A 144,179-nucleotide genomic window follows, 5' to 3' on the forward strand; every position below is an offset into this window, starting at 1 on the left:
TGTTATGCGTAAAAGACCCGCCCGTCCAGCGGCTTGCGGCGCGGGGAGACCGCGGGCACAGCCTGAGGAGGGGAGAGCAGATGGAGTGTGGAAAAACGATATACATGCTCTGGATGCTGCCGCCGCCACCCCTCCCCCCAGCAACCTGCGCGGAAGCGAAGTTGTCCAGGCTTGTTGGGGCAAACTTCTTAACACGAACGCTGGTGTGGCACGTGAACCATGGTTACCACTCTATGCTGCGAGCAGATGGCACGCCAGTTAGCTGTGGAAACTCGACTGCCAGCAGAACCAGCTGTTTTTTCTTTGCAAGTCCAGAAAAGTTTATTGGTGGTGTTACCTTTTCAGATCATCGCCAATAATTAGCCTTATTAAATAACTCTCTGCAGTATGGACTAGCATTCTGGGAAAGTCGAGAAAATTTCCTCAACATTGCTGATTTGTATGAAATGTTTCACTTCCCTCAACCTTAGTTTCTTACTTAAAATAGGAATGTTGATAGAGACAGCCGTTTGTGTGTGTGTGTGTGTGTGTGTGTGTGTTTTAATAGACATTAAGAACAGCTTTAAATTTACAGAAAAATTGAGACGATAGCACAGGGAGTTCCCGCATATCTGGCACCCAGTTTCACCTATTCATGAACATCTTTACTGTGTAGTGCGTTTGTTAAATGAACCGATATTGCTATATTATTCTTAACGAAAGTCATTATTCAGATTTCCGTAATTTTTATCCAATGTCCTTTTTTCTGTTCCAGGATACAGCATTACATTTAGTCTTCATGTCTCCATAGGCTCCTCTTGGCTGTGACAATTTCTCATACTTTCCTCATTTTTGATGACCTCGACAATGTTGAGGAGTACTGACTGGTAAGTTCTTTTGTAGGATGTTCCACTATTGGAATTTGCCAGCCTTCTTTAAAGCATGTCTGCAGACATTTCCCTACAAACTGTATCCTTTCTAGCAAGGATATCATTCTCCTTATTATCCTTTCTGTACCAAGTGCTTCACTTTCCACCCCTCACCTCCCGAATTTATATATTAAACATATAAACGTACTTAAACAAACTTTCTGCACAATTCAGAATGCTCAGTCAAGTGCTTCACTTTGTACTCTATTTAGGTTGCTGATAAATACAGCCTAAAAATCACTGCTAGATCATACATTAAAAAGCCCCCCCAAAAAAGCATGGGAAATATTAAACTTAAAGAAAAATAACAATAGTTATAAAAATTTGACACTTTTATAATAGAAATGATATTTTAAGCTGAAATCTGTCTTGTAAGTAGAAGCATAAGGAGACAACTATAAAGAATAAAATTGCAATTTATTAAATTTTGCACTTGTGTAGAAGCAGAAAATTAGATGAAGATTTTTTTTTCCCAACTGTATTGATTTCCTGTGGCTATTGTAACTAATTACCACAGACTGGTTGGTAAGCCAGAAATTTATTCTCTCACAATTCTGGAGGCCAGAAGTCTGAAATCAAGATGTTGGCAGGGCCACACTCCCTCTGGTGCGCTGGAAGAGAATCTTTTCCTCGTCTCCTCCAGCTTCTGGTGGCTGTAAGCAGTCCTGACGAATGTATGGCTGTCTCACTCAGATCTCTGCCTTGGTGGTCACATTGCCTCCTCTTGGTGGGTCTTAAATCTCTCCTCTGTGCCACTTGAAAGGATACCTGTCATTGGATCTAGGTCCCATCTATACAACCTAGAATGATCTCATCTCAAGAGCCTTAATTACGTCTGTAAAGACCTTTCCAAATAAGGTAACATTCACCAGTTCCAGGGATTAGGACATGGATGTGCCTTTTTTGGGGACCCCCATTCAGCCTTCTAGATCACCATTTCAATGATTAAAGTCCATTCATTTCTCTAATATTTCAAAATAATATTGGTTGTTTCTTTGAAGTTAGGCAGTTTTATGTTACAGACCTTTTCCTAGCATTTTCAGAGTATTTTTTCCATCTATTTCAATTAAAATGTAGCCTCTATCTATTCAAAACACGAAAAACAATATGGAGCCTCAAACACTTGTAATTTCATTGATTGCTTAAAGCAAGAGTGATCTTAGATTTGGAGGAAAACTGGAAAATGTGGGCTTCCCTGGTGGCGCAGTGGTTGAGAGTCCGCCTGTCGATGCAGGGGACACGGGTTCGTGCCCCGGTCCGGGGGGAGCCCACATGCCGCGGAGCGGCTGGGCCCGTGAGCCATGGCCGCTGAGCCTGCGCGTCCGGAGCCTGTGCTCCGCAACGGGAGAGGCCACAGCAGTGACAGGCCCGCGTACCGCAAAAAAAACAAAACCAAACAAACACTAGAAAATGCATGTTTGTTGGGCAAATTCAGAGACAGTACTCCATTTATATTGTACCACTTATTTATACTGATGTTTTCAAGTCCCAGAATTTGTAAATAATCTGTCAGTTTCTCAGTTGAAGCTGATGGTGGCTGGGAGCTCAGGTCAGACATCGAGAAAATGTGCCTTCTTCACGCGACTTGATTTTCCTCACAGCGTGGTGATTCAAGTTGGTTGGACATACATGGTGTCTCAGGGCTCCAAAAAGAGTCTCCTAGCCCACAAAGTGGAAATTTTACTTTGCGCACTTTTGTGATGTAACCTCAGAACTAAGATAGCATCAATTCTGCTGTACTTTTTAAAACGAAGCAGTCAAAGATCCATTCATATTTAAGAGGTGAGGACATATACCCTACTTCTCAATGGGAGAAGTGACAAAGAATTTGGGGCCATATTTTAAAATTGCCACACCACGTTTCATGCTGTTTGAAGTATTTTACAGTTCTACCTCGATAATCTTTGCCTGAAAGATCATTGACTTTGGAACAGTATAATATTACCTACGTGGCCACAGTCCCCAGGGTTCTGTATTGTGCTAAGCCCGTGGTTCTCAATCCTGTCCGTGCTTTAAAATCACCTGGAGAGACTTTTTTAAAATTTCTATGCCTGAACTGCACACTCAGAGATTTCTAACGGAGTCGATCTGGAATTGGACTTGGGTATTAAGTTTTTTTCAATTCCTAGTGTCTTGTTCCTTTGCACATGCTAATTGTATGGTTATGCATCGACTCCTTTGGATGCCTCTGACTCAGTGGTTTCAGAAATGGATCCTCAGGTCCCATCAGTGAGGACAGGAAGAGTTGGGCAGGTGTATTGCTCTCTGGAATAGGTGCAGAGGTTTCAAAGGGCTGGATCTTCCTGGTTTATGGCCATGTCATCACTGGTTTTCGGAAGGAGATGAGGTTGTAAATGAGAAATCTGATGGGCAGGTGGAGGTTAACAGAAGAATGAATAGCAAGGGCTGTGATCAGAATATACACAGATGATGACTGACATTCCTCTGTATACAAGACGTACTGCATGCCTTCTCAAACTTGGACATAGTCTTTTGCCCTTTTGGGGTTCTGAATCTCAAGATTTATCACACTTTACAGAAAGAATAAATGTAGTGAAATATGATCCATGTCATTTAGCCTGAGTTGTCCAGTTAATGTATCAGCTTCCTCTGATATTTTCCTTTCTTTCTACACTGCAAGCACAGTCATCTTGGTGTAACATCTGTTCGCAAGAATTCAGTCACAGAAGGGAATTAGAAACTGATTTTTCACCACATGGATAACAGAAGGACCTTGACTTCACATCCTGGCAGTTCTGAGGTCTCTGACTGGATCGGTTTAACGGTTCTTCTTAAACTGAGGGCTGCCATTTAAAATGGCCTTTGTCTTCAGCTATTCCTGGGTCTGAGAATGTGATATATTTGCTTCTCTAACTGCTTGCAGGTTCAGAGAAGGCAGAAAATTTATTCTTGGCTGACTGTAAGCAATGTCAGAAGGAGAATGAGTTCATGATTGGTTCCTCCTCATGGCTTTAGCAACAATTAAAAAAAAAAGATATTAATACCAAAGGGCAGTTATGGCTCCCATCTCAAATGACATCCAGATGTCCAGCTGTTCAAAGAGAGCTGCTTAAGCTGTGGTTACGTGTCCCATAGGGAACAGAGGGAATTCATTCTTTATCTTTACAGACTCCTTGTCATCCTGGGCACTATTGAGCAAGGTCAGTTTCCTTAATGATTGTGTGATTTGCGTCCTCACTTAATGAAAAGATAGCATATTTTGTGTGCATGTTTGCATATGTGTACTTATGTGTGCATGTTATAGGCAAGGATGCAGGGAGTGGGTTGTGCTGTAACATTTCAGACCACAGCAGATAGGATGGATTTTGAGCTGGGTTAGGTGTTTCCGGGAATAATGTGATAACGGAGAGTGTATAGTGGGACACCGCTTTACGTGATGCTACATTTATGCTGCAGGTTTGGGCGTGGTTGTTTGGAGAGACCACAATGTTTGGAGGGTAAAAATGGAGATTGACCGCTGCCCTGGAACCGAGATTCTGGCTAAAATGGGGGACAGGCATCCCGTTAATCTCCAGAGCCTTATCTAGAAGGGAAGGAATTCACTTTGAGTAGTGGAGAGACATAGGTTCTAGATCAAGCTTGGCCGTGGAACAAAAGGTATTGCCTACCTAGGCCTCAGTTTTTTTCTTTAAACTGGTTTGTGTGATTTGGAGGACCTTTGAAGAACCTTCCATTTCTGTCATTCTAAGTGTTTATTGGACACTTAGGATATCCTCTTAAAACTGCTGCTGGCGTCTAATCACATAGTGTGGATGTGTAAGATGTTTGCTGAAGTCACTTTTTTATTTCCATATTTGGTGAAACTGGACACATCTCTACTAATCATATTACATTATGTACATACGTACATTAATAATGAGAATGTTAAAAAACATCAGGCCGAAGACTGACATTTATCATCTCTATTTTTCTAAGGTTAGAATTAAATGGCTGCAGGTAACTTTTTATACCTTCCTAATAGCATTATTTTAATAGCATTTTTTCATTATAATGCTTTGTAGGACCAAATGAAAATGTTTTCATTGTGAAGTGGAAAGAAGAGTCTGGGGTTAGGGGCTCAGGGACTGGAAACTTAACTTTAAATACTTCAAATATTATCTTTTCCTAACCTAGAGCCATCTCATCGTATGCAGGGGCCTTCAGCCTTGGAAAAACTGGACAAGTAGAGTATTGAGCCCAAATGGAGATACATTAGCCCACAACTTCACTAAACAGTTGGGGGAAGTGTTGATATACAAAGGTTAAGGTATTGTCTCCAAGAAGTCCCTCTTAAAATGCAAACTGTTCCTGGAAAGAGTAATCACTTAACCAACATCATCCATGTAGCATGTTAAGACATTTATCCTCAGACCACACCTGGGGGTAAAAATTGGGTTAACCTTAAAGTACAAAACATTGTTTCTCTGTAATACCTCCTATAAAACACTGGACCTTCTAGCCTTGTTCAGAGACTCACTCCTGCCTCTCCCGTGAATTCTGGGTGCCCCCAGTCACACATACTCTGAAACAAGTCCCTTCAACCTCCCTGATACCCAAGGCCTCCACTGCAATATGTTGGTTTCTTTCTACCCCTACTGGGGATGCATGACATCAGATATCTCCATGTAGCCTGGCTACTCCTGCTGATGAAGCTGTTGTCACTCCGAAAGTCAGGGATGTCCTGTGATGCCACTGTGTCCTCTGTCAAGGGCGCCAGCTGCTGCTGCTGCCGCCATCAAGTGAAGCCAGATCTGGATCTTCACTGGTGCTGCTGCCGGAGAGTATGGGAGATGGCCTTGACCCCCATCTGCACCCTCCTCTCAGCCCCCAGCAAAGTCTTATCAGGTCAGTTCCTTTCTATGCTGAAATAGGCAGTCAGAGAACAATCCCTCTTGGTGGTTGTTTTTCACTTATTATCCTTATTCCTAAGCATTCAGGCTGTGGACCACATCTGGGTAGTAGGCACTGTGTTATACTCATAATTCCTCCCCCCCGCCATGGTTGAGACATTGTAATTGGACCAAATTTTGGTCTCTTTGGTTGAATTATTTCCCCAAATGCTCCTCTCTCCTCCTCTAGTTGCAAACTAAGAGGGCCAATTCTTGGATGTGTATTAATGTCCTCATTATACTTAGATAAGTTTATCAATGTGTCTGTAGACAATAGGACCTACAAGGAGAGAGAGCTCAGGGCAGGCATAGTTGAGTGGGGCAGATGGAAGTGGAATCAGGTAAGATTGGGGGCAGGAGGAAAGCTTGAATGGAGGTGACTATGTTCCTAGTGGGGTAGGACGAGAAAGAATCTCCTGAGAAAAGGAGAAAGATTCAGAAAGGAGTGTGAGAAAATGGAGGCTTGCTTGACCAACTTAATGGAATTGTTTGGGATTCTTGGATTATTATTCTTGTCAGAGATTTAAGATATGAATAAAATCTGCAGTGGATAAAATCTCTAGATACAGCATGCCTGTCCAATAAACTGCCATGTCCATGTTGGTACAACAGAGACTTTTGTTCTTATAGTTGGCTGCACTTATAAAGAATGATACCATCTAGCATGGGGACCTGTAAGCCCTTGCAAATTAGGACATAGTCTTTTGGTCTACATTTTAATGATGCCATAATTACTTTAATTAAGTTCTCTTTCTCTCCTCTCCACATGTTGTCTGTTATAAAAGCCCCATCAAAAGTGATTGTGTTTTGTGCAAAGGAGTGCCGAAACATTCTTTTGTTTAATGTTATTTTTTAAAGTTGTAAGTCCTTATTTGTAAGACAGCATAGTTTCCTTTATTTTGTCTTATGCTTTATGTAGTTTAAGTAAAGTGAGAATATTTTTTTTTAAGTTTTTTTGGTTTTGTTTTTGGTTTTTTACTTTTGATGTGGACCATTTTTAAAGTCTTTATTGAATTTGTTACAATACTGCTTCTGTTTTATGTTTTGGTTTTTTGGCCCCAAGGCATGTGGGATCTTAGCTTCCTGACCAGGGATGGAACCCACACCCCAGGCGTTGGAAGGTGAAGTCTTAACCACTGGACTGCCAGTGAAGTCCCGAGAATATTTTCTTATTCCTTATGTGTTTTGCTTTTTGCAAATAATGTCCAATATTTTGTTGCATTTATTTCTCCCCTCTTAGGCCTTACACCTCTTTAGTAAACTGGTCTAATATCCTTTGTGAGTGCGTATGTGTCTAATTCCTCTTTGTTTCAGTTTTCAACATGCTTTTAGCTGATGATGTTAAATTCTGCCTATCCTTTTGACTCAAGAAAGACTTCTTCCTGTTTCCAGCACCCAGTTTACTGGATTTCTTATTGTTTAATTATGTTCCCATGTGGCCACTTTTATTATTTTCTTAAGCTTGCTGAAATTTACTCTGGAATTGGTTTTTCCATTTTACTGATTTCTTGTCTCATGATTAAATATTTTATTGATGTTTGCAATTACAGTGACATGATGCTAGAGTATCCTCAGGGTACTTTGTGTTTGCTCTTTTCCTAAACCTTTTGTAATCTTGTGATTTTTAAAAAACAATTACAGATTTCAAGAAGTTTCCACCTTAGTCAGTGTCAGCTTAAACCAGGCAAAGTTGCTAGTTGGAGAACAATACAGTTATGTAAATGGATTCCATGTTTTTTCAGTGACTCTTCTAAACTAGTTAAAAATTACAAACTCAGCTGAGGCATAACTGAGAACATATTATAAAGAGAGGAAAGCAGACAGTATTGCCAGAGAGGAATACCACATGTTGTAACAATAGGACTAAAATTTTAAAAGGAAAAGCAAGAGATGGATTAAAATTTGTACAATAGAAAGAAATTAATTTTGCTCTCACCATTATCTAATAATTCTCTTGTTAAATATGCAATTAGAAGTAAGAGAGGTTAACCCTCCATGCAGTCTGTGAGTCAAGCTTCACTGACTTTCATGGCTATAAAACTGACATCTTGATCGTTTTCTTATTTAAAGTGGTAGCCTGCCATTTTTGTTTGTTTTAGAACAATCCCAGTTGACTGTTTGAAAGAATCCAAAGCAATCTTGTCTCTCAGGCTAATGGCAGTTTCATGGTTAATATTAATGACAGCACTGAGGATGAATATATTTTAATAGTATTAAATCTCAATGAAAAGTTGTTATGGGCTGGGTAGCTCAGAAAGCATTCATAAGACCTTCAGTTAGTTTTGTTTACTTTTTACACATCAATTATTTATTTATTTATTTAAGATGTTGGGGGTAGGAGTTTAGTAATTTATTTATTTATTTTTGCTGAGTTGGGTCTTCTTTTCTGTGCAAGGGCTTTCTCTAATTGTGGCAAGCGGGGGCCACTCTTCATCACGTTGCACTGGCCTCTTACTATCGCGTCCTCTCTTGTTGCGGAGCACAGGCTCCAGACGCGCAGGCTCGGTAGTTGTGGCTCACGGGCCTAGTTGCTCTGCGGCATGTGGGATCTTCCCAGACCAGGGCTCGAACCCATGTCCCCTACATTAGCAGGCAGATTCTCAACCACTGCGCCACCAGGGAAGCCCAATTATTTATTTTTTAATAAATTTATTTTTTTATTTTATTTATTTTTGGCTGCGTTGGGTCTTTGTTGCTGTGCACGGGCTTTCTCTAGTTGTGGCGAGCGGGGGCTACTCTTTGTTGCGGTGCGCGGGCTTCTCATTGTGGTGGCTTCTATTGTTGCAGAGCATGAGCTCTAGGCACGCGGGCTTCAGTAGTTGTAGCTCGCAGGCTCAATAGTTGTGGCACGCAGGCTCTAGAGCACAGGCTCAGTAGTTGTGGCTCATGGGCTTAGTGGCTCTGTGGCATGTGGGATCTTCCTGGACCAGGGCTCGAACCCGTGTCCCCTGCATTGGCAGGCGGATTCTTAACCACTGAGCCATCAGGGAAGTTCCTACACATCAATTATTTATACCTGTAATGAAACAATAATGCTGTTATGCATTGGCAGAGCCCTTTTCACTATTGAGGACACCAAGTACTTTATGAGCTGCTGGGAGCCAATTTCTGCTCTTGATGCATATATAGTTGCATCAGAAGCATAGATAGCATTTATGCCTGAATTTCCGACAAGAAGCCTTTGGCACTACCTTAAAGACATACCCAGAATCCAAACACAGCTCCCTGCCTCCACCATCACCCCCTGATTCCAAGCCACCTTCACCTCCTCCTTGGATTGTTTTAACAGATCTCTCTATTTGTTGTCCCTCTGTAATTTATCCCTAAGCACCAGCTACAGTGGTCCAAATGAAAAGGTCGTGTCCTCATTCTCCAAACACTTCAATGGCTCCCCAACTAATTCAAAGTAAAAGCCAAAGTCCTTACAATGGCCAGCAAGGTCTTAAGGATTTGACCTCTTTTTACACCTCTGATCTTATCGTCTTCAGCTTTTCCCCTTGCTTGCTTGGCTTTGGCCACACTCTGCTCCTTGCTGATCCCTGGGCACACTTACTCTGTTGCCTGAGGGCTGTGTATTGACTGTTCCCTCTGCCTGGAATGCGCTTTGTCCAGAGAGCTGCTTACCTCTCTCCTTCACTTCTTTCAGGAGCATTAATTCAGGTGCTGTTCGCTTCTGTAGCAAAGAAACCTTAAATTTACAGTGCGTTTAACAAAGCAGAAGTGTACCTCTCACTCCTATAACAGCTGATAATGGTGTACCTGGATAGCGGGTGGCTTTCCTGTAAGTGGCAACTCTTTGGCAACCCAGGCTCCTTCTCTTTGTGACTCTGCAGTCTCTTTGGCCAGGCCCCCGGGGCCTCTGTTTCTTGTTAGTGGAAGGGAAATCAGACAGTGGACATGGCATACGTCACTTGTACTCACATCCTCTTGAGAGAACAACTAGTCACAGGGCCACGCTGGATTCAAGGGGGAGCTGTGATCGTAGTCACTGGCTCTGTAGCATGTCCTAGCAAAACTTTAACACTATGAACAGGGAGTAAAGACTCCTGGGGCAGCTAGTCATTTCTGTCACAGACTGCCTCCTGGCCACCCAATATCTATGTGACCTCCTCCCTAAAGGAAACAACCCAAAGTACCACCCAGGTGCCTCATCCATGACAAAGTCCAGGCACTCTGGGTAATGTGTTCCTTTGGTCCAGAGACCTATGAATTCAAAAACGAAGTGCGGGCTTCCCTGGTGGTGCAGTGGTTGAGAGTCCGCCTGCTGATGCAGGGGACGCGGGTTCATGCCCCGGTCTGGGTAGATCCCACGTGCCGCAGAGCAGCTGGGCCCGTGAGCCATGGCCACTGAGCCTGCGCGTCTGGAGCCTGTGCTCTGCAAAGGGAGAGGCCACAACAGTGAGAGGCCCGCGTATTGGGGAAAAAAAAAAAAATATGGACGAGGAACAGGATAACCACAACAGAAACTTGTGTTTGTGAAAGGGCAGACTGGGAGATCCTTGGCGGTAACTGGTCCATAACAATGAGGAATCCGACTGGGCAGGTGCTGTGAAGGCTCCCTGCCCGGGACGTGGTGCAGATTCTTCCTTAGACCATGCTCCTGCTCAGTGGGTGGAACTTGCTTGTTCACTCTTCTCTGTGGTCCTTGATTCTGGCCTCTGGGATGTTCTTCTTGTCCATTATCCTTTCTGCTGATACCTAAGATGAGCATTAAGGAATATGACCTCCTTGGAGCTCGCACCATTTTTACAGCCTGCTTCCTGCTGGTAGATATTGAGGTCCTTGGGAGGATGTTTTACAGTCACAGGCTTTGTAAGGCCCAGACCACTATTCTTCAGAAACATTATTCCCTTGATTTCTAGTTAGTTCCATGTGCAGTAATCATATCCCAAGTTCTTTCCTAGAAGTGATTCTTACACCTGCTCTCTTTCTTTCCTTTCTTGCCCCTATACTTCCCTTAATTTAATGGGGCTTACTGGAGGCCCCTTGAAGCAATAGGCTTGATGAGAAGAGAATAAGTTCCCATGATCTGTGTTTCAGCTTTGCACACCTCTGCTTAACGAAAGCAACTTAATGGGTGCTTCTGATCAAAACACTTCAGGTCTTATCTCCTACTGCTTGGTGTCTAGAAGCAGTCAACTTTCTAAGCCTGCAAGGCCTCAAACCCACCTTAATTCCTAGATTTTCTTTATTCTGTTCCATTTCTGTTTGCAAGCTAGCCAGTTCTTTCCTGAGCACATTTCTTTCTTGAACTCTTTGTTCAGTGCAGAGAGGAGCATTCAGCATCTTTTTTGGACAGAATTTTGCCCCCTCAAATTCATATGTTGAAGCCCTAACCTTCAATGTGACTGTTTTTGGAGATAGGGCCTTTACGGAGGTAATTAAGGTTAAACAATGTAATAATGGTGGGACGCTAATCCAATAGGACTGGTGTCCTTATAAGAAGAGGAAGAGACACCAGGAGTACATATGCACAGAAAAAAGGCCATATGAAGACACAGCAAGAAGGCAGCCATCTGAAAGCCCAGGAGAGAGGGCTAACCAGAAACCAACCCTGCTGGCACCTTGATCTTGGACTTCCAGCCTCCAAACTGTGAGAAAATAAACTTCTGCTGTGTATTTGCTGTATGTGTATTTTATTATGGCAGCCCTAGTAGACTAATACAGCGTCTTTTGGCATTCTGGATCTTTCAAACGACTTATTCTAATGCTACAGGATCACTAGGTACTTGTTTTGTCTTACAAGTGTGCCCACGTAATAGTTTAACATTACATGGGTCTCTGATTTCCAACTTCTAATGTCTATTTTGTGCCATCTCCTACCTGATTGCCAAGTCAATGCTCTATATTTTAGTTTTTTGGGTTTTTTTTAAGACACCACTTCAAGGAATCAGTTTCTGTAACAAATGGACCTCAAAACTTTGGAAGATTAACATAAAAGAAGTTTATTTTTCTCTCATATAACACTAAAAATTATTATATCCTGTTGGTGGGTGGTTGTCTTCCACATGGAGATTCAGGGACCCACCTCCCTTCATCTTGGCTCCAGCATATTCTAAACCTGCAGTGTCCAATGTGGTACCACCTGTGGCTACTGAGTACTTGAAAAGTGGCCATCAGTACTGGAAATATGCTGTAAGTGCAAAACACATAACTAGATTTTGAAAAAAAGAATATAAAGTGTTCATGAATATTTTATATTGAATGTATACTGGAATATATTTTGGAGATATTGGGCTCAAAAATGCATTATTAAAATGAATTTAACCCATTTCTGCTAGCAATAATCACATCTTGGATGAACTCCCTTGGCTACAGTACTGCCAGTACACAAAGCTATAATATATATATATATATATATATATATTTTACACAAAGTAACAATACATATATTAGTGTGGCTACTAGAAAACTTAAAATTACGTATATGGCTCACATTGTATTTCTCTCGGACAGCCCTGTTCTAAAGCCTCAGAGTCTTCTGCTTCAGTTGGCAGAAAGGGAAAGAGACAGTGGAGGAGCCACTTCAGATTCATAAAAACCCCAGCTTAGAGGTAAGAGAAAGCTCATCTGCTCAAATTCCATTGTGAAAATTAGTTACATGGCTATGTCCAGATGTGAGAGGGCTTGGGAAATGTCATCCTGGCTCAGAGGCCACCTCGTAGCGACAGTTCTAATCTAAGAAGGGGAGTGCAAATGTTTGTGGACGGCTAGCCCTCTCCAACACAAGGTCTGTGCTCAAGCATCATCTCCTTGAAGTCTTCCCTGACTACTGCAGCCACCTGCAGGCCACTCCTAGCATTCCCTGTCTTCCTTCCTTGTTTTATTTTTCTTTAGAACATTCCACGATTTGACACATCACATGTTTTGTGTATTTGTTCATTTTCTTTCTTTCTCACTATATGTAAACTCCTTGAAATAATTTTTTAAAAATTTCTTTATTGTGGTAAAATATACACAACATGAAATTTACTATCTTAACCATTTTTATGTATGACATTCAGTGGTATTAAAAACCTTCATAGTTTTATGCAGCCATCAGCACCATCCATATCCAGAACTCTTTTCATCTTGCAAAACTGAAACTCTGTACCATTAGACAATAGCTTCCCATTTCCCTCTTCCTTCATCTCCTAGCAACCACCATTCTACTTTCTGTCCCTGTGATTTTGACTACTGTAAGTATCTCGTATAACTAGAATGAAACAGTATTTTTCTTTTTGTGACTGGCATATTTCACTTAGCATAATGTCCTCAAGATTAATCCATGTTGTGGCCTATGTCAAAATTTCCTTCTTTTTTAAGGCTGAATAATATTCCATTATATGTATATATCACCTTTTGCTTATTCAGTCATCTGTCTATGGACACGTGGATGACGTCTGCATTTTAGCTATTGTGAATAATGCTTCTATGAATATGGGTATACATATATCCCTGATATCCCAAATATCCCACAGAGACCCTGATTTCAATTCAATTGAATATGTACCCAAAATTGGAATTGCTGGATCACATGGTAGTTCTATTTTGAACTTTTTGGGAAATGTCCATACTGTTTTTCACAGTGACTACAGCATTTTACATTCCAAACAATGCACGAGATTCCAATTTCCCAACATCCTTGCCAACATTTGTTATCTTCTGTTTTTTTGTTTTGTTTTGCTTTATAGTAGCCATCTTAATGGGTGTGAGGAAGTATCTCATTGTGGTTTTGATTTGCATTTGCCTCATGATTAGTGATATCGAGCATTTTTTCATGTGCTTATTGGCTATTTGTATGTCTTTGGAGGAATGTTTAATAATATCTGAAGGCATTGATTTTCATCTGTGGATTCAGTGCTGTGTTACTCATGCCTGGAACTGTGCTGCCATGTACCAGACACTCAAGGATTATATGCTGACCAGATAAACAATTGAACCTTACTGGCCTGCTAAGGCACAAATAAAGCATTGAGGAAGGAAATTAGGTACTTAGTTCAGAACTCATTAGTACAGTCAAGATAAATGATATGTTCTGTCAGTTTGTAAATATGAGCAAACCAGAGTTAGACATAGTGGCGATGTCAGCTTAACATCACAGATTTTTAAACTTGAGCAGAAATTTGCTACCCTGATGTTTTGTTTGCTCTGCACAGTATTGATTTTTTTTTGAGAATTTTAATTTTTTAATTTATTTTTTTATTAGTGACTAAAAATATCTGGATACTTTTACAGTTTTTTTTAAATCGAGATTTTATTTTTTCTTCTCCTGTTTATTTTTTAAGTCTTACTCTACTTATACTCTTTCAGTGGTATTATTTAACTTGTATCATATCAGCATACCAGTAATAATAATTATAAGGATGATAATAAATAATTTATGAGGTTAAAAAGAAGACAAACCTAATTCTAGACAACAAATATATGTAGGCCAAGAGGGGGGATATCAGAGTTAAGTTTCTAAACTCCTTGTATTGTATGGAGGGGGTTAAAATATTAACTATAGACTGTTAGTTATTATGAATGCAAGATATTGGGTCGGCCAAAAAGATCGTTCGGGTTTTTCCGTAATGTCTTACGGAAAAACCCGAACGAACTTTTTGGCCGACCCAATATTATTTAAAAGATAATCAGTAAAGAGTAGACACAGAGTCTGTAATCTTCAGCCAGTAGAAGGAAAAAATCAAACAAGAAAGCAAACCACAATTCCACTCCTAGGTATATACCCAAAATAGTTGAAAGCAGGGACTTGAGCAGATATTTGCATACCCATTTTTACCTCACAGTTATTCAGAATATAGAAAAGATGGAAACAAGTCAAATGTTCATCAGCAGGTGAATGGATAAGCAAATTATGGTATGTACATACAATAGAATATTATTCAGACATAAAAAGGAATGAAGTTACAATACATGCTACAACATGGATGAATTTTGACAATTTTATGCTACGTGAAATAAGCCAGACATAAAAGGACAAAGACTGCATGAGTGTACTTATGTGAAATATCAAGAATAGGCAAATTGGGGCTTCCCTGGTGGCGCAGTGGTTGAGAGTCCGCCTGCCGATGCAGGGGACACGGGTTCGTGCCCCAGTCTGGGAAGATCCCACATGCCGCGGAGCGACTAGGCCCGTGAGCCATGGCCGCTGAGCCTGCGCGTCCGGAGCCTGTGCTCTGCAACGGGAGAGGCCACAACAGTGAGAGGCCTGCGTACCACACACAAAAAAAAAAAAATAGGTAAATTCATAGAGACAGCAGTAGATTAAAGTTACCAGGGGCTGCGGGATGGGAAGAATAAGGGAATTATTGTTTAATTGTTACAGAGTTTGTTTGGGGTGATGAAAAAGTTTTGGAAATAGTGGTGATGGTTGCACAACATTGTGAATGTAACTAATGCCACTAAATTGTACACTTAAAAATGATTAAAATGGCAAATTTATGTTATTTGTATTTCACCATAAAAATTATTTTTTAAATGAGAGCAAACCAACAATTTGCTCAAAGAAAGAATAAAAAAAATTAAAAAGTACAGTAAAGAGAAAGAGCAAGATGATAGGAACAAGTCCAGCTAACAGTATCTGTAAATCATCTGAACTTATCAGCTAAAAGACAGAGGTTGTTAGATATAAAAATGCAAAATCCATTTGCATGTTTATAAGAAACACACCTGAAACATAGGGACTAAGAAAGGTTGAAAGTGAAGGAAAAGTAAAAGAATTTTAAAAAGACATACCAGGAAAATACTAACCAAAAGAAAGTTCAAGTTTCTGTAGTTATATTAAAGTAGACTTTAAGACAAAACATATTGTTATGGATAAGAGAGTCATAAAAATGATAAAAGGTTTATTTCAACAGGAAGTTCTAGTAATTCTAAATTTACAGAGCTCAATAAAATATCTAAAATACAATGTAAAATTTATAAACCCTCAAAATATATAGAACAAAACTGATAAAACTATATGAGAAGTGGACAAATGAAATACTTGAATGGAATATTTCAACACATGACTGTCAATTATTGATGGTCATGTAGACCAAATATATAATGAATATATGGAAGATGAATCACACATTTAACAGCTGTGAGTTAATAGATATGTATAGAACCATGTTTCTAGGACCACTGATTAAAGAATGCATATTATACTGGAGAATATGAGGAACATTAAAACAAACAAGCAAACAAACGAACAAACAAACCTGACCATGTGCTAGGCCATAAAACAAGCCTTAACCGATTTCAAAGATTAGGTATTGTGTAATTCATATTTTCTGTCAGTAATGCAATCTGGTATACAATCAAAATAACAAAGATATTAAAAAATGCAAAACCCCACACTTTTGAACATTTAAAAATGTATTTTTAAATAACTCTAAGTCAAAAAGGAATAATATTGAAGATTAAAATATACTTAGAGCTCAATGATAATGAAAGTACTAAGGATAAAACTTGAGGGATGGGCAACAGAGGTATTTAGAGGGAAATTTATAGTAATAAATGCTTTTTAAAGAAAAAGAGTGTAGGTTGAAAATCAAGGAGGAAGACATACAGTTAGAAAAAAATGGAATAAAGAAAAAGAAAGTCAAAGAAAACAAATTATAAAAATAAAAGCAGAGATTAATGTAAACGAAAATAAAGATACAATGGAGAGGATAAACAAAGCACTAAATTTCGCATCTAAGTATGTATCCTACAGAAATTCTTACACGTTTGTATCAGACAAAAAAGATATAAAGGACAGAAATACATTACTAAAATTGAGATAAATGAAAATGGACATAAGTGAAAGTCACAAATAATCAAAATGGATACAAAAAGAAACAAAATCTGAATAGCATTATATCTTTTGAATAATTTGAATTTATAATTAAAAGCCTTCCCACAAGGAAAACTCTAGTCTCAGATGGACTTACTAGTGAATTCTACCAAAAATTTAAGAAAGAATAATATCAGTCATACATAAAAGCTTGAAGAAATAAAAGAGAAAGGAACCCTTCCCAAGTCATTTTATGAGACCAGAAATTCTCTGATAACAAAGATATTAAAAGATAAGACCATTATTCCTTAGGAACACAGAAAAGTTCTTAACAAGATATTAGCAAATCAAATTCATCATCTATAAATAGGATAACACACATGACCAAATTAGATTTATCCCAGATATGCAAGATTGGTTTAGTATTCAACAATCAATTAATGTAATTCAAATGTAATTAAAGAATAATAAAAGGGAAAAAACATTAGTATCTTCATAGGTACAGTAAAAGTACTTTTAAAAATTCAACACTAATTAATGATTTAAAAGATCCTTGGGAGACTAGATATAGGATGCTTCTTCAACCTGATAAAGGGAATTTGAAGACCCTGCAACTAATACCATATTTAATAGTGAAATACTGGATACTTTTCCTGTAAGATTGGGAACATGCAAGAGTATGTACTTTCACTACTTTTATTCAAGATTTTTCCTGGAGATTATAGCTGTTGCAACAGGCAAGAAACCAAATAATAGGTGCATAGATTGGAAAGAAAGAAGTAAAACTTTCTATTTGTAGAAGATGATAGTATATGTAAAAAACCCCAATGAAGCTGCAAAAAAACTACTAGAATTAGTAGTGAATTTAGCCAGATGACGTAAGTTCGATATACAAAATTTTATTGAATTTTTTTAATACTAGCAACAAATAATTGGGAAATCAAATTAAAAGAAACACGTACTATTTTATAGCATAAAAATAAAATACCTAAAAATAAATTTAACAAAATATATTGAATATGTGCATATAGAACATTATCATACATTGCTGAGGAAAATTAAAGATCTAAACAAATGGGGATACACATAATTAGATTCATGGATTGGAGGAATCAATGCTATTAAAATTTCAAAATTCCCCCAGTTGTTTTATTGATTCAACGTAGTCCTAGTCAAAATTCCTGTAGCCTTTCTTTTATAGATATTGGCAAATTTATATGGAAATACAGAAGATCTAGACTAGCCAATGTAATTTGAAAAATAAGAATCAAGTTAGAAGTTATGCTATCTAATTTCAAGATGTCATAAAGTTATAGAACTTAAGATAATGAATTTTAGCCTAAGAGTAGACATACAGATGAATGGAATAGAATAGTGAGTCCAGAAAAAAAAATATATACACACATTAATTGATTTTTGATAGGATTTCAGGGTCATTCAGTGGATTAAATGGTAATGTTTTCAACAAAGGATGTTGAGGTAATTGGATATCCACATGGAATAAAATGACTCTCAGCACATACTTCACACTTTACACAAAGACTATCTTGAAATGGATCATAGACCTAAATGTAAAAGCCAAAACTATAAAACTTAAGAGGAAAGTATGAGACAATCTCTGTGACTTTGGAGTAGGCAATAGTTTTTGAGATAGTACAAACTGTAAAATCTTTAAAAAGGATAAATTAGATTTCATTGAAATTAAAACCTTTTATTCTTGGAATAAGGAAGTGAAAGCATGACATAGACTGGGAGAAATTATTCTCAATACATATATACGAAAAAGGTACTTTTATCCTTGTTCTGGATTTTTTTTGGCATCCAGAATGCATAAAGCTCTGCGACAACTCAAAAATAGGAAGACAAACAACCCAATAATAAATGAGCAAAAGATTTGAACAGATACATGGCAAAAAAGATATATAAATGGTCAATAAACACATAAAAAGATGCTCAGCATTATTATTTATCAGAATAATGCAAACAAAAACTATAGTGATATACCGTTACTGACCCCATAACATGCTTAAAAAATGAAAAAGGTTAACAATATCAAGTGTTGGCAAAGATGTGGAGCATCTGTAACTTATACATTGCTGGAAGGAGTATAAAATGGTATACACACTTTGGAAGACAGTTATATAGTTTAAGTTAAACATGCAGTTATATTATCTAGCAATTCTATGTGTGGGTATTTACCTAAGATAAGTGAAATTCTGTGTCAGCACAAAGCCTTAATCATGAACTCATAGCAACTTTATTCATAATAGCACCAAACTGGAAACAACTCACAGGTCCATCAAGAAGTGAGTGAATAAACGAACTGTAGTATAGCCATATGAAAGAATATTGCTCCGTGATAAATAGAAAGGAACACAACAACATGGAAGAATCTCAAACATATTATTATGCAGCAAAGAAGCCAAAGAATAGTACATTTTGTGTGATTCTGTTTACTTGATATTCTAGAAAATGCAAAATGTAACCTACTGGGACAGAAAGCACGTAAGTGGTTCCCTAGGGCTGGGAGTGAGATGGGGTTGACCACAAAGAGCCACAGTAACATTTTTGGGTGAGGAAATGTTCTGTATCTGGATTATGGTGGTAGTTACACATTGTGGTAGTTATAAATTGTCAAAATTCTTCTAACGGCATACTTAAATAAATGTAGTTTATCATATGTAAATTATACTTCAATAAAGCTGATTGAACAGATGGATGGCAAAGAAATCAATGTCTGATCACCTCAGCTTAGTTTAACCTGGCTGTTCTTCATGGCCAGTGGAGTGGGAACATGGCATCTAATTTGGGTGCTACAGTCAGGAAGGCTTTGAAATTACTGGTGGAGCTACTCCATTCCAGAAATTCCTCTGATTTCTTTGATTGCTCTTTTTGTTGACATCTGTTCTTTTTTTTAACGTCTTTATTGGAGTATAATTGCTTTACAATGGTGTGTTAATTTCTGCTTTATAACAAAGTGAATCAGTTATACATATACATGTATCCCCATATCTCTTCCCTCTTGTGTCTCCCTCCCTCCCAACAGCCATCCCACCCCTCTAAGTGATCACAAAGCACCAAGCTGATCTCCCTGTGCTATGCGGCTGCTTCCCACTAGCTATTTATTTTACATTTGGTAGTGTATATATGTCCATGCCACTCTCTCACTTTGTCCCACCTTACCCTTCCCCCTCCCCATATCCTCAAGTCCATTCTCTAGTAGGTCTGCATCTTTATTCCCGTCTTGCCCCCAGGTTTTTTATGACCATCTTTTTTTTAGATTCCATATATATGTGTTAGCATATGGTATTTGTTTTTCTCTTTCTGACTTAACTTCACTCTATATGACAGACTCTAAGTCCATCCACCTCACTACGAATAACTCAATTTCGTTTCTTGTTATGGCTGAGTATTCCATTGTATATATGTGCCACATCTTCTTTATCCATTCATCTGTCGATGGACACCTAGGTTGCTTCCATGTCCTGGCTATTTTAAATAGAGCTGCAATGAACATTATGGAACATGACTCTTTTTGAATTATGGTTTTCTCAGGGTATACACCCAGTAGTGGGATTGCTGGGTCGTATGGTAGTTCTACTTTTAGTTTTTCGAGAAACCTCCATACTGTTCTCCATAGTGGCTGTATCAGATTACATTCTCACCAACAGGGCAAGAGGGTTCCCTTTTCTCCACACCCTCTCCAGCGTTTATTGTTTGTATATTTTTTGATGATGGCCATTCTGACTGGTGTGAGATGATATCTCATTGTAGTTTTGATTTGCATTTCTCTAATGATTAATGATTTTGAGCATTCTTTCATGTGTTTGTTGGCACTCTGTATATCTTCTTTGAAGAAATGTCTATTTAGGTCTTCTGCCCATCTTTCGATTAGGTTGTTTGTTTTTCTGATATTGAGCTGCATGAGCTGCTTGTAAATTTTGGAGATTAATCCTTTGTCAATTCCTTCATTTGCAAATATTTTCTCCCATTCTGAGGGTTGTCTTTTGGTCTTGTTTATGGTTTCCTTTGCTGTTCAAAAGTTTTTAAGTTTCATTAGGTCCCATTTGTTTATTTTTATTTCCATTTCTCTAGGAGGTGGATCAAAAAGGATCTTGCTGTGATTTATGTCATAGAGTGTTCTGCCTATGTTTTCCTCTAACAGTTTGATAGTGTCTGGCGTTACATCTAAGGTCTTTAATCATTTTGAGTTTATTTTTGTGTATGGTGTTAGGGAGTATTCTAATTTCATTCTTTTACATGTAGCTGTCCAGTTTTCCCAGCAACACTTATTGAAGAGGCTGTCCTTTCTCCACTGTATATTCTTTCCTCTTTTATCAAAGATAAGGTGACCATATGTGCGTGGGTTTATCTCTGGGCTTTCTATCCTATTCCACTGATCTATATTTCTGTTTTTGTGCCAGTACCATACTGTCTTGATTACTATAGCTTTGTAGTAGAGTCTGAAGTCAGGGAGCCTGATTCCTCCAGCCCCGTTTTTCTTTCTCAAGATTGCTTTGGCTATTCGGGGTCTTTTGTGTTTCCATACAAATTGTGAAATTTTTTGTTCTAGTTCTGTGAAAAATGCCAGTGGTAGTTTGATAGGGATTGCATTGAATCTGTAGATTGCTTTGGGTAGTAGAGTCATTTTCACAATGTTGATTCTTCCAGTCCAAGAACATGGTATATCTTTCCATCTGTTTGTATCATCTTTAATTTCTTTCATCAGTGTTTTATAATTTTCTGCATACAGGTCTTTTGTCTCCTTAGGTAGGTTTATTCCTAGATATTTTATTCTTTTTATTGCAGTGGTAAGTGGGAGTGTTTTCTTAATTTCACTTTCAGATTTTTCATCATTAGTGTATAGGAATGCAGGAAATTTCTGTGCATTAATTTTGTATCCTGCTACTTTACCAAATTCATTGATTAGCTCTAGTAGTTTTCTGGTAGCATCTTTAGGATTCTCTATGTGTAGTATCGTGTCGTCTGCAAACAGTGACAGCTTTACTTCTTCTTTTCCAATTTGGATTCCTTTTGTTTCTTTTTCTTCTGTGATTGCTGTGGCTAAAACTTCCAAAACTATGTTGAATAATAGTGGTGAGACTGGGCAACCTTGTCTTGTTCCTGATCTTAGTGGAAATGGTTTCAGTTTTTCACCATTGAGGACGATGTTGGCTGTGGGTTTGCCATATATGGCCTTTATTATGTTGAGGTAGCTTCCCGCTATGCCTACTTTCTGGAGGGCTTTTATCATAAATGGGTGTCAAATTTTGTCGAAAGCTTTTTCTGCATCTACTGAGATGATCGTATAATTTTTCTCCTTCAATTTGTTAATATGGTGTATCACATTGATTGATTTACGTATATTGAAGAATCCTTGCATCCCTGGGATAAACCCCACTTGATCATGGTGTATGATCCTTTTAATGTGCTGTTGGATTCTGTTTGCTAGTATTTTGTTGAGGATTTTTGCATCTATGTTCATCAGTGATATTGGCCTGTAGTTTTCTTTCTTTGTGACAGCCTTGTCTGGTTTTGGTATCAGGGTGATGGTGGCCTCGTAGAATGAGTTTGGGAGTGTTCCTCCCTCTGCTATATTTTGGAAGAGTTTGAGAAGGATAGGTGTTAGCTGTTCTCTAAATGTTTGATAGAATTCGCCTGTGAAGCCATCTGGTCCTGGGCTTTTGTTTGTTGGAAGATTTTTTTTTTTTTTTTTTTTTGCGGTACGCGGGCCTCTCACCTTTGTGGCCTCTCCTGTTGTGGAGCACAGGCTCTGGACGCACAGGCTCAGTGGCCATGGCTCATGGGCCCAGCCACTGCACGGCATGTGGCATCCTCCCGGACCGGGGCACAAACCCGTGTCCCTTGCATTGTCAGGCGGACTCTCAACCACTGCGCCACCAGGGAAGTCTGTTGGAAGATTTTTAATCACAGTTTCAATATCAATGCTTGTGATTGGTCTGTTCATATTTTCTGTTTCTTCCTGGTTCAGTCTCGGAAGGTTGTGCATTTCTAATAGTTTGTGTTGACATCTGTTCTTATTTCAGTGAATGTAGTAGCTCCCAAATTATCTGATGATATTATTTGGAATGTTATAATAGTTCTCTCCAGCCTCTGATTTACCTCTATTTCCTCTGTGGCCATAAACATAAGTAAAAATTAAAGTCCTAAATGTCAGCATTTTTGTTTCCCCTTTTCTCCATTCTCCTGCTATTTCAGCGCATGCCTTGAGATTAATGATGAAGGATCTCCATATCGTCTTAGATAATATACTGACTTGGAATATAGTAATTGTTTCTAGGGTCAAATTATAAGCCAGATATAAAGTTCTAGAAGGAATAGAGGATACTAGAAAGCTAAAAAAGCAATTGTGCTATCACTGCATTATTATTTTTTAGCATTAATCACAATTTTTACATGTTTATTTGAGGTGTTCTGGTTCTGATTTTTTCTTTTATTCTCCATCATTTCACAAATTATTTCTTTCTAAAAAGGTCCTGCCGAAATTAATCGAGACTATTTTCTTGCATTTAAGTTTATTTACATTCTGTTAAACAGTTAACATTTTTAGTTTTCACATTTCATTTTAATTCTGCCGAGAATTACTAAGTGCCTGCTATTTGCTGTGCACTGATCCTGGAACTGGAAAAGTAAAAGTGATAACTGGACCTGTCCTCACAGTGCGAGACACATACAGAAGTAGTTTAATAACACGCAGGTCCCTGTCATAGCAGTACATTTAAAAGGCTGGGAGAAGCAGTTGAAAGAACAATTGATTTCTGCTTTTTGAGAGAGTATTAGAGACAGCAAGTGGCTATCAAAGGTTGAGTTATCTAGGGGTGAAAGAGAAGGAAGGGCCGCCTTGACAGAGGGGAATGGTGTAAGCAAAGAATCAGGGTGTTTTTTCCTCCCATTGTCGAGGAAAGTTGAATCAAGGAACAAGTTATTCCGACAGACTTTCCATGATTTTTTCAAATTGCTTTCTAAATTTTCCCAAATATTTCATAAATATTTCACAAAATTAACCCCTCCAAACTGGCTGCACTACAGAACGAAGGCAAGAGGATTATATAGTCAGTGGGGTGGGCTTTCAGAGCCCCTGCAGTAAACCCACGTGAATGTGTCACTCGTGTCAGTGTCAGTCATCATGTACATCTTCATGGGAAAAAGATAGAACCTTGGATTTTGAACATCTAGACAGTAATCCAAAGCATTGTTGAAATCGTAATAAAAGGAAACATTTTATCATGTGGGGAAAAGGAAAGTGCACACAAGGTGAATGTTAATAGTCACAGTATAAGTAACAAACCTGGTGTTGAATTTACTTTTTTTCTTCAGTATCCATGGACCTCTGTAATCCTCCTTCTCATAGAAGAAATTCAGGATCCTTTGTGAAGGAGGGTTTAGATTCAGAATGCAAATATATATTACTATAAGGGTAGTATACTATACTACTTAGTATAAGGGTAGCACAAGACTGGGCAGGCAGTTCCAGACCTGACCGTATACCTAATAGGGCAAGCCACATCCTCATGTAGTGGCTTAGAACCACGACAGTTTATTATTTCTCAGCGTTGGTTTGAATTCAGGCCGGGCTCAGCTGCACTTTTCCTCTGCTTTTTGTGATCATCTTTAGCGTCATTCATGTGGCCGCTTTCCACATCATTCGGCCTGGACCTCCTTACCTCACAGTGGCTGGATAATAGTTTGGTTTATCTTTTCATCCGACCTTTGTTTTATCCCTTCAGGCATTCCCTAAACTGTAAAGGCATGTATTTCACAAGACATGCTCATTCATTAAGTTCTCTCTTGCCCCTCTGCTTCCCTTCTGCCCTTTGAAGTCCCTCCCATCCTATAATGCCCATCTCTACTACCCCTTTTGTGATGAAACCTGTATGTCATTTTTCTTTTCCACCTGCTTTATCCATACCCTCTGATGGCAGTGCACTGGCTCTTTCTGAGCTCTCACAGAATGCTGTCTGTCGTTCTGTCTCGTGTTTCGTTCAGCTGTGTAGTTGATCCGAGAAGAGATTGGCCCTGTCCATGAGAACTTATTCCGTGGACCTACCTTTGTAAGGTATTGAGGACTCTTCTCTTCAGACATGTGTCCTATTTTAGATGTCTCAGCTTTCATAAGAGAATGTCAACTCTCTCCATTTTGACTGACCTATGAAACATGAAATTGAGGCTCTGTAAAATAATTTGTACTCCAGGTCCTTGACAGAGGTTATAACCTAGAAATCTCGGCTGCCCAGTACCTATCAAAAGCTCAGTTGTGAAAAGTAATATATATGGAGAACTGCCTGAAGGATATGCAGTCCATCTGTTCTTCAGACACACTCAATTTTGTTCCTGGATTAACCAAACCAAGAGAGAGCTGCAGCCTGAAATACTTTTGGTTTAGTTCCCCAGAGAATTGCTTGCATGGAATTGCCCATGGCATTATGCCATTGGCTTTCATTTTGATGGACATTATGAGGAAAAGCCTGTTCAATTTTTGCCAATACATTGGAAAATCTGGATGAAATAAGTGATTTTCTAATAAAAATATAAATTACCAAAATTGACTCAAGTGGAGTTAGGAAAACCCAAATAGACCAATGACCACGGAGGGAGTTGAAAAAGGTTGCCAAAGATTTATTCCCCTCCAGAGCTGAGCCCAGTTTTTTGTGGGGGCGGTGTATATCTACTGTGTTTATTTGCCTAAGTATTATGTTTCTCCTTACATTTATATCTCTCTTCTTTTTCTTTTATCAGTCAATACCACTTCTTCCTTTGGGGGGTGGCTCCTCCCCCACCTCAGTTATATGATATTATGATAGTGGGATATTGCACTGATTCCTGGCCACAGAAGTAAACCAATCATGCTGAACCATATTAGTATATATCCTTGTATATAAGGATCCAAGGTGGGCACGTGACCCCAGTAGAGTTAATCGAAGTCTTTTCTGGGAATATTGTGTTCACATCCGTGGGAAAAGTTCTCCTCGTCTTGGTTGCTAAATGGGAATGATGTAAGCCTATAACTACATGTGGTCGCAACAACTCCCTCCCATATAAATTAAGCCCATCTGCAATGGAAGACAAGAAAGAGAGGGAGAGAAAGGGATCGGGAGCAGGGGCGTGGTGACACAGGACAGACAGACACACAATAAGAAACTCTTTGACTGAGAGATGGAGCCTGAGAGAGACAGGCACACATGCAGACATAGAACTCAGACATGGAAATAAAGTAAAAGACAAAGATTCCAGCATTGTTTGAGTCCTTGGTGCTACTCCTGTCCTTCCTATGTGTGAAACAATACATCTTCCTTCTTCCCTTCCTTCCTTTCTCCTTCCCTCCCTCCCTCCCTCCCTCCCTTCCTTCCTCCCTCCCTCCCTCCCTTCCTTCCTTCCTTCCTTCCCTCCCTCCTTCCCTCCTCCCTCCCTCCCTTCCTTCCTTCCTTCCCTCCCTCCTTCCATTCCTTCCTTCTTTCCTCCTTCCTCCCTCCCTTCCTTCCTTCCTTCCATCCTTCCCTCCCTCCTTCCCTCCTCCCTCCCTCCTTCCCTTCCTTCCTTCTTTCCTCCTTCCTCCCTCCCTCCCTCCCTTCCTTCCTTCTTTCCTCCTCCCTCCCTCCCTCCCTCCTTCCCTCCTCCCTCCCTCCCTCCCTCCCTCCCTCCCATCCTTCTTTCCCCCTCCCTCCCTCCCTCCCTCCCTTCCTCCCTCCCTTCCTTCCTTCCTTCCTTCCTTCCTTTCTTTCTTTCTTTTGCTAAAGCTAGTTTAATTTAGGAGTCTTTCACTTGCGAGTGAAATAATTCTGATCAAAATGGTTTTATAGGTGAACTTAAAAAATGAATTAAGGCACAGATCATTCCTTTGTTCCTTTTACTCTTCCAAAGCATATGAAAAGAGAACCCATAACATTTGTCTACCCATTTTTTAAGGCTAGCATAACTGATATAAAAACTGAAATATTATAGCACAAAAAGAAAACAATGAATATAGATGCATATATCCTAAATGTGTCCCAGAAAACATCTATGTACAAGTTCTCACAAGACGACTCTGTTTGGCCCATTCAGTGCAGAACTCACCCTTTTCCTAGGGTTTCTCAAATCACATTATATCTGCCAGGATACTCAATGTCTTGCTAGGGTAACAAAAAACCCCAAATCCTTAGTGGTTTAAAACAATCAAAGCTTATTTCTTGCTTATTCAACTGAGGGTCAGCTGGGGATTTCCTCACATAGGGATACAGGCTTTCAGAATATCAACCATTTGGAAAATTATTTAATGACTGCTATCATTAAATTGCAGTCATTATGATTACCCAAGGAAATATGGGGAATCGTATTCTGGCCTCTTAATGTATTGTTACAGAGATGATATATATAATTTCTACTTAGATATCATTGGCAAAGGCAAGTCACATGTCTGCATCTAACTTTTAAAGGTTAAGAAGAATCCTACCTTCATGGAAGTAGAAAGGTCTGGAATATTTGCAAACAGTCCTAATAATTACCAGAGAATTCCTTCCTGGTCACCAATTACTGGCTTCACTCTCCTTTCCACATTCAAAATACAATTGTCCCTTCTCCAAAGGACACTACCCAAAATTTCTATAGTCTAACAAAACCAGACTTAAAGTCCAGGATCTCTGGGTGATGTGTGATGGGCTGTTCATGAACAAGGAGGTGATGCCTAATAAAGAGTCTCTATCAAGATCTGGAGACTTGTGAACTAAAATGTTATCTGCCCCTCACTCAATATACACACGGGTTGGGTAACGTGAAAAGAGCCCCTTTTCTGGAAGTGGGGATTATCCTTTGGTTGAGTCCTGTCTTGGCTCCTTGAACATCTGTTATTATTCATTGCACCAAGATTCTACCTCTAAGAGATTCTTCCTTCGCCACTATTCTCTTTGGTCATATCTGAAGTGGGAATCAGGGAACTATATCCTATACTGGGGCAGGCAGCATTACTGGCCCACTTCCTGTTCAATAGAAGATTGGGACCTATGGTTGTCGTAAGTCTAGAATCATTTTTTGTCCAGGTTGGTGGAATTTTGCAGTACAAATCACTCAAAAACATTCATGACTACTTTCCTATTTGATTTCAGTCAGCTCCACGTACCAGTAGGTGTAACCATAATTCTTTGCTGGACGTATTTCCCATTTTGCTGTATGTCTTTGTTTTCTCTACCTTGTTCCAAATGATTTCTCACTGTATAAAATAGATTTTCATCTTTTCGTGCTCAATGTTTTCTTCACCATCTACCTCCCATTCCTAAATCTAGTGCCAAATATTTTAATGTTTTTTTAAAATGCAGCAACACTCCACTATAAGCTATCAATTTCCTTATTAGTTAGAACAGACTGGATTATGTTGCAGTAACGATCTAAAAATTTTAGTGGCCCAAGACAGCAAAGACTTATTTCCCACTCACACTGTGTCTGTCACAGGTTGACTGTGGGTTCTGTTGTATATAGTTCTCATTCAGAGACACAGGCTGTCAGAGATTCCACTATCTGGGTCATGGCCATGAGAGGGAAAAAGGAATATGGAAAACCACACATGGGCACCAAAAACTTCTTTCTGGAAATGACCCATGTTACTTCCACTCACATTTGTTGGTCGGTGCAAGCCGCAACTAATTTTAAGAGGTTAAGAAAACGAAACCCTACTACATGTCTGGAAGGACAAAGAAATAGAATATCTGTGAACCTGTCCAATAAGTAACACACACACACACACACACACACTCTGCAACATTAATGATCTTTGTGGACTTTACTGAAAATTTGTGGGGACTAGAGGAAGAACTATATCACGTGATATTTACAATCTTTCAGAAAACTATCTGAAATCTCTCTTCTTTCTCGTTCTCTTTCTATGGAGTCACTAATGTCTTATTTGTCTCTCCTTCATTCCTCATGCCGTACTCAGCCTCGCAGGCTCTACTCTGTCCCTGTTATTTTTTCTGTTTAGGACATAAAATTCCATACTCCTTTATCATGGAGGGCAAGTTCCATTATCCTTGTTATTTGCACATTCCCTCAAGATCTTATATACTACCCCAAGAGACTTATGAAGCATTTCTTCTGAACAAATATAGTGCTTTCTCTAAGAATCCTGGTGAATGCAATTTCCTCCATCTTACTACATTAATAATATATTAGCAAGTCAAATCTAGCATTACCAAGTAGATCTTGTTCCAGAAATGAAAGCTGGTTTAATATCACTATATCTATTATTTCAGTATCTTATATTAATAGATTAAAAGAGAATATCTATACAATTATCTGGATCTGCTCTGTCCAACATGGTAGACACTAGCCACACATAGCTATTCCAGTAGAAATTTGAATAAATAAAGTTAAATTATTTTTAAAAATTTGGTTCCTTATTCCCACTAGCCATATTTCAAGTACTCAATAGCCACATATGCCTCGTGGCTATGGAGTTAACACAGATATGAACATTTCCATCGTTGTGGAAAGTTCTGTTGGACAGTGCTGATCTAAATAGAGTCATTTGATAAAAGTAAGAATTTGAAAAATAATAGATACACGTAAGCGTATAACTGAATCACTTTGCTGTACACCTGAAACTAACACAACATTGTTAATCGACTATGCTCCAATATAAAATAAAAATTAAAAAAAATTTTTGTAAATCAGTTTGAAGGAAATTTTATTAGGTTGAGAAGCAGTATATATAAGAAGCCAATGGCAAATATTATACTAAGTAGTATTTCTATTACGTTCAGGTAAAAGGGTGATCATCACTATTACAATTGTATCTGTTAGGATTAGGTTTGGTTTTATTTCCCTCTCTTCTTCTTTTCAAGAAAACTGGAGAAAGATAGTTAAGGGTGGTAGAGTAGGCCTACTTCATGGCCTCTTCAGGTACCCAGATTCATTCTATCACTCCTGGGGTATGGTCTTCATTCTCATATTTTAAGATGATAACCCAAGTTCCAGATCTCATATCTGTACTTAAGGCAGAAGGTTGGAGGAAAAGACAATGGGTAAAGAAGAAGGGAGACCACTGTGGTGTCTGCTGTGGCTTATGGAAGTTGCCACATAATACTTCTGCTGACATTGGTCAGTCATTGGTCACATGGCTTCACTTTGTTGTAAGGGATGCTGGAAACTGTAGCCTTTATTCTGAGTAGCCTTTTGCTCATCTGAAAACTAGGGTTTCCTATGGATGAAGAAGAGAATAGATGCTGGGGAAAACTAATACTTTCTGCCTTAACACCTTATTTAATATTCTAGAAGTTTTTTTTAAATAAATTTATTTATTTTTGGCTGTGTTGGGTCTTTGTTGTTGCACACAGGCTTTCTCTAGTTGTGGCAAGCGGGGGCTGCTCTTTGTTGCAGTGCGTGGACTTATTGCGGTGGTTCCTCTTGTTGCGGAACATGGGCTTCAGTAGTTGTGGCACGTGGGCTCAGTAGTTGTGGCTCACGGGCTCAAGAGCACAGGCTCAGTAGTTGTGACGCACGGGCTTAGTTGCTCCACGGCATGTGGGATCTTTCTGGACCAGGGCTCAAACACGTGTCCCCTGCATTGGCAGGTGGATTCTTAACCACTGCACCACCAGGGAAGTCCCCTGTTCTAGAAGTTCTAATCAAAGCAATAACATGGGAAAACAGATAAGTGCAAATATTGCAAAGAAATGGACACAATTATTTTTATCTTTAGAAGCTATAGTTAAATGCCTCAAAATTCTGTTGAATCAACTGAAAATCTGTTAGAAGTGAACATGAAAATTCAGTACGATGTGGGAAATATACAAAAAATCAAGAGCTTTCTGATTGATCTTTTAACCTGTAAGAGATGGGAAATATAATGGGAAAAATGTGGAAAAATATAATGCCTATGGATAAATTTAGCAAGAAATATGTGAAACTTATATGAAGAAAACCACAACATTGTATTGAAGAGCACAAAAAGAAGATCCAGGTCGATGAAGAATCTCGGCATGTTCCTGGATGAGATGACTCAGTGTTATAAAGACATCAGTTCTCCCCAAATTTTTATTTATTTATTTTTGCTGTGTTGGGTCTTCGTTTCTATGCAAGGGCTTTCTCTAGTTGCAGTGAGTGGGGGCCACTCTTCATCGCGGTGCGCGGGCCTCTCGTTGCAGAGCACAAGCTCCAGACGCACAGACTCAGTAGTGTGTCTCACGGGCCTAGTTGCTCCGCGGCATGTGGGACCTTCCCAGGCCAGGGCTCGAACCCTTGTCCCCTGCATTGGCAGGCAGATTCTCAACCACTGCGCCACCAGGGAAGCGCTCCCCAAATTTTTAAATTTCATACAGTTCTATTGAAAAAATATTTTTAAACTAACTTGTCATTAGTTAGTTAGAATGATGAAATTTACATTAAAGATTGACTGAGAATAGCAAGAAAACAGAAAAAGAACAATGAGGGGGCTGGTTCACTAAGAGATGCCAAGATGTACTGTAAAGCTGCAATAATTAAAAGTATGATACCAGCTGAGGGATTGATAATGGGCCAGAGTAGAGTTCAGGATGAGGTACATGTAGCAGATGAGAGAGTGTAGTGTGTGAACTTGGGCAAATTCTTAAACTCTCTGTATTTCAAATTTCTCATCTATAAAAGGGAATAAAATGGTTCATACTGCATAGAGTTGCTGTAAGGGTATTATATGTAAAGTATTTAAAACACTGCTTGGCCTGTTGTGTGCACTGTGAAAGTATAAACTACTGTTAATGCCAGAATTTTATATATGACAAAGGTGCCATTAACATCCACGGGGAAAGAATGTATTATTTAATGCATGGTGTTGGAGTAATTGGCTTACATTTGGAAAGAAAGAAAGAAGAAAGGAAGGAAGAAGGAAAGATAATTAGAACTCTAGCTCACATTCATTTTAATTTAAATAGTATAGATTAAATATTTAATTTTAAAAATCCCCATAAGTGTATTAGAAAAAATGAGGAAGAATTTCAAAAGTATTCTTGGAGTATGGACCGTCTTTTTTCTTATTTTTAGTGTGATACCAATGCAGTAAGCCATACAAGAAAACGCTTGGATTTTACTGCCAATCTGTTAATAAAAGTAATTGAGGTAAAGTGGTGGGTGGGTGGTGGTAGTGTGAGAGACGGTAGTTGGGCAGGCGAGAGATGGTGGATCAGAAAAAGTTTATTTAAATACGATTAAAACTTTTATGTCTCATTCCTTTTGTAAACTGTGCTACATATATGGTTCAGATTTCCATTTTGAAGTGCTGCCCTTTGGTAGCAGAAAATGTCAATGAGCTTTTACTTTTTAATTTCAGGAATATTTTAAAGCAAGTCTTTTAAATTATTGCTTTTACTCTGAACCATGTATTCAATGGATTCTTATAGTTTTAAAAATTAGATGATAATGACGGGGAAAACATAATGATTGCAAATCAGATGTATAAAATAGCAATATTAGAGCAGTTTGGCTGTTCCAGATTCTAAATTGGAAGTGGGTTGTTTTGGTGAAAGGAAGAAAGCAAAAATTTTTAATATCTTAATTGTTTTTTATAATGTACATTTAATCTGATGGAAATAACCATTGCAACAGTCCTTTTTTAAGCTTTATAAAAAATTATTTAGAAAGTTACATAAATGTAAAAAATTAAAGCAAAAAGGGCAGAGCTCGATGTTGCATTGAGTATACACTGTTATGAGGAAGAGAGCTGTAAAAATGTAGAATTCTAGAGGGTATAGTTTTTATGCAAAAATTGATGTAGCAGATTGAAAATTTAGTTGGCAAATAGCTACTGACTTTTTAATTTAGAGACATTAAGATTTATTGAGCCAATCTGGCTGCTACCCAGACTGTGCAACATTCAAAGCTCTGAGTTAAAACTCTTTAAGATATAAGTGTGATAACATACAATACACAATGATCTTTACAGAAAAATCTGATTACTTGGATTCCCCTACCTCCTGCCCAAATGCTCAAGAGTTTGAATCCCATGTGGACCATTAATGGACTTCTATATTTCCTTAAAAATGCTCTCTGAGAATTATTAGAACATCAAAGTGACTGTAGCTACTAATAGGTATTTTCTTTAACTCCACAACATGAAAGAAACTTTTTTTTTTTAATAAAAGTTACGAGCCAGACAGTCATGTATATTTGATGTCCTTCAATTTGTGAAAGGACACAAACAAGCCCAGGTTTTCTTCCCCCAGGATGATAGTAGAGCTCTTCACCCAGTTGGGTGCCCCGTGTGTCTAATTAGAGCTGTTAATTTATTAATGCCTTAAAAGCATTGTTTCCCCCACCCCACCCTGACAAATAGACACTCACTGGCGATGCAGTCATCTTACTCATCCCTCTGTCTCATTCCTCTTCCAAATAAAGAGAAGTTTCCTAGCATGGGTCATATCATGGTAAACGCTGTGGCTGCTGCTACTTTATGTGTTGGGAGAAGTTTCCATTTCTTCAACATTTCAGATCTGGTTTCCAGGCTTGACATCCCTAAACTGGCATGTAGGTGTTTATCTGGAGGTTTGTGTGTTTTGTGGTCATCGCTACTTTTTCAAGGAAATGGGAGATGGATGGGTATGAACTTTTCTCCTCTAACCCCCATCTCTAACCTTTCTCCAAATGCACATCATAGTGGCAGTTAACCTCTCACCTTCTTGCCCTAACTGAAGTTCAGCTTTCTTCCAGCTGGGTCCCCTCTTCATGCCTCCCTACAGAAGTCTCACGCAGAGATTGCATAAAATGTTCCCTCTTATTGGAGGCATATCCCATAGGCTCCGAGGCAGCACTGGACTGTCCTCCAGATTGCCACTGCTTCTGGCAAACCATCTCTCTTCTACCTTTAATCAAAACCTCCTTCCATTTTGGACTCTGCCTACTGACCATACCACCATCTAACCTTGTTCTGGCTGTCATCCAGTTGAGGTCCCTCCTCTTCATTTGGGGAGGGTTTTGACATCTGGATCACGGTCATCCAAGGATCCTGCCATGATCCTGGGTGACTTTACCATCTACATGGATGGTAAATTCAATACTTTAGTCTCAAAGCTTCTTGACCTTCCTGTATTCCAACTACCCACATGGCTACATGCTGGACCCAATCAGCACCACCTTTGAAATCTTTAACTCAGTTTTTACCCCTAACCTTCAGTCACACAAAACCCGACCCACTGCTTCTTATTGCTCTTTCCTGTGCTTTTATTCTGCTCTTTCAATTAGTTCTTCCCTGCAGTTTTAACATGCCCAAATCTCTTCAGTATGAAACAGAACTTCATCCCTAATCACAAATCAGCCTCTGGGGGGGGAAAAAAAATCAACCTCTGTCTGTTAATATCTCCTCTTCCCTTCTGAGTCAAATGCCTCACAAGAATTATCTTTATTTTTTGCCTTGATGCTCTCTTTGGAAACCAGGCAGCAGACTCCACCAGGTCAGTGAAGTTTCTGCTTCTGGTCATCAATGCCTAATTATCCAATCCAATGGGCCGTTTGCAGACTTTAGTTTAATCTCTCTGTAGCATTTGACCCACAGTCCACTTTTCTTCCTTGGCTTCTATGGCACGGTTCTCTCAGGGTCATCTCATGAGTTCTTTCCAGTCTCCTCTACCAGTTCCTCCTATTGTTTCCACCCTAAAATGTGAATGATCCATTTTCCTCTTCTTTTTGCATGTGCTCAACTGAACATCTCATCCTCTTCTGTGGCTTTCATCTATAGGTTGAGGTTTCATGAACTCTAAAGGAACGTGAGTGAATGAATAATTACTTTCTAAACAATACATCTTGTCTCAGGAATGATTTAAAACTGCGAATAAGGATACAAAAAAATCCAGTTGAGTAACACAAACTAAGTATGAGGCAAAAAGAACGAAGAAAAGTGAGGGAGAAAACATAATATCACCCAGGAGGGGTGAGGCTAAGTACGCTCTAAGTCTCAAATTTTGTTCAAAGCTTTTGAGAAACCAATGAGATAAGGGTAAAATCTCATCATGGTTACACAATCCAGAACTGCCTGTAAGATACACAAACCGATTGTTTAGAAATACAACCATTGCTGCTACTGAAAGGAGCAAGAATTTCAGAGTGGGGCGAGGAAGCCTCCAAAGGATAAGCGTCAAATCCTCCAAGTCATTAGAGAAGATGCATTCATGAGTTCCCAGAGTCTGTATCTTATAAACACCTTCCATTTAGACAGTGGCATCGGAACAAGATTCAATTTAGTTAAAGCAGTTCTGTGACAGTATGAAGCCAATACAATATGGTTCTTGTCCCTAAAGAAATGTTTTAGAGTATCTTGAAGTGAAGATTATTTTGTTCTTTCAAGCAGTTCTCCCTAAATATATTTTTAAAAGAGCATTTGAGTCCTGTTGAGGACATTGAGCATGAGATTCTATTTTGAGGCAAGTATTCAATCTCACAGACTTAAATTTCCAGCTTTAGTCTAAATACTTAGTAGTTGTCTGTACCTTGAGATCCCACAGGTATCTCAGTTTCCAAAACTGGACTCATTATTTCCCTCCAAACCTATTTGTCCTGTCCCTCTGACAGGGAGTGATAACATCATTAATTCTGTCTCATCAAGAAGTCTTGGAGTCATCCTAGGCTTTCGTCTCTTTTCCCCTTGTTCCTCACATACGATAAATACCCTTCTGACATACCCTCCTTGTATCTCATGTTTCTGACTCTGCTTCCTAGCTCCACTGCCAATGTTTGGGTTAATTCAGGACCTTATCATTTCTGACCTGAACTACTGCCATGTCGTCTTAACTGGCTTCCTTGGTCCTAGTCTGGCCCTTCCTCCTCTGATCCAGTTTCCATCTGAGCTACCTTTGTATCTCTGGCATTTACCAAAGTGATTAACACATGGCAAGCAAGTAAGGTAGTTTTATTGGATGGATTCCTATATGGATGAATGAGTGTGCACACACGTGGGTCTTATGAGGGGCACTGTTGTCAACGCTGCATTGTCATAGCAGAAGAATTACATCTGTACTCATTCATGTGCTGTCAGGAGTAAGGCAGATAGTTGTGCTGAGAGGTAAGTAACAAAATGTTTCCCAGATTTTGAGCCTTCTTTTCATCTTTCCGGTGGGCGAACACTTGAGAAGGAGACCAAAGAGCTCCCTTCTCGCATTATTGTTGGAAGAAACTCTGAGAGGGGCCTGCAGAGGAGAGGAGGTGAGCGGCCTTCCAGCAGCTGTGTATCCGCCAGCAGCCCGGAGACGGGAGATAAGAATTGACTCAGAAAAGCAGTTGAGATTTAACGAAAGACCCAGGCATGTGAGGAGAAAAAGGGAGGAAAACTCACCTGTAACTGGGTGGTATTTGTTGGGAGAGGATGAAGGGAAGGAACTTATATGAAGGTTTAGAATATGTGGGAATGTGTGAGGGAGCCCATAGGGAAAATTGTAAGATAAGTGCACGAAACAGTGATTGGTTGAGGATGTAAAGCAACATTATGAGAGGCTCTTGACGGGAGTAATTGTATTCAGGCAGTTAGCTGTAGACGATCATGTGCTCGAAGTAGGACGCCGGCTGTGCTCACATCCATGTAAAACAGTGCTGTGACTTGCTAATCAAAGAGTGTTAGAAATCCATGCAAACTCCATTTTGGGCTCATTTCTCCTCAGTCTGTGTGTGAGAGAAGGGAATGAGCAAGAGTAAATCATCTCAGTCAGCATCACTTTATTTATGATGCTGGTCCTGGAACTCACAGGAAGCAGTACGTGTCCTTCAGTCCTGTTCTGACGGAAGGACAACGGTAGACTGGAAAGTGGGTTTCAGACTGGATGCCAGCTCTTGTTAAATAGCCAGGTTGTGACAGGCTCTGTCTTATGGGAGCTGTGCCCTGATCAGCATAGAATATCTGGAGGAGGAAGCGCATCTACTTAAATCTCTTAAGTCATGGAGCCACCCCTTTCTACTTACAGGCATATTGTATCTCTTACTTCCTTTAGGCTAAGGAAGAAGAGAAAATAAAAAGAAGAGGAAGGTAAGGTTACTAGCTTTTAAAATATATAATGGCAGTTAGAATCACATTAAGAGCTGATATGTATAAAGTACTCACTATGTTTAGGGCACTGGTCTAAGTGCTTTAGTTGTATTATTTTATTTATTTAATCCTTGCAGCAACTTTGGGGTAGGTATAATTTTATGGTACCAGGACACACCTCCTTACAAGGCACTGGTAGATCATAATTATGGGAAGATGGGATTCCAGCTGGTCACGCTGCTTCTGTAGCTCCTCAGGTGATATAGGAAAGACTAGTTGCTTAAAGCCCTGGTGTGCTCACCTGTAAATTGCAGATATAATAGGTATCTTGAAGAGGTATAATGAGGACTAGAGATAATATTATATAAAGGGTCTAACATGGTGGCTAGCACAGGGAGTGCACAATAAAAGGGGATTAATGTCAGGTCTTCTCTGATTCAATCCTTTTCTGACCTCATATTTTATAGTAAAAGTCAGAATAAAATTAATTATCCCTATATCCTCCTCCAAGCCCTGGTTTTGTTTGTTTGTTTGAAGTCTCAGAAAAGGGAGTCCTGAAGTAGGAGATGAACAGACCAGCTTATAATGAGAATGAGATGTTCTTGGCTCTGGTTAATAATTTTTGGCCAGTTCTGATCAGTAGTAGACAAATTTTGAGCCCAAAGAGTTAATGAGGTATTCCTAACTTTTTGCAAGTCTGTGCCTGAATGTCTGTTAGTAGAGGCCAAATCAGAAAGAAAAGTTCCACGTATCCAGGATTGAGCCAGGCCAGATTAAGTAATTATTTGGCCTTCCAAAGGGCAGTGCAAAGCACAAATAAAAGAGAGATCAAGCCACAGTTAGCCCTGATTACATAGTTCCCCAAAGTAGACTCAGGTAATCTTAATATTTAACATGAAGTGGTATAGATTGGTTTTTGATAACTTCAGATGGTCAAAGCGTATGTAAGTGTTTTCAGGAAGACAAAAGGCAGAAGTGATAAGTAGCGCCATATTGTGGGAATGGTTCATGAAAAAACTAATAGCACTACTGATTTCTATCACTAGCATTCTGGGGAGGCTGCAGAATTATTCAGGGGCTTTGTCTTAATTGTCTTCTGATGAAGATTTGATTTCATTTGCTCTTTATAATCTCTCAATTTTATTTTTCTCTCTGTATACTTCCTTTGATTTTAATTTTATGGTATTAAAATGTTCCATGCTTAAGATTCTCAGTGAAGCAGCTGAGCTCTTCAGAGGAAAGACTATGTCAATCTCATAAGTAATATAACTAGTTATGAGGGGACTTGGCTTTACTGCTGCTGGTCTACTTAATGAAAGGAGTGATGGAGGGGTTCAGAGAAGCAATGTGATATCCACTCCTATAAATCTGTTCAACTACTGCTCTCCCAATCTGTTTTAGCTTTGTTAACAAATATCTTTTAGGCTTTTTCATATTTTTTAAAATAAGTCTTCCTTGTGTCAAAGCACTACATTCACATTGTTTACAGAGTTCTATAAGGCTTGTTGTAAAAAATATGAGTCCCTCCAATTCCACTCCCCCACCTTTCACATTTCCCATTACCAAGAGGCAAACACTTTCATCTATTTTTGGATATTTTGTGGTTGTTGTACATTTGGACACCTTGTCCACCCTAATCACACACACACTTCCCACCCACTATCCCATCCTCTCAGTAAAGTTTTATAGTATTTAAAAATTTCATTGGCTCCATATGCAGCATTTAAATAACCATAACTATACAAATGCTGGTTATACTTGAGTAATGTAGTATACTATAATTATTTTTCTTTGTTTGCACATTTTATTTTTCCTGGAATTAACAAGTATCTTTTTTTTGGATGAAAATTCTTTTTTAAATAATTAATTAATTGATTGATTTTTGGCTGCATCAGGTGTTAGTTGCGGCACACAGGATCTTTTGTTGTTGCGTGTGGGCTCAGTAGTTGCGGCGTGGGCTTAGCTGCCCTGCGGCATGTGGGATCTTAGTTCCCCGACCAGGGATCGAACCCGCGTCCCCTGCATTGGAAGACGATTCTTAACCACTGGACTACCAGGGAAGTCCTGATGATAATTCTTTTTATGTATTTATCACAAATTCTCATCCAGTTGTCTAAATCTCTTATTAACACATTAGATATTCTATCAACTTCACCTTTTGGAGATAACTTTCCTTCCCAGGGACTTCTTTTTTTTTTTTTTTTCCTCTGTGAAATATATTAAAACTTTGCTGATGACAGTTGGAAATCAAAACATTAAAACTTTTAACATAATAAAATAGCTGTGTTTGTGAAGATTTTTTAAAAGTTTCCTAAACCAATAAGAGAAAAATTAAAAAGTAGTGAATATAATACAAATTAAACATCAATTGAAAATAGGAGTCAGTGTGTTAAAAAAAAATTAAGAGATTGGTCAGGTATAAAGGAGGTCATCTTAAATTTCTAATACTGCTACAGTATGCACAGCACACCCAGAGACTTCTAACTCACTAAAATTTAGACAGTGGCTTTCAAGACCTGCTGTCCTTCTAGGATCTCATCTTGGGATTTCCTTCATCTCTCTCTTTCTTATGTTGAAGACTCTGTTCCTTCAGTTATGGGTCTTTCTCTTCATTTCCTCCCCTATATTAGTGGATCACATCCTTCAGTAGCTTCCTGAGAAAGAAAGGATGGGTGGTAAACTTTTTGAGATTTGCATATTCTAAAATGTATTTATTCCACCTTCACATTTAAGTGATAGTTTGGATTGATAGTTTGCTGGATACAAAATTCTAGGTGGCAAATCACTTTCCCTTACAATTTTAAAGACGTTGCTCTGTCGTTCCGCAGCTCCTACTGTTGTTAATGAGAAGCCAAAATGTCATCATTGTTTTTGATGGTTTGTGTGTAAAACTTGTTCTCTTGGGATGATTATTTTATATCTGCTCTTCTTTCTAGTGTCCTGTTACTTTTCGAGAATGCACCATTAATGTTGGTCTGTTTTCATCTGTTGTTAGGCATTCACTCTGGAAACTCATGTTTTTCAGCTCTGCTAACACTTTCTGAAGTTGATTTTGATTTTCACTTTGTACATTCTCGTATGGAACACACCTGTTATAATGCAATTGGATCTCATATTAATGCTCTCATTTTCCTATCATTCTTCTACTATAGAAAACTAATGCACTAATGTTATTTTTCTATTTTCTGAGGGATAACTAATATTTATTTCAGGGTTTCTATTGTGTTTTGAATTTCAACAATCATCTTTTAAATTTTTAAACATCAACTTTACAACCATATAATTTATGTATGACAAAAGACACTCACTAAATGTACAGTTTGATAAATTTTGACAGTGTATATTCAATTAATATATGAACCATTTCAATTATACCAAAACATTCTCTTTTGCTCCTTTGCAGGGTTTCATGGTACATCTTTTCACCCTTTTACTTTCAACTATTTTTACATTTAAAGTGGCTTCATGTATATTATCATATAGTTGTGTCTTTTTCTTCCCCCATACAAATTGATAATCTCTGCCTTTTAATTGGAGTGTTTAGACCATTTTCATTTAATGTAATTATCTATCTGGTTGAATTTGAGTTGACCATTATGCTGTTGGTTTCCTTTTTGTCCCATTTAATCATTGTTCATTTTTCATATTTTTCTGCCTTTTTTTGGAATCAGTGAATATTTTTTAGTGTTCCATTTTATTTTCACTGTTGGCTTATTCACTATAATTCTACTACCATCTTTAATTTTTTTCAAGAACTCTTTTCTTGACTTCTAAATATCCTTTTTAAATACCATCCTATTTTTTCATGGATATGTATTTTTTCTTTTTACCTCTGTGAATGTGTTAATATATTTTTGAGGTTTTCCTCATCCTGCATAGTCTCTCCAGTTTGCTTTCTTCCATCTGTTTATTGTGTCCCTGTCTTTCATGTCAGAGGCTTTCCTCAAATGTTTTGTAACATACCGTAGGGGGATTCCATTTTGGATAGTGACCTACCAACCAAATTGGATCCGCTCTTTTTATTTTTAAGGTGATACACAGCAAAAGTAGTAGTAGAGGGAGAACAGAATTGAACATGTGCTGAGATGGGAAGCCAAGTCACAAGAATGAGTCAACAGCTGATGAATGCATTTCAGGGGATGACAGGGAGGGATACTACTGGGTCTCTGGAGGTGTCGCTGTCTGTTGTTTTCTGAACGGGGATGAATGACTTACCAGGCTTATGAGGTCAAACTGAGCGGCTACTGAAAGAGTTTTCTGGGTCTTCCATTTCCTTGTGCATCCTTACAACCAACTCCCAGCACCAGGTTAAACCAAGAGTGCTTGTATCTTACAACCTAACAGACCTTAGCATATACACATAATAGGAGGCTTAATTAGCAGAAACAATTAGCATAAAGTGTAAAATCTGCAGGTTATACACGTTAGGCTAAAGGTGTCACAGAATCCCCATTCTATATGTCAGTAAGGCATGTAGACACTAGGAGCGTATGCTCTGTGGCCAGAGCTCCTGGATTTAAATCCTGGCTGTGTGACCTTGGGTATAGCACTGAACTTCTCAGCCTTATTTCCTCGTCTGTGGGGATAATAATCAGAGACAGTGCCAAAATTTCTATTTAGAAGTGGCTTGTGCTGGCAATATGATTGGAAGGGGAGTTTACACTGAGTTTGCATAATGCTTTTCAAAAACTCAATTGCCTGTATCAAAGAATGGGGAGTGGCTGATTGCAGGTGTGTGTGTGTGTGTGTGTGTGTGTGTGTGTGTGTGTAAGATAACATTGGCATCCTCATTCCTAATAACAATGTTGGTTTATTCTGAGGGTTAAGTGAAATGATATATTTTTAAAATTCAACATAATGCCTAGTAATAAATATTCTATACATTATTAATGAGACTATTAACATAATATTTTATTATCAGACATATGAATGAAAGCAATATGACAGAGAAGAACAAAGGTTTCTTGAGATGACAGGCAGGTCCTGATGTTTCTACATTGGTTCTTAACAATGGGCTTAATAAACCTCTACTGCAGCCCTGGAATTGAATGAGTGTTGGTCTGTTTGCTATATCAAATCCTCTCTTTAGCACTCTAGAGATCTCCTTTCCTACGGCAAAACTGTCTGCTTGCTCAGTCTTTGCTTTATTACTGTGTCTTGGCTTCTAGAACTGCATTTCCAGAAGATTCTCTGTTTATCGTATGCAGTGACTTACTCCCCAAAGATGCCGCTTCTGATTTTAAATTTGTGTCCCACCAACAAAGTTCAGTTTCAACTCCTGGTGGACAAGCATCCTTTTTTTTTTTTTTTTCCTAGACTGTTCCCTGCATGAAGTCTTTATTTGCTTTGTAAATCTCATCATGCCTGTATGATTGGGCTGAGACAATGTCCGTGGAAGCACAATCTTGAATGTAGAAACAGTATTAGCTAACTCTGTGGTTTTCATAGAAGGTTGTACCTGAGGGTACAGTAAAATCATACTGTTGATCAGGTCTTATAAAATGTATTTTTCTCTTCTTCACTCTCATTTAAAACTTCCCATGAATTCTTACAAAAGTTGAGATATAGTTTTAAAAAGCCATTGTTGCTAAGGCTTAAAGAATTAAATGCTCTTTGGGATAGAATTAGAGCATCCGTTGCCTGCTCCAGCTGTTGAAGATAGCTCACTGTTCCTGTGGTTTACACAGCTGAAGGCCTGAATTTACTTTGACTCAATCTCCTTCCTCAGCACCCTCATGCTCACTTTTTTCTGATTAGGCTTTAGCCTGGTGTGTCCCTTTTTCTCTCTGAAACCCTTAAAAGGAACTCCTTTGTGTAAGGGTGTCCACAGCTCTGACTTGTGGCCCTTAGGAAGGCCCTCACTCTCTGACCCTTTAGTGAACCATCTGTTCTTCCCTGGTTCTGGATGGGAAGTGGGGGGATTGGACATTCTACAAGCATTAAGGACTTTGGATATCATTGAGATCACTAGTTCTCAACCTTTATTTCTATCAACAGTTATCAAGGATAACTTTCACGCAAACAACACGCTCCTGTGAACGTAGCTGAATTTTGTGAAATTCATGCCGTATTAGTTATATCTTTATTCTTTTCTCTCTCACTCAAGAATGCAACTGGAAATGTTAGTGTGAGTGACATTATTAATGGGATATCTTTAAATCTGTAATTTATGGAAAATTTATAAACTGCGTTGTTACGAGACATAACAATTTACTTAAGTTTCACTTCATAATTGATCAAAACACTTCAGTGAATTTTAAAGCTATTTTTTCTTTTAAAAAAAATTCTTAACAGTGGAATTCTTTTTTTTTTTAACATCTTTATTGGGGTATAATTGCTTTACAATGGTGTGTTAGTTTCTGCTTTATAACAAAGTGAATCAGTTATACATATACATATGTTCCCTTACCTCTTCCCTCTTGTGTCTCCCTCCCTCCCACCCTCCCTATCCCACCCCTCCAGGCAGTCACAAAGCACCGTTAGCAGTGGAATTCTTTTTAACGGGAGCTGTATCTGAGAAGCCCATCATATAAAACAAATTTAGACGGAATTTCACTGTTAGGTTAGGGGCCCAGAACTCTATCCCTTCAGTGGTCTTTGAATCCTAAGCCCCTCCATAAAATCCTTAGGGCTTTGCACAGCACAGTTTGAAAACCCAGTGCCCTTGATTACATTTGAAGCTACAAACAATGATTCCATAAAGTTGAACCACAATGAGAATTCATCCAGTATGAAGCATCTAGGAAGGTATTTTAGAAGGACACGGTTGAACTGTGGCAGCAAAGTACTATTTGGCATGTTGGAGCTCAGCTCTTAATGTGTCATTCCCCCCCATCGTTCCCATGTCCCTCCAGGCAGTTTGGTAATTTTCTGACTCTTCTTTTTGTGGCTCCTGATCATCACCCAGAAAGCAAGGATGCCTGGCCTGCTGTCCTCTCCCAAACTGTCATTGCCATCTCATTGCTGTCCGTCTCAACCTCACCCCACCTGTCTCTCGTCCTACTGACTGCTCATCTGCCCACTTTGCTGTGCCCTCTGGAACCCTCTTTTACTATCAGTGCGTCCACACCAAGCTTTGCTCCTTCTCCTCTGTGCCTTCATCTTGGTTTACGGCTCCACTAGCCTCTTCTTGCTTTCTGAGGCATCATCTCTGATTACTCCCTCTCCCATACCCTCCAGTTCATGTTAGTCACCAATTCCTATTAATTCTAATTTTAAAATCTCTCTCAAATCTGAAGTCATCCTAGCCTCAGGTTCTTAAAATAACTTCTTGCACAGAGCTTTGAATGTAGTCTATACTCAAAAACATTTGCAGAGTGCAGCACGTTAGTTTTAATCTTTTCCAAATGTCTGTGCCATTTTTCTTGCCTTCCCCCTGTTCGTTTATATTCTTCCTGGCTTCAATCTCATATTTGGATGAAGATATTTAAGATTTTTTTTTCTATTCAGTATTTATGGTGGGCTGTCTTTTGAAAAACTAGTATTTGTAATGTTAAGGTAGGATTTTCATAGGGTATGTAGCAAACTTCAGCAATTTCAGAATATAGAGAAGCAATTTCCAACCTTGACTTTGTTTTGATCAGGTATTTCAGAGGTCAGTGGGAGAGGGAGAACTGAAATAACAGCATGCTTGCAACTGCACATGACTCACAGCCATTTTTTTTTTTTTTTTTTTTTTTTTTTGCGGTACGCGGGCCTCTCACTGTTGTGGCCTCTTCCGTTGCGGAGCACAGGCTCCGGATGCGCAGGCTCAGCGGCCATGGCTCACGGGCCCAGGCGCTGCGCGGCATGTGGGATCTTCCCGGACCGGGGCACGAACCCGTGTCCCCTGCATCGGCCGGCGTACTCTCAACCACTGCGCCACCAGGGAAGCCCTCACAGCCATTTTTACGTTGCAGCTGGACAAAAATCTGTGTGTGCCCGTGGGAGTGTGACATGTTTGATGTTGTCACCTGATGTGTGTAACTTAAACTCCCAGTGTCTCAGTTTCTTCATCTGAGAAGTAGGTGTCTTAATGTTACCCAGATCAGCGGTACTCAGACCATAGGAATGCACATTTACTCATATAATTAATGCAAAATTCTTAGCGCAGGGTTTGCTCAAAGTAAGCCCTCGACAACTAGGAAGTATTATCATCAATACAGAAGAGAGGATAAAAAAACACAGTCTGTAGGCCTCATTTGACCCACAAATGTATTTAGTTTGGCTTGCACAGTGTTTTCGATTCTTTTTAAATGAGTTGGTTTCCAGCATTTAAAATTTGGGGAGATATTATATAAAATACATGTCTGGCACTTCTTTTGAAAAATTGGAAGATTTGGCAACAATGTTTGACAGTGGTCAAACACTCTTATCAGGTTTGTCCTCGTCTCTATTACTCCCTATTATTTTACACCAAAGTGTATCATTCTCTCAGTACCAGCCAGTTTCTAACTCCTGGACTAGAGAGTTTTGGTGGACCTGTCTTATTTTAGGGATTTAAAAATTAGATTTAGGGACTTCCCTGGTTGCACAGTGGTTAAGAATCCACCTGCCAATGCAGAGGACATGGGTTCGATCCCTGGTCCGGGAAGATTCCCACATGCCGCGGAGCAGCTAAGCCCATGCGCCACAACTACCGAGCCTGCGCTCTAGAGCCCGCGAGCCACAACTACTGAGCCCACGTGTCATAACTACTGAAGCCCGCGTGCCTAGAGCCCGTGCTCCGCAACAAGAGAAGCCACTGCAATGAGAAGTCCGCACACCGCAACGAAGACCCAACACAGCCAAAAATAAATAAATAAATTTATATTTAAAAAAATTAGATTTAGGTGGTGCTAACTTCTGTGAATGGTAGTGTTTCCTCTTCAGGGTGTGATCATGAGCCCCACTTCTGGGGGCCTGTCTCACATAGTTTAAAAAGTCACAAAACTGCTCATACGCACTAAACACTACTGTATGAGAAACAGTGGTAGGCACAAGCCCCTCTTTGGAAAAACCCCGTTCTTGCCTTCAAGGAACTCACTGTCTTGTAGGGAGGAAAAGACAAGTACACAACCACACACCAAGCAGTAATGTGGTTGGGTTAGTCCAATCAGAGAGGTACAGAGTGCTGTGGAGCTACAGGAAATTAAAAAAAAAAAGATTTATTGAATAGGATCTGGGGGAGAATAGTGCAGGTCTCATGGAGGGGTTTATTCATTCAGCAAATACATTTACGGACACTAAGTGGAAGAATTGGTGGCGTGTGCTGGGCATGCAGTGCCTTCTCTTCAGAGACCTGGATTTTGATGGGGGCGGTGTGAATAAGTGAGACCAGCAAAGTGTGATAGAGACAGACTATGAGGGGAAGATATGGCAGATAATTTGGTGCAGTGATCAGTTCTACCTGAGGTTAGGGAGGTAGGGATTCAGCCTTAGGGGGCTTCAAGGAGGAAATAGCATTTAGAATTCAAGTGGTGAGTAGGTGCTTAGGTAATAAAGATGAGGTAAGAGGGAGTTTCAGGTAGGTTAAGCCAGAGAAAGTAAGAAATGTTATTTGCATTTTACAGAAAGGATAAGTTTAATAGTTATAAATGGCAAGTGGGCATATCAGGTGGAAAGAACGATAATAATTAAGGCATGTAGTTTAGGGCGTGTTCAACACTGATCAATAACTCTCTTTGACCTCATGACAAGATATATTGAGAGAAAAGAGTAGAGGGCAGAGGGTGTCAGACTGGAAGCCCATGACAGCCAAGGTAAGGATATTAACGTTAGGGAATGGGGAGTGCCAGAACGTCCTCTAGCAAGGAAAGACACCACCAAAGCTAACTGTAAGATAAGACTTCTGGTGACATGTTTGAGGTCTAGGCTGCAGCAGGGAGAGAGAGAATGCTGGGGGGCACTTGATCAGACTTGAGACTGATGAGTCTCTTAATGATTATTGAAGATTCTGGTGGGCAGCCCCCAGATGTTGCCGTAACCTTATCTTCTATTTTAGAATGAAAGTATTATGAGAAAAGAGAGGAAAACTATGCAAATAAATGTTGTGCATGGCACACTACAGTTGATTTTTTTAAGAGACGGCTGTTGCTGATGAATCTTGCTTGTAGTGAGGAGATGGAATAGGGGCAGGGGAGAAATTGGTGTGGGGAATATTGCTACCTGTTACAGCAATTATCTGATTACTGAAAAGATTACATAATTTCTTCCCCTCACCAGCTCTCCTTCTGGCAACCGGTATCTGTAACAAAAGGGAAGCTATTGTGGAAGAAAATGTAATAAAAATATTAGCTAGGCATTGGCTCACACTGGGAGTGATTGACATTTTACAGGTTCTGACTCGTTTAATCCTCCTAACAACACTATGTGGTAGATTTTTTAATTTTTTTTTTTTTTTTACAGTTGAATTAACCAAGACTCTGATAGGATAAGTGACCCATGCAAGGTCACATAATGAGTAAGTGGAATAACCAAGATCTAAACCCAGGAAAGCCAGATTCAAAGCCCACTCTCCCAACAACAAATGCAACATACTGTTTTGCATTTTTGTAGTATCTTAGGGAATGTTTTTCTTTTCTTAGGGAAGTATGATTGTTAATATGGCTCCCAAGTTGATATCATATATTACAAATCTTGGCACTAAGAAAAGGAGCACATTAAAGAACTCCACACCAACAAATACATTCTTTTATGCAAGTTTAACTTTTACACACTGAAAAGCTTGCTATCACAAAATTAGCCAGCACTGAATGTATCAATAAGTGACACTTTATTCCTTTTCTTGTCTGGTTGCCAGAGTCGATCTCAGCTAAGATTAGAAAATATTTTGGTACATCACCTCTCATAGGAACATAAAAAATTAAATTGATAAATTTATGCACCACTGTGAATTCTTTATGACTGGATTGTCAATTGCTTCCTTCAGGCAATGAGCCAATGTTTATTAAGTAGCTACAACGGGCAGAGTGTTTTTGCAAGGCTGGGTGGAAAGTTTCAAAGAAAATAAGTGTAGACGTGATTTCCATCCCAAGAAGGTTATGATCTAAAGAGGAGGACGGACAAAATATATAAGAATAGAGGAGAATGAGAGGTCATGTATAATAAGAGATCACGTATGCATCACTGTAAAACAACGATTATAACAGGGATAGATACACATCTGGAGATTATAAGAATAGTCAAAATTAAGTGGGAATGTTCCTTATAGACTGAATATGGTAAAGTAATCAATTCTGAGAAGAGTTTCAAAGAAATTCTATAAAATTAGAAATCAAAGAACTCTGTTGAATTCAAATGCTTATTAGACATTTTTATGACTTCTTGCAAGCATTATGACTTTTAGTTCTTCCAAGTTGTACAGTCTGTGATTAATAAGTGATATAAAATAGAAAAACTTCGATTCAAACCAATTTAGCATGCAATCTTTGACATTTCTGGTATAACTTATAAAACTCATTTTTTCAGAATTTCTCAAATTTAAACACAGAGAACAAGAAGGCTAGTACGGACAAATGAACCACAATACACAGAGTCATCAGAACAAATGTTTATGATATTATGATGAAAGTTGCTCATATTAACTCCTCATTAGAATGTTCATTATTTTGAATTTAACAGTAAAATAAGGCATCATATTGATGTTATGCATCAGTGAAACATACATTGAAGTGGCAACTATTCTCTAGACAGTTTACAGTTTGAAAATAGCTGTGATTAATTATTGATTAAGAATTAATAGTCACATTGTAAAGCAATTATACCCCAATAAAGATGTTAAAAAATAAAAGAATAGTCACATTCAAAATAGTTGAATCTATAGTAATGATGGTATATGTTTCTCATTAGTCATGGAATGCAGCAGCTTTGGAATTAGGGTTTTGGATTCTGAAAGTCTTTAGTTTTTACAGTTACACTCCATGTATTACGTGAAAAGCAATACTTTATACTCCTTTAGGAAAAGTATGGTACAATGGCTCCAGTGCTATATGAAAACAGAGGGAATTATGGTTCTATTTCTGGCTTAGAAAATTATTTAACTTTTACCTTGAACAAATAGCATATATTTTCCAGCCTCAATTTTTTCATTTGTCCTTTCATTCTTTCACCAATTTTTTAATGAGGGCCTACAGTGTGATAGGCATGGTTATAAAGTGATGAAATCAGAAACAGTCTTTGCCTTATTAGAAATTATATAACGGGAGAAGTAAACAAAAATACAATATCAGATTGTGAAAGATTTTGGAGGAAAAGAACAGGATGCTATGAGGGAGAACCAGGGGGCTGATGGCAAACCAATCTTAGGTTTGCTGGTTAGAAAAGTCTCTCTGGGGAAGTAACATTTGAGCAGAGACTTGAAGGCTGAATAGGAGATGGCAAGTTTCAAGAGAAGAAAGGAGGAAGGCTGTGCCAGGACAAGGACCCAACACCTACAGAGGCCCTGGTGAGAAAGGATGTGGCATGTTTGAGGGAATCTAGAGGAAGCTGATGTGGTTGTAGCTTAAGAAACAGGGGAGTGGTCATAGGCTGGGCCAAGGTTTGAGAGGCTTAGATCAGTCCAGGGCCTCTCAAACCTCAGTCATGTTCAGGGGATTGGGTTTTATTGTCAGTGATATGGGAAGCCATTGAGTTTTAGATGAGGAGGGACACGAGCCTTCAGGCTGCTGTGTGGAGAATGGATTGAAGGGAGACCAATTAAGACACTAAATACATTGTCCAATTGACAACAATGGTGGTGGACTTTCCTTTAAGGTTCACAGTGTAAATGAAGAGAAGGGGAAGGATCCAGGATGTATTATAAAGGCAGAATGGACAAAACTCATTAATAAATTGAATGTGGGGATGAAGGCAAAAGAGTTGTCAAGGATGATTCCCAGGTTTCTGGTTTAAGTAACTGGTGGACTGAAGTGTGCCATTATTGAGATGGAGAAGGCTGGGAGTGATGATAATACCTGTTCCCCTCTGTTGCTTTGAGACTGCATCTGGAAAGGTCTGGATATTTCCTGGGGTTGGTTAGTATATAAACAAGAACTAGTTATGGAGATTATATTTTGGTTTAGCATGATATATATCAATGGCATTGCTGCTAATGCTTATAAAGGTAATGGCAAACTTCTTTAAAAATTCAAATAATGGATTTTTTTTCACTAGGAAGTCATATCTTGGAAAATTTTGAATATTAAATAATACATGCTCCTGGATTGTGAGGGAAACAGTGGATTTAAAGAAAAACCTTTAATTGGTATGTAGCAGACATTGAAAGAATTTGATACATAAATTGCAATTTTGTACAAACAAATTCCTTTGGAGATAGGGCATCAGTGTGAGTTATTAGAATTTGGGAAAAAGTAAAGAGCCGATTATTCTGAGTCAGCAAGGACTTGGTCATACGTTGAGTTCTAAGAACATCATTTTATCTTAAAATTCATATGGAGTCTCAAAGGACCCCAAATAGCCAAAACAATCTTGAAGAAGAACAAAGTTGGAGGTCTCACACTTCCTGGTCTCAAAACTGACTACATAGCTAAGGTAAAAATAGCGTGGTACTAGCATAGAGTGGACATGTAAACCAGTGGAATAGAATAGAGAGCCAGAAATAAGCTCCTGCTTAAATGGTCACATGATTTTTGACAAGGGTGCCAAGACCATTCAATGGAGAAAGGACCGTCTTTTCAACAAATATGCTGGGAAACGTGGATATCTATATGCAAAAGAATGAAGTTGGACCTTATACCATAAACATTAACACAAAATGGGTCAAAGACCCATAAGACCCAAAACTTTAAAATGCTTTGAAGAAGGCATAGAAGAAAAGCTTCATGACATTGGATTTGGCAATAATTTCTGAAATATGACACCAAAAAGCACAGGCAACAAAAGAGAAAATAGATAAATTGGACTTCATCAAAATTAAAGACTTTTGCACATCAAAGGACTGTATCAACAGAGTGAAAATGCAACCCACAGAATATTTGCAAATCATATATCTGATAAAGCATTGATATTCAGAATATATGAAACATTATTACAACTCAACAACAAAAAGCAAACAGCCCAATTAAGAAATAGACAAATGACTTGAGTAGGCATTTCTCCAAGTAAGATATAGATAACCTATACACATATGGAAGATGCTCAACATCATGAATAATTATAGAAATGCAAAGCAAAATCACAGTAAGGTTCCACTTCACACCCATTAGGATGGTCATTATAAAAAATCCAGAAAATAACAAGCGTCGGTGGGGCTGTGACGAAATTGGAACCCTTGTGTATTGCTGTTGGGAAGGTAAAATGTTGCAGCCACCGTGGCAGTTTCTCAAAAAAATTAAAAATAGAATTACCATATGATCCAGAAATTTCACTTCTTGGTATTTACCCCAAAGAATTGCAGCAGGGACGTGAGCAGATATTTGTACACCCTTGTTCATAGCAGCAGTATTCACAATAGCCAAAAAGGTGGAAGCAATCCAAGTGTCCATTGACCGATGAATAGATTTTTTAAAATGTGGCATATATATACAGAGGAATGTTGTTATCCTTACCAAGGGAGCAAATTCTGACATATGCTATAGCATGAATGAACCTTTAGGACATCATGGTAAGTGAGATAAGACAGTCACAAAAGGGCAAATATTGTATGATTCCACTGATATGAAATACCTCAAGTAGTCAGATTCATGGGGACAGAAAATAAAATGGTGGTTACCAGGGAGAGGGAGGATAGGAGAATGGGGAGTTATTGTTTAACAGGTATGCAGTTTCCGTTGGGAAGATGAAACAATTCTGGAGACGGATAATGTGATGGTGACACAACAATGTGAATGTACTTAATGCCACTGAACTACACACTTAAAAATGGTTAAAATGGGGCTTCCCTGGTGGCGCAGTGGTTGAGAGTCCGCCTGCCGATGCAGGGGACGCGGGTTCATGCCCCGGTCCGGGAAGATCCCACGTGCCGCGGAGCGGCTGGGCCCGTGAGCCATGGCCGCTGAGCCTGCGTGTCCGGAGCCTGTGCTCCGCAACGGGAGAGGCCACAGCAGTGAGAGCCCCACTTACCGCAAAAAAAAAAAAAAAAAAGTTAAAATGATAAATTTTATGTTATATATGTTTTACTACAATAAACAAAGAAAAATAGGCAGTGAGCAGGAATTGGTCCACAAGCCATAGTTTGTGGACCCCTCATCTATGTGAACTCTTGATTTCACCAGCAGTCCGTGTGTGTTAACCTAATTGTGGTTTTCCTTTAGGGATAGTACCAGCCTTATAGAATTACGGTAAGCTTAAATAAGATAATGTAGTATTTACCAAATTCCCTGATGACAGGAATCCCAAGGAGTGCTTGTTTCCAGCTTCAGCCCAGACCCAGTGAAGCAATCTCCAAGGGTAGGAGTCTAGAAGCTAAACAAACACTAGGAAAGTTTGGGAAGTATTGAAAACAATGCACGTTAAAATACTTAGCAAGCCCCCTTGCCATAGGAAATGGTCAGTAAAGAAATGTAGTTTGTTTTTTACCTTAAATCCTTAACTCCTTTGACCCTGTTTCCATAGTAGAGCCTTTTGCTATTGTACTACTTTTTTTTTTTTTTTGTATTCCTAATGTCCAAGGTTCACTTTGAATTTTCACAAAGGGTAAGAAAGTGCATTCTGCAAACTGTTGGACAGCGAGCCTGTTGCCCCAGGAAAGATTCTCTAAGACACATTATTGAAGGTGTCATTTAAAAGAATAAGAAAACTTGCCTCTCTGAGTCAAAGGTTGCAGACTGGAATGCCCACTGGGGCCAGGCAGCAACTCCCATGGATGAGGCAGACCCTGCTGGAATTGTGGAGCACTATAGAGTGCCTGGCTTTTTGGAAGGGAGCCCTGTATGTCCATTGTATTACACTGTTTGAATACATACAGTGTATCCCACTCAGCATCTGCCCTTTATTGCTGTATACAGCTTTCCAAGAGAAGACAGAAATCTCAACTTTTAAAATGTTACTAGCACATTTTTTTTACTAGCACATTTTGATTGTTTTTCTTAGCCTATTGGCCTCAAGGTTCCTACCGTGGACCAATTCATTCGATGATGGTTAAGTTCCCATTTCTCTGTCTGAGTCTTACGGGTAAATGACCAGTAAAAGAGAAGTCCTTGCTTCCAGGAACCCGAAGGAGGAGGGACTGGTGACGACCAGGCCCACCTCTGATGGACAGGAATTCGAGCTGGGGTGGTGATGGTGGTGGGTGAGGACAGTGGCAACACTATGGAAAGACCCTTCCTCAGTTAGAAGGTGAGGCTCCTCTGTCTGGCACAGTCTTCTTGGTTGAGAGATGCCCTAATACCTACCCAGCCCCATTTGGTTTCCCTGGACAGGGCCCTTGACAGGAATCCAGTACAAGCACATCCTAGTCTGGGGGGCTCACTAACATTTCACCCCCTGGGTGGGGCAAATCCCTCAATTGTGAGGCCACCTGGGAGCCAGCTGGAGGCGAGGGTCTGGAATAAGGAAGTGGGTAGTTAGGGTAACTTTCTTCATTATTCACAATACTAAAAATTAGGATTCCTAAACATCTTTAGTTCCCAGCATTGGTTGGTCAATTCACCCATACCTGTGGCTGAGTTAAAGACTTTTAAATAGCTTGTGTTTAATTCTTCTGGCCAGTTTAGAAGGCATTTTGCAACAACTGGAAGTCAGCATATTTCACAAATCAATTCTCCCTCCCTCCCTCCCTCCCTCCCTCCCTCCCTTCCTTCCTTCCTTTTTTGACAGTTATTGGTCTGACTGATCAAGATAACTCAGTGGTTACAGAGTGTCTGACTTTTAGGCAGACATTTGGGAAGGTCCCTCACAATACCCTTTTGGAGAAGAGTAGAAATACAAGTTGTGTAATAGGACAAGAAGCCTTTTTATCAGAGACTTGGATGGAAAAAAAAAAGACATGCTTATCAAATTTGTGGATAAAGCTTGACAAGATAACTAACATATTAGGCAATGGAATTGAGACACAAGATTTCTATGGAATGAGTCCTGAGCCTAACAGAACAGACTCTGTCAGGGTTTACTCCAGTCACAGTGAGAACATGCGGATTCCTGACGGGCTGTGCTACCTGCTGTATTGGAAATACCCTTGATCACTTCCCCTCTGCGGTTTCCTTGGCTACCTTCTTCTTGCTTTTTGAGACCCAGCTTGAGCGTTGCTGTCTGTTGTAAACCACTTCTCAAGCTCTCCCCTATGTGGGTTGACTGAGGATGATTTGCTGAACTCTTAGCACTCTTGTGCTTACTTTTTTTTTTTTAACATCTTTATTAGTTTTTTTAAGGAACCTCCATACTGTTCTCCATAGTGGCTGTATCAATTTACATTCCCACCAACAGTGCAAGAGGGTTCCCTTTTCTCCACACCCTCTCCAGTATTTATTGTTTATAGATTTTTTGATGATGGCCATTCTGACTGGTGTGAGATGATACCTCATTGTAGTTTTGATTTGCATTTCTCTAATGATTAATGATGTTGAGCATCCTTTCATGTGTTTGTTGGCAATCTGTATATCTCCTTTGGAGAAATGTCTGTTTAGGTCTTCTGCCCATTTTTGGATTGGGTTGTTTGTTTTTTTGATATTGAGCTGCATGAGCTGCTTGTAAATTTTGGAGATTAATCCTTTGTCAGTTGCTTCATTTGCAAATATTTTCTCCCATTCTGAGAGTTATCTTTTGGTCTTGTTTATGTTTTCCTTTGCTATGCAAAAGCTTTTAAGTTTCATTAGGTCCCATTTGTTTATTTTTGTTTTTATTTCCATTTCTCTAGGAGATGGGTCAAAAAGGATCTTGCTGTGATTTATGTCATAGAGTGTTCTGCCTATGTTTTCCTCTAAGAGTTTGATAGTGTCTGGCCTTACATTTAGTTCTTTAATCCATTTTGAGTTTATTTTTGTGTATGGTGTTAGGGAGTGTTCTAATCTCATTCTTTTACATGTAGCTGTCCAGTTTTCCCAGCACCACTTATTGAAGGGGCTGTCTTTTCTCCATTGCATATTCTTGCCTCCTTTATCAAAGATAAGGTGACCATATGTGTGTGGGTTTATCTCTGGGCTTTCTATCCTCTTCCATTGATCTATATTTCTGTTTTTGTGCCAGTACCATACTGTCTTGATTACTGTAGCTTTGTAGTATAGTCTGAAATCCAGGAGCCTGATTCCTCCACCTCCGTTTTTCTTTCTCAAGATTGCTTTGGGTTTTCGGGGTCGTTTGTGTTTCCATACAAATTGTGAAATTTTTTGTTCTAGGTCTGTGCTTACTTTTTTAACTCTCATCACACTGTAAGAAAATCAGGTTGTTTTGCTTGTCCTCCTTCCCCATCCCCCACAGCTCTGAGCTTTTTGAAGTCAGAGACTGTTTATTTATCTAACTTTAGCACTAATAAAAATGCTAGACAAAATAGGTATTTAAGGTATTTAATGTGTTTGTTGAATGTATTTTTGACCTACACCTTGGTAAAAAAATAAAGTAAAACAAAGGAACAAAACCCAATTGCACAGTTATAGGAAAAGGGAAATACGGCTTAGAAGTGGCATGTAAAATTTCATTTTATGAGTAGTGACTGGATGTCAAGGAGATTCATGTAAACTTCTCTGCATTAGTAAGAAGCACTGTGTTTAGAATGAGGCGGAGAATAAGCTTGCTCTGTTCTCAGCAGACCCCACCTACAGTCACTTTATAGTCCATCTCTGGTCACCATGCCTTAAAAGAGACATGGACCAATTGGAGTGTGTTCAGCAGCTTGCAGAAAAAGATGACTTGGGCAATTTGATAACTTATTTCAAATATTTGAGTACTATTGTGAGAAAAGGGAATAGACTTGCACTTTGCAGATCAAGGGAAAGGCTGGGACCAGCTGGTACCTTTTGCAGGGAAGTGGACTGTGGCTCCGAGGTTGGAGGTCGTGGCTTCACTATGGTACCACTCCCCACAGTCGTCCAGTGTGCAGCAGCTCAGCCACTCAGGGGCTGGTTGGGGCGAACAAAGAGGATTTAAAGATTGAATCAGGATTGATAAGTTCTATTGTAAATCTATGGGTAATGAAATCATACTACTTTTAGATTTTACATTTTTAGGTTGATATTTTATATGACATTTATGAAAGTGGGAAAGAACTGGGATGGTTTTTAAAGATGTTGCTGGGAGAGTTTTTCTTGTGGTCATGGGGCAAAAGAATAGTAGAACAAAACATGGGGGTGGTAGCAACATGAAATTAGTTACCCCCCCCTTGTTGTGATAGAAAATTAAACACAAAGTCCAGTTTTTAAGTTCCTAAATTCATTCTAAATAGCTGCTGTTTTGTACTATGAAGTACCTTTCTCTACGACAGAGGCTGCTCTGATTTAGTGCTGGAAAAAGCATTGCCTGGAGGCAAATGCCAGGCCTGCTGCATATTGATAGTGGGGCTTTGGGCAGGTTCCTTGACGTCACTGGATCTATGTCGTCATTTGTAAAGTAGCGACTGTATACCTACCACAAGAGTATCCTTAAAGATCATATAATATTTTCTTTGCTCAAAGGCCTACTATTAGGCCTAGAACTCAGTAAACATTTACTGAAACAGAATCATGGGATTGCTGCTTTAAAAATAGCAGACATTGTAAGTCTGTGGGTAATGAAATCATACTACTTTTAGATTTAGATTTTGCATTTTTGACATTTTATACAAGACCTTATGAAAGTTCTTAGGTGCACTTTCTTTCCTTTTTGTAAATTTTTTATTCTGAAATAATTATTGATCCACATATATTTGTAAGAAATAATACAGAGACATCTCACATACCTTTGACCCAGTTTCTCCTAATGGTTATTATTTGCATAACTATAGTGCAGTATGAAAACTGGGAGATTGCCATTGATAAAATGAATCAATCTTATTTATATTTTGCTTCCAGTTTTACATGCACTCATTTGTATGTGTGTATACTATTTTGCTCTATGTAATTTTTGTCATATGTGTAGATTCATGTGAAAATACCAGAGTGTTCCATCGCAAGGATTCCGTGGGCTACCTGTTTATAGCTACATGCACTTACTTCTTCCTTCAACCTCTGGTTACCACTCATTCGTCCTCCCTCTCTATAATTTTGTCATTTCAAGAATGTTATATATATAAATGGAATCATATACTATGTAATCTTTTGAGATTGACTGTTTTTCACTCAGCACAGTTCCCTTGAGACTCATCCAAGTTGTTGCATGTATCAATAATTCATTCCTTTTTGAACCATCCTACACTGTTGGTGGGAATGTAAATTGGTGCAGCCACTATGGAGGACAGTATGGAGGTTCCTTGAAAAACTAAAAATAGAGCTACCATATGATCCAGCAATCCCATTCCTAGGCATATATCTGGAGAAAACCATTATCTGAAAAGATACATGTGCCGCAATGTTCATTGCAGCACTATTTACAATAGCCAAGACATGGAAGCAACCTAAATGTCCATCTACAGATGAATAGATAAAGAAGATGTGGGGTGTGTGTTTGTGTGTGTGTATGTGTATATGTATATATAGTGGAATATTACTCAGCCATAAAAAAGAACGAAATAGTGCCATTTGCAGCAACAGGGATGGACCTAGAGAGTATCATACTAAGTGAAGTAAGTCAGACAGAGGAAGACAAATATCATGTTATATCACTTATATGTGGAATCTAAAAAAAAGATACAAATGAACTTATTTCCAAAACAGAAATAGACTCACAGACATAGGAAACAAACTTATGGTTACCAAAGGGGAAAGGGGAGGGGAGGGATGGATGAGGAATTTGGGATTAATAGATACACACTACTATATTTAAAATAAACAACAAGGACCAATTGTATAGCACAGAGAACTATATTCAATATTGCTACTATATATAAAATAGATAACAAGGACCAACTGTATAGCACAGGGAACTATACTCAATATTTTTTAATAATCTATAATGGAGGGGCTTCCCTGGTGGTGCAGTGGTCGAGAATCTGCCTGCCAATGCAGGGGACATGGGTTCGAGCCTCGGTCCGGGAAGATCCCACATGCCACGGAGCAACTAAGCCCGTGTGCCACAACTACTTAGCCTGTGCTCTAGAGGCCGCGTGCCACAACTACTGAAGCCTGTGCACCTAGAGCCCATGCTCCACCACAAGAGAAGCCACCGCAATGAAGAGTAACCCCCACTCACTGCAACTAGAGAAAGCCCATGTGCAGCAGCGAAGCCCCAACGCAGCCAAAAATAAAATAAATAAATTTTAAAAAAGATAATAATCTATAATGGAAAAGAATCTGAAAAAGAATACTTTGTACAGAGTATTCTTTGTCTACCTGTATTTTGCTGTACACCTGAAACATTGTACATCAACTATAGTTAATTAAAATTTAAAAATTCCCTGCTTTTTATTGCTGAGTAGTATTTAATGATTTGGATGTACCATAGTTTGTTTACCTTTTCACTCATTGAAGGACATTTTGGTTGTTTCCAGTTTTTGGCTATTGAGAACAATACAGCTTCTATGAATATTCGTGTACACATTTGTGTGTGTGTGTGTGTGTGAATGAATCTATGTTTTTATTTGCACTTTATTTTTTATTTTGTTAATTAATTAGTTTGAGGTACTTAATATTTTTGGCTAATGAATAAGGAAAATATACAAGTTAGCGGTGACTAGAGATTCTGTCTTTGTTGGAGGTATTCCTCTTGGTCAAAATAGGAGTATTTTTGACATTTATGTCAGTGGAATAATTAAATAATATAACCTGACACACAGGAGCTTGTATATTGGCTACATGTACATCTAATGTATTAACATCATGTAACTATGCCAGCTGCTGGTTGGAGTGCACGACTGTATTTACACAGGAAAGATGTCTATATGCCAATGAAACACATTTGCTTATAGACTATCTCCCAAGAAACACCCTCTTCCCATTGCAACATGTGCTAGAATTTAATGTCTTATTACAAGTAAGTACAAACATTTGCACAATTTCCTCTTTGTACCCCCCTTCTCCAATTCAGAATGCACAGAAGTGTTAACTAAACTCTTTGTCATATGTCCAGACCACATTGGTTCTTACTCATCCAGTATCACTAAATGAGAAAGTCTTTGCATGAGTGATCATTGGTAAAGTTACAGCAGCTAAACAATTGTTAAATACCATTAGCAAATCATAGATAGTGCTTACTGTATAGCTTACTATATACCAGTCACTGTTCTATGCCACTGCTGCTTATTCATGTGAACTGATCTCCACTAAAACCTGGTGTGTACACTATCAGTACTCTCATCTTATAGCTGGGAACACTGAGGCACAGGCGGTGATTACGTAACTTTTCCAAGGTCTCACAGCTGGTAATTGGCAAACCTGAGATGAATTCAATCTGGTTCCAGAGTCCATCTCTTAACTACTATACTCTTTGTTAGACTAGAATCAGTAAATCCAAATAAACCAACACGCCAAAATAAGATGTTTTTATTAAAATCGGAGTTCTGGATTCTTCACTTGTCAGAATGGAATAAGAACTTACAGCTTTCCTTGAACTAAACTAAATTTTTTGCAGAACTGTAGTGTGGTAGGCATGCCCAGCTAAAGCCTAAGTGTTGATCACCGTAGAATTAGCCTCATCAGGGCAGGTTCACTCAGGGTCTGTTTGGAAGAAGGGCTGCAAAACTCTTGAGAGTGAGCTTATTCCAAGCCAAGAGAATTAACAGCATGCTTGGTAGTTAGAAGTGAGGACCAGTTTTGAGTACAACATACTGTTTGCTACTGAGATTTGCTTTTCAGCATGATGCTCATGAATTAATCTCTAGGAGACTGAGGGCTGAAGATGAAAACAGAAAAATTCATTTTCACTAAAAATTTAGTAGTACATTAAGAGCATAAGCGCCATTGCATTGGTGTCCATTAAAAAAGATCATGGTTCAAGAAATGGAAAGATGAATAAGGTGGGTACAGGGAATATGGAACTTTGGTACATTTAGGGCACTGACATATTAATAACACTTGTGGCTTTAGCCAAACACTGCCCCTTGCACCATGGGAACACTCAAGACCTTTCACAGCAGTACCTGGCAAAATCCAATGTCTGGGTCTCTGGCTGTAATGCCTGGGGTCAATGGATTCAATAGTAACTTGAGGCAGTGCTTTGCATCCTTAGGGTACAGTGTCCTTGGCACAAAAATTAGCACCACGGACAGCAGATGCTGGCAGTGTGCTAGGGCACCATCCTCACAGGGCTTTACTAAGTGGGAGGTTCAGCACTAGATACTCCAAACGGTGCTGAAGAAGTGTGCAGAAAAAATGGTGGGTACCAGGTGGAAGCAGACAGAATGAGTTTATTCTCAGAAAAGTTTGGGAATGGGGAAGGGGAACTTTTAGAGAACGGAGGCTCTCTTCAAGAAGGTAGGGCTACAGCTAGAGAGATACTGTTCATTACTATTAATGTAATAATAATATTGATAATAAAAATATTATTTTTTCTTTTTTTCCAGTTTTATTGCAATATAAATGACAAAACATAATACAAATTTAAGATGTACATAATAATGATTTGATATATGTATATATTACAAAATGATTACCACAATAAGCTTAGTTAGCATCCATCACCTCATGTAGTTACATTTTTTTTTTCTTGCGATGAGAAATTTTAGCACCTACTCTCTTAACAACCTTTGAATATACAGTATGGTATTGCTAACCATATTATGTTGTACATTACATCTTCGGAACTTAATTATCTCATAAATGAAAGTTTGTCCTTTTTGACCACTTTCACCCAAATGATAGTTTCTAAATAACTTTTCCAATAAAAAAATGTTTAAGACCAATTAAAGCATTTGTCCATCTCAGAATTACTGGCCAATGCTGTATCTTATTTTTTTAACATCTTTATTGGAGTATAATTGCTTTACAATGGTGTGTTAGTTTCTGCTGTATAAGAAAGTGAATCAGCTGTACATATACATATAATCCCATATACCCTCCCTCTTGCATCTCCCTCCCAGCCTCCCTATCCCACCCCTCTAGGTGGTCACAAAGCACTGAACTGATCTCCCTGTGCAATGCAGCTGCTTCCCACTAACTAGCTATTTTACATTTGGTAGTGTATATATGTCAATGCTACTCTCTCACTTCGTCCCAGCTTACCCTTCCCCCTCCCCGTATCCATAGGTCCATTCTCTACATCTGTGTCTTTATTCCTGTTCTGCCCCTAAGGTCTTAAAAACCTTTTTTTTTTTTTCTCTCTCTTTCTGACTTACTTCACTCTGTATGACAGACTCTATCTAGGTCCATCCATCTCACTACAAATAACTCAATTTCGTTTCTTTCTATGGCTGAGTAATATTGCATCGTATATATGTGCCACATCTTCTTTATCCATTCATCTTGATGGACACTTAGGTTGCTTCCATATCCTGGCTATTGTAAATAGTGCTGCAATGAACATTGTGGTTACATGACTTTCTGAATTATAGTTTTCTCAGGGTATATGCCCAGTGGTGGGATTACTGGGTCATATGGTAGTTCTATTTTTAGTTTTTTAAGGAACCTCCATACTGTTCTCCATAGTGGCTGTATCAATTTACATTCCCACCAACAGTGCAAGAGGGTTCCCTTTTCTCCACACCCTCTCCAGCATTTATTGTTTTTGATGATGGCCATTCTGACTGGCATGAGATGATACCTCATTGTAGTTTTGATTTGCGTTTCTCTAATGATTAGTGATGTTGAGCATCCTTTCATGTGTTTGTTGGCAATCTGCACATCTTCTTTGGAGAAATGTCTATTTAGATCTTCTACACATTTTTGGATTGGGTTGTTTGTTTTTTTTTAATATTGAGCTGCATGAGCTGCCTGTATATTTTGGAGATTAATCCTTTGTCAGTTGATTCATTTGAAAATGTTTTCGCTCATTCTAAGGGTTGTTTTTTCATCTTGTATATGGTTTCCTTTGCTGTGCAAAAGGTTTTAAGTGTTATTAGGTCCCATTTCTTTATTTTATTTTTATTTCCATTTCTCTAGGAGGTGGGTCAATAAGGATCTTGCTGTGATTTATGTCATAGAGTGTTCTGCCTATGTTTTCCCCTAAGGTTTTATAATCTCTAGCTTACATTTAGGTCTTTAACCCATTTTGAGTTTATTTTTGTGTATGGTGTTAGGAAGTGTTCCAATTTCATTCTTTTACATGTAGCTGTCCAGTTTTCCCAGCACTATTTAATGGAGAGGCTGTCTTTTCTCCATTGTATATTCTTGTCTCCTTTATCAAAGATAAGGTAACCATATCTACATGGGTTTATCTCTGGGCTTTCTATCCTGTTCCATTGATCTATATTTCTGTACCATACTGTCTTGATTACTGTAGCTTTGTAGTATAGTCAGAAGTTGGGGAGCCTGATCCTCCATCTCTGTTTTTCTTTCTTAAGATTGCTTTGGCTTTTCGGGTCTTTTTTATTTCCATACAAATTGTGAAATTTTTTGTTCTAGTTCTGTGAAAAATGCCATTGGTTGTTTGATAGGGATTGTACTGAATCTGTAGATTGCTTTGGATAGTATAGTCATTTTCACAACGTTGATGCTTCCAGTCTAAGAACATGGTATATGTCTCCATGTGTTTGTAGCGTCTTTAATTTCTTTCATCAGTGTCTTATAGTTTTCTGCATACAGGTCTTTTGTCTCTTTAGGTAGGTTTATTCCTAGGTATTTTATTCTTTTTTTACAATGGTAAATGAGAGTATTTCCTTAATTCCTCCTTCAGTTTTTTCATTGTTAGTGTATAGGAATGCAAGAGATTTCTGTGCATTACTTTTGTATCCTGCTACTTTACCAAATTCATTGATTAGCTCTAGTAGTTTTCTGATAGCATCTTTAGGATTCTCTATGTACAATGTCATGTCATCTGCAAACAGTGAGAGGTTTACCTCTTCCTTTCCAGTTTGGATTCCTTTTGTTTCTTTTTCTTCTCTGATTGCTGTGGCTACAACTTCCAAAAGTGTGTTGAATAAGAATGGTGAGAGTGGGCAACCTTGTCTTGTTCCCAATCTTAGAGGAAATGGTTTCAGTTTTTCACCTTTGAGAATGATGTTGGCTGTGGGTTTGTCATATATGACCTTTATTATGTTGAGGTAGGTTCCCTCTATGCCTACTTTCTGGAGGGTTTTAATCATAAATGGGTGTTGAATTTTGTCGAAAGCTTTTTCTGCATTTACTGAGATGATCATATGGGTTTTACCCTTCAGTCTGTTAATGTGGTGTATCACATTGGTTGATTTGAATATATTGAAGAATCCTTGCATTTCTGGGATAAACCCCACTTGATCGTGGTGTATGATCCTTTTAATGTGCTGTTGGATCCTGTCTGCTAATATTTTGTTCAGGATTTTTGCATCTATGTTCATCAGTGACACTGGGCTGTAGTTTTCTTTCTTTGTGACATCTTTCTCTGTGATCTTTTGGTATCAGGGTGATGGTGACCTCATAGAATGAGTTTGGGAGTATTCCTCCCTCTGCTATATTTTGGAAGAGTTTGAGAAGGATAAGTGTTAGCTCTTCTTTAAATGTTTGATAGAATTCGCCTGTGAAGCCATCTGGTCCCAGGCTTTTGTTTGTTGGAAGATTTTTAATCACAGTTTCAATTTCAATGCTTGTGATTGGTCTGTTTATATTCTCTATTTCTTCCTGGTTCAGTCTCATAAGGTTGTGCTTTTCTAAGAATTTGTTGATTTCTTCCAGGTTGTCCATTTTATTGGCATAGAGTTGCTTGTAGTAATCTCTCATGATCCTTTGTATTTCTGCAGTGTCAGTTGTTACTTCTCCTTTTTCATTTCTAATTCTATTGATTTGAGTCTTCTCCCTTTTTTTCTTGATGAGTCTGGCTAGTAGTTTATAAATTTTGTTTATCTTCTCAAAGAAGAAGCTTTTAGTTTTATTGATCTTGGCTATCATTTCCTTCATTTCTTTTTCATTTATTTCTGATCTGGTCTTTATGATTTCATTCCTTCTGCTAACTTTGGGGTTTTCTTGTTCTTCTTTTTCTAATTGCTTTAGGTGTTAAGTTAGGTTGTTTATTTGAGATTTTTGTTGTTTCTTGAGGTAGGATTGTATTACTATAAACTTCCCTCTTAGAACTGCTTTTGCTGCTTCCCATAGGTTTTGGTTTGTCGTGTTTTCATTGTCATTTGTTTCTAGATTTTTTTTTTGATTTCCTCTTTGATTTCTTTGGTGATCTCTCGGTTATTTAGTATTGTATGGTTTAGCCTCCAAGTGTTTGTATTTTTTACAGAGTTTTCCTGTAATTGATATCTAGTCTCATAGCGTTGTGGTTGGAAAAGAGACTTGATATGATTTCAGTTTTCTTAAATTTACCAAGGCTTGATTTGTAACCCAAGATATGATCTATTCTGGATCTATTCTAAACGTGTCCTGCCACTCTCTACTGGCTTGCAGAGTTTTTGCTGAAAGATCAGCTGTTAACCTTATGGTTATTCCCTTGTATTATTTTTGTTGCTTTTCCCTTGCTGCTTTTAATATTTTTTCTTTGTATTTAGTTTTAGATAGTTTGATTAATCTGTGTCTTGGCGTGTCTCTCCTTGGATTTATTTTGTATGGGACTGTCTACGCTTCCTGTACTTGACTATTTCTTTTCCCATGTTAGGGAAGTTTTCAACTATAATCTCTTCAAATATTTTCTCAGACCCTTTCTTTTTTTCTTCTTCTTCTGGGACCCCTATAATTCAAATATTGGTGCATTTAATGTTGTCCCAGAGGTCTCTGAGACTGTCCTCAATTCTTTTCTTTCTTTGTTCTTTATTCTGCTCTGCAGTAGTTATTTCCACTATTTTGTCTTCCAGGTCACTTATCTGTTGTTCTGCCTCAGTTATTCTGCTATTGATTCCTTCTAGAGATTTTAAAATTTCATTCATTTATTGTGTTTTTTATCATTGTTTGTTTGCACTTTAGTTCTTCTAGGTCCTTGTTAAATGTTTCTTGTATTTTCTCCGTTCTATTTCCAAGATTTGGATCATCTTTACTATCATTACTCTGGATTCTTTTTCAGGTAGACTGCCTATTTCCTCTTCATTTATTTGGTCAGGTGGGTTTTTACCTTGCTCCTTCATCTGCTGCATATTTCTCTGTGTTCTCATTTTGTTTAACTTACTGTGCTTGGGCTCTCCTTTTCGCAGGCTGCAGGTTCGTAGCTCCCGTTGTTTTTGGTGTCTGCCCCCAGTGGGTGAGGTTGGTTCAATGGCTTGTGTAAGATTCCTGGTGGAAGGGATTGGTGCTTGTGTTCTGGTGGGTGGGGCTGGATCTTGTCTTTCTGGTGGGCAGGGCTGTGTCCAGTGGTGTGTTTTGGGGTGTCTGTGAACTTAGTATGATTTTAGACAGCCTTTCTGCTAATGGGTGGGGTTGTGTTCCTGTCTTACTAGTTGTTTGGCATGGGGCATCCAGCACTGGAGCTTGCTGGCCATTGGGTGGAGCTGGGTCTTAGCCTTGATTCAGAGATCTCTGGGAGAGCTCTCACTAATTGATGTTACGTGGGGCCGGGAGGTCTCTGGTGGTCCAATGTCCTGAACTCGGCTCTCCCCTATCAGAGGCTCAGGCCTGACACCCAGCTGTGGCACCTGTCAGCCACACGGCTCAGAAGAAAAAGGAAAAAAGGAAAGAAAAATAAAAATAGAAATAAAAAAATAAAAAATATATTAACATAAAAAATAATAATTAAAAAAAAAGAAGCAACCAAACCAATAAACAAATCCACCCATGATAACAAGCCCTAAAAACTAAACTAAGATAAACATAGAAATCAGAAACAAATCAGTTGCAGACAGCAAACCCCAAGTCTACAGTTGCTCCCAAAGTCCACCGCCTCAATTTTGGGATGATTTGTTGTCTATTCAGGTATTCCACAGATGCAGGGTACATCAAGTTGACTGTGGAGATTTAATCCCCTGCTCCTGAGGCTGCACGGAGTAGTTTCTCTTTCTCTTCTTTGTTCGCACAGCTCCCAGGGTTCATCTTTGGATTTGGACCCGCCTCTGCGTGTAGGTCGCCCTCCGGCATCTGTTACCTGCCCAGGCAAGAGGGGGTTAAAGCAGTGACTGATTAGGGGGCTCTGGCTCACTCAGGCCAGGGGGAAGTGGGTCTATGGTAGTCATAATTGGAATGTGGGGTGAGCCTGCTGCGGCAGAGGCCAGGGTGACCGTGCAACAGCCTGTGGCGCGCCATGTGTTCTCCTGGGGATACTGTCCCTGGATCATGGGATGCTGGCAGTGGTGGGCTGCACAGGCTCCCAGGTTGGGTGGGGAGGTGAGAGGCGTGTGGCTAGTGACCTGTGCTTGCACATGGGATTCTTGGTGGTTGCAGCAGCAGCATTAGCGTTTCATACCAGTCTCTAGTGTCTGAGCCGATAGCCGCGGCTCACACCCATCTCTGGAGCTCATTTAGGCGGTGCTCTGAATCCCCTCTCCTTGTGCACCCCAAAACAATGCCTCTTAGGCAGCTCCAGACTTTTTCCTGGATTCCCTCCTGGCTAGCTGTGGTGCACTATCCCCCTTCAGGCTGTGTTTACATAGCCAACCCCAGTCCTCTCCCTGGGAGCCAGCTGAAGCCTGAGCCTCAGCTCCCAGCCCCCACCCGCCCCAGCGGGTGAGCAGACAAGCCTCTTGGGCTGGTGAGTGCTGATCGGCACCGATCCTCTGTGCGGGAATCTCTCCCCTTTGCCCTCTGCACCCCTGTGGCTGCGCTGTCCTCCGTGGCTCCAAGCTTCCCCCTTGCCCACCCCCCGTCTCCACTGGTGAAGGGGCTTCTTAGTGTGTGGAAACCTTTCCTCCTTCACAGCTCCCTCCCAGATGTGTAAGTCCTGTCCCTATTCTTTTGTCTCTGTTTTTTTTTTTCTTTTACCCTACCTGGGTACGTGGGGAGTTTCTTGCCTTTTGGGAAGTCTGAGGTCCTCTGCCAGCATTCAGTAGGTGTTCTGTAGGAGTTGTTGCACATGTAGATGTATTTTTGATGTATTTGTGGGGAGGAACGTGATCTCCATGTCCTACTCCTCTGCCATCTTGAAGGTCCCCCCTATTATTATTATTTATGTGACTCTGACACATTGATATTATCAAGGGAAAATCCAGGTTACAAATGTAGTTGTCTTCCTTAACAATAGGTTAGGAAACTTTTTGTCTTGTTTATTTTTTTTTAAATTTTTTTTTGTTGTTTATTTTTAATATAGTCTTGACTAAAGATAAAGAAAGGTGTCTTAGATTTTGAGCTCAATGTTATGAATGAAAATGTGTTTGGCTTCAGGAACAGTATTCTACTTTTCCTTTAATTTTGCTTGAAGTATGAGAGGGATGCAAAGTACATACTCACAGTTAGTGTTTTCCCCTGATTTAGAGAATTCTTTAGAAGGTGGCTAAGTAACAGGATATGTTCTGTTTACCTATTTCTGCGTAACAAAAAATTCAATCTGAGTAGTATAAAAAAAGCAACCATTTTATTATGCTATGGATTCGATGGGTAAGGAATTCAGACAGGGCATGGCCAGATGGCTTCTGTAATAGTTAGGGTTCCACCAGAGAAAGGGAACCTTCAGAATAGATGTATATTAAGAAGCTTATTTTTAAATTTTTATTCGGGTATAGTTGATTTACAGGGTTGTGTTAGGTTCAGGTGTACAGCAAAGCGGATCTGCTATACATAAACATTTATCCACTCTTTTTTAGCTTCTTTTCCCATATAGGTCATTACAGAGTATTGAGTAGTGTTCCCTGTGCTATACAGTAGGTCATTATTAGTTATCTGTTTTGTATATAGTAGTGTGTATACGTCAATCCCAATGTTCCAATTTATCCCTCCCCTTCCCCTTACCCCCCACCCAGTAACCGTAAGTTTATTTTCTACATCTGTAACTCTATTTCTGTTTCGTAGACGAGTTCATTTGTAGCCTTTTTAGATTCCCCATATAAGTGATACCATATGATATTTGTCTTTCTCTGTCTGACTTACTTCACTCAGTATGACAATATCCAGGACATGGAAGCAACTTAAAGGTCCATCAACAGAGTAATGGATAAAGAAGATGTGATACATATATAGTACAACAGAATATTACTCAGCCATAAAAAAGAACAAAATAATGCCATTTGAAGCAACATGGACGGACCTAGAGATTGTCATATTAAGAAACTTATTGCAAGAAATTGGCTTACACGATTGTGGGGTCTGGCTAAACTAGCTGAAATCTGAAGGGCAGGTGGTCAGGAAGGGCAGGCTGGAAACTCTTGGGCAGGAGCTGAGGCTGCAGTCCACAGGTGGAATTTCTTCTTCCTCAGGGCAACTTCAATTTTTTAGGCCATTTAACTCACTGGATTCTGCTAACCCAGATTATCCAGGATAATCTTTTTGTACGTAAAGTCACCTGGAGATGTTAATCATATCTTACCTTCATAGCAGTACCTATATTGGTGGTTAACTGAATAACTGGGCACTGTAGCCTAGCCAAGTTTGGCATGTAAAACTGACCATCACTGTTTGTCTCTGCTCCACAAGGTCTGGGAATTTAGCCAGGGAATCTCAAATGGTTGGGGTGATCCAAACTACCAGGAACCATTAGAAGACTTCTTCACTCATGGTTCTGGTACCTGACTTAAAGGCTGGGCTCAGCTGAACCAGTCATCTGGAGCCCCTACACATGGCCTCTTCATCTGGCTTTGGCTTCTCACAGTGTGGTAGCAGAGTTCTGAGATAAAGCAACTTGAAAGGAAGTGCCCTGAGAGGCAGAGGGTCAAGAGAACCAGGCAGCAGCGACATGGCCTTTTCTGATCTAGCCCTAAAAATCAGGCAGTGTCACTTCTGCACATTTTATTTATTATTATTATTTTTTGGAAGAGTAAATTAGTTTTATTGACCAATGAAAAACTAAAGTGACAAACAGTATGGAGAATAAACAATAAACATTGAGTTCTGCTGGAATTCTATTTTTCTTCCTTTCACTTTAAGCTGAAAGGACGTAAAATTCTAGACTGTTTTTGAGCTAATCATTTTAAATTTCCTCAACAAAAACTGCATAGTTTAGCAGTTGCCCAGCATTAAATATATACATTTTTGCAAAACCCTGAAAGTTTTCATTTTTGTGTTGACCTCAAAGGCTAATGGAATTGCCTGTACCAGTTGGATTCAGAGTTTCTCTTCCTTTTTCTGCCACCCTGATATTTGGCTAATTCTGCATATTATATTCTCAATTCAGATTTTTCTTTTTCTGATGCAGCGTGAAGTGAAGTTAGCTCATTCTTGATACTTGTGATTCATCAACTTGCAGAAGCATTTCTACTTTATCTTTCATTTCACCTTCCTGAAGCATTTTCAATAACTGCATTTCTTGTCTTTATTTCTTTATACTTTGCCTCCCCTTGAGTGATCACATTTTTCAGCTTCTGGATTTCAGCCTCTTTCCTTTCAAGTCCCAACTCTAGTCGTTCAATTCTTCCATCTTTTAGAACTACTTCCTGGTTGTGTTTATGATTATAAACATGTCACAAACCCAGACCCAGACCCAAGGGGAGGGGGAGCTAGACTCTACCTTTGATGTAGGAGTGGTAAAGTCACATTGCATGAGAGCAAGTAGGATGGAAGATACTGTTACAGGCATCTTTGAGAAGCACAATCTGCTACAGGATATAAAAATGAACGTCTGTGTCAGTTTGAACAAAAGAAATATTTAGAAGTTTACTAACTATTTACCAACTCACCTCAGACACTCAAAAATGGCACAATTTAATAGCATTAGATTTATCTCTGTAAATATATTGTTCTTTCCTCACATTCAAAAGCCTATCAAGTTAGAGGCTTATTATTAAAAATGTGACAACTTAGGACTGGTCTGGACTAACCCACTTAACTTCAGTGATCTTTGGGTGTTGGGTAGTTATTGGAAACTATATTAATGATCTATTGTTGTGTAACAAATTCCCACAAACTTAGTGACTTAACACAACACACATTTATTATCTCATAGTTTCTGTGACTCAGGAATCTAGGCATGGCTTAGCTGGGTCTTCTGTTTCAGGGTCTCTCATAAGGCTGCAGTCAAGGTTGTTGGACAGGGATGCGGTCTCATCTGAGGCTTGACTGAGGAGCCTCTCCCGAGTTCATATGATTGATGCCAGGAACTGAAACAAAGGCATGGAAACCAGGTGGTGGGGATAATTTGGGACCATCTTAGTGTCTGTCCATTACAGGAACATTAGACACAATTGCTGGAGCTTGGGAGGTGTCCTTTCTTCCTGATCACAGTCTCTGAGTCAGAAAGCATTTGATATAGAGGTGGGAGTGAGAATCCAATGCAAGATTATAAACAATTCCCAACTGGTAGGTAAAACACAACGGTGGGAAGTGAACAACTCATCTGGAATTCTAGGCGGTCAGGCAGATAGGTAGGCATAAAGTCAGACTAATAGGAAAGCAATCAACTTCAGAGAAACGTTTCAGTAACACCTAATGGTGGGTAAGGGGCAGATTCTGGTTCCCAGAAGGACACTAACAAGAGTAAGCGAGAGAAACCACATATTTTTAGGAGTTGTTGATCTGAGTAGTTTACTGAAGTAGAAACTTGTATCTAGGGGAACAAAGCAAAGGCCCATTTATCAGAATTGCAGAGAAAGGGACTTTTAAATATCTGAGTTTCCACGTAGGCTTAGAATTCTGTGAGGCCAGGGAGAATGTGACTTGGGCTATGTCAATGAATATTAACTCTAGGAGATGACAGGGTGGGGAGCTTACTTCTCTCTAGGAGGGAAAGCACATGTGGGCTCTCTGCTTATTGCCATTCGTTAAGGCCATCCTACTATGTCTGCCCAAGGAACCGGTACTGTGCCTGTGTGTGGGGAAGCATGGTGGTCAGATGTGGGAATGACTGGCTGCTGAGCTCTGTAACCCCAGGTGGAAGCAACGGGTAACCAGAAGGTGGATGCCTAACCCTGCATCTTCCTGCATGTCCCTTCCTCTATCCCTGTTGGACCACAAGCTGAAGATGCTCATTTGGACACCATTTTTACTATCTAGATGCACTGATCTAATGTTAATAGTTAATCTGGTCCCTATTTGAAAGATAAAGATCTTTCAATATAAAAAAGATCCCCCCGCCCAAGACTAGAAAAACACCTGGAAGCTGTCGAAATAATTTCTGGCACTTTGATAGGCACAGGACTGTCTGTGCAGGCCCACTCTGCATCAGAACACAAAGACAAAAAACCTGGAAGGTCTTCTAGGTACCCATATACAGTGAAAAACAGTCCCCTGTTGCAAAGTCTGGGAAAAGCCTTGCAGCAGCCTCAATCCAAAGCATTCACCAGACTCTAAGACCAGGGATTGAACACGTGTCCCCCGCATTGGCAGGTGGATTCTTAACCACTGCACCACCAGGGAAGTCCACACCACCAGGGAAGTCCCTTATGTACTCTTTTGTATCTGTCATTTTTCATACTAAGTTTGTTTAGAAAATTCATCCATGTTGCTATGTATAGCAGTAGTTGGTTCGGTTTTTTTTGCTGTATAGTATTCCATTGTATAAATATAATACAGATTATTCATTCATTCTGTTATTTGATGGAAATAGTTTGGGGCTATTATAAATAATGCTGCTATGTAAATTCTTCTACGTGGCTTCTGATATACATTTCTGTGGAGTATAAACCTAAGAGTAGAATTGCTTGTTATAGGGTATGAGTAGTTCAGCTTTAGTAGATACTCGCAAACAGTTTTCCAAAGGGGTTGTACTAACGTATACTCCCACCAGAAAATGCTTTGAGGGGAAAATTGGGCTTACCTCTCCATAATTTCCTTCTCTCTTAGGTATTTGTTACCTAAATCCTCACTGCTTTGGAACCTCTCATATATCTTCAATCATATCTTAAAAAAAATTTTTGTCTAGCTTTTTTTGTTTCTCCCCTGCCCCAGCAGGAGGTGGTTCTGCAGCAGTCTGACCTACTATTACTGAAAAAAGAAGTGCATTATGGATGTCCTTTGAACCTCAGAAACTGTAAAAGCTAACCATTATTTTATTATTCTTAAAGAAGAAATAATGAGAAAAATTAGACAAGTAAATGAGTATAAACAGGGAAAGTTAAGAGGGAATAGCATACATAAAGAAAAGAGCATGATGTGTGCAAGAAACCATGAGTAATTTAGCGTTGTTGGATCATAAATTGTGAGATGGTAGTAGAAAAATTATAGAAGCCGTGTTATAAAAGACGTTAATGCCAAACTAAAGAGCTTGGATTTTTATCTGAAAGCTTTGGGGAATCATTGATCATCTTAGTACAGGAAATAATGGGATCAGATTTTAACTTTCCAAAATTTATGTTGAAAGCAGTAGGTATATGTATATGTGTGTGTATATATATATATATATATGTATATGTATATGAGGGGCTGGGACTGGACTCTAGAAAATTAGTCTCATAAGAAGGTACAAAGGAAAGGTTAGGGTCTAAATTAGAAAAAAAGGAACACATTCAAGATATGTTTGGATGGTTAGGTCTGTATGAAGAATGAGGAAAAGGAACAAGTAAAAAATGACTGCCCAGTTTCTTGCTTGGGTGATGAGGTGTGTGATGGTGTCAATATCTGACACATGGAATACAGCAGAAGGAGTTCTCTGGGCTTGGAAAAGGGGGAGGCAATGAAGAATTCACTCTGTACAGGGTCGATTTTAAGGTGCCTTTGGGAAATACAGGTACATGCGTGAGTATGGAGCCTGAAGATATTAAAGGCTGGAGATGAATAAGATTTGGGAGTTATCAGTCTGCAGTAGGTGGCTGTAAAAACCTTGAGATCAATTAGACAACTCAGATGAGATAACTCACATAGAGTGAGAAGGAAGATGGACCAAAGACAAAAGAGCAACATAAGAAGGACAAGCAGAGGCGGAGGGGATCATAAAGGAGATCAAGAAAGCATTACCAGAGAAGTAGGAAGAGAACCAGGGCAGAGAAATGTAATCAAACCAATGGGATATGTATTTTAAAGAGGGAGGAATCAGCAGGATTGAAGTTGGAGAGATGATTTCTGAGATAACACATATGTTTGCTATATTTGGACATCAGAACCTCATGGCTTCAGCTGAAGAGAAGGGAGAGAAACGAAATCACAGTGATATGAGAAACGAATGTAGCTTAGTCTTGAGATGTTTAGATGAGCATGAAAAGAGATATAAAGTGTAGGACTAAGAGACTGAAGGGTCAAAGGACATATTTTAAATTATGGGGGATGTTTAACAGCACGTGGACTGGAAAGGTAGAGCTGTAGTGTGAAAGAAGCAACTGGACTGATCTTGAGAGGTCAGAAGAGGGTTCATGGATTGAGAAAATCTGAAGCTGTAGTTACAGATTTTTGGAAGAGTAGCAATTCTGAGTAATTGTAGGATTCTTGGCTTTCTATTTAATGCTTTTCTGAAATATATGAATTTTATGGTAGCATGCATTATTCTCATAATCAGAAAAAGCAGTCAAGATTCAGATAAAGATGTGATGAAGCATTGGACTTTTCTGTAAAGATTTAAGAAAATCAAACTGATAAAGGTCCTCAAAATGTGAAATTAGATCATTGAATATTATTCTCCCTGTACATTTGTTATTTAAATGAAAACACTCTTTGAAAACCAAGAATTTGTACTATTTGTGTGGGACTCCATTCTGATTTTTTCTGAGTCAGTAAGGGAGCATTCTTCTGAAGGGAAAATAGTTTGCTAAATATCTACATCATATAATTCATTAGAAAACACTGTCCTGGGAAGACTGCACTGAGATATTTAATCGTCTATTATTTTCTTTCTCTGCATAGCATTTGTGATATTATTTGTGGCATAATTTGCTTGATTCAGTACTATATTTAATAATTCCAAAAATAACCAATTGATTCTGGCAAAAATTTGACAAGGAAAAGCATTTGGCAAAGGACTTCATGAATTAGGTCCTTGTACCAATCAATCATTTTTCCCCCTTAGATTGTCCCTTTTGGTCTAACTCAGAAGCTACAAAATTAAAATGACAAACTATCCATTATAACTGAGTGACAGAAAAAGCAAGATGCTTAAATAAAGTCACAGAATATTATAAATTCATGCAAAACTCTGAGGACTCCTTCACTTTCCTCTTTCTTCTTTCCTCCTTCCTGCGCTGGGTGGAATCTGGGCAGAATATCTGATGTCTTGCTGAGCATCTGTGCTAAGAAAACCGTACGAAGCCAGTGGTAGTCAGGTATGATGTAATCTGATCCAGTCTTTGCTTTTCTGAGATGGATAGTGTGATTCCTCCATGTTTCCTTATCCAGGGAGGCAAATAGTCTTCATTTTGACTGCAGCTCTGGTCAGTTGGTCCTGGCTGCTTGGGGCGTTACAACAAACAGCTGGACGCAGAAAGAGTGTTGCGACGGTGGTAATGTCTGCCACGGGCAGATGGCCTGGAAACTGAAAAGTGAAAATGACAGAGCCTCTGCCCTTGGGGACGGCACACAGTGGAGATCCTGCTCGTTGGACTGGTGCAAGCACATCATGGGCACTGCCCGAGAGGTTTGGGGGTCAGCAGTTCAGGTAGGGAGGATGACAGGACCTTAGTGGGTGGGAGAGCATGTGGTGGGAAATTCCTTGGATCTGGGTTCAAGCCCTGGCGCTGCTGCTTTCCAGCTGTGTGATTTGGGTAATTCATTTATTCTTTCATCAGCAGTAAGGAATGAGAGTAATAATAAGTTTCCTATCTTTTGTATGAACAAGTGGTTAAAAGGATTAAGTTATCCTACACGGAAATGAGACATGGCTTTGTCAACTCTCAAGCACTATTCCAATTTTAAAAATTGATTAGTAATGGCAGGGTTATGAGATGTTCACAAACAGCATTTATTGCTATTAAATTATAGCAATTATTAATGAAATTATAGCAACTTATTTGCATTAAATTATAGCATTGTGAGGATAATATATCAAGTGCTTGGAAAGTATAGATAAGAGAGAGATCAGGGCTTCCCTGGTGGCGCAGTGGTTGAGAGTCCGCCTGCCGATGCAGGTGATACGGGTTCGTGCCCTGGTCCGGGAAGACCCTGCATGCCGCGGAGCGGCTGGGCCCGTGAGCCATGGCCGCTGAGCCTGCGTGTCCGGAGCCTGTCCTCCGCAACGGGAGAGGCCCCAGCAGTGAGAGGCCCGCGTACCGAAAAAAAAAAAAAAAAAGAGAGAGTGAGATCATTTTCTTTTCGTTTTTTTAAAAAAGTAAATTAATTTATTTTTGGCTACATTGGGTCTTCGTTGCTGTGCGCGGGCTTCTCCCTAGTTGCATCGAGCAGGGGCTACTCTTCGTTGCGGTGCGGGGGCTTCCCATTGTGGTGGCTTCTCTTGTTGCAGAGCATGGGCTCCAGGCGTGCGAGCTTCAGCAGTTGCGGCACGCGGGCTCAGTAGTTGTGGTGCACGGGCTTAGGTGCTCCGCGGCATGTGGGATCTTCCCGGACCAGGGCTCGGAACCCGTGTCCCCTGCATTGGCAGGCGGATTCTTAACCACTGCGCCACCAGGGAAGCCCAAGAGAGAGATCATTTTCTGCTGGAGAGCCTGGGGAGGGCTTCATGTGAAAGCAGAGTTTCAGCTGGGCCTCAAAGGGTGCATAGGACTTTGGTCATTGTAAATGAAAAGACTCTTCCAGAGGGAGAAAACTGGGTGAGCCAAGGCCCAACATGAAGAAAAAAAAATAAAAGAATAAATAAAACTTCGGGTTTTCACGGTGCTTTATGATATACAGTGTGTTCACTGGTCAGGAATAACAATGCAATTTGACTGTGGCACGGGGTGTATTGTTGGGGTAGGAGAGAGGGAAGGTTGGAGACCGAGGTTAAGGTAGTATTTTGGTGGAATTTGAATTCTTTCTTATGGAATTTTCATAGAACTGAACAATCCAGGTAGATAAAAATGTAGTGAATAGGGATTCCAATTCTCTCTTGTCACAGTAGAACAGGCATTATGTATTTTGTATGTTACGCTCTTTTCAAGGGCACTTTCTTACAACTCAGGGCTCTGCAAGGCTTTAGTGATGCCTTTTGTGCCTCTTTTTCCCTGATTCTTAATACCTTACCTGGACAGTTTTACTACTTACCCGGGCATGTTGCTTCCAATCTCTTCACTCCACAGTCCATGAAGTAAAGGGCTGCCAGATTCATCTTCCTGCTCTGACCAGACCGCCCCCCTGTTCAGAAGCCCGTGATGATTCTCCATTGCTTTCTGAGGCGGACCCCTTAGCCTGGCATTCAGCTTAGCTGGCTGCAAATCACCTTTCCAGCCCTGTCTCCTGTTATTCTCTGGCATATGCCCTGTATTTATATCTATGCCTCTAAACACAGTTTGAGCGTTCGTGTCACTTTGACCTGACATCACACTCCTATCCCATACATTCAAGTTGTCCCTGTCATTCAAAAGCAAACTCAAATGCCAGTTCTCGTACAAAGTTCTCCCTGGCCCCTCACAGCTAGAAGTGATCCCTCCTGCTTTTAAAGCACGACAGCTAACACTGACACGCATCTTATTCTGTGTTAGGCACTCTCCTCGAGCTTTTACATATATTAACTAATTTCACCCTTATGTCTCCTATAAGGGAGGCATAGTTATTGTCCCTGTTTTATAGTTAAGAAAACAGAGGCATATCCTTATCTTGCCCAAGGTTACACAGCAAATAACTGGCATAGTTGTGATTTGAACCAAGGTATTCTGACATCAGTATCTGTGCTGTTACCTGCTCTGTTATGTTGCCTCTTGTGCAGTTTCATATTATTTTGCTCCTTCCTAATGGGACTTAGTACTTTTTTTTTTTACATTTTTATTAGAATATGATTGCTTTACAATGGTGTGTTAGTTTCTGCTTTATAACAAAGTGAATCAGTTATACATGTACATATGTTCCCATATCTCTTCCCTCTTGGGTCTCCCTCCCTCCCACCCTCCCTGTCCCCTCCAGGCGGTCACAAAGCACCGAGCTGATCTCCCTGTGCCGTGCAGCTGCTTCCCACTAGCTATCTACCTTACGTTTGGTAGTATACATATGTCCATGCAACTCTCTCGCTTTGTCACAGTTTACCCTTCCCCCTCCCCATATCCTCAAGTCCATTCTCTAGTAGTTCTGTGTCTTTATTCCTGTCTTACCCCTAGGTTCTTCATGACATTTTATTTCCTTAAATTCCATATATATGTGTTAGCATACGGTATTTGTCTTTTTCTTTCTGAATTACTTCACTCTGTATGACAGACTCTAGGTCCATCCACCTCATTACAAATAGCGCAATTTCGTCTCTTATTGTGGCTGAGTAATATTCCACTGTATATATGGGCCGCATGTTCTTTATCCATTCATCCGACGATGGGCACTTAGGGTGCTTCCTTCTCCGGACTTCGTACTTTTAATTTGATTGCTTGTAGATTTATCCTACTTGCCTGCTCTGCTTTTACCCCTGGTGAATCCACCTATTGTCACTGGAAATGAACCCATTAAGGGAGAATTCAGGGTATCCTGTTTCTGACAATGGCCAACATCCTTTGAAATTTTGTCCTAGTCTAGTCTTGGTTCTTACTTCTTGCTCCATTACTGCATTTACCTTACCTTTGTCTGCATTCCATATATTGGCCTTTGTGCTTGCTTCTTGTACCCCATGACAATTTAACTTCTCATATTGTTTCTTTATTTCTTTTCCTTGCACATATTTTAGCACGTGTTTCTGTCCTCCTTGAGTTGCTACTGTTCCTGACGTTCAGCCCTCAGAACCTAGGCTGACATGGGCCAACCTGGCTGGCCCTCTTCCCCCAGCTTCTTTTGGGAGAAAGAATCAGAAACTGCTAGATTATAAATTCTTAAAGGTAGATATTGTGTCAGACGTGTACCCCACAGAATAAGTATGGTGTCTTAGACGTAGGAGCTCAATAATATTTTACTGAATAAAAGGATGAGCAAATGAAAGGGGCCAACATCAGCTTAGTTCTCCTTGACTGCCCATTGTGCCTTTTCTGATGACTTTTACTTTTAATCTATTTCTCACACTAGCCTTTATGCTGAATTCAGATTCAGCCTCAGCTCTCCAAATCTGGTGGCTCCTGCCGTGACACAGCTGAGTTAAAACAGCAGGTGCTTATTGAATGCCATTATAGGCAGGGCACCAACGGAACATGATGTAAAATGCAGCTACTGATTTTAAAATAATTTCATTATCATTGTCTAATTAAAACTCAAATAGATAAAAAGTTGTTATGTTAGAATTCTAAGTTAAAAGTTTCAAACAAAGGTAGTTGTTCCAAGAACGCACATGACTAAGCAACAAGTAAAAGAACAGACAGTAATTTGGGGGAAGAGGGCAGGGTTACTTCAGGCAAGGAAGGCTGATTTCAGAAGAATGTAGAACTTTACAATTTTTATTTAATTATTTATTTGTTTAAATTTTATTGGAGTATAGTTGATTTACAATGCTGTGTTAATTTATTTTTTAATTGTGGAGGAAAAAAGCATAAAATTTACCATTTTAACTATTTTTAAGTGTACAGTCAGTAGCATTAAGCATATTCACATTATTGTGCAACAGCTCTCTAGGACTGTTTTGCCTTGCCAAACAGAAACTCTGTACCTACTAAAGGACAGCTCCCCCTTTTCCCCTCCTCCAGGCCTCTGGTAACCACCATTCTACTTTCTGTTTCTGTGAATCTGACTATTTTAGATCACTCAGACAAGTGGGGTCATACAGTATTTACCTTTTAAAGAAGAATGTTGATTTTGAGCTATGTATTTAAAGATGGGAGGACTAAATAGGCAGAGATAAAAGTGGCTACATAAAGTACATGGGTTAGTATCATGTGAAAGCATGTGTTTTCTTTTCCTTACATCTTTATTGCACTATAGTTACTTTCCAATGGTGTGTTAGTTTCTGCTTTATAACAAACTGATTCAGTTATACATATACGTATGTCCCCATATCTCTTCCCTTGTGTGTCCCCCTCCCTCCCACCCTCCCTATCCCACCCCCTAGGTGGTCACAAAGCACCAAGCTGACCTTCCTGTGCTACACAGCTACTTCCCACTAGCTATCTAATTTACATTTGGTAGTGTATATATGTCCATGACACTCTTTCACTTTGTCTCAGCTTACCTTTCCCCCACCCCGTGTCCTCAAGTCCATTCTCTAGTAGGTCTGCGTCTTTATTCCCATCTTGCCCCTAGGTTCTTCATGACCATTTTCATTTTTATTTTTTTAATTCCATATTTATGTGTTAGCATATGGTATTTGTTTTTCTCTTTCCGACTTACTTCACTCTGTGTGACAGACTCAAGGTCCATCCACCTCACTACAAATAACTCAATTTCGTTCCTTTTCATGGCTGAGTAATATTCCATTGTATATATGTGCCACCTCTTCTTTATCCATTCATCTGTTGATGGACACTTAGGTTGCTTCCATGTCCTGGCTGTTGTAAATAGAGCTGCACTGAACATTGTGGTACATGACTCTTTTTGAATTATGGTTTTCTCAGGGTATATGCCCAGTAGTGGGATTGCTGGGTCGTATGGTAGTTCTATTTTTAGTTTTTTAAGGAACCTCCATACTGTTCTCCATAGTGGCTGTATCAATTTACATTCCCACCAACAGTGCAAGAGGGTTCCCTTTTCTCCACACCCTCTCCAGCATTTATTGTTTGTAGATTTTTTGATGATGGCCATTCTGACTGGTGTGAGATGATATCTCATTGTAGTTTTGATTTGCATTTCTCTAATGATTAATGATGTTGAGCATTCTTCCATGTGTTTGTTGGCACTCTATATATCTTCTTTGGAGAAATGTCTATTTAGATCTTCTGCCCATTTTTGGATTGAGTTGTTTGGTTTTTTGTTATTAAGCTGCATGAGCTGCTTGTAAATTTTGGAGATTAATTCTTTGTCAGTTGCTTCATTTGCAAATATTTTCTCCCATTCTGAGGGTTGTCTTTTCGTCTTGTTTATGGTCTCCTTTGCTGTGCAAAAGCTTTGAAGTTTCATTAGGTCCCATTTGTTTATTTTTGTTCTTACTTCCATTTCTTTCTGTGATTTATGTCATAGAGTGTTCTGCCTATGTTTTCCTCTAACAGTTTGATAGTGTCTGGCCTTACATTTAGGTCTTTAATCCATTTTGAGTTTATTTTTGTTTATGGTGTTAGGGAGTGTTCTATTTCATTCTTTTACATGTAGCTGTTCAGTTTTCCCAGCAACACTTACTGAAGAGGCTATCTTTTCTCCACGGTATATTCTTGCCTCCTTTATCAAAGATAAGGCGACCATATATGTGTGGGTTTATCTCTGGGCTTTGTATCCTGATCTATTGATCTATGTTTCTGTTTTTGTGCCAGTACCATACTGTCTTGATTACTGTAGTTTTGTAGTAGAGTCTGAAGTCAGGGAGCCTGATTCCTCTAGCTCTGTTTTTCTTTCTCAAGATTGCTTTGGCTATTCGGGGTCGTTTGTGTTTCCATACAAATTGTGAAATTTTTTGTTCTAGTTCTGTGAAAAATGCCATTGGTAGTTTGATAGGGATTGCATTGAATCTGTAGATTGCTTTGGGTAGTATAGTCATTTTCACAATGTTGATTCTTCCAGTCCAAGAACATGGTATATCTCTCCATCTGTTTGTGTCATCTTTAATTTCCTTCATGAGTGTCATAGTGTTCCGCATACAGGTCTTTTGTCTCCTTAGGTCAGTTTATTCCTAGATATTTTCTTCTTTTTGTTGCAATGGTTAATGGGAGTGTTTTCTTAATTTCACTTACAGATTTTTCACCATTAGTGTATAGGAATGCAAGAGATTTCTGTGCATTAATTTTGTATCCTGCAACTTTACCAAATTCATTGATTAGCTCTAGTAGATTTCTGGTAGCATATTTAGGATTCTCTATGTATAGTATCATGTCATCTGCAAACAGTGACAGCTTTACTTCCTCTTTTCAAATTTGGATTCCTTTTATTTCTCTTTCTTCTCTGATTGCTGTGGCTATAACTTCTAAAACTATTTTGAATAATAGTGGTGAGAGTGGGTAACCTTGTGTTGATCCTGATCTTAGTGGAAATGATTTCAGTTTTTCACCATTGGGGGTGATGTTGGCTCTGGGTTTGTCATATATGGCCTTTATTATGTTGAGGAAGATTCCCTCTATGCCTACTTTCTGGAGGGTTTTTATCATAAATGGGTGTTGAATTTTGTCGAAAGCTTTCTATGCATCTATTGAGATGATCATATGGTTTTTCTCCTTCAGTTTGTTAATATGGTGTATCACGTTGATTGATTTGCATATATTGAAGAAACCTTGCATCCCTGGGATAAACCCCACTTGATCATGGTGTATGATTCTTTTAATGTGCTGCTCGATGCTGTTTGCTAGTATTTTGTTGAGGATTTTTGCATCTATGTTCATCAGTGATATTGGCCTGTAATTTTCTTTCTTTGTGACATATTTGTCTCGTTTTGGTATCAGGGTGATGGTGGCCTTCTAGAATGACTTGGGAGTGTTCCTCTCTCTGCTATATTTTGGAAGAGTTTGAGAAGGATAGATGTTAGCTCTTCTCTAAATGTTTGATAGAATTCGCCTGTGAAGCCATCTGGTCCCAGTCTTTTGTTTGTTGGAAGATCTTAAATCACAGTTTCAATTTCAGTGCTTGTGATTGGTCTGTTCATATTTTCTATTTCTTCCAGGTTCAGTCTCGGAAGGCTGTGCATTTCTAAGAACTTGTCCATTTCTTCCAGGTTGTCCATTTTATTGGCATAGAGTTGCTTGTAGTAATCTCTCATGACCCTTTGTATTTCTGCAGTGTCACTTGTTACTTCTCCTTTTGCATTCCTAATTCTATTGATTTGAGTCTTCTCCCTTTTTTTTCTTGATGAGTCTGGCTAGCGGTTTATCAGTTTTATCTTCTCAAAGAACCAGCTTTTAGTTTTATTGATTTTTGGAATCGTTTCCTTCATTTCTTTTTCATTTATTTCTGATCTGATATTTCTCAAGAAATATGATTTCTTTCCTTCTGCTAACTTTGGGGTTTTTTGGTTCTTCTTTCTCTAATTGCTTTAGGTGTAAGGTGAGGTTGTTTTTTTGAGATGTTTCTGTTTTCTTAAGGTAGGATTGCATTGCTATAAACTTCCCTCTTGGAACTGCTTTTGCTGCATTCCATACGTTTTGGGTCGTCGTGTTTTCATTATCATTTGTTTCTAGGTATTTTTTGATTTCCTGTTTGATTTCTTCAGTGATCTGTTGGTTATTAAGTAGTGTATTGTTTAGCCTCCATGTGTTTGTATTTTTTACAGATTTTTTCCTGTAATTGGTATCTAGTCTCATAGTGTTGTGATCAGAAAAGATACTTGATACGATTTCAATTTTCTTAAATTTACCAAAACTTGATCTGTGACCAAAGATATGATCTATCCTGGAGAATGTTCCATGAGAACTTGAGAAGAATGTGTAGTCTGTTGTTTTTGGATGGAATGTCCTATAAATATCAATTAAGTCCATCTTGTTTAATGTATCATTTAAAGCTTGTGTTTCCTTATGTAATTTCATTTTGGATGATCTGTCCATTGGTGAAATCAGGGTGTTAAAGTCCCCTACTATGAATGTGTTACTGTCGATTTCCCCTTTTATGGCTGTTAGTATTTGCCTTATGTATTGATGTCCTCCTATGTTGGGTGCGTAAATATTTACAATTGTTATATCTTCATCTTGGATGGATCCCTTGATCATTATATACTGTCCTTCTGTGTCTCTTTTAGTAGTCTTTGTTTTAAAGTCCATTTTATCCGATATGAGAATTGCTTCTCCAGCATTCTTTAGATTTCCATTTGCATGGAATATCCTTTTCCATCCCCTCACTTTCACTCTGTATGTGTCCCTATTTCTGAAGTGGGTCTCTTGTAGACAGCATATATATGGGTCTTGTTTTTGTATCCATTCAGCCAGTCTATGTCTTTTGGCTGGAGCATTTAATCCATTTACATTTAAGGTAGTTATTGATATGTGTGTTCCTATTACCATTTTCTTAATTGTTTTGGGTTTGTTATTGTAGATCTTATCCTTATCTTGTGTTTCCTTCCTAGAGGAGTTCCTTTAGCATTTGCTGTAAAGCTGGTTTGGTGGTGCTGAATTCTCTTAGCTTTTGTTTGTCTGTAAAGGTTTTAATTTCTCCGTCAAATCTGAATGAGATCCTTGCTGGGTAGAGTAATCTTGGTTGTAGGTTTTTCTCCTTCATCACTTTAAATATGTCCTGCCACTCCCTTCTGGCTTGCAGAGTTTCTGCTGAAAGATCAGCTGTTAACCTTATGGGGATTCCCTTGTGTGTTATTTGTTGTTTTTCCCTTGCTGCTTTTAATATTTTTTCTTTGTATTTAATTTTTGATAGTTTGATTAATCTGTGTCTTGGCGTGTTTCTCCTTGGATTTATCCTGTATGGGACTCTTGTGTTTCCTGGACTTTATTAACTATTTCCTTTCCCATATTAGGGAAGTTTTCAACTATAATCTCTTCAAATATTTTCTCAGTCCCTTTCTTTTTCTCTTCTTCTTCTGGGACCCCTATAATTCGAATGTTGGTGCGTTTAATGTTGTCCCAGAGGTCTCTGAGACTGTCCTCTGTTCTTTTCATTCTTTTTTCTTTATTCTGCTCTGCAGTAGTTATTTCCACTATTTTATCTTCCAGGTCACTTATCTATTCCTCTGCCTCAGTTATTCTGCTATTGATTCCTTCTAGAGAATTTTTAATTTCATTTATTGTGTTGTTCATCACTGTTTGTTTGCTCTTTAATTCTTCTGGGTCCTTGTTAAACGTTTTTTGTATTTTCTCCATTGTATTTCCAAGATTTTGGATCATCTTTACTATCATTATTCTGATTTCATTTTCAGGTAGACTCCCTATTTCCTCTTCATTTATTAGGTTTGGTGGGTTTTTGACTTGCTTCTTCATCTGCTTTGAGTTTCTCTGCCTTCCCTTTTTCCTTAACTTGCTGTGTTTGGGGTCTCCTTTTTGAAGGCTGTAGGTTCGTAGTTCCCGTTGTTTTCGGTGTCTTTCCCGAGTGACTAAGGTTGGTTCAGTGGGTTGTGTAGGCTTCCTGGTGGAGAGGGCTAGTGACTGAGTTCTGGTGGATGTAGCTGGATCTTGTCTTTCTGGTGGGCAGGTCCACATCTGGTGGTGTGTTTTGGGGTGTTTGTGGCCTTATGATTTTAGGCAGCCTCTCTGCTAATGGATTGGGGTGTGTTCCTGTCTTGCTAGTTGTTTGGCATAGGGTGTCTAACACTGTAGCTTGCTCGTTGTTGAGTGGAGCTTGGTCTTGGCGTTGAGATGGAGACCTCTGGGAGATTTTCGCTGTTTGATATTACGTGGAACTGGGAGGTCTCTTGTGGACCAGTGTCCTGAACTTGCCTCTCCCACCGCAGAGGCACAGGCCTGACGCCTGACTGCAGCACCAATAGCCTGTCATCCACACGGCTCAGAATAAAAGGGAGAAAAGAAAGAGAGAGAGAGAGAGAGAGAGAAAGGAAGAAAAGAATATAAAATAAAATAAAATTATTAACACAAAAAATAGTTATTTTAAAAAAATTTAAGTAATAAAAAAAAGAAAGAAAGAAAGAAGAGAGCAACCAAACCAAAAAACAAATCCACCAATAACAAGTGCTAAAAACTATACTAAAAAAACTCCAAAAACACAAACAAAAAAAGCGGACAGACAGAACCCTAGGACAAATGGTAGAAGGAAAACTATACAGACAAAATCACAGACAGAAGCATACACATACACACTCACAAAAAGAGGAAAAGGGGAAAAAATAATAAATCTTCATCTCAAAGTCCACCTCCTCAATTTGGGATGATTCGTTGTCTATTCAGGTATTCCACAGATGCAGGGTACATCAAGTTGATTGTGGAGATTTAATCCGCTGCTCCTGAGGCTGCTGGGAGAGATTTCCCTTTCTCTTCTTTGTTTGCATAGCTGCTGCGGTTTAGCTTTTGGATTTGGACCTGCCTCTGCATGTAGGTCGCCTGAGGGCGTCTGTTCCCCCCCCCCCCCCCCCCGCCCCTGCTCCCCGGACAGGACGGAGTTAAAGCGGTAGCTGATTCGGGGGCTCTGGCTCACTCAGGCCCCGGGGGAGGGAGGGGCACGGAGTGCGGGTCGGGCCTGCGGCGGCAAAGGCCAGCGTGACGTTGCAGCAGCCTGAGGCGCGCCGTGCGTTCTCCCGGAGAAGTTGTCCCTGGATCCCGGGACCCCAGCAGTGGCGGGCTGCATAGGCTTCCGGGCGGGGAGTTATGGAGAGTGACATGTGCTTGCGCACAGGCTTCTTGGTGGCTGCAGCAGCAGCCTTAGCATCTCATGCCCGTCTGTGGGGTCCGCGCTGATAACCGCGGCTCGCACCCGTCTCTGAAGCTCGTTTAGGTGGTGCTCTTAATCCCCCTTCCTAGCGCACCCCAAAACAATGGTCTCTTGACTCTTAGGCAGTTCCAGACTTTTTCCCGGACTCCCTCCCGTCTAGCTGTGGCGCACTAGCCCGCTTCAGGCTGTGTTCACATAGCCAACCCCAGTCCTCTCCCTGGGATCCGAACTCCAAAGCCGGAGCCTCAGCTCCCAGCCCCCACCTGTCCCAGCGGGTGAGCAGACAACCCTCTTGGGCTGGTGAGTGCTGGTCGGCACTGATCCTCTGCGCAGGAATCTCTCCGCTTTGCCCTCCGCACCCCTGTTGCTGCGCTCTCCTCCGTGGCTCTGAAGTTCCCCACCTCTGCCACGCACTGTGTCCGCCTGCGAAGGGGCTTCCTAGTGTGTGGAAACCTTTCCTCCTTCACACCTCTCTCCCACTGGTGCAGGTCTCATCCCTATTCTTTTGTCTGGTTTTTCTTTTTCTTTTGCCCTACGCAGGTACGTGGGGAGTTTCTTGCCTTTTGGAAGGTCTGAGGTCTTCTGCCAGCGTTCAGTAGGTGTTCTGTAGGAGTTGTTCCACATGTAGATGTATTTCTGATGTATTTGTGGGGAGGTAGGTGATCTCCACGTCTTACTCTTCCGCCATCTTGAAGCTCCTCCAAAGCATGTGTTTTGTAACATGTACTGAGATAGAAGCCAAGTCATCATCTTTCTTATTTGTTTTCCTTGGGGCAATTTCCTCTTAGGTTATGGATATTTTGATTGCTGTTTACTGTGATTGTCTATATGTGACTTTAGCTGCAGTTCCCAACTCAGGAGGGATCTTTGGGCATCAGTTATATGACTTTCAGTGTATATTGTGGTCCAGAAGACAAAGAAGTACCTGCCTAGGGCCTAAAAGCCTGGACACTGGGTTCGTTTGTTTTCACTTGAACTGTGATGGAATGGAGTATTTTGATTTGGCATTGAAAGAAAGGTTGTTTTTTTCTTTGAAGAACCAGAGCATTACAATGGGAAATTTATGCATGGGTTTATACGATAATGAGCACAGGCACATGTATAACAAATTTCAACATGTGTTTTACTGTTGTACTATTCTTTTAATCAACAATTCCATGTCATTGGGAAATGGTAAATATTTTTAATCTATGGTTTGCAAGAGACAAGGCTCTGACATAGTTCTGGTTCTTTTAAGCTACAGTCTCTTCTTGAGTTTTGTGCTTAATCTTTCTGGACAGGACACGTGACTCTCCTTCACATTTGGGCAGGAACAGACCTCTTATGAGGCACCACCGCAAGTCCATGTGCCACCTTAGTGTGGATTAGGAAAAGTAGCTTCTTCCTCAAGACACATACTTTCTCTCTGACAGAATATTGTCTTGATAGAGCAAAATGCTTTTCTGCCACCTGCTAGAACATTGTAATAATAACTCAGTCAACTATATGAAAGATGGCCTCTAGGGTTGTGCAGTATACAGCTTGCACAACTACATGCAAAGGTCCTTCAAAAGCACAAAGGCAGGGAACAGAAATGTAAGGGTCACTCTCTGTAAAGACACAGGCATTGACACACACAAATCTGTGTCCTGTAGATGTGTCAGAGGGCAGAAACAAGATGGAAACCCGGAAGCTGGGTCTCAATATTATGAGATAGGCAGAAAATTAGAGCTACGTGTGGCACCAATATGGGGACCTGGGAAGTTGGGGTTGCCAAGAGCTGGGACTTAGGTGGTATTGAAATATGCATGTATGCAGAAACTTCGGACAGGGAATGTAGGTATTTGAAGCAGCTTTTTACAGAATCATAATGCCAGTTTGCATAGCAGTGTATAGTTAATTTAAAGTAACAAGAATAGGGCAGATATCAGTCATGTCCTCAGTAGTAATAATAATAATATTAGCTGACATTTGTGCAGTGCTTCAGAGTTTATAAGACTTTTTAATGTTTTTAATGCACATCTCATTTTGATATTTTCATGTACCTTTTAAGGCAGGGGAACTGTTATTTATCCCAATTTTATAAATAAGGATTAGTAAGTTTACATGACCAGTTTAAGGTCATATGTTTGACAAAGATAGGTTTTTAAATCAAATTTTTCTGAGTCCATGATATTTTCTATTATACTGTGATTTCTTTTTTCTGATAAAGTTCCACCAAAGCATGCTGGTTACACTGTTCCGTAGACTTCCATTGCGAGGAATCAAATTTATTTCCCTTTATTTCTGGGCACAAAATACAGACCCCATTCCCAGCCAAATTACTAAATGGGAGAAACTGATATTGGCCACTTCCAGGCCTGGCCCACAATGCAGTGCTTTTCTCCTCCTCTCTTACCCTCTTCACGTCAACACCCCTGGCAGCTTTAGAAACCACGTATTGCAGATGGGAAAGCCTCCCTCAACTTGAGTCTTTGCATACTTACATGGAAAAGAGCCCTTCCTGTTCTAAGAGATAAACTTCTATTGAATTTATTGAGTAAGAAATAAACTTCTATTAAGCCACTGGGCTTTGGGGTTTTATCTGTTTCTTACAGCAGCTAGTATTATCCTAATAAGGTACTCTCTTTACATTATTTACATTTAGCCTCTACTGTGTAATCATTTCTCTCTTAGTTGCTTATCTGTGACTGAGGTTATTTAGGGTAGGTGCCTACCTTTTCCCTCAAGACTGCTTTTATACCCTTAATTCCGCTTTCTCTCTAGTCCTTTGAAGCACATGAAATTAGGCTGTATCGCTTTGCCCCCCAACCTCCCCCCCCTTTTTTTTTTTTACAGTGATCTACTTTATTCTCCATCGCTTGCCCCATGCATTAAGGATTTTAGTCATTAGTTTACTAAATTTCTCACATCACTATTTCTGTCTATTGTTTGACCACCTCTTCTTACTTCTCCAGTTCACTTACTCTAGGGTAAGTAAGTAGAGAATGATTCTGCTCCAGTAAATCTTGGACACCATTAGGAACCCCAGTCCGTTGACCTTCCTACCATCTCACTGGCGAATATCCATCTTTACCTGGTTAAGATTTCTCAGTCTGTTGTTAAATAGTTTCAGCTCCCTTGTCCCGCTCCTTCTGTTTTTGCCTGGCAAAATTCCAACCCTCAGTAAATTCAGCTTTCTTCCTATTTCACTCTGGCATCAGCACAACTGAAAATAACTGGAAAAAATGAAACAGTGCTTACTGGTCTAACTTTAAATTTATGCCCACAAACCTCAACTGAATTTGGTGTCTGACCCTTCTCTACTTTCCACATACTTTTTTCCCTCTAGTGCTGTGGCTTTAAAGATGTCATGTGTGATTGACTCCCAAGTGTATATACCCTTGGTCTGTTACAACAACTCACCTCTGCTCTTGTAGTATGAAAGCAGTCACAGGCAATACATAAATGAACACATATAGCTATGTTCCAATAAAGCTTTATTTACAAAAACGGGTGGTAGGTCACATTTGACTTAACAGGCGCAGACTGCCAACCCCTGATTTAAATCATTATTGTTGTATGGCCTGGATTAAATGAATGATCAAACAAGTGAATGGACCAGTGAATGAATGACAACCTCTTTGGCAGCAGCCAGCCTTCTCCTGCTTTGGTCCCCTTAGTTCTGTCATGAATATTCATGAGACTGCTAGAAAATCACATCACTGCGTGAGGGAAAAACACCACAATCACTCTTTAGGGCTGAGTGAGGAGCACATGGGGACAAACCTTATGAGCGTAGTGTTTTGCTCCCAAGATGGGTCAGGTGAGCAATGTCCTTAGCTCCCTGAGACTCTACTTGGATGGCTAAGGAATCTAAATTATAACTGTCTGTTTAGGGAAACTGTCCCCTCCCGGATGAAGTCCTAACATTTCTCACCAGGACCTTCACGATCTGTCCTGTTTTTACTTGTCCAGTGTGATTATTTTCTCCCCTTTGCCCGCTCACGTAACATGGGAGAGCTTGCAGGTCTGGGGACATGCAGGCTCTCTCTCACTTTTAGGTCCATGTACATCCTATCCTTTCTGCCTGGAAAACTTGTAACCACCTCCCTTCAAAGGCCAGGCTCACCATAATTTGTTCTTTAGGACTCTGCCTGGATGCTATTTTTCTTCTGGAAATTGTTCTAAACACTCCATGACAAGTGGTTGTCCTTGCCCTGTGTCCAATAATCTCGTGCTTGTTCCAGTAGTAGCTTTTATCGCTTTGCATAGCAATCGCTCTTTTGCTAGTCTGTCTCCCTAATACTGTGAATGTATTGAGGGTGGTGCTATCTTGTGCTCATTAAGTCCAGCACATTATACAGTGCCTGGCATGGAGCAGTCCCTCAGTAAATATTTATTGAATGAATGATTGACTACGTGATAAACCTCAGATTTTTTGTAGGAGTGGCTGATGTTCCGTAAACCTTGATATCTCAGGTGGGAGGAGGGATGCCCTCTCGTCCTAGCTCAGCAGACTGGGTAAATGACTATGTCTACTTCTAGCTGGGAAGTATAAGTATAGCACGTGTCTCTCAAGAGTTTTAACCACCTGGAAAAGCAGGTTTCTTGGAAATAAGGTTGGGTGGCTGGCTGTAGTCCTAGAGGTATATGAAGTCAGTGGCTATGTGTATGTAGGAAAAGCTTGACCATGGAGTCAGACTAATTTAAGTTCATGATCATTTTTTTCCACTTTTTAAGTTTTCTGAGGTTCAATTTCCTGATCTGTAAAACAGGGATAACAATTTATGTCCTGTAAGATTTCAGCAGTATGGGAAAGGGGTTAAAGATAATATACCTATTACAGTGTCATCTGGTAGGTCCTAATCACGATTGGTAGCTTCAGCCATTGAGTCTTATCGTAACCATTTGATCACCACATTAGGGAACCCCAGTGTCAGGATTGCTTACAAAAAATGAAGAGACTGTCTTGAGTCAATTTCATGACACCACCAGCATTTAATAGCAGCAGCTTCAGATGGGGATCGTCTGCACTGTTGGATTTTCTGTCCCTGGTAAGGTTGAGGCAAACATACAAGGCTCTAAAGTTCTCATAAGTATATTTTATTATTATTTTTAATTAATTAATTTATTTATTTATTGGGCTGCATTGGTCTTCATTGCTGCGCATTCTCTAGTTGTGGCGAGTGGGGGCTACTCTTGGTTGCAGTGTGTGGGCTTCTCATTGCGGTGGCTTCTCTTGTTGTGGAGCACGGGCTCTAGGCACGCGGGCTCAGCAGTTGTGGCACGCGGGCTCTAGAGCGCAGGCTCAGTAGTTGTGGCACACGGGCTTAGTTGCTCTGCGGCATGTGGGATCTTCCCGAACCAGGGCTCGAACCCGTGTCCCCTGCATTGGCAGGCGGATTCTTAACCACTGTGCCACCAGGGAAGTCCCCCGTAAGTATATTTTAATATGTAAGTCTTGGCTACTTGAAAACAAAGCATGTGAACCCACGCATGTGCTCACGTGCGTGCACACACACGCACATGCACACACCCGAGAATTTCTCCATTTAATTTGTTTTACCTTCATTTGCCATTGTTTAGGAATGTGTTAGAGACATGAGAGACTGATTACTAAGTCATATAATATTTTTCTTCAAAACAACAGCACTGAGATAAGTGCTGGTGTTACTTCCAGCTTCTCCTTGCTGATATTAAAATTTACCCAGGAGGTGGTCAGTTGGCAGAAGAGCTCACCACTTGCAAGGAGAGTTTTGGAGCAAGAGCATTCCTTTTCTGGTGGATATCTGTGAGGCTGGGGAGGAAAGCTTTTCAGGTGTTTTCCATGGCTGCCAATTCCCCTAATGTCTTGGGTGCCACAAATGGATTTTCCTCTGCCAGCACATTTAGTTTACAGGATGATCCTTGCACAAAACACTGTGGTTACATTTATGAGAACATATGTAAAATTAAACCACTGACCCAGGAGTCAAATAAAACTTCCCATCAGTTAGTGAGTTTGTTCTTAGCTTTTATTAAAGCAAACAATCCCTTTGTCCCTCAATTTTCCAAATAAATCCTCTTGCAGCAAATAGGAGCTTCATGGGTTCAGAAGGGGATGCGAGCAACACAAGTGTGGCTGCCCAGGGAGATCAAAGACTTCCCTCTGCTTATTGGACACAGCTTAGGGCTCTTGTGTCTCATTCTACTAACATAGGTCTTGCATCTGTGGCAGCTCCTTGAGACATTCCTTAGTAAATCAGAACCCTAGATAAGTTGGACATAAGGTCTCACGATGACTTGGACTTCACTCAGGCAGGCCTCAGGTAGAACCTGCTCCATATGGTGACTTATGTTAAGCAGATAAAATGCCTTATTTGGTACCAACAGGAGCCTCTGTGTTTCTTCATGGGCAGCATAAATAAAGAACACGTATGTTAGCCTACCCGCTATCATCTGCAATACTGTCGGGAAGAGAGAATGGGAATAGAAAATAAATAGAACGTATTTAATAGGCTATCCTGTCCACCAACCACACTTTTCACAGAACTTCTAACACGTGGAAAAATCTTGTGATTTTACCATTCTGGTCATCTTTGGAGAGTTTCTGTGTTTGTTATCATCATTATTATCAATCATCTAATGAGCTACTTGCAGGACACTGTGGCAGGAGCTAAGGAGGATACCAAGCAAGAAGTATGAGACATAATACTTGCTGGGGATGACATGTCCACGTGCTAGTGGTCAGAGCTGGCTGGGGGTAGCCTTCTGGGAGGTGGGAGTGGGACAGGGAGCTCACTGGGCCCTTGAACTCAGATAATTTGGGACTTTGAAACATACGTCCAGGAATCCTTTTTCTATAGGACATGCAAATCTTTTTAGAATACTGGCTGGGGAAAATTGTGGGGGGGTGCTTTGGCCCTGGTAAGTCAGCCCCCCAACCCTTGATTATTTCCAAGGCTGGTGAATGAAAACCAAAGTGAAAATATATCTACAGTATAAGGCAGGATATCACGTGTGCATAGCGGTGCCCACGTGCAGCACCCCGTAGGAACTTAGATTCTTCTATTTGCTTTTGGCTTTTGAAAATTTATGCCTGTTGTCCTATATATGTCCTGTGGCAAGCCATGCTTTGATCTTGAGTCCTTCTCAAGTTGTCTCAGGCCTTCTTTTCCTGTATTTAATTTTCTTTAACATTTCCTGCAGCTCTCACAGGAAGGTGGAGACATTCAGATGCCTTTTATAGCAGGGAACTAATGTGCTCAGGTATGATGGGAGCACTTTTTCCAGGTTTTCTCCCATAGACCTAACTCTGAACCGACAACTTCCTCATTTGTGTTTTCATTCTTTCTCCCTCAGCACTTCGTATAATACTTTGTTGCACGTATGAGCTTAAACTTCTGTCTACTAGATTGTAAGCTTCTTGAGGGCAGGAACCGCATCTCTTCACTTCTGTATACCCAATGCCTAGCACAGTATCTAGTAAGGGACCCTCCCCCCACCATTCAATATCCGTGAATGAGAATTTAGGAAGCGTTCCCAGATTATGGGAAAGGACTCATCTGAACCTCACCCTCCCTGATTATTCTTGACAAGTGATTATTTCTACATTACGACAGGCAATTCAATATCAGCATAAACTGAGGGAACAAGGAATGTAGTGACTCTAAAATCATTATTATATGGTCTCAGAGTACATTGGTGGTAGCATTGCTTTACTTTCATAGTAAGCTAGATTATTATTAGTTAATGTCTGTCTCCAGCATACATTTCACTTAATGGAAGGGGAAGCAACTCTCAGGTGTGTTGGATGAGGGACTAATGACTGTTGTTAACAGTTCGATTGGAGAGTTTACATGTGGTTGAAAATCTATACTATGTACACCTTGATAGAATGTATGTTTATTATTTTCAGTATTTTTCGACTGCCTACTGTGTGCTAAATACTCTCTTGGCAGGCTGTTTCCTGAATGAGTTCATAATTTACTTCAGAGATTTGGCTCTGGATGTAATTTAATGTGATTGGACAGAAAAATGACTCCATCAATCAAATTGATATATTTGTAAATTAAAATATATGAACCGGGATTTATGCTCCTATAGTACATTTATTATAATAAATATTAGAAGTCTAGTGGTCGCTTTGGCAGCACATATGCTGAGATTGGAATATATTTTACACTGAGATTAGCATGGCCCTTGTGCAAGGATGACATGCAAATTTGTGAAGCAGTCCGTATTTTAAAAATATGTATTAGAAGTCTACATCTAGGCTACATAAAATTAATGAATATTTTAATAAAAGAAAAGGTCATTTAAAAAATTTACTTTCAAGTCAGAAAGAGAAAAACAAATACCATATGCTAACACATATATATGGAATCTCAAAAAAAAAAAAAGGTTCTGAAGAACCTAAGGGCAGGACAGGAATAAAGATGCAGACGTAGAGACTGGACTTGAGGACATAGGGAGGGGGAAGGGTAAGCTGGGACAAAGTGAGAGAGTGGCATGGACATATATACACTACCAAATGTAAAATGGATAGCTAGTGGGGGAAAAAAATTCACTTTCAAGTTATTTAGCTTATAAGATTTGTCCTAGATCTACTCATAATTTGAGAACATATGTGTAGGCTGTGTTTTCTTTGGAATTTGACTGTTGTGTAAAATGATTATCTAGTAATTGAAATAGTGCAGAACTTCCTTTACTTTGAAGTGCATGTATGTTTGGGCACATTTCTGCTGAGGTAGTGCAGAGTGATCATTTTCTTTGCTTTTCTTGTATTAATACTGCAGAAACTTTTTCAATAAGAGAAGCTGGTTGCAATTTCAGCTGTAAAATAGGAAAAGAAGAACTTTCTGAGCAAAACAAAGTTCTCTTCTATTTAGTTGACCAGAAGGAGGCTCCCTCCCACCTAACTGTATAAAGTTAGACTAAAAACTTCTAAACTTACTTCTTCCTAGGTGGTTCTAATATTTCCCAAGCCGTCTCTATCACTGGTGGTGGCAGGGACAGCGCCCTGAAATTTTCCCTGGAGGAACAGAATTTAAGTTTGCATCATGGATAAGAAGTGAGTATAAAGTGTCCTTTCCTTCCACCAGCTCAGTCATATATTTCTCTTCTAGTTGAATAACAATTAATAAAAGTGTTAGGCTAAAACTCTCCTCACTAACTTGGGCTATGTCAGCATTCCTTAGCTTAATTCTTATGGCTTTGTTTTTCAAGAGTGTCCTTAAATATCCAATACAGTATTTAAAAAATTAATATTTTGAGATGAATCAGTAGGTGTTTGGATTTTTGAAAGTGTAGTTATTGCCTCTACCTACCGATCCCTCTTTGTATGTAAGAGACATTCTATGTATCTATGTATCTATAAGTAAGAGGCATTTCTGATGTTTATAACATAGGATAACCACATTCACCCCAGATGCTCTAATTACATTGCTTTTATCAATAAAGAAGCCATTAGTAGATTCAGAATACTGAACAAAAGGTCCAAAATCCTTGGAGAGTAAAGAGGGGTGTGAAGATGCAACCATCGGTACATAGTCCACCGTATGATGTCGTGAGATCATTTTTAATCAGTTGGTTTTTGAGTTGTCATGGAGGGCAGTTTATGAGGTTACTGCAAAAAATAGGATTGTCGCTCTTCTGAGAAGCCTTGGCCTTTAACGATGGAGCAGAGCTGGTTATGAAATACCCAACTGTGACTAATTTTGGAGGAGTAACATCTCACATAAACTGTCTCCTGGAGATGCTGTTGGAGCCAGCGAACAGAATGATGAGTTTGTCTGTGCTAATTGTGCCTTTGAGGGCTTATTCCTAGACAGCACAGACTAGATCAGTGCTGAATTTCTAACTTCTCTTTGCCGTGAAGATTCTGGTTGCTGAGAACTGTGGTAGGCAGAATAATGACCCTGAAGACGTCTGTGCCCTAATCTCTGGAACCTGTGAATATGTTATGTTACATGGCAAAAAGAACTTTGCAGAGGTAATTCAGGTTATAGATATTAAGAGAGGGAGATGATCATGGGTGGACCCAGTCTAATCACATAATCCCTTAAAAGCAGAGAACTTTCTCCAGCTAGAGGAAGCTGCAGCAGAAGGAAAAGCCAGAGAATGCCAAGTGTGAGAAGGATTCTATGTACTGTCAGTCATTCTGAGATCTAAGGGGTCACATGTGAGGACTGAAGAGCTAAGGACCACCCCTGGTTGACAGCCTGTAGGGAAATGGGGACCTTAGTCTTACAACCCCAAGGAACTGAACCCGGCCAACAACAAGAATGAGCTCGGAACTGGATTCTTCTCCAGACCTCTAGGTAAGGAGTGCAGCCCTGCCAACACCTTGATTTTAGCTTGGCAAACCCCATGTGAGACTTACGCCCTACAGAAACTGAGATAATAAAGTTGTATTGCGCAAAGTCACCAAGTTTGTGGTACTTTGTTACAGTAGCAACAGAAAACTAAATCAGAAAATATTTGGAAATTAGCACCTTTTTGTTAATTATCGCTTAGTAAATTTTGTATCCTACATGAACATTGACTTGCAGAATGGGACATTGACTCCCAGTTGTACGGTTGGTCTCGGGCATCTGTGGACCCATCTACACACATTCATTTCAAGAACAAGTTCATGAGGATTCAGAATCATACCAGTTAAAAAAAAAAGAGAGAGAGAATCATACCAGTTCACTTAGGACGCTATTATACCTGCAAAAAAAAAAAAAGAACGAATCATACCAGTTCACTTAGGACGCTATTATATCTGCAGTCCCTGTTGTATGACATATTCTTGCCTTTAAATAGAGGATTCAAAATAAACAATGAAAGCATAGTGATTGAATGGCTCCGACTGTGTCATTTTATGTGATGACTTGGAGTTTTATCTGTGTTTAAAATTTAAAACAGTAATGCAAGAGGAAAAAAAATAAAAATATTTGGAAGGCAACGGTACTTGTGTTGGATTCTTACTTCGTAGTGGACTGTTACAGTGAATCATGCCTCCATGAATTGAGTCCAGTGACTCTGGGCTTTAGCCACGGGATATTAACAAAGGGAATGATAACAGAGGCTTGACAAATGTATTTGTTTCCCATCGATTTTTTAACAAATTACACAAATTTACTGGCTTAAAACAGACTTACTATCTTATAATTTTGTAGGTCAGAAGTCTCACTGGGCCAAAAATCAAGGTGTCAGCAGGACCACATTCCTTCTGGAGGCTCTAGGGGAGAATCGATTTCCTTGCCTTGTCCAGCAGTAGAGGTTCCCTGCATTCCTTGGCTTGTGGCCCCTTCCTCCATTTTCAGAGCCATCAGTATAACATTATCAAATTTCCCTTACTCTTGCCTCCTTCTTATAAGGACTCTTGTGATTACATTAGGACCATATGGATAACCCAGGTTAATCTTCCATCTCACCTTAACTTAATCAAATCTGCACAGTCTCTTTTGCCATGTAAGATAACATATTCACAGGTTTTGAGGATTAGAGCATGGGTATCTTTGTAGAGGGCATTATACTACCTACCCCCAAAGTGTTGCATGGTGGGTTTCTATTCTTGGAATGCTCACTCTTTGAATTCCCTTTCCTGAAACACAATTTCTATACTGTGAGGAAGTCTAAGCAAACATGTAGAGAGGCCTCCATAGAGAAGAATCAAGGCCTCTGGCCAACACTCCTATCTGAGCTCCCAGCAAGCAGCCAGCAGCAACTCCCTGCCATGTGAGCAAGGCCACTGTAGACCTTCCAGCTGACCCAGTGCCCCAGCCATCCCCACAGCGGCGAAACTGCCTGGTCAGCACACAGAATGATGAAAGATAATGAACGGTGGTTGCTCTTTTAAGCTCCTAAAGTTTGGGAGTGGTGTGTTATGTAGCAGTGGATAATTGAAATAATGTTGTGGTCTCTTTTATAAACTACCTACCTACCTGAAATTGAAGGATTCTGATTTGAGGAAGATGTGTTCTTCTATCTATTCAGATGAAAGAGATGACATAGGTCAAAATACATAAAGTCCGTAGAGCAGTGCCTGGCACTTAGCAGGTGCTGTAAAATTATAATTAGCTTTTCCCAAGCAGTCTTTCTGTTGTAGACATTTCTACCTGCCTCCCTATTAAAAGAGAAGATTTCTTTCTGTTCGAGGTGTATTTGATTTAGCATATAACAAAATATGGTGTGTTATCTGATCATTTTGCTTGGTGCTCCGTAATTTAAAGTCATAAAGTCTTAACCTGAACAATGTCTATATTTGTTCCAAAAATATCGTTTCTCAGAAAATACATCTTAACTAAAATTTGTAATATGAAGTAGAGTCTTGCAGTTTATATTGTTTAATTGCACTGTCACATGAGATTTTTAGCATTTTTCTTAGTTTGTTCAATTGCTGTAAATGACTTCTGAAAGTAATATAATTATAACTTGTAATGGTAAATGCATTCATAGAATTCAGGGAGCAAGCTGAATATGAAACTGTTCATTTGGAGCCAAGTTGATTACCGTTTGAAAACAATTAATGGAGTTGCTGATTAGAATACATTGCAAAGGGCTTCCCTGCTGGCGCAGTGGTTGAGAGTCCACCTGCCGATGCAGGGGACACAAGTTTGTGCCCTGGTCCGGGAAGATCCCACATGCCGCAGAGCGTCTGGGCCCGTGAGCCATGGTCGCTGAGCCTGCACGTCTGGAGCCTGTGCTCCACAACGGGAGAGGCCACAACAGTGAGAGGCCCGTGTACCGCAAAAAAAAAAAAAAAGAAAAAGAATACATTGCAAAGAGTCATGATTTAATTTTACATCACCTAGAAAAATCTGATGCCATGCGTGTTAATGGAAGTTTTGAGGGGCATAAGGACTGACACGTTTTCCTGAGCTAAACGATATGGCCGTGCTGACTCAGTGAAAAATGCACATTTCAAAATACATGAAGTCGGTAATACAGCGCAACCTCAAGTGATTAAATTCACCACCTGAGTATTAAAAATGTGAGCGAAGTTTATAAGTAGGGATTAAGCTCATTTAAAGCAATGCACTGTGAGATTTAAGCAGAAATCCAGCTCAGTGGAGGCTTTCAAGTTTTCATAGCATACTACTTGAATGGGTTATGTTCACTTTGTGTTCAACCTGCTTTTCTTCCTCCCCAGCTTGGAATCTCCACATTGAAGCTAGAGAGATTTTTGTTTTTAAACTCACAATTCTGTCCTGTCAATCCCCTGCTTAAAGCTCTTTAGTGGTTCCCTCTTGCTTCCACATAAAGCCTTAGCTCAGCATATAGGGCTCTGTTTGATCTGCCACTGCTGATCCTACAGTCTTATCTCTTAACAATTTTTCTTACCTTCTATGGCTCCAGACCTGGAGAAGAACTTATAATTCCCTAACCTCTTTTGTTCACTAGGCACCTGGCCGGGCTATATCCAGGACATCTGTAAAACCTTGTTTAAGTGTCACTTCATCTAGGAAGACTTTCTTGACCCTCTTCCCCAAGTAGCCTAAGAGCAACTCTCTGTGCACCTGTAGTACCTGTTTTACTCATTTGATGGCACTGATCAAGCTATATCACAATTGCTTGTTTAATTGCCAGCTTCCCTCAGTCGAGCGCAAGTGCCCTGTTGGGAGTACTGTGTCAGGTTCACAGTTGAATCAAATGCCATGTACAGTGCCTGGCACACAGAGGACTCGATACAAATTCGCTGAATGAACGGTGGATGTATTTGTTCACAGGGAACAGAGTATAAAACAACCATTATCAGAGTCTGGTATTTAGTATGCAGTGGGTATGTGTTCACTCATTCATCCCTCATCACAGATCAGCGCCACAGGATTCATCATTAGTTGTCTGCCATTTCCCACGGGTTTACCATGTGTTATTTACAAAGCAGTAAGCTGTTTGACTGTATGGTAACATCTTATAAAGCAAATTTCTTGGAATAAAATAGGCTGGTCTTTGAAACTGTAGCTTCTCATTTCTAGACCTTGGTTTCTTAGGACCTTTAATGTGCTCCCTTTCGGGTCTGGCTGGCTCCTTTCAATTTAGGTCTCAGCCCAAATGGTTTCTCCTTAGAGAGCCTTTCTTGGTTACTTACTCCAAATTCCTCCCCTTATCCTGTCTCCAGTTGATTTCTGCTATTACATCAAGTGGATTTAGTGTTTTGCACTATACTCATCACTACATAAACTTATCTTGCTTATGTATTTCTTTTGCTTATTGACTGTAACCACCTTCCAGAATGAAAGGCTGTGAGAACAGGGCCTTGCCTGTTGCTCCAGTGCTTTGAACACTGACTGGCATGTGGTGGGTGAATCCATGCGCGAAGGAACCTTGGAAGAAAGCTTCCTCCAGTGTTTCTATGTAGACCGGTATTCCTCAGGATCATCTCAGCTGCCATTAAACAAACAAGGGTTCTCACCAGACAAATACTCAGATGCACACCTGAAGTGATATACATGATAAAATTTACACATCCTATGATGACTTTCTATCAAGTCAATAGAACAGATGGCTCATGCTATCATTATAATTGTTAGTGACTTTCACTGTGGAAGAGAGAAAATAGCCAAATGATCTTGTGTAATCTATTAAGTTTGGAAAGTACTGTGGCAAAACAATAGAATTTCTTTTTCTTTTTAAGAACACAAGTAACATGAAAGCATTATGATAAATTTTCACAAAATCAGCTTTGGGGGGAATACTTAGTCATCTTTTCTTTGATTTTCTTGAGAAGCCTGCACCCTAAACCCTGAAAGGAGGGCAGTATTGAAGGGAAAATGTCCTGATTTTCTCTATGTCACTCGCTGATTTCTTTCTATATGACATATTGATTGGTGAGATGGGGTCAGGAAGTCATTCGTTGGCTCATGGTGACCAGTGGGTGAAGTCACCATGCATCCCTGTCTCTGACTTGCCACAGGGGATATTATAGTCCATGATGCTCCACATGGGTGTTTGGCTAAGAGAGCTCAGTAGTTTCAACCTTTCCCAAGATAGACTTCAAGGTCTAAATTAGGGGAAAGAGTGGGACAAGTATTAGGGAGCTTTACTAGTACTCTAATGTAGCCAATACCAGAGAGTGTTAAATCCATTCAGTAGTTTTTTTTATCCTCATTTAGTCTCCCTTAATTGTTTTTCTAGTTCATCAGAACCCATAGGGGAAAGGATGAAAGAGGAGGTTTTCTAGAACCCCCCCCCCAACACCAATAATTCCACTTCCTTCACGATTGGGAATGTTTCTTTGGTTTCTTAGCAGAAGAAAAATTTAGAGAACATGAGAATTACATGTTACTACCATCAAAAAACATTGGAATGATCATTTCTCTAAGTAACTGAAAAGTGTGTAATTTAGAAATGGCTTTTTATTCAGAACCTGAAGTTGTGACATTTAAATGGTACCTGTAGTTCTATGGTGATTCATACCATGTGGAATCTCGAGCCAGGCTCAGTAAGAGGCTGTATATAACAAAAATCAGCAAAGCGTTCATGAACAAACATTTCTGGCTATCAACTATTAAGTAGTGTACTGTTTCTCTTTATTTTTACTAATTCGATACACTTCTGTAATGTGATGGTGGAAAGTGCTTGTGATATTTGCTGGGTTTCTATATTTGTTTTAGGAAATTGACCCTTCGGAAACATCAAAGTGCTGTTTCATAGGTGCTTTGTTTCCAAATATCTAGAAACCTAATAATCATCACTATCATCACTCGATTATAGAGAGACAGGAAGTATAATAGGATTGTCTCATTATTTTCACTTTAATTTGACCCCACTCTAAACTCCTAGGACTCTTACATCTCATTTAACTATAATTCAAATTGAAACAAAGGGCCAAAATACTTTAATATCTAAGAATATAACATAAAAACCTATTTTAAGTTGACATTAAACTCTTCTTGTGTATAAATATGCTCAAGAAAAAGTACCACTTAACCAGTGAAGGGCTACTCCCCGGAGGAGATGACAAAGGAATAGAAAGTGGCAAATGCTACCTTGTCTTAGCAAAAAGCTCCTCATCTTTTAAATTTCAAAAATGGGATATACCAAAAGTTATCTAAAATTTTGGAAAGTGAAAGATTTTAACCCAAATCGTAGTATTGATTATTTTAGTTCAGCCTGTTACATTTCTTATATAACGTTCAATTCTTATCATCTTCTGACTATAATATGCAAGAAGACTGATAAATAAGGGTGCAGATCGTTGTTTTTCGTTTTCCTAGGCTTACAGAATCAGAAGTTAAACCTGCCCGTTTTGTGATCTAATCAATTTTCTTTGGTTTTAACACCAAGACAGCCCCTTCTTAGGCTCTTCCAGCTTATTTGAACTTAGCATTTTAGTAATTCACATAAAGCCTTTCTTGCCAGTTTTATATTTGAAAATGGGTCCCAGCTGCTCTGGCTTTCTTAATCCCTCCCAGAAAGGCTTATGTGACAGCGTCTCCCCCAGGGAGATAGCAGCTCCAAAGCTTTCTCTCTAGGTAGCGAAAGTGCTAAGCCATACACTGTTATCCTGCTCACTTCCACCGCTGGCTAATTAGATCAATACATGTTTTTTATGAACAGATACAGGAACATAAGAGCAGTGTGTGTGTGTGTGTGTGTGTGTGTGTGTGTGTGTGTATATACACTTTATGATTATGGAAAACGTCATCCACTTAGTATTTTTTAAACTTCTATCAGGTCCTAGCATTCAGTAAAGGGTTCAATAAACATTGAATGAATGAATGAATGTGTGAAGAGATAAAAGTATTAAGTAACCAACACAGGGAATTCTCTGAATAAGTTTAAATGTTTCACCATAGTTTATTTATTTATTTATTTTTCGGTACGCAGGCCAGTCACTGTTGTGGCCTCTCCCGTTGCGGAGCACAGGCTCCGGATGCGCAGGCTCAGCGGCCATGGCTCACGGGCCCAGGCGCTCCGCGGCATGTGGGATCTTCCCGGACTGGGGCACGAACCCATGTCCCCTGCATCGGCAGGCGGACTCTCAACCACTGCACCACCAGGGAAGCCCCACCATATTTTATTTTTAAAATAAGGTTGAAAGCTCTTAAGTATTTGACTTATATATTTATTAATCCAGAAGACCTTAACAGTTATGGGTTTGTTCTCTATCTTCTTATAATTATATAACCCTGGTTTTGAACCTGCTGCCTAAGAATTTTAAAATTGTTGTCTCTTATCTACATTTAATATCATTAAATTATTCAATTTCACATTTAGAAATTTCTAAACCAAAGAATTCATAGGACAAATTTTTACTTTGAACACTTACATCGCTCCAGAATAAAGTTATAATAATGGACTCCATTCCTATATTCTAGATTACATCAGTAATATATACTTTATTTTTACTCAGAGTAGGTACTTATATTCTTCCAATACACGTAGAAAAGATTAAAATAATCAATTTGGAATAATGGGGTTCAAATTCTATTCTTAAAGCTTAAAAAACATGCAGACTGGCCCAAGATGGTAGAAAATATGACTGTGAAAGGAATTTATCAAAATGTAGATAAAGTAAGCATTCTGAAGCATTAAATCTATGTCTGAGACAATGACAAGCAGGCATTTCACCAGTGCTGATTTGTCTTATTCTATTGATTCAAGCTTTATTGGACATTCTATTGTCTCTTTGAGGGAGGGCATAAGTGGAATACAGAATAGTGAATGAAGGCTTATTCCAGATAATGTTATGCTCTTGAATCACATCACATACTAGCTGCAGTGTTTAGACAATGTAGAAGCTAAAGCATCTTTTCCAAATATCTTAGTAAAAGGTATCTCTCTTTGTATATGGAAGTTGAGACTTGTTTTGTATAATCGCTCCTTGGTATAATAACATTTGAAAACTTTTAAATGCACTCTCTATTTTAAATACATTCTTTCATAGCTGAAAAAAATTTTCAAGTCAACATAATCTTAATACTTAGTCATCTTTTTTTTAACATTTTGAATGAATAAAAGATCATTCTCTCTATTACTACTTATTGCTGCTTGTCTAACTGCACACTGTTTAAGCACATTGTTGAGTGAGGATAAAAAAGAGTGCATTGTATTTGTGCAGTAAAAGCATCAGGGTATTATATGTTCAAGAGAGCAAAAGACATTTTTGAAGACAAATGGAGTGGTGATCTCGTTTTTCATCCTTATTATAGACTAACCTTAACAGTCACAGTGTTTCCATGACCATCTGAGCAACTGATTTACATTTCTCCTTCCCTACATTTTTTTGCCTTGGTTGACATAAATGACCTGAAGGGTATTTGTCTAACTCATTGCTCTCGGGAGTGCTGGCTTCCTATTTTCTCTGCAATTAGAAACACCAAATCTTGCTTTTTTACATTAGTATCATCTACTAGGTGTCAGTACAAAGCCTTTAAATACAGTGCTTTGCAGAAGAGGCTTTCAGATACATGGTTTCCAGAGTTAGGAAGAGGGTAGCCCTAGGTACCCCTGTACAAAAATTTACAGTTCTGCTTAATATACCTATTGACCATGGCTTCATTTTATTTTAGTAAACCTTAGGTGAGAAGGGAAAATAAGCTGAAATCCTGACGTCTCACCTCTTTGTGTGTCTTTCAAATGGATTAAATGAGGGAGGACTGTTAGTGCAACAGAGTGAATAGAACAGCAGGATGGCACAAGAGCTGGAAAATGCGTTCTTAGAGTATCTCAATGGGATTGAAAATTGGTAATACTCCTTCACCGAAAAAGAAAATAGGGGGTCATAAATAAAGTTCACAGTATCCAGTTGAGCTATCTATTATTAATCTAATAATAAATATTATTGCATTTATTTTGACTTATAAGTAATTAAATTTTTGTTTTGAATGGATCAACACACAGGTAAAAAAATATATTTTAAAGCTATTTCTCTTTCTTTCAGTATTAAGATGGAGGGACGAGTCTGTTTGTCTTCTTGCCGGTTGAGTCATTTCAGTAGAGAGCATTGTCTGGCTTTTACCCGGTTTATTAGATTTTCACCTTACTAATGGAAGGCGCTCTCTTGTGGTAAACAGGGGAAAATGTAGCTTTATCTTTAACCAAACCATATGGAGGCTGCCTAGAACAATTCTGACTCTTCTGTTTTCATCAGGCAGTACATGTAGGCTAAAACTAGGGACAGGCCGTATTGTGGCTAAATACTCAGGAGAGATGGACAGGAAGGGAAAAACAATCTGATTTTCACTAATTTACTGTATTATTGTAAAAACAGCCTTTTAGATGCACACAGTGTTAGAAAGATCACTTGGTTCAACCCATTGATAGTACAGAAGTAAGCCCTGATCCCAGAGAGATTAAGTAAGGGGCACTAACTCAAATGTGAGTGAACTTGGCTATTGGAAATGGGGGATGGTGGGCAGTGCCCTTTTCTCAGCTCTAGTTCATTGATAGGAAAGAAAATGGGACCACTGTTGTCAGATCATCAATTGAAGCCAAACATCCAGATTTTAACGTGAAATCTCCCAATTTTTAAATATTGGTGACTACATAATTCAAACTTTTTGAAACATTAAGCCACACAATTACATACCTGTTGGTCTCCAATTTGTAGCCTTTGGGTAAAGGCACATGATGTAGTCCACGAAATTATTCTTTATCTAACAACTATAAAAAGGCAACAGATGTTTTGAACAATTTTAATTCATTGAACACTTGTTTAGTACCTGTTGAGTGCCTTGCCTTTTATTTGGTGCTGTGGTGGATATGGAATAAATAATTTTAGCAGATTATGATTTAGTTGGGGAGAAGCAACCAAGTATCCATGGAACAACCAGAAGACATAAATAAGTGTATGGCTTCATGACTTTGAGATGAGTAATTATCTTGCCTACACTGTAGGAAAAGGCCAGAATAATTCATCAAAATGCCCAGTGATCTTAGGTTTGCCATCTTTAATGGTATAAACTATGAAGGTCTGGTTTGCTGCACTTTCAATTTTATATATATATATATACACACACACACACATATATATATGTATGTGTATATATATATATATATATATATATACACTCATTACATGTAGTCTTCCAGTGTTGATATCAAGGGTAGATCCAGTCCTGCTTATATACTCCAAACCCACATACTGAAAGGTCTGGACTCACATATCCTGCTCTCTCACAAAATGGAACTCAATTTTTTTTGACTGCTAAACCTGTTTCCTTCCTCTGTCATTTAGGATGCTTTCTTACTCAAGTAAAAAAAGACATCCAGCTCAAGCCGACTTAAGCTATAAGGAAATGTATTATCTAACATCACGATTGAGGGTGGGGAACTGGGATTTTGATTCAGCAGCTCAGAGAAGTTGCCACGGTCCTATTTCCTTTCACAGTTTTGTTCTTTCATCCTCACTGGCTCTGCCCTCAGATTGGCCTCCCTCTTGTTCGTAAGATGTCCGCAGAAGTTCTAGGCATCACATCCAAACAGTGTTCAGAGGGAAAAAAGACCATTTCTTCCTTTGTCTCTCTCCTATGGGGAAGGAACCTTTCATGGCAGGTCTCTAGAACATTTCTCCTCATATAAAGCTGGTCGGGACAGAGCCCCAGGTCTATTCCTAACCCAATTATTAGTGCATGGAATGGGATTATCATAACAGGCCTAGGCCAGGGTTTCTCAACAGGGTGTATTGGTGCTTCAGGCAGGACAGGACAATTCAAATCTTTGTTTTGTGAGCCTGACCCATGCATCTCAGGGTGTTTACCATTCTGGAATGCTGAATGGAAAACACTAGTAACACTTCTCAGTCAGTAGGAAAAGCCCAAACTTCCCCAACCTCACATTTTTCTAAGACCCCCCCCCACCCTGGGGCAGTGGGGGGCGAGGGGTCGGAGAAGAGCATGCCTTGTTTAGGACTACTGGTTTAGATTAATCAATTGTAGGAATGAAGGAATGAATTGAAGAGATTCACCATGAAGACTATGACACTCTCCCTTTCATATTTCCCCATTTCAGCGCCATTTCCTTTGATATTCAAGCCAGAAACTCAAGTGAGGTTCTTCAAACATGCCTCTTCCCCACCCACAATATCTAATAATGACTAACCAAGTCCACTAAAGGTTACCTTAACTCTGTCCACTGCTCTTCATCATCTCTGGTTTCATCATAGCCCAGACCATCATTAGCTGTATGGCTTCTAACTGGTCTCCGTGCTTACCTTCCTGCCCCTTGTTCTCACAAGCAAATATCTTCCTAAAATATATTCAGTATATTAATTCTATTAAAATTACATAGTGGGCTTCCCTGGTGGTGCAGTAGTTGAGAGTTCGCCTGCCGATGCAGGGGACATGGGTTCGTGCCCCGGCCTGGGAAGATCCCACATACCACGGAGCGGCTGGGCCCCTGAGCCATGGCCCCTGAGCCTGCGCGTCCGGAGCCTGTGCTCCGCAATGAGAGAGGCGACAACAGTGAGAGGCCCTCGTACCACAAAAAAAAAAAAAAAAAAAATTACATAGTGAATTCCCACTGAACTTAATAATTATTTGTTTAAAAATTTTTTCCCTCTTACCTGAGCTCCATGAGCACTCAGTCATGCCTTCATGGTAGATTGGATTATTTTTTCTTAATTCTTTTGTTGCTTCTTGAATAAAAAATTTTATATCCATATCTTTTGCCATGTAACCTTTTAGCCCCTCCCACTAGAGCAGGCAGATTTTATTTCCTTATCGCACTGATGTTGGACTTGGCCATATGCTTTTCTTTGGCCAAGGGAAAGTAAGTAGACATAACTGTTTCTAGAATTGTCCTTGAGAGGCATGGTGTGTTTCCACTCATCCCTCCTGCAGTCCTCTGTGGGAAGCTTATACTATGAGTAGCTCCTGGTCTCAGAATGAAAACACTTGGTGTAAACCAGAACTCAATACAACCTGGATTCAAGCGCAGTTGAACCCTTAATGATGTGCAGATCTATGATCAAGAAAATTACATAAATGCTGTTTAAGCAACTGAGATTTCGAGTTTATTTGTCTTATGCAGTATTATTACACCAATAGTTGACTAATTAAATTAGCAATAGTTAGCAATAACTGACTAATCTTATTCAGGGTTTCAGGCTAGTTCTTTGGCATATAGCAAGTATTAAATAAATATGTATTGAATAAATAAAGATACACATGATTAAATTAGTTTTATGATAGGTAACTACATTTGAAATTATTCAAACTGTTTCATCCTCATTTTTTGTTAAAGCCATATCAGATTTCTCTGAAAATGTTATTCCATTCATATTAGGCATAGAAGGAAAATATCTCAACATAATAGAGGTGATATGACATGCCCACAGCTAACATCATACTCAATGGTGAAAGGTTGAAAGCTTTTCCTCTAAGATCAGGAACAAAGACAAGTGCCCACTCTCACCACTCTTGTTCAACATAGTATTGGAAGTCCTAGCTAGAACAATCAGGCTAGGAAAAGAAATAAAAAAGGTATCGGAATTGGAAAGGAAGAATTAAAATTTTCTCTGCAGATGACATGATTTTATGTATAGAAAGTCTTAAAGGCTCAACCAAAAAACTATTAGATCTAATCACTGGATTCAGCAAAATTGTAAGATACAAAGTTAACATACAAAAATTGTTAGCATTTCTATACAAAAACAAAAAAATTTCTGAAAAAGAAATACAGAAATTGATCCCATTTACAAAAGCATCAAAAAATAATTAGGAATAAATTTAAGTAAGGAGGTGAAATATCACATACTGAAAACTACAAGACATTGATGAAAGAAATTGAAGAAGACACAAATGAAAATGGAAAGATATCCTGTATTCATGGATTAGAAGAATTAATATTGTTAAAATGTCAGTACTAGCAAAAGCCATCTATATATTCAATGAAATCCCTGTCAAGATTCCAAAGGCATTTTTCACAGGAGTAGAAAAAACACTCCTACAATTTATATGGAACCACAAAAGATCTGGAATAGCCAAAGAAATTCTGAGAAAGAAGAACAAGGCAGGAGGTATCACACTTCAAGTTATACTATTAAGCTATAGTCATCAGAACAGTATGGGACTGGCATGAAAACAGACAACTAGACGAATGGAACAGAATTGAGAGTCCAGAAATAATCTTAAGCATATACAGTCAACTAATGTTTGACAAGGGAGCCAAGAATACTCAGTGGAGAAAAGACAGTCTCTTTGATTAATGGTACTGGGATAATTGGATATTCACATTAAAAGAATGAAACTGGACCCATACATTATACCACTCACAAAAATGAACTTGAAATTGATTAAAGACTTAAATGTAAGACATAAAACTTGAAATTGATTAAAGACTTAAATGTAAGACATAAAACTCCTAGAAGAAAACGTAGGCACAAAGCTCCTTGACAGGGGTCTCTGTAATGACTTTTCAGATATGACACCTAAAACACAAGCAACAAAATAAAAAATAAACAAGTGGGATTACATCAAAATTAAAAGCTTCTGCACAGCAAAAGAAACCATCAACAAAGTGAAAAGACAGCCTATGGAATGGGAAAAATATTTGCAAAACCATATATCAGATAAGGGGGTAATATCCAAAACATACAAAGAACTCATACAACTTAATAGCAAAAAAACCAAATAACCCAATTGAAAAATAGGCAAAAGATCTGAATAGACATTTTTCCGAAGAAGATATACGAAAGGCCAACAAGTACATGAAAAGATGCTCAGCATCACTAGTTTTTAGGGAAATGCAAATTAAAACCACAAGATAACACTTCATGCCTGTTAGAGGGCAATCATCAAAAAGATGAGGACTTCCCTGGTGGCGCAGTGGTTAAGAATCCACCTGCCAATGCAGGGGACATGGGTTCGAGCACTGGTCTGGGAATATCCCACATGCCATGGAGCAGCTAAGCCAGTGCACCACAACTACTGAGCCTGCACTCCACAACTACTGAAGCCCACATGCCTAGAGCCCGTGCTCTGCAACAAGAGAAGCCACTGCAATGAGAAGTCCGCACACCGCAACAAAGAGTAGCCCCTGCTCGCCACAACTAGAGAAAGCCCGTGAGCAGCAAAGAAGAACCAACACAGCCAAAAATTAATTAATTAATTAATTTTTAAAAAAAGATGAGATAACAAATGCTGGTATGGATGTGGAGAAAAGGAAATGCTTGTTCACTGTTGGTACGATTGTAAATTGACATAGACACTATGGAAAACAATATGGAAGAACCTCAAAAAATTAAAAATAGAACTGACATATGCTTCAGCATTTCCACTTCTGGGATTATATCCAAAGGAATGAAAAGACTAACCTAAGAAGATAGCTGCAGGAACTTCCCTGGAGGTCCAGTGGTTAAGACTCTGCGCTTCCAATGAAAGGCGTGTGGGTTTGATCCCTGGTTAGGGAACTAAGATCCCACATGCCATGTGGCATGGCCAAGAAAATAAAAATAAATAAATAAATAAAATAAAAAGCTGCACCCCCTATTCATAGCAGCATTATTTACAGTAGCCAAACATGGAAACAACCTAAGTGTCCATTGATGGATGAATGGATAAAGAAGTTGTGGTACACACACACACACACACACACACACACACACACACACACACAGAGGAATATTATTCAACCATAAAAAGCTAGGAGATACTACCATTTGCGACATGGATGAATCTTGAAAGCATTATGCTAAGTGAAATAAGTCATACAGAGAAAGACATATATGATCTCACTTACATGTGGAATCTAAAAAAAAAAAAAAACAACAGAAAGGGAACAAAAAAGTGGTTACCAGAGGTGGAGGATTGGGGGAGGGCGAATTGGAGGAAGGTGGTCAAAGGGTGCAAAGTTCTAGTTATAATAAATAAGTACTAGGGATGTAATGTACAACACAATGACTACAGCTAACACTGCTGTATGACATATAGGAAAGTTAAGTGAGTAAATCCTAAGAGTTCTCTTCATAAGGAGACATTTTTCCTTTTTCTTTTCTTTCCTTTTTACTGTGTCTGTATGAGAAGATGAATTTTTGCTGAACCTACTGTTATACATCATGTATATAAATTAAACCATCATATTGTATGCCTTAAACTTAAACAGTGATATAGGTCAATTATTTTTTATTAAAACTGGAAAAAATGTTATCCTATTGATTATGTAGATCCTTTTGGAAAACAGGATTCTAAGACTCTTCAATTAAAGTTCATTCACATTTTCAGGTCTATAATTCCAGTGTTAATCAGATACAAGGTATAGTTTCATTAGGGCCGTATGGAAGTATGTGCATTGGGTTGTTCTGCATAAAAGTGAATTTATTCCATCTTGGAGTCCCACCATTCAGCATGCCAGTTTCTCAGCACAAATGTATACCTCAGTGCAGTCTTTGGTAGACACCTCTGTCCTTTGGAATGGAGAAAAAGCATACATTCAATTCACAAACATCTCGTTAAGGCTGTACTAAGTGAAAACTGTGTGTCCACGTCTGGGCAGGATGGTCACAGGGAAGTGATAGGAAATGCTGGCTCTGCCCTCAGAGAGCTTACAGTTTCATGGGCATTAAGATCAGTGCCTAGGGAACCATTTTGAACAATGCCAGACAGTTCACTTGCAAAACAAAATAATCTTTTGTTCACTTGGGAGTAGCTTTTTAATTTGTATAATTCTCATCACTCCAATGACTTTGTTTAACAGGGCCCACTGTGTTGATGGCTGTCTTGTAGACAGTATCCGAGGGATTTCCCTATTTAATGTTTACACTGATGGTTACAGATGGGGTTCCCTGCTTCAGTGAGGCTGCTGGGAATTTTGTTCAAATGGCTCCATTCAGGCATACTTATTTTCTAATTGAAGGATCAAGGGAAACTTAGCCCAGAGGAAAGAAGACAGAGGGGGGCATGGTGGCTGCTATCAAGTATTTTAAAGCCTGTCATCTGGAAGGATTGAATATGATATGGGGAGACCAGACTGAGTGTAAGTTGTGTTTGACATAGGATTCAACACTGCCTGGAATGGCCTGTAGGACTTTATGGAGGTTGGGGGAGGGACTAGTACTTCCCAGTGTCCATTTGTAAGAGTATAGTCATGGTTTTCATTACCCTCTACCCTTGGTGTAGAGTTCGTCAATGTCCTGAGTCTGGTCCCAAGGTCATGGACTTTCTCACCTTCTGATAAGTGGAGCAGCAGCTCTGATGGAACCTCCCTCCCTTCCTGTTAGGTGTCCAGGAGTGTTGCTGGGGAGTAGCAAAGTCTCCAGGGCTGAAAGATGATGATGGGGTATGCTAGAGGAGGGTGACCAGAGAATCAACGTAAGGGAAGAGTAGCTGCCTCACTGGGTGAGTCACCTCTTCTAAACTAGGGTGCTGGGATTGGGTCCTCTAGGCTGGTCTGAGCTGGCATCACGGCAGCATCATGTTGTTCATGGCAGACCTGCCCATGACGCCTCTTACACCTTAGATGGATCCCAGACCTGGGCTCAGTTATCTGCTCTCTCTCAGACACAGAGCATCACCCCCTTTCCTTTCTATCTTCCTCCCTGGGTACCACTGTGCCACTCCCAATCAATCCTTAACTTACAAGCAATGCTCATCCTATTTCTCTTCCCTAACCATAGATCTGTTTATTAGAAAAAATACAGACATTAGAAACCACACAAAAGCTCATTTACTCTCCCCTTGGAGGAGGGATATCTTATGTGTTTCTCTATGGTTACAAGAGTTTTCTGACATTTCAAAAAAAAAAGTACAAGTTAAGTCTTTACCTGGAACCCTTGCTCTCACTACATGAGAAGTTCAGGTGCTTTGGGGGAAAGAACTAATTCCCAAAGAAGATAATTGAGTTTGCAACAAATTGTTAAGGGCAGGAAGATATGTCTGGGAAGAATTACATGGGAGGTTAACAAGAAGACTTCAAAGGTCTGTCATTTAATGAATTAGGCCAGATTCTGTCACATGGATCGTTCTGTGTCTCATCCTCTACAGACTCATATTTAACCCCTTAAAGATGCCAGTCACCATTTAAAACAAAAAAAGCATAAGCAAAAACTTCTAGAGTTGGCCTGTCATCAGCTCTGTAGACCTGTAGGGCTCGTGAGTCTGAGTTGACCAGGGAGCTCTGAAGATCTGGGCTAGCTACTCTCAGCTGACCAGGCTCGCAGGGACTGTAACTACCATTCCCAGCCCCCCCCCCCCCCCCCCCCCCCCCCCCGCAGCATCATACTATTGCAGGATCTATTGAGGCCTAGGTCATAACTGTTACAATAGGATTTCTGACACTTCTATTGGTCAGGGCAAGCCAAAAGGTCAGTCCAGATTCTAGAGGTGGGAAAATGTACTTCTTGATGGGAGAAGATGCAAGTATACATAGCAAAGAGTAATGGCTACAAGGAAGGAAGAAATTGGAGACATTTTTGCAATTTGCTGCAGTAGGTTACTTTCAAGTGCTTTCATTTATATTATCTTTTTTTTTTTTGCGGTACGCGGGCCTCTCATTGTTGTGGCCTCTCCCGTTGTGGAGCACAGGCTCCGGATGCGCAGGCTCAGCGGCCATGGCTCACAGGCCTCACCGCTCCACGGCATGTGGGATCTTCCCGGACCGGGGCACGAACCTGTGCCCCCTGCATCGGCAGACTCTCAACCACTGCGCCACCAGGAAAGCCCCTATATTATCTTTTATGATCTTCCCAAATAAGTCAGTGAGGTGAGTAGTACAGGTATTACAATTCCCTTTTTACCTAGGAGCAAACTAAGAACAGTGAGATTGAGCGGTTTTAATGGATCACAAATGCTGGAAACGGCGAGAGCTCAAATGTATTTTAAAAAGCATGAAACTGAAGAGAGATGTTACTGTGATCAAAGGGAGGTTTTCAACACTTTGACCCAGGCACACATTGAGCCTTACTTAATTAACTTTTGGGAATTGGGACAATGGAAGGTTGAATCTTTTCTAGATATTATCTAACTTTAGATGTTAACATAAGGGTGTAAATTCAAGTGAAGGAGCTTCTCGAAGTCCAGTTAGCGTGGGGATATTGTGACTTCTTTCAAGATCCTTTGATCCACTTTATTTCTAACTGCAAGAGATTTATTTTACAATCTCCTCTCTTGAGCTGTATGAGCAAAACACTTGAAAAAACCCATTCACTAGGTTGTTCCTAAGCTGTATCATTCTGCTAAAGATTGGTAGAGAAGTTTCAGCAGAGCAGAAGTGAAGAATATCTTTACATCTTTTATTTCCCTTAGCTGCAGCTGAATTCTATCCACAGATAAATATTCTTTGGGGTTTGCTTTCATATATAATAATTACGCTCTTTGGACAGCTCTCAAGACTTCAATTCCATGACACATGATTTTACAAATAATATAAGTTTCCAAGGAGCTGAATTCTAAATTCTCATTTCTAGATTCTTGATATCTTCTTAATTATCAAGAGGACACAGAAATGTCATAAACTGGTCCAAGTTTTAGGACTCACTCACAAACTGAAGTTCTACCTTTAGAAATGCGTTCCTTTTTGAGTAATTAAATGAAATGATTTAATTCATATGAAATCCCTTAGCACACTTCTTGATATACATCAAAACTCTCGTTGAAAGGCAAATGTCCCAAAGTTAATCTTTCAAAACATTTTCAGTTAACATATTTTCTCATTAATCACCATATTTATGATTGATACTCGGGTATCACTCAATTTTCGCAATACCTTTGTGAGGGGTATATTATTTTAATTTTATGAAAGAGAAAATTGGACTCAGAAAAAATACATATATGTTAGGGTAAGCCAGGAAATGACCGGGTCTTGGACTGAAATTCTGATTTCCTCGACTCCCAGCGTCCCATTCTCTTTCCTCTGTACCACAGTCTGCAACCAAGAGAAGCCTAGGTCCTCTGGGAGTGAGATATGAGTTGAGTTTTTTATGAAGTAAAGGCAGGAAAAAGATATTGAAACTGAGATTGAAGAGTCAAAGTTACAGTCTTCGAGGGTCAGCCTCATGAGGGACATGAAAGCCTCCGCTTTACAGTGGAAGAAGCTCGTTTATACTACATGCAAGTGGTAAATAGGAAATCAGCATGATTTTCTGTTTCTCCTATGCAATAGAATTGCCTCTCACATTTTTTCTGTATATACCAGCTACTCAATCCTTTTTAGAATCTCTTCAGTAAAGGAATGTAGGTCATTTCCCTTTTTTTGTCACATTTTCTCCACCTGCATATGTGTTGTTTCTTGCCTTTTTAAAAAAAAATCTAATTTTTTTGTACTGGTTGTTTTATTTCCTACAGTGATTTGGATTCCTATCCAAATTTCTTCCTGATTTTTGTTAATTTAAGCTGATGTTATAAACCTAGACTCTTGCTTTCTGTCTCCTGTTGTAAATTATCCCTTTTACTTTAAAGCATTGCATTTGGTGATCAGCTCTGTGTGTATACCTAAAACAATTACTGGTATTTAGGTGTATTTTAACTTTAATGTCAGCTTTTTTTTTTCTATGACATTTTTCTTAATTAATCCTTGGCCTCATATTCCCACCCCATTGTTTTGCACTGGGTTAGATTTTTTTCTGGAAGAATATTTAGATGGCTGGTATATTTTCTGAGTCCTTCCATAGCTGAGATTGTCTTTTAGTTGACTTCACACATTAATGACAACTTTGCCAGGTATTGAATTCTGACACCATTACCCTTTAATTTGTAATGGTAAAGATACTGTTACATAGTGTTCTATGATTGAGTGTTACTGGAAGAAGACTGTATGCAACTTGACTTTATTCCATTTTGGGCCATCTGACTCTTCCTTATTTTGTAATTTGAAAATTATACTAAGTATGATTTTGTTGATTAGGTTTTCTTAGGACATGAAGCACATTATGAATTTTCAGACTCAGGCCTTTCTTCCTTTTATTTTTATTGATGCAAAATTTACATAGAGTGAAATACAAAAATCTGTTGCAACATATTTGGATTGTTATCAGTTTGGGGGTATTATGAACTAAACATCTATGAACATTCTTATGCAAGTCTTCTATGTACATACGTTTTTATTTCTCTGGGAAAATATATGGGCAGTGGAGTAGGTGGATTTTTAACACTGTTAGAAACTGCCAAACTGTTTTCAGAAACAGTTGTACCATTTTACACCACTGTCAGAAATGTATGAGAATTCTAGTTGTTTCACATCCTCAGTTTGGGATTGTCAGTATTGTTTTATTTTATCCATTATAATTTGTAGTATGTACTTGTTTGGTTTAATTTTGCGTTTCTCTAATGTCTGATGGTATTGCACAAAATCCTCTTTCTCATTGCTATTTGAGTATCTCAGTTGTGAGTTGTCTAAGTCTTTTGCCCATTTTTATTGTATTGTTTGTCTTTTTATTTTGAATTGTAGGAATTTCTTATATATTCTGGATATACATACCTTGTTATATATTAGTACTGTGAATATTTTCTTCCAGTCTATGGTTTGCCTATTCATTTACATAATGGTCTTTTGATGAGCAGTAGTTTTACATTTCTGATAAAGTCCAATTTTTCAATTTTTTCTTTTATGGTTATTGCTTTGTAAAAAATAATTTCCTTACCTCAACTATACTTGTGAAAATATTCTTCTGTGTTTTATTCTAGAAGCTTTATAACTTTAGCTTATAAATTTGGTCCTGCACTCTATTCTGAATTGATTCTTTGTATGCTATGGCAGGCAAAGATCAAGATTCTCCACATGAATAGCCAATTATTTTTCTGCTATTTTTTGAAAAGAATTTCCTTCCCCCCATTGAATTGATTTTTCCCTTTGTCAGAAGTCTTTAGAACATATAAGGGGGAGTCCATTCTGTATTCCTCAGTCTGTCCCAATACGTTACAGTATTTGTCTGTTTTTATGGCAATACAGTACTATCTTGAATACTGTAGCTTTATAGGAAGTCTTGTAATCAGATAATGTTAATCCTCAACTTGGTTCTTTTTCAAGTTTGGGGCTTTTTTAGATGCTTAGAATTTTCATATGTAAATATTAGAAATGGCTTGTCAATGTCACAAGTAAGGCCTTATATGAGCAAAGTTTTCTGCTATTATTATTTTGGTTATTTTCTGTCTTTCTGGAATTCTGGAATTCCTATGAACCACAGTTTGAAGCACCAGGATCTCTCTTTCTCTCTCTCTCTCTCTCACCTATTTTCTCTCATAGTTTACATTTTTTAGGGCTTTCATGGGAGTTCTGGGTGAATTTCTCATATTTATCTTACAGTGGTTTGATTTTCTGTTTTTAACTGCCTCCATTGTGGCTTTAATTTAGTGACTCTGCTTTCATTTTTCAATGAGTTTTTAGTCTTAGATTTGTCCTCTTACTGCACTATCAACTCACTGGTCCCTTAAAACTTGCTGATGCACGGATTAGACATTTTCTAAAGGCTTATTTGATCCTGGTAGTAAATCAATATTTGAGGTAGCCAGCTACTTCCTCAAAAGAAGGAAGATGTCTGGGCTGGTTTATTTTCTTTTTTCAGCTAGTACAGTGTCTGGCACATGCTGGATACTTAAAAAATACCTGTTGAGTCAATGGATGTGTCATTTTTCTAAGTGCTTCCCTTCACTTATACCCTTAAAAATTTTAGGTCTCATGATTTTTTAGTTTTCTTTTACTCCCAGAAGGTTATCTATGCTTGCCAACCTTTGCAGGAGTTGAGTGGTTACTAATAGAAATTGGTATGCTTCATCTTCTCCCAAAATGTTCTGCAGAGTTCCTTCAAGTCTAGACAGAAGGAGGTAGGGAAGAAGCAAACAACCAAATCAACAAAAATACCACAGTAAATTACCAGTATGAGAGGGTCAAAGAGGGAGCTGGGTCTTGGGGACATCATGGCACAGAGCTATGTCTCTGTGCAATATTATGAATTAGTTGTTTCCCATATTTCATATGCCTACTTCCATGACTCCTTTGGTTCTACCTGTGCTAGAAGCAAACCATGCAACCTTCCATTGTTGGCCCTGTGGTCCTGTGCTGTTAGTCTGTAACAGCAGACAGAAGAAATCTACCCATGGTCATGTTTTCTGCCCTTGTCTCTAGATGTTCCCTATAGTTAATAAGCGTGGTTGAAACATACCCTTACTTATTACCCAATATTTTGATTGCCACAGGAGCTGTCCATACTTCTTTATTTCTGATATGGAGCGATGGAGATCTCCTCTAGTACACAGTGCTAAGGCAACATTTCCAATTTGAATATTCCATTGGTCAGGCTGCTGCAGGCAGCCTGGTTTTCGGAAGACCGGCTAGGTGGCTGACAGAGTCTTGGTGCTCCAGCCGGGTGTCAGGCCTGAGCCTCGGAGTTGGGAGAGTCAAGTTCAGGACATTGGTCCACCAGAGACCTCCTGGCCCCATGTAATATTAACGGCAAAAGCTCTCTCAGAGATCTCCATCACTGAGGCCCAGCTCCACTCAATGACCATCAAGCTACAGTGCTGGAAACCCTATGCCAAACAATTAGCAAGACAGAAACACAACCCCACCCATTAGCAGAGAGGCTGCCTAAAATCATAATAAGTTCACAGACAACCGAAAACACACCACCAGATGCAGTCCTGCCCATCAGAAAGACAAGATCCAGCATCATCCAACAGAACACAGGCACCAGTCCCCTCCACCAGGAGGCCTCCACAACCCACTGAATCAGCCTTAGCCACTGGGGGCAGACACCAAAAACAATGGGAACTGTGAAGCTGCAGTGTGCAGAAAGGAGACCCCAAACACAGTAAGTTAAGCAAAATGAGAACACAGAGAAATACACAGCAGATGAAGGAGCAAGGTAAAAACCCACCAGACCAAACAAAAGAAGGGGAAATAGGGAGGCTACCTGAAAAAGAATTCAGAATAATGATAGTAAAGATGATCCAAAATCTTGGAAATAGAATGGAGAAAATACAATAAACGTTTAACAAGGACCTAGAAAAACTAAAGAGCAATAAAACAATGATGAATAACACAATAAATGAAATTTAGAATTCTCTAGAAGGAATCAATAGCAAAATAACTGAGGCAGAAGAATAGATAAGTGACCTGGAAGATAAAATAGTGGAAATAACTACTGCAGAGCAGAATAAAGGAAAAAGAATGAAAAGAATTGAGGACAGTCTCAGAGACCTCTGGGACAACATTAAACGCACCAACATTCGAATTATAGGGGGTCCCAGAAGAAGAACAGAAAAAAAAGGACTGAGAAAATATTTGAAGAGATTATAGATGAAAACTTCCCTAATTTGGGAAAGGAAATAGTCAGTCAAGTCCAGAAAGTGAAGAGAATCCCATACAGGATAAATCCAAGGAGAAACATGCCAAGACACAGATTAATCAAACTATCAAAAATTAAATACAAATAAAAAATATTAAAAGCAGCAAGGGAAAAGCAACAAATAATATACAAGGGAATCCCCATAAGGTTAACAGCTGATCTTTCAGCAGAAACTCTGCAAGCCAGAAGGGAGTGGCAGGACATATTTAAAGTGATGAAAGAGAAAAACATACAACCAAGATTACTCTACACAGAGGGATCTCATTCACTTTTGATGGAGAAATTAAAACCTTTACAGAGAAGCAGAAGCTAAGAGAATTCAGAACGACCAACCTGCTTTACAACAAATGCTAAAAGAACTTCTCTAGGCAGGAAACACAAGATAACGAAAAGACCTACAATAACAAACCCGAAACAATTAAGAAAATGGTAATAGGAACACACATATCAATAACTACCTTAAATGTAAATGGATTAAATGCTCCAACCAAAAGACATAGAATGGCTGGATGAATACAAAAACAAGACCCATATATATGTTGTCTACAAGAGACACACTTCAGACCTAGGGACACATACGACTGAAAGTGAGGGGATGGAAAAGATATTCCATGCAAATGGAAATCAAAAGAAAGCTGGAGTAGAAATTCTCCTATCAGACAAAATAGACTTTAAAATAAAGACTATTACAAGAGACAAGGACACTACATAATGATCAAGGGATCGATCCAAGAAGAAGATATAACCATTGTACATATTTATGCACCCAGCATAGGAGCACCTCAATACTTAAGGCAAATACTAACAGCCATAAAAGGGGAAGTCAACAGTAACACAATCGTAGTAGGGGACTTTAACACCCCACTTTCACCAATGGACAGATCATCCAAAATGAAAATAAATAAGGAAGCACAAGCTTTAAATGATACATTAAACAAGATGGACTTAATTGATATTTTTAGGACATTCCATCCAAAAACAACACAATACACTTTCTTCTCCAGTGCTCATGGAACATTCTCCAGAATAGATCATATCTTGGGTCACAAATCAAGCCTTGGTAAATTGAAGAAAATTGAAATCATATTAAGTACCTTTTCCGACCACACTGCTAAGAGACCAGATATCAATTACAAGAAAAAAATTTGTTAAAAATACAAACACATGAAGGTTAAACAATACACTACTAAATAACCAAGAGATCAGATGAAGTAATCAAAGAGGAAATCAAAAAATACCTAGAAACAAATGACAATGAAAACACGATGACCCAAAACATATAGGATGTAGCAAAAGCAGTTCTGAGAGGGAAGTTTATAGCAATATAGTCCTACCTCAAGAAACAAGAAACATCACAAGTAAACAACCTAACCTTACACCTAAAGCGATTAGAGAAAGAAGAACAAAAAACCCCCAAAGTTAGCAGAAGGAAAGAAATCATAAAGATCAGATCAGAGGTAAATGGAAAAGAAATGAAGGAAACGTAGCAAAGATCAATAAAACTAAAAGCTGGTTCTTTGAGAAGATAAACAAAATTGATAAACCACTAGCCAGACTCATCAAGAAAAAAAGGGAGAAGCCTCAAATCAATAGAATTAGGAATGAAAAAGGAGAAGTAACAAGTGACACTGCAGAAATACAAAGGGTCATGAGAGATTACTACAAGCAACTCTATGCCAATAAAATGGACAACCTGGAAGAAATGGACAAGTTCTTAGAAAAACACAACCTTCCTAGACTGAACCAGGAAGAAATAGAGAATATAAACAGACCAATCACAAGCATTGAAATTGAAACTGTGATTAAAAATCTTCCAACAAACAAAAGCCCAGGACCAGATGGCTTCACAGGCGAATTCTATCAAACATTTAGAGAAGAGCTAACACCTATCCTTCTCAAACTCTTCCAAAATATAGCAGAGAGAGGAACACTCCCAAACTCATTCTATGAGGCCACCATCACCCTGATACCAAAACCAGACAAAGATGTCACAAAGAAAGAAAACTACAGGCCAATATCACTGATGAACATAGATGCAAAAATCCTCAACAAAATACTAGCAAACAGAATCCAACAGCACATTAAAAGGATCATACACCATGATCAAGTGGGGTTTATGTCAGGAAGAATCCCAAGGATTCTTCAATATACGCAAATCAATCAATGTGATACACCATATTAACAAACTGAAGGAGAAAAACCATATGATCATCTCAATAGATGCAGAGAAAGCTTTTGACAAAATTCAACACCCATTTATGATAAACCCCCTCCAGAAAGTAGGCATAGAGGGAACTTTCCTCAACATAATAAAGGCCATGTATGACAAACCCATAGCCAACATCGTTCTCAATGGTGAAAAACTGAAACCATTTCCACTAAGATCAGGAAAAGACAAGGTTGCCCACTCTCAACACCATTATTCAACATAGTTTTGGAAGTTTTAGCCACAGCAATCAGAGAAGAAAAAGAAATAAAAGGAATCCAAATTGGAAAAGAAGAAGTAAAACTGTCACTGTTTGCAGATGACATGATACTATACATAGAGGATCCCAAAGATGCTACTAGAAAGCTCCTAGAGCTACTCAATGAATTTGGTAAAGTAGTGGGATATAAAATTAATGCACAGATATCTCTTCCATTCCTATACACTAATGGCAAAAAATCTGAAAGAGAAATTAAGGAAACACTCCCATTTACCACTGCAACAAAAAGAATAAAATACCAAGGAATAAACCTACCTAAAGAGACAAAACACCCATATACAGAAAACTGTAAGACACTGATGAAAGAAATTAAAGATGTTACGAACAGATGAAGAGATATACCATGTTCTTGGATTGGAAGAATCAACATTGTGAAAATGACTCTACTACCGAAAGCAATCTACAGATTCAGTGCAATCCCTATCAAACTACCAATGGCATTTTTCACAGAACTAGAACAAAAAATTTCACAATTTGTGTGGAAACACAAAAGAGCCCGGATAGCCAAAGCAGTCTTGAGAAAGAAAAACAGAGCTGGAGGAATCGGGCTCCCTGACTTCAGACTATACTACAAAGCCAGAGTAATCAAGACAGTATGGTGTTGGCACAAAAACAGAAACATAGATCAATGGAACAGGATAGAAAGCCCAGAGATAAACCCATGCACATATGGTCACCTTATTTTTGATAAAGGAGGCAAGAATATACAGTGGAAAAAGACAGCCTCTTCAATATGTGGTGCTGGGAAAACTGAACAGCTACACGTAAAGAATGAAATTAGAACACTTCCTAACACCATACACAAAAATAAACTCAAAATGGATTAAAGACCTAAATGTAAGGCCAGACACTATAAAACTCTTAGAGGAAAACATAGGCAGAACACTCTATGACATAAATCACAGCTAGATGCTTTTTGCCCCACCTCCTAGAGAAATGGAAATAAAAACAAAAATTAAAAATTGGGACTTAATGAAACTTAAAAGCTTTTGCACAGCAAAGGAAACCATAAACAAGACAAAAAGACAACCCTCAGAATGGGAGAAAATATTTGCAAGCGAAACAGCTGACAAATGATTAATCTCCAAAATATACAGGAAGCTCATGCAGCTCAATATGAAAAAAACAAACAACCCAATCCAAAAATGGGCAGAAGACCTAAATAGACATTTCTCCAAAGAAGATATACAGATTGCCAGAAACACATGAAAGGATGCTCAACATCACTAATCATTAGAGAAATGCAAATCAAAAGTACAATGAGGTATCACCTCACACCGGTCAGAATGGCCATTGTAAAAAAATCAACAAACAGTAAATGCTGGAGAGGGTGTGGAGAAAAGGGAACCCTCTTGCACTTTTGGTAGGAATGTAAATTGATAGAGCCACTATGGAGAACAGTATGGAGGTTCCTTAAAAAACTAAATATAGAACTACCATACTACCCAGCTATCCCACTACTGGGCATATACCCTGAGAAAACCATAATTCAAAAAGAGTCATGCACCACAATGTTCAATGCAGCTGTATTTACAATAGTCAGGACATGGAAGCAACCTAAGTGTCCATCAGTGGATGAATGAATAAAGAAGATATGGCACATATATACAATGGAACATTATTCATCCATAAAAAGAAACGAAATTGAGTTATATGTAGTGAGTTGGATGGACCTAGAGTCTCTTATACAGAGTGAAGTAAGTCAGAAGGAGGAAAACAAATTGTGTATGCTAACATATATATATGGAATCTAAAAAAAGAAACAACAAATAAATGGTTCTGAAGAACCTATGGACAGGACAGGAATAAAGATGCAGACATAGAGAATGGACTTGAGGACGTGGGGAGGGGGAAGGGTAAGCTGAGATGAATTGAGCGAGTGGCATGGACATATATACACTACCAAATGAAAAACAGATAGCTAGTGGGAAGCAGCCGCATAGCACAGGGAGATCAGTTCGGTGCTTTCTGTCCACCCAGAGGGGTGGGATAGGGAGGGTGGGAGGGAGATGCAAGAGGGAGGAGATATGGGGATATATGTATATGTATAGCTGATTCACTTTTTTATACAGCAGAAACTAACACACCATTGTAAAGCAATTATACTCCAATAAAGATGTTAAAAAAATATATTCCATTGGTCACTTCAATAGGATTTTAGAAGGAGAGCTAGATGCATGTGCTTACGTAGTTATCTTTCCCAGAAGTCACGTAGACTTTGAATGCCCTAGTCTAGCACAGCAGCTTATTTTATAGCTTGAAATAAGAATGCAGTTCTCAACTTTCTTTGGGTCCCCAGCTGTGCCAGAATGACTGAGAGAAGGTTTTTCCTCTGCCCCAGACCTAAAAATATCTTTCACCTAATGATAGGGCCCATGTTTTTAACCAAGTATTTTCCTGAATTCACAGCTTAAAACGTTCCTATTAAATTTTTTTTCTTCCAGAATAAATTATTTTACTTCTGAAAACACAGCTATAGATGAATCAGTGACCTCTGCCACAGAAATGTGCGTTTAGTGGCACTTTTCTTATGTACTGGGACTGGAAATAACATCCTTTGCTGGGTTTCTTTAGTCAAGAAAGGTTGAATGTCAGAACACTTGAGTTCTGTTTTTCTGACTTTTTAGCTTTCTTACTGCATCTGTGCCTGAGGCAGAAGGAACAGAAGCAGAAAAATAAAATGACTGTATTTTGCATAGAAGGAAAATGTCCTGTACCGATTCATCCTGGAGAACAATGGATTGGTCACCGTGTAAATGTTTCTTACTAGGGAAGATTTTATTTTTATGCTGCTATACAACTCCTCTGCCCATCAGAGGTGTTCCTGAGAGTAGATTAACTTCATTATAAATTTCCAACACAACGAATTTAAACAGCTAGAACTTAAGCTGGCAATTCAATCACCTGACAGCTAAAAAAGGCTGCATTGCAGAGAGACCAGTACCTCTACTTGATGTGGCAAATGGATGGTCTTATTCACCGAGATTCATTTACCTGCTGTTTTGTGTGAACTTTCTTTTGTCAAATTGATGGGAGACACAAGCTGTTTGACCAACACTGAAGAGAAATTACTGTATTGAACCTCTTACTTTATGTTGAGTGCCTTGCTGGACTCAGTGGAGGATACAAAAGTGCGTAAAATATAGTACTTACAAGATAGACAGGAAATCTTACAGTCTGTGTAGCTTTTATCTGTTCTAACACATTTAAAAAAGTTAAGTTCGGGCTTCCCTGGTGGCGCAGTGGTTGAGAGTCCGCCTGCCGATGCAGGGGACACAGGTTCGTGCCCGGGTCCGGGAAGATCCCACATGCCGCGGAGCGGCTGGGCCCGTGAGCCATGGCCGCTGAGCCTGCGCGTCCGGAGCCTGTGCTCCGCAAAGGGAGAGGCCACAAGAGTGAGAGGCCCGCATACCGCAGAAAAAAAAAAAAGTTAAGTTCAAGTCTAGATTAGAAATCTCTTTACCTAGGCCTTTTAAAAAGTTCATAGTCTTTCTCTGGCCAGACTATTTTTTGAAAATGAGGAGAATTGGACATTTGTGTTTAACAATTAAATAGAACTGATTTTACTCATGGGTTAGACTTTCTTGTTTGACTAGTGAATTGGACATGTCAGGCATGGGAGTAGATAAGTAATCCCTGCCCTGAAGTGTGTTCTCTTTTAGTGAGTGCAATAACAAGTAAACCAATAATTTCAGCATGGTAAGTGGTTTAGTAGTGGTCTGCAGACATTTTTCTATGGGTACATCACCTAACTTAGAGTATCAGAAAGGGTTCCTGAGAAGTAGGGATAGTTTTCTATGCTTTGAAAGTTGAGAAGGCTGTGCTCAGCATTCCACATTTGCCACCCATTCATGGATCGCAGGATTTGAACATACTTTAGTCTCTTCTATCTTAAAAAAGTCTTCCTGGGGTCCTCTAAGACCTTCCAGCTGTTGCCCCATCAGGCCTCTCCTCTTCACAGCCAGACCGCCTTATCTCCCCTGGAGTCTTCATTTGAGCATCATTTACTTCCACTCACACCATTTCATTCATTGGTTCTTGTCAAGACCACCAAGGACCTAAAGACTTCAAAGGACAATATTCAGTTCCACCTTCCTTGAACTCTTTTTAGTTTTTGGTATGTTTTATCAACTCCTTGATAAACATGCTTTCCCCCTTATATCTGTGAGACCCTCTGACTTTTTTTATTTTAATCACCTTTGGCTACGTCTCATTTTCTTTTGAAGATTTCACCTTCTCTTCCTAATCTTTAAATGCTGAAGCTCCTTATGGTTGCATCCTAGGACCCTCTTTCTTCTCTTGTCTCCCTGCACAATTTCATTTTACTTCAAAGACCGTGGTTCATAATTACTGAGTATCTACTCTAACCAGGATTTGTTCTAAGTGATTTAATTATATTTTCTCATTTAATCCTCACAACAGCCCTTTAAGGCAGGTACAATTATTATTCCCATTTTGTAGATCAGGAAATTGAGGCATTGCAAATTCAAATAACATATGAGTACATGGTAGAGTTAGAATTTGAACCCAGGCACTTTTACTTGTCTGTGTGCTAATAGCTGTGCTCGTTACACGTTGAAGTGATCTGTTTCAGGGTCTATAATCACCACAAGCCTGTAAGAATGTAGAGTTTAGGAGCTGTGTCTGATTCACTGCTACATCCTTATCACCTAGCCTAATGCCTGGCATATAGAAAGTAGTCGTAAATATTTGTTGAAATAAACTAAATCAGTTGGCCATCTTGACATTGTATAGACAGGATTTCATTCCTTCTCTTGGCTCAGAGCTCAGTGGGTATTTAGTGGTAAAGGAATTTATAGCCATTATGGAATGTGTGTGGTAGAGGAAGCCCCAGCTTCCAAAGATTACACGTTCTTTGTGAAACATTATCCATTTGGCTGTGGTTTGCTTACCTATGTTCACATGTCTGTGATTAATCACTTTGCTCATCTTGTAGGCTGCCTTAGGCTGATATTACAAGGACTTTAAAGCAGTCGTCTTTGGCAGCTGAGCTCTTAGCTGGTCCTCTTCATACTATTAAGAGACACTTGTCCTGATAAGTATCAGAACAGAGGGAAGAAGTTATCAAATCTCTTGGATTTTCTAGTATGTATGGAAGGAAATTGATAATGGTTCAAGAAGATGACTTTATGATATGTAATGTGTGTGCATATGTCTTTTTTAATGACAATTTCAACTGTATTTAAAAATGTTCTAGAATTTTGGGTGGGTAAAGAAAATTAATAGTGATAGTAATTTTAGTGCTTATAATTACTAATGACTTGATCCGACTTCCTGGAAGCAGTAAACTTTTACATTCTTGCAACGGCACAGAAATAATTTCTTTTATTCCCCTTAGCTGTAGAACATGAACCACAGATGGGAAAAGATTCAGGGTTTTTTTCTTTTTTTTCCGCCCCAAAGAAAGCAGAGATTTAGACATAGTAAAACACCCATTGTGAAGCATTTTGGGTCAGATCAAGGCTCTAATGTGCACAGTAATTTATTACAGTAGACGGGTTTCATTTGTGTGTGGACTCTACTGCAGTCCCATAGCATTGGTGCCGGAATGGTTTCTCCACATACCAAAATGTTTAGCAAAGCCACTTGTTTCCCAACCCTCTTATCTTATGCACATGGAAATGGTCAGACTGTAATCTGAGAAAAGAAAGGAAGAGCTTCATAAGTGCTTTGCATTCGACCTTTTAAATTTTAATTTATGGAATAGAGATTATGTTTAATTGGAAAAAGAGAGACTTACTTTTGGAACCTTTGTTCAGTGTGATTAATAAAAAAATAACCTCAACTGCAGTTTTGTCAATAGCAAATGTGAATGTCATAAACCACAACACAGCTGTTTTCTTTTATTTGTTCTTCTATTTAGGTAGTGTGCCATGAACCTCAGAATGAAAACCAGCACGACACAGTTATTTAAGTACTGCTAAAAGGCCTCATACCACTTTTCAAGAAGCATGTAAAACTAAGGCCTGACCTTTCCATGCTCATTAGAATTTGCTACACCTCTTCATGCTACACTGGGGCTTCTGTTTCTGCCGTTGTGGCACAAGTGGCCAAGCAATCCCCCTGTCATTTCTTCCCACTTCGGTTACTGCTGAGTAGCTAACAAAGTAAATGAATTTTAAAAAGTTCAAGTGGGAGGCACATGAAGCAGTGTTTCTATTCTCATGAGAAAGCTTCAACAGAGTCAAGGTAGAGGATAACTGGTGAGAAGTTGTAGAATATGGTTGAAAATGCCAGTGGCCACATTAGTTTGGCTGTGCAATGAAGTCCAAAGTAACAATGACTTTAAAAAAAAATAGAAGTTCATGAGTAATGGTATAAGGGTAAGCAGACCAGGGCTGAAGGCTGCACTTCATCCAGGACCCACACACCTGCATTGTTGTTCTGCCTTCTCAACCTGTGGTATCCGTCTTATGGTCTGAAATAGCTGCTTCAACTTTCACTGCCATGTCTGCCTTCTAGTTACAGTGAGGGAAGAAGGTGAAGTGGAGAGAATGCTTCTTTCCTTTACTGTCATGATGCGGAAGTTGTCCCAATCATTTCCACTCACATCACACCAGCCAGAACTTAGTTACATGAACCAACCTAGCTGTAAGGAAATTTGGGAAATTTAGTCTTCAGTTGAATGGCCATCTGCCTGGCCAATCAGAGTTTTTACAATTGAGCAAAAAAGGGAAGGATGGATTTTAGAGAGGTAATGGATAATGCTATAATTACTGCTGGTAAAACTGAGGGATAGAGAAATAATATGGTGTAGGGGTAAGCAGATGATTATCCTTTAGCTCTGCCAACCTGTAAGTATGTAAGATACAGAAACCAGTTATGGTAAACTGAAGTTGAGAAGATACTTGTTGGCTAGACATAGAGAAGTGATGAAAATTTTGGAGAATGAGGCACAGAACTAGGCTCAAGACAATGCACCCACAGACACATGCAAATCACACCATGGAATGATCTGCTTATAATAGTGCCACTGGTGACATCACCCCTAGACTCTTAGATTCTTGATTTTGTTGTGAATATCATCACTGGAAACTAAGTACTGGATGCTGCCAAAGCTAGAAATGAATTTTAAACCTTCTCTCCTTCTTTGAATCTTTGTGCCAGATTCAAAATCCCACGTTGGGACACCAGAATGTTGAACTTAACACAAGTCTGAACGCTAGCTGTCTGGGAGCACAAGTGTCTGGCCTTCTAGGCGTTGGCAATGGGAGGTCGAGCTGTCTCCTGCGAAGACTGACTTGCACAATGTTGGACCCAAAGCATGGACAGGGGGTTCATTTTTCTGAGCAGCCATTTTTAAAAAATGCCAAAAATGTGCACTATAATGACCAACATATTTTTCAGATTGGGCAAAAATAGCATAAGTGCTTAAGTGCATGGTTTTAGAGTTAGAGAAAGAAGGATTCCAGTCATTGCTCCGTAAAATGTATTCATAATGCCTACCTCCTGGGGTTTTGTGGGCAACATTTGTAGAGTAGAGGCTTAATAAATAGAGAAAAAAGGGATAGATTTACACATTAACTTCTAAATGTAGTTTAAAGATTTTAAAATATTTTCTTCCTTTCTAGGTGGTCTTAATAGTATCTGTCCATCCGTATCATTAACTGATTAGCCATTATTTCAGTTCAGCTAGCCAATAAATATATGGGAATACTCTAAAATTAATTTGGAATTCCATAATAAGCAAGGTTGACAATTGGGCCAATTTTGTGCTCACTCTAAACTTACCCAGATTTATAAGTTAGGTGAAGAAAATATCGTACACTACTTTTTCTAGTGGACTAAAGGCAGAAAACTCAATCTAGAAGTATAAAATAACATTTCAAACACGTATTCCAATAATAGTTCTCTATAGTTATTAAGTGAACAGCTTTGTTTCCTTCTCTCAGAAGTGAATTCTCCTTGACAGTACTTTTGCATTGATAATGTAAGCATGCAAAGCTTGATTGTTTCCACCACCTACTTCACACTTTCTCCTCTAAAAAACATCTTAAGCAGCATTAGGAAGAACGACAAAGGCAGGCTTAAATACCTCTGCAGGCTGCCAAAAATACAGGTTGGATGGTGTTCAGCACCTGGGAAATTCATTAAGACCATATGGATTGTCAGAAGTTCAGTGTACTTGAGAAGAAAACTCCCTGCAGTGACAGCATTTGTATAAAAAATCATCGTAAACAGTGGCTCTAGGGGATTACTGTGGTCATTCAAAAAGTTGCAGGTTCTGCTGTGAACAGAGAAATTACAAACTAAATGAACTCAGTTGTGGAACAGACAGCCAGGCAAAGAGACAGAACCGGAAAGAGTTCTTTGGGCAAGTGAGATCAAGGTCGTCTTGTTTGGCCTTAGTTCCTACGGGTCATATATATATAAAATATGCGTGTAAATATAGGGGTGGTCAATGTACTGAAATAAAATTCAGCTCTTTTTTGTTTGTTTGATTTCTGTTATTGGTGAAAAGACAGATCACCATTTATCAAAACTTCTATCAATATATTAGAAAAATTAACACAAAATAGGAATGAAATAATAAAATTATGAGAATGTTTTAAGGTGCCACAGGTATCTCTTTTAAAATTAGGATTTATGCACTGCCACTTGAGTAATCATTTCTGAGCTTCATGGGAACAAAAGAGTAAGCTCTATTAATAGTCCTTTTATATATTTCCAAGGTAAAATTAATTTTATTCCTTTTCTTTAGGTTCACTAGCTGAAACTTGCTAACTAATGTCGGATGTCTATCTACCTACCTACCTACCTGTTTACCTTTCTCTCTTCCCAAGTTCTGCATGATATTATTTAAAGATTGGGAAATATATCTGCTTTTGTAATTTCTGAGACTATAAACATACTGTAATACCATATATTGGCAAAATCAACCTAGGATATTAATTGTAATATTTCTCTGCCATCAAAGAGTAAGCAGAGAAAAAGTGATGAGAAATGTGTAAGATGAAAGAATAGAGGCAAAAATTTTAAAATGAAAAGAGGCAGCATATATAATTTGTTAAAGGGGGCTTTTAAAAAAATACTTGATTTATAATTGTCCCACAGAGAAACCCTAATTTTAGATTTAAAGAAGAAGTTATTGTGTGTGTGTGTTTCTGTGTGTGTCTCAGTATGTTGTGAAAGCACTTGATGTTCTATTTCTTTTAGTGAAATGACCATCGTCTTTCTCTTTATTCTTACCACAAGGAGTAATAGTAGCTTTGCAGAAACCTCAGTAATCAAAAATATCCAGCATGGGAGGGACACTGTTACCAATAAGAAGCTCAGCCTCATACAGTAAAGGGTGAGAGTATTTTTTGAATTACCTTTATTTTTCCAAGTATAAAAATAGTACATTCTAACTGCTGAAAATTTGTAAAAGATAAAAAACAAAGATGGAAATAAGTATCACAGTAAATTTGCCACTGAAAGTTAATCACTGTCAACAATTTGGTTCACTTCATTCCAATCTTTTTTTCCCCCCAATGTGCATATAATGAAGCAGAGCCCACTAAGATGATGTTTGTGAAGATATTTGGAAGACGTGGAAATTCCAGGAAAGCTTGGGAAAAAAGTTTAGAGGTGTATGAACACAATTAGAATGATATGAACAATTTAGAGCAAGTTGTTCCAAAGTATTTATAGTGTTTAGTGAACATCAAACAGCAGCAGTTCTTTATTTACACACAGTCGGCAGGGTCCTTTTCATTAGGCATTACCATTTTAACAGAACAAGTTACCTATGGTAGCTATTGAGCTCCTGTATTGCCTTCAGCTTTATGATGGGCAGACTATACAGTAATCATGGGACAGGACACTTATCGATTTGGGGAGTCAAAGTCGTAACTCATGACCCCGAAGTAGGACAGATTAGTATTAAAATGTGGTATTGCTTCGTGTGGGATAGGAGCTCACAAAAGTGAATACTCGTTGTAAACCCAAGTATTTGAGGAAAGGCTTTATGGTTGATGTTGAGACTGAGCTAGGCCTGGAAGAAAGGCAAATTTGGAAAAGGCAGAGAGAAGGCCAAAGGAAATTTTACTGGACAGATAAGGAAGTTAGGATGTGTTCAATTATGGAGCCTTAATTTCCAAAGGAATTTGGACTTGGTGGTGTAACTCTAGGATGTTAAATAGGTTTCAACTTGCGTGTCAACTCTGTTTGACTGGTAATGGCTGTCAGGTGGTGGCTGTGCTGAGAAGAATTCTAAGCCTAGTCAAAGGATAAAGGACAAAGATGCTGTGATTAGTGATATCTGCTGTGGGCATGGGAAGGAAAGGTTTGTCATAACTGCTACAGCATAGTCTACAATGCAGTAGGCAACACAGCAGTGGATTTTTTTGAGGCAAGTCACCTTAAATATGATTTTTAAAATGTCCATTCCACAAACATTTTCTTACTATACTATTTCAAATGTAGAAAATGAAGATAAGAACAACATTTATCAATACAAATACTGTTGACCATGAGACAGTAAAGATCAAAATATACTTTATATTTCTTTAGGTGGTAAAAGAAATTGAGTTTGAAACAAATTTTTTTTTTTTGGAAATAGTTTGCTTAATATTTCTGAAATAACACAAATAATCTAGTTTAATTCACAATGCAGGGAGAAAGTAATCTTTTCCAAACTTTAACACTAAGACTTTTTTGATCTATATATTTAAAATATTAAGTACTATTCTGGCTTCTTACTTTAGTTAGTAGAGTGAGCAGTTGGGGAAAGACATTGTTTATTTTTGCAAGCAATTTATTTATTTATTGTAATTTCCAATTGTTCATTGGTATATAGAAATTCAGTTGCTTTTGTATATTGAATTTTTATCCTGTGTCCTTGCTAAGCTCACTTATTAGTTCTAGTTGATTGTGTGTGTGTGGGTGTGTGGGTGTGTGGGTGTCTGGGTGTGTGGGTGTGTGGGTGTGTGTAGATCCCTTGGGATATTCTACATAGACAATTATGTTTTCTGCAAATAGAGTTTCTTCTTTTCCAACTCGTATGCCTTTTTTTTCTTTTCTCTTTTATATCTTTTGTCTTACTGCACTGCCTGGGACCTCCAGTGTTATGTTGAATAGGAGTGGTAGAAGTGGATATGCTTGTCTTTTTCCCAGTCTTAGGGGAAAAGCATTCAGTCTTTCACTGTTAAGCATGATGTTAGTGACATCTCTGCTCATATATGTTTACTAATTCTATTAATCACTGAGAGAGGATTGAAGTTTTTAAGTATAATTGTGGATTTGTTTATTTCTCCTTGAACTTAAAAATTTTTTTTTGTTAAGACTTCATTTTTTAGAGCAGTTTAAGGTTCAGAGAAAAATTGAGGGGAAGGTACAGAGATTTCCCATATAGTCCCTGACCCCACTCATGCATAGCCTCCTTCATTATGAATACCCCCTACTAGAGGGTACATTTGTTACAGTTGCTGAACTGACAGTGACCTAAATCACCTAAAGCTGATTAGGTGACCTAATCACCTAAAGTCCATAGTTTATTTTTTCTGCCTCTTTCTCTCTCATCTCCTACGACTCCAATTACATAAATATTAGACTGTTTAATATTGTGCAACTCTTAGATTTTCTCTTCTGTTCTCTTTTTCTTAAACATTTTTTCTCTTCATGGTTTTGTGTGTGTGTGTGTGTGTGTGTGTATGTGTGTGTGTGATTTCTATTGACCTATCTTTAATTTCACCAATTCTTTTCTCAGCTGCTTCAAGTATACTGATTAACCCATTAAGGGCATACTTCATCTCTGTTACCTTCTTTTTTTTTTCATTTCTAGCATTTACATTTGATTTATCTTTTTCATCTTTCTGCTGAAATTCCCCAGTTGTTTATACATATTGTCCATTTTTTCCACTAGAGCCTTCAACGTATTAATCATATTTTCAATTCTTTGATAATTACAAATCTAGGTTACATCTGAGTCTGGTTCTGTTGATTGCTTTGTCTTCTGGCATTGTGTTACTTTTCCTTGCTTCTTTGTGTGTTGTATGTTTTATTTGAATGTTGGGCATTTAATGTAGAACAGTAAAGACAAATTAATATTATTTGTGCTTGGAAATGTCCACCTTTTTTGGGCTAGGTTGTAGAGGGGGAGGGGATATTGAATTAATCTAATCAGGAGTTGAGCTGGGTGTGGTTTTATTGCTATTATGATCCTCAGCACATCACAGGTTTAAATTCCATGTCCTTAGGGTGGTAATTGGTTTTTGGAGAATTTTTCCCAATATCTGCTCCATCTTCAGCTTTAGGTCTTCCCTTTGTGCCTGTGCCTCAGACAGTGTCTCTTTCCAATCTCTTGTCCTTCTCCCAGCAGTGGACTGCTGTTACTTTTTACTCAATGCTTGCTGGCTTGGTTGTTCAGGATAGTCATGCAGCGTATTCTCTGTTGTACTAGTTCAGCCTCAGTCATAGGTAAGTTCTGTGTTTCTGAGCCTTGGGGGTAGGATTTTCAAATGATTCTTCCCTTTCCCTATTTGTAGGAGACCACTAATCATCTGAGCCCAGATGACTTCCTGCCCTTCCTGGAGGGACAGAAGAATGTTTTTCTATTCCCTTTCTCCAGGTGCAATAGGTCTTGACCTTTTGCCCGAGGATGACAGATGTATAATTACATCCTTCATGTGTCATGAATTTATGATTAGAAAGAAGAGTTGTCTTCATTCTTTGCATGGATCTCTTATAGGAAGGGAAAGGGGCAGTAGTTCGGGTCTTTGAAGAGGTAACCATCTGATTCATTCCAATCAAGCACTGTGAATGATGGCTATCATTCTGTGAGATGGCTGGGAGTAGTCCCTAAAGAGATGCTAAGTCAAAGCTGTAACCCTATGGAGTCCACGTGTGGGGTCATCCTTTGCCAAGCTTAGCCCTGAGGAAGTAGGATGGTCCTATGCTGGAGAACTGAGATGACATGCATGGTAATAGTTAGTGGTGTACCATCGTAGAGTGGCAGCTTCACCTGTCAGACTTTGGAGGACAAGTTTGCAACAATAACACCATGTGGCAGCTAGGAGCCTATTAAGAACTGGCATTCACTGCATACTTACTACATACGATGCACTGTTCTAAGGTCTTTACAAGAATTAATTTATTAAATTCTTACTACATATTTTTTAGGTTAGGTAACTGAAGCTAAGCGAGGTGATAAATTACCCCGAGAGGTGACAGAACCAGAATTCAAAGACTGAGACCCAGGCAGTCTCTCTTTGGAGACCACATTATTAGCTACTGCATACGTTGCAGATATAAACAATGTCTCCAATAGGGAGGAGATGGCAGACAGATCCTCTTTTGTACCATGTAAACCTCTAGGATTTTGAATAATTCAGAGGGAGACTGGGAGCTTCATGAGGGAGATTTCATGCTTTTTTATCACATGGAATGTGACCATACTGATAATACTGTTATTGTAGTTTCTAGATAATTTTCTACATATGCTTTATTTTCCCAATTAGATATTAACTTTCTTGGAGAAATGAACTGCTAATTTGTTTTGTACCTTGCCCCTCCATACTTTATAATACTCTGAAAAGTATACTCCTTATTGGAGGTAATAGGCAAGGGTTTTGTGACAGAAGAATAAGATGGCGCCTAAAACATTAGATTTAGGCAAATAAAACTTGAAATAAAACTTTTAAATTCATGATTTATTTCAGCTTCTGGTAATTGCAGACTTCATTTTCAGTATTGGTAAGAAATCATTTATAAAGGAAATTCTCGAACTGTAGTTAACAAATTACCTTCATGAGAAGCAGTTTAAATGAATGGTTTGGATAGTATACATTCAGTCTCCTTCTGTAGGTAGAGATGACCAAATGGAAGATGACAGTGACTGTCAATATGAATCTATTAAAAATAGACTACAGGTGAAAAATTGGAACATTAATTTCTATGCCCCTAAGAATTTCTAAGCTCTTCTGTCTCTTGGGAACATATCCACTGACATTGAACTTGACCCCAAGACCACCTGAAATAATTCCTTCTAAAATGGCATGAAAAAAGGCTTTTATCCCTGCTGTTTCTGTGTGCTGAAAGGTAATGCCCTTGACTATCAGCATACCCAGAGGAATGTACCGTTTTGTGAGCATTCTCAAAATAAGGACAAAGTTCAGTGGCAGACCAAAAATAAAGCATAATCATTTTTTTTCAAAGAAATGACAGAAATTAAAAATGGGTACTTTTTTTCCAGAATGAAGGAAAAAGTGAAAAAGAATGACAATGTCTTACTACAGATCCTTAGTGAAAATGGCAAATATCACTAAGCTGTAAAAAAGAAATTTGTTTGAACTTTATATTATAGTATTATTTTCTAATTATAAAAATTATACTTTATTTCTTAAAGTATAAATTTTTCTTTTTTGTATATAAGTGAAAAAGTAAAACTACTTGTAATCTCACTATGCATCAGTAACCACTATCAATATATAGTTCCAGATTTTTTCTCTATTTATCTAGGTCTCAAGTACATCAACATCGAGCTCTCTCCATAGATCATAGAAATGACATTATACTGTATATATTTCTTTTTTTTAAAGATTTTTTAATGTGGACCATTTATAAAGTCTTTATTGAATTTGTTACAATATTGCTTTTGTTTTATGTTTTGGTTTTTTGGCCGCGAGGCATGTGGGCTCTTAGCTCCCCAACCAGGGATCAAACCCATACCTCCTGCATTGGAAGGCAAAGTCTTAACCATTGGACCACCAGGGAAGTCCCTATATAGTATATATTTCTTAACGTGTTTTCTTTTACATAAGGCTGTATAGTGAAACGCTTCTCTATCGTGGCAGAAAAGGCCAGTTGAGTTCTGAAGATTTGAGCTTCCCTTCCACAGTGTAGCGCTGTTGTTGGGAAGCAGCTTCCCAGCCAGGGACTACACTTCTCAGTCCTTTTGCAGCTCTGTGGTGCCTCATCACTGGTTTGGTAAAGTGGAATGGGAACTGAAGGGATGTGCCACATCTGGGCCAAGGAGGTTAGATGTCTGTGTTCCCATCCCTTCATTCACTTCCAGAGTGCACTTGGAGGCCACGCTTTTCTTCCATTGCCATGAGCAAAACATGACCTCTGGATAGTCTGCTGGACCCAGGAGGAGAATAAAAGACACATGGAGCAGAGCTACACCAGCTTCCCCGTAATGCGAAACTACATGCTGAAGCAGAGCTACCCCAAATGACCTGCAAACTTGTAATTGAGAAATAATTATTGTTGTATTGCACTGTGTGCTTCACAGAAGCTGATGTGCCTGAAGTACTTATAACTGAGTCTAGAAAGAGGGATGTGTCTCAAGAAGAACGGTGGATGTGGTTTTTGGCAAATGACCTTGGTTAGAATCAAATACATGGAAATATCCCCAAAGTCTTTGAGCATATTGTGTTGGGCTAACCTCAGCCTGGACTAAAAGGGACTAAGACTATATGAGTTATAAAAATGACATCTTAACATTCTGTGGCAGGAAGCAGGCTGAGAAGGCTTCTTAGGATTCTAGAATGGTATATTTTCCAATGTCCTTGTCAGAAGGCCAAGGAAAAGAATGTAAAAGGAAGGATCTCCACCTCACTCATGGAGGGCTCTGTCAACAGTTCTGGAGAATAATGGACTAGGCAGAGACTTCCAGGGATCAGAACTTGGACCAAATAAAAGAACATTTTCTTTCTTCGAAAGAACATGGGGGGAGGGGCTTCCCTGGTGGCGCAGTGGTTGAGAGTCCGCCTGCTGATGCAGGGGACACGGGTTGGTGCCCCGGTCCGGAAGGATCCCACGTGCGGATGGGCCCGTGGGCCATGGCCGCTGAGCCTGCGCGTCCAGAGCCTGTGCTCCGCAGCGGGAGAGGCCACAACAGTGAGAGGCCCGCGTACCAAAAAAAAAAAAATATATATATATATGCTTAAGTTGTGGCTCTTGCCTTTTTGTGCTCCTGCCATTGTCATGAAAAGAAAAAACATTTGATAGTCTCCTGGTCTCAGAGAAGGATAAGAGACATGCAGAGGAGAACCACTCCAATGACTGCCACCTGCAACAAAGCTACCCCAGGTCACCAACAAAACTAAGCAAGAAATAAATACTAATTTTGGTTTTCCATGTTAGTTTGAGGTTGTTCTGTGAGATATATGTATGGATTTGTCTCTTGCTCCCTTCAAGGTTTGCTAGAATGTCACCTTCATAGTGACTGACACCCCCTAATTAAAAACGACAACCCTCATTCCAGTCCAATACACCCGATCCCTCTTACCCACTATATTTTTCTCCACAGCACTTGCCATCTTCTAATATACCATCTAATTTACTCATTTTGGGGGGAGGGTGTTATCATCTGTCTTCACCAACTAGAATATAAGTTCCATCAGGTAGAAGTTTTTGCCTGTTTTCTTTACTTCTGTGTCCTCAACACCTAGAACATTGCCTGATACATAGTAGCTATTCAATAATTTTTGTTAAATGAATGAATTCATCAACTTATACAGAGAATAAATATCAAAAAGAAGTGCAGAATATATTAATAGTGGTTATCTCCACTTTCTACGAATATGGGTGGTTTTCATTTTCTTTATATTTTCTCTGTTTTCTAAATTATCTGTAATAAGTATATATGATTTATGTAATGAAAACAAAACAGCTTTTTAAAATTGTTTTGACTACACAGAGAAGCTTCAGGGTTTTTTCCTTTAATATTACTGAAATTGTCCATTTATCAGTAAGCATAATTTTTGTTCTAGCTTATATTGTGGCGTAAGGATCTGTGGGTAGAAGGAGGCTCAAAACAGAAGGCAAGTGGGCCAAGGAGAGAAAGTTGAGAAGCTGAGAGTTGAGAATCGAGACTGGGTAAGAGAATCACGTCCCAGAAATCTGTTCCATAAGTCTCTGTATGAATCTGGACAATCTTCATTTTTTTTTTCAGCCTCCTCTCTTTCACGCTAAAGTGTTGCCGAGTGTTCCCATTTCTAATTATTCCTGAAGTTTAAGACAAGTTCAAGTTATGCACTTTTTCATTTATAATAAAGAGAATAAAAGAAAATAAAAGACACATAGAACATTAAGTAACCTAGTAAACAGCCCCCTGGTTAAGAAATGTCATTTGTCTATTCTATAGGGTACTAGTCACCGATATAATCATAGCAGGAGCAATACTAGTAGGATGGTTTGGTATTTGGCAGATTACTAAACCCCACTTAGAGGAGCTGGAGTAATTGCATGAAGCTGCTTCTCCTAGGTTGAGTGTTAGCTTCACGACTGCGATGACCAAGGAAAAGTAAGATGCCAGCCATGCAGGCGTTGGATGACATGTTCTCTCCTTTCATCTACCTCCTCTTTTCCCCCAATCTTCACCTCCACTGGGAGACTGGAGAGGCTGAGCAGTGAATTCTGAGACTCAGTGCCAGGTAAATTTTTCTAAGAAGAAAGTGATTTATCTTGCTTGGTGTAAGTTTCTTGTGAGTCACACGGAGAACCACAACTATAGATGAAAGTTGTATAGCACAGGGGTTAAGAACCTCGGACTTTGGAGAAAGATGGCATTTGATTTAAATTTCATCTCCACCATTTACTGGCAGTATTGCCTTGTCAAGTAACTAACTTTTCTGAACCTCACTTGTGTCATCTGTAAATGGGAGAAACAAGGATTAAATGAGATGCCATTTGTAAAGTGCTCAGTATTGTATATTATCACTATCAAGCATTTAACAAATTCTAGCTGCTATTATGACTACTATTATAATTTTCTTAATTAATACCTGCTTAGTTCGCTAGTAGTCAGGCTGACAAGCTGGTCTTCTGGAAAATGAAGAGAGAGAGAACTTGCAAAAATGATTAAAAAGTAATACACCTAAGGTTTCCACTTTGTACTAAGTGGTGGCTGTTGATTGCACTGTCATTTCGAAGTTTAACAGCAGAACATTACTGTTTAGCCACCATGGTGTCATAAAATTTGGTACATCTTGACCTTGAATGATGCTACACTAGCTAAGCTGTTCTTTCGGTGTTTTAGCAATCAATACCTGTCCTGAATCCTAGCCATGGTGATAAGATTTGTATTTTATTTTTTTTACATAAAAAAAAGAACCTAGAGCAATAACAGGCTGGAGGATTGTAGAAATTTCCCCTGATAAGCCTATGAAACATAGAATTCAGTAGATGGACTGCAGAGAGTTATAAAACACCAAAACATAATCAGGGAGAAGCTAAGTTATTCATATTACACATTTGCTTTTTATCAAGATTTTCTCTAATTAAATGTAAGGTGGTGAGTATTGTGAACATCCATGTGATACTGAAATAACTGCTAGCACCCTTAAGGAATCAGCCACCACTCCCTCCAGGGTGGGCCTTTGCTGCCCTACTGCTCTTTTTTTTTGTTTTTAAATCTAGCCTCATTACATTAATAGCTCAGAAACCTTCTCAAGCATGTTAAAAATAGATTGCAGGAGAATTGAATGCAGTGTTTCCCTCCTTCCTCCCACTCCTTTTCTCGACTGTAATATAATGGCACCACTCAGAAACAGTCCACGGAAATCAGGGTTTTCTCAGCGCCTTGTGTGGGAAGTGCAGACTATTGTGAGCCAGCGTTGCAGCCCACTGCTTGGCAGGAAGTCGTTTTTGGAAAAGTTAACCGAACAAACACCTTCCATTGTCTACAGAGGTTGAAAGCCCAATAAAATCTCTTTATTTCTATCTCTGAACCGACTTGGTGACTGTTAATACATTTAACCCCTTTGATTCTAGAGTCTTAGGTTTACTGAAGGCTTTTTCCCTCAGGGATTCTTTTTTTTTTTTTTTTTTTAAACATCTTTATTGGAGTATAATTGCTTTACAATGGTATGTTAGTTTCAGCTTCACAACAAAATGAATCAGTTATATATATACATATATTCCCATATCTCTTCCCGCTTGCGTCTCCCTCCCTCCCACCCTCCCTATCCCACCCCTCCAGGCGGTCACAAAGCACCGAGCTGATCTCCCTGTGCTATGCGGCTGCTTCCCACTAGCTATCTACCTTACGTTTGGTAGTGTATATATGTCCATGCCTCTTTATCGCTTTGTCACCGTTTACACTTCCCCCTCCCCATAGCCTCAAGTCCATTCTCTAGTAAGTCTGTGTCTTTATTCCTGTTTCACCCCTAGGTTTTTCATGACATTTTTTTTTTTAAATTCCATATATATGTGTTAGCATACGGTATTTGTCTCTCTCTTTCTGACTTACTTCACTCTGTATGACAGACTCTAGGTCTATCCACCTCATTACAAATAGCTCAATTTCGTCTCTTTTTATGGCTGAGTAATATTCCATTGTATATATGTGCCACATCTTCTTTATCCATTCATCCGATGATGGACACTTAGGTTGTTTCCATCTCTGGCTATTGTAAATAGAGCTGCAATGAACATTTTGGTACATGACTCTTTTTGAATTATGGTTTTCTCAGGGTATATGCCCAGTAGTGGGATTGCTGGGTCATATGGTAGTTCTATTTGTAGCTTTTTAAGGAACCTCCATACTGTTCTCCACAGTGGCTGTATCAATTTACATTCCCACCAACAGTGTAAGAGGGTTCCCTTTTCTCCACACCCTCTCCAGCATTTATTGTTTCTAGATTTTTTGATGATAGCCATTCTGACTGGTGTGAGATGATATCTCATTGTAGTTTTGATTTGCATTTCTCTCATGATTAGTGATGTTGAGCATTCTCTCATGTGTTTGTTGGCACTCTGTATATCTTCTTTGGAGAAATGTCTATTTAGGTCTTCTGCCCATTTTTGGATTGGGTTGTTTGTTTTTTTGTTATTAAGCTGCATGAGCTGCTTATAAATTTTGGAGATCAATCCTTTGTCAGTTGCTTCATTTGCAAATATTTTCTCCCATTCTGAGGATTGTCTTTTGGTCTTCTTTATGGTTTCCTTTGCTGCGCAAAAGCTTTTAAGTTTCATTAGGTCCCATTTGTTTACTCTTGTTTTTATTTCCATTACTCTAGGAGGTGGTTCAGAAAGAATCTTGCTGTGATTTATGTCATAGAGTGTTCTGCCTATGTTTTCCTCTAAGAGTTTGATAGTTTCTGGCCTTACATTTAGGTCTTTAATCCATTTTGAGCTTATTTTTGTGTATGGTGTTAGGGAGTGATCTAACTTCATACTTTTACATGTAGCTGTCCAGTTTTCCCAGCACCACTTATTGAATAGGCTGTCCTTTCTCCACGGTACATTTCTGCCTCCTTTGTCAAAGATAAGGTGACCATATGTGCGTGGGTTTATCTCTGGGCTTTCTATCCTGTTCCATTGATCTATCTTTCTGTTTTTGTGCCAGTACCATACCGTTTTGATAACTGTAGCTTTGTAGTATAGTCTGAAGTCTGGGAGCCTGATTCCTCCAGTTCCTTCTTTCGTTCTCAAGATTGCTTTGGCTATTCGGGGTCTTTTGTGTTTCCATACAAATTGCAAAATTTTTTGTTCTAGTTCTGTGAAAAATGCCAGTGGTAGTTTGATAGGGATTGCATTGAATCTATAGATTGCTTTCGGTAGTAGAGTCATTTTCACAATGTTGATTCTTCCAATCCAAGAACATGGTATATCTCTCCATCTATTTGTATCATCTTTAATTTCTTTCATCAGTGTCTTATAATTTTCTGCATACAGATCTTTTGTCTCCTTAGGTAGGTTTATTCCTAGATATTTTATTCTTTTTGTTGCAATGGTAAATGGGAGAGTTTTCTTGATTTCACTTTCAGATTTTTCATCATTAGTATATAGGAATGCCAGAGATTTCTGTGCATTAATTTTGTATCCTGCCACTTTACCAAATTCATTGATTAGCTCTAGTAGTTTTCTGGTAGCATCTTTAGGGTTCTCTATGTATAGGATCATGTCATCCCTCAGGGATTCTTAACCTTTTTGGATTCTTGGGCTCCTTTGAGAATCCAGTGGACAATAAACTCATGTGTTCATTTTTCAGTGGGTCTGTGGTTCTTCCCCTGCGCCCACCCGCCATGTGGAGTTGTTCTGTAGTTGGTCTGAGTAATTAATGATTAAGGGAAAAACTAAAGAAGAGAAGGTGAGAATCTCTCTTCTCCCATGACACACGCACCACTGCATATTTCTCATTTTTTTCTTTGCAAGTTTACTAAAAAAAATAGAAAGAAAAAGAAAAAAGCCAAGCTCTGCTGACAACTATTTTAAAAGCTGTTAATCACTTTCATAGTCTTATTTATTAAAATGATAAGACATAGCCTGAAATTCTTCCCAATGTCATAAAACTGAGAAATTTACCCTTATAAATGAGTATACAAAAGATTTAGACTAGAAGGAATAGGCTATGTTTAACTGGGCATGACTCTTATTGTACTCTCTAAATATTTGAAGGGCATTTGTGAGGATGTAACAGCCACAGAATCATCATTTTATCTTGCTTCAGAGGGAGTTTTCAAAAGAAGGTTTTTGTGGCTTTTTTAACATGTTTTTGTTAAACCTCAGATCCTAAGATTTAATGTTCAAGAATAGAATTGGCTGACTTAGAAGTTAAGGAGTTTATACTCAAGAGGAGGATGCCACATTATCTGTCAAGAGTAATATTGAAGGCATTTCGGCTCTCTGTGGCTAGATACCCTCTATCACACCTTTGCACTAGAAATTCTACAAGTATACAAAAATTTTAGTTGGTCCACAAGAAGAAAACTTTTAAGATGTCTTTCCTTTTTTTTTCCCCCTGTGCCTACGCCCAAGAGAGTGGTTTTAATTAGTGCTGAGATGGAGTTTCAACTCTCCAATATCATTTATTTTCATTAGGTCCCATTTGTTTATTTTTGTTTTTATTTCCATTACTCTAGGAGGTGGGTCAAAAAAGATCTAGCTGTGATTTATGTCAAAGAGTGTTCTTCCTATGTTTTCCTCTAAGAGTTTACAGTGTCCAGTCTTACATTTAGGTCTTTAATCCATTTTGAGTTTATTTTTGTGTATGGTGTTAAGGAGTGTTCTAATTTCATTCTTTACATGTAGCTGTCCAGTTTTCCCAGCACCACTTATTGAAGAGACTGTCTTTTCTCCATTGTATATCCTTGCCTCCTTTGTCATGGATTAGTTGACCATAGGTGCGTGGGTTTATCTCTGGGCTTTCTATCCTATTCCATTGATTTATATTTCTGTTTTGGTGCCAGTACCATATTGTCTTGATTACTGTAGCTTTGTAGTGTAGTCTGAAGTAAGGGAGGCTGATTCCTCCAGCTTCATTTTTTTCCCTCAAGATTGCTTTGGTGGGCTTCCCTGGTGGCACAGTGGTTAAGAATGCACCTGCCAATGCAGGGGACACAGGTTCCAGCCCTGGTCTAGGAAGATCCCACATGCCATGGAGCAACTAAGCCCGTGCACCACAAGTACTGAGCCTGTGCTCTAGAGTCCATGTGCCACAACTACTGAAGCCTGTGTGCCTAGAGCCCATGCTCTGCAACAAGAGAAGCCACTACAGTGAGAAGCCTGTGCACTACAATGAAGAGTAGCCCCCGCTTGCCACAACCAGAGAAAGCCTGCGCACGCAGAAACGAAGACCCAATGCAGCCAAAAATAAATTAATTAATTAATTTTAAAAATTAAAAAAAAAAAAAAAAAAGACTGCTTTGACTATTCGGGATCTTTTGTGTCTCCATACAAATTTTAAGATTTTTTTGTTCTAGTTGTGTAAAAAATGCCATTGGTAGTTTGATAGGGATTGCATTGAATCTGTAGATTGCTTTGGGTAGTAGAGTCATTTTCACAATATTTATTCTTCCAATCCAAGAACATGGTACATATCTCCATCTGTCTGTGTCATCTTTTTTTTTTTTTGGTGGGAGGGTACACAGGCCTCTCACTGCTGTGGCCTCTCCCGTTGCAGAGCACAGGCTCCGGATGCTCAGGCTCAGCATCCATGGCTCAGGGGGCCAGCTGCTCCGCGGCATGTGGGATCCTCTCGGATCAGGGCACGAACCCACATCTCCTGCATCGGCAGGCAGACTCTCAACCACTGCGCCACCAGGGAAGCCCCTGTCTGTGTCATCTTTGATTTCTTTCATCAGTGTCTTATAGTTTGCTGAGTACAGGTCTTTTACCCCCTTAGGTAGGTTTATTCCTAGGTATTTTATTCTTTTTGTTGCAATGGTGAATGGAATTGTTTCCTTAATTTCTCTTTCTGATCTTTCATTGTTAGTGTATGGGGATGCAAGAGATTTCTGTGCATTAATTTTGTATCCTGCAACTTTACCAAATTCATTGATTAGCTCTGGTAGTTTTCTGGTGGCATCTTTAGAATTATCTATGTATAGAATCATGTCATCTGCAAACAGTGACAGTTTTACTTCTTCTTTTCCAATTTGTATTCCTTTTATTTCTTTTTCTTCTCTGATTGCCATGGCTAGGACTTCCAAAACTATGTTGAATAATAGTGGCAAGAGTGGATATCCTTGTCTTGTTACTGATCTTAGAGGAAATGCTTTCAGTTTTTCACCATTGAGAATGATGTTTGCTGTGGGTTTGTCATATATGGCCTTTATTATGTTGAGGTAGGTTCCCTCTATGCCCACTTTCTGGAGAGTTTTTATCATAAATGGTGTTGAATTTTGTCAAAAGCTTTTTCTGCATCTATTGAGATGATCATATGGTTTTTATTCTTCAATTTGTTAATATGGTGTATCACATTGATTGATTTGCATATCCTGAAGAATCCTTACACTCCTGGGATAAACCCCA

At 39.1% G+C, this 144,179-nt stretch overlaps 1 long non-coding RNA gene and 1 other non-coding gene across 2 annotated transcripts; both read left to right on the forward strand.

Moving 5' to 3' along the window:
- Positions 1-747: 747 nt before the first annotated feature.
- On the forward strand, positions 748-94,300 carry LOC113620778 (uncharacterized). Its single transcript, XR_003432908.1, has 3 exons — positions 748-866; positions 12,254-12,351; positions 93,746-94,300. It is a non-coding gene; the product is annotated as an uncharacterized LOC113620778 (long non-coding RNA).
- Positions 92,917-93,026, forward strand: LOC113621391 (U6 spliceosomal RNA). Its single transcript, XR_003433176.1, has one exon. It is a non-coding gene; the product is annotated as a U6 spliceosomal RNA (small nuclear RNA).
- Positions 94,301-144,179: the final 49,879 nt, after the last annotated feature.

This window comes from Aethalodelphis obliquidens, unplaced genomic scaffold (genome assembly GCF_003676395.1).
Source record: "Aethalodelphis obliquidens isolate GAN/ISIS:26980383/991018 unplaced genomic scaffold, ASM367639v1 scaffold8, whole genome shotgun sequence".
Classification (NCBI taxonomy): Eukaryota; Metazoa; Chordata; class Mammalia; order Artiodactyla; family Delphinidae; genus Aethalodelphis; species Aethalodelphis obliquidens.